Here is a 143,833-nt window from a genome sequence, read left to right as displayed (position 1 = left end):
AGGTTGAGGTCTTCCTGACTCCAGGCCCAGCATTCTATCCACTGTACCACCAGCTGCCTTGGTCAGTTAACACAGTGATAAATTGTTATAGACTATACTCAACATGGTGTATATCTACATCTATATCTCAACCCACTGGTTCTTTAGGTTCTGTTTTGGTTATACACATACACACACACACACACACACACACACACATATACATGCATATACTTATGTAGGGGTGTGTGGGTGTGTGGGTGTGGGTGCACAGTGGATAGAGGCCAAGCCTGGAGTCAGTAAGACCTGAGTTCAAATCCAGCCTCAGACATTTATTACTATATGACCCTGGGCAAGTCACTTAACCTTGGTTTGCCTCCATTTCCTCAACTGTAAAATAGAGAGAATACTAGCACCTACCTCCCAGATGTTGTGAGGATCAAATGAAGTACGATGTGTAAAGTGCTTAGCACAGTGCCTGGCACATAGTAGGCAGTATATAAATGTTAGTTGTTATTATTATTCATAATATATAATATACCCACCAACATATGAGAACAGGGACTCTAGATCTGTGATTTGTGGTTTCTTTAGTGTAAGGAACTCCCAGGTGAGGAAACTCCCTCTACCAATGTAAGTTGGCCCCTTATAGTCTTATAGAGTTGCCTAAAGAGCCAAAAGGTTAAGTGACTTGCCCAGGGTCACACAGTTAGCATGTGGCAGATGGAGGATTCAGCTCAGTTCTTCTCAGCTCCAAGGCGAGCTCTGAGCTGTTGCATCACCTCTCTCTCTCTCTCTCTCTCTCTCTCTCTCTCTCTCTCTCTCTCTCTCTCTCTCTCTCTCTCTCTCTTTCTCACACACACACACACACACACACACACACACACACACACACAAGCAGATCAGGGATCTGTGATTTCAACAGATACAAACAGCATATGATTTGGTACTGAGATGGTCTTTGAGAATGGCTGTGGCCAACAGTACCCCACCCTATGACCAATCATGGCCACGAGTCCTCCTCAAGAGCAGTGCTTGGACAACAGACACATCACCTCTTCTGAGGCCTGAGCTTGAAGCTGGTCCAGCCTGGCAGGCCCTGCCAGGGCTCATGGTCTGCTAGCCCAGTTTCCCAAAAGCTGGACTCCCCTCACACCATGAGGAGCATCAGAGGGAGATTCCAATAATCAATAACAGAATAAAACAAAAAACAGAGAACAAGGTAAAAAAAGAGCCAAAGTACTTTTCTTGAATTAGTTTCTCTCAACTCTAATGGGGCAGCTAGATGGTGCAGTGCAAAGAGCACTGGACTTGGAACTGGGAAGATTCGTCCTTCTGAGTTCAAATCTGGCCTCAGACATTTATTGCTGTGTGACCCGGGCAAGTCACTTAAACCTGCTTGCCTCAGTTTCCTCATCTGTAAAATGAGCTGGGGAAGGCAATGGCAAACCACTCCAGTATCTCTGCCAAGAAAACCCCAAATGGAATCACAAAGAGTCAGACATGACTGAACAATAACAGCTCAACTCTAAACCCTTTTAATTCTCCATCCCAGGTACATTAATAAATCACTCTAGGGCCAAACCTTCTGTTTGGCTTGTAGGCAAAGATGCCTATCTTCAATGTGCAGCAGCTGTGAAGATGTAGCTGTTCGCTTTTATTGAGTACATGAGAACCTCATTGGGGAACCTTGTGCAGGCAGGACAGGATTCAGCTTAACACAGGTGTCTCATGAACCAAGGGTTGGGGCAGTTACTGATGTACAAGGAGATCCCATGACTGGACCCTAGGACAGCAGGATAGTCAAGCTCCAGTGGCCTTCCATCATGCTCCTCTTACAGTGTCCTTGGGTCTGATCTTCGTAGACACAGTCCACAAGGCAATGAGACTATGTTTGAATGTTCATCGGAGACCCAGTGACTTTCAACAGTCTCAGACAAAGCTTTGTGCTTCAGGAAGCCCTCCAAGACCAACTCCAGCTCTTAGTCTGCATGAGGGCAACTATAATCCAAGAATTAAACATTCTTGGCGAACCATCTTGATTATCAAGACAAATTATCTTGAATATATGTGTTAATTTTGTATACATTTTGTACATACTTACATATGTACATGTCTCCTCTGTTAGAACATAAGCTCCTTGAAAGCAAGGGCTATTCATTTTTTGTCTTTGTATCCCCAGTATCTAGCACAGTGCCTAACACATAATAGGCATTGATAAATGTCTGCTCATTGACCAATTGACTCACATCTTTTGGGGTGACGTCATGAAGCATAACATGAAACAGTTTCAATCCATACCCCTGAAGCAAGACACAGAGAATGGAATCCTGGGCAGGACGCTAGAGATTTGTTTCTCTCAATTCATTTTATAAACAGAGAATATGAACATAATAATAAAGAAATGTATTTGGTCAAAGTCTACTCCACTTTTTGATAAAATCCATTCTATATTAATATCCATTCCACATTAATACAAATGTAAATTCGTGGTTTAATCCTCAACAGCTAAAATTCCAGTCTACCTTGAAATGGAGTGAGCAGTGCCAGGTCACCATGTTCTGAGTAGGTGAGCTTCAGAAGCTTTGTGGAAGGAGCTCATTCTCATGGCCTATTGTGTGTAAATGAATCATGGCAGGACAGGAAACCATATCTACATAATTTACAGCTCTGAATGGCTTTTTCACCACACCCATGCTCCCCAGCTCATCTCTGGACAAAGTAGTAAAGGGCAGCATATATCATAACTCCACTGGATGTTATTGGAATATATTAAGTTGTTTATTTCTTTAAATAAGTTACTAGGAAGAAAAATTGGTTTTTCTTAGGACTATAATCTATTTTTTTAATAGAGAGAAAATAAAAACTTGGAGACCAAAGTAGGGATGAAATCCACAAAAACTGTATTTGATTTGAGAAAACAAACTACCTGTGACTCTGGTAAAGTGTTATATGATGCATAGTCAACGATCTCCTACCATTAATCCACTTTCCTACACTCTCACCCCCCAAAATTGAAGCTATCAGGTTTATGCCTACGTCCTTAAAAGATAATGCAAAACCCAATAAGCACTGAAGCTTATACATACACACATACGTATGTAGATATATATGTGCATACATCTCTCTCTCTATATATATATATATTTTAAATTCAAGATTTTGGCCACATAGCAAACATACTTTGGAAGCTTTCAGAATACAAAACTTGTGGCCGTACTGACCCACCAATCCATGCATGCTCAAGCATTCTCCTGACTCTGAAACTGACCGCTAAGCCCCATCTTGGGCTATGGAAGCACTCCCCATCCTGAGTCATCCAAAGTGCCAATCGAGGGAAGGGGATGAGAACGCACACCCTGAATAGATCCTGCTGGCCAAAGGCTCTCTCCAAATGTTTGTGGGATGAATGATAACGAGGCAGTGGGTGCTTCTGGGAGTTATCTATGTGGTTCTGGTTCCTCAGTCACCAACTTTTAGTGAGCCTAATCTTGTATGAAAGGACTAAGATTTCACATCACATCAAAAATTGGCTCAAATCAGACACTTAGAAGTATCTGATTCTTTAAAAGTCTAGTAAATTATGGAATGGGATCCTTTCCTCCTTATTTTCTCTAAAGACTAAAAGGTAGATAGGGAAAGTGATGAAGGATTCCATCATGCTTTTTTTTTTTTTAAATTCTGACCATGGGATAGAGTTGACTTCCCTAACAAATGTACATATGGCTTCAAGGTTGACCTGACATTTGCATTCTGAATGACATCAGGATATTAACAAGTTGTCAACTCACCAGAAAAGAGGGAAGTTGAAAGTTTCATCTCTTACATGATATTTTATAAACACTTTTACAAAATCACCCAATGTTGCTCATTGATTTTTTTTGTCTATTGCAAAGTGGCTTTGGACTTGAGAGGCAGCGTGGAAGGGAGGTCACCAAGTCCTAGACCTGGAGGCAGCCTGGTGCAGAAGAAAGAACAAGGGGTTTGGAGGCAGGGGCTCCGGTTCAAATTCCAGTTCTCCTACTTACCACCTGTACTTACCACCTTGAGCAAGTCACTACCCTGCCCTAGGTCTCAGTTTCCTCATTTGTAAAATGAGGGAATTGGACTAAGGCTCCTTTTAGATCTATGATCTTTGAATCAAGGAGACTCACATTCAAATCTGGCCCCTAATAGTTACTCTCTGTATGACCCTGGTTTGGTCATTGCAAACAGCTCTCTGAGGCTCATCTTCTGAGTTCCAAATGGTGGCATGATCCTTCACATACTGTCATTTAGATTTGGGGAGTTTTCAAAGTTATAGAATATACTTGTAATGATTTGCGTGGCTATTCAGGTAAGAATGTCTAACATACCCCAGCCAACCTCCCAATAGAAAGTGAGTTCCCTGAGGGCAGGGATGGTGTCATTTAAAAATATTTGGATAACAGATTCACATACAGTAGGCGCTTAATAAATGTTTAAGTGATATTTTTAAAAAAACCTTTATCAGAGGTTTGTATTTCTCTCCTACTCCTGAATCAATCTGAGGAATTCTTGTCCCTTTTGCATTTAACAAATTATGTAGAGATATCAAAACACCTGCTTTAGAAGCAAGATCGTTCTCTAACTAGTAGTTAAAAGGTCATAAAATCAATGAAAAAATGTAGCTGACTTCTACCTCCCACATGGCTCTCTCTTGGCCAGATCTAGACCTAACACATTCCTCAAACTGGACATTCAAGTCAGCGGATGTGAATCCTTTCCCATGAACAAAAGAGAAAATGAAGCTGGCTACCAAAACAGATTCTAGATTCAAAATGGCACAAGGCAACTAAGACGACCCCCGACACCTGCTGGGGGCAGAAGGGGCAGGGGTTGGGGGGAGTCAGGCCACCCCACAGCAAAGCTTATCACAGATATTTCATGGTGGTTAAAATTCTATTTCATTTTAATTCGGATGCTGGGAGTCAGACCTCCTGTGGTGATGAGTGAATGCAAAATGCAAACACAGGAGCCCATGACCCCACCTGGCACCAAGAAGTTAACATCTGTCCTGCTCACAACCCTCCAAAGTTTACTGCTGACTGACACCCATCTGTTGATGGTCGGCTTCTGGCTCCTCCTCTTCCACGTCGGCGCTGTATTCCTCGAATGCGTCATCGTCTACATCTGGGAGCCCCAGCAACTGTTCGTAAAGGGCAGAAGAAGCTTCAGTGAGTGAGATGCCAATGAACTTCAGGAAGGAAGCTTGTGAAAAGGCAACTGGTCCTAATCAAACACCAGGGTACAGAATTCATTTAAATGGCCCTGGATAAGGAGCAGCTAGGTGGCACAGTGGATAGAGCACTGGACCTGGAGTCAGAAGGACCTGAGTTCAAACCCAGCTTTAGACACTTAACACTTACTAGCTATGTGACCCTGGACAAGTCACTTAACCCTGATCACCTCACCAAAAAAAAAAAAAAGGCCTTTGAAAAAGCCTTTTGGTATTTTCTATTGGAGGTCACAAGCCTCTGGGCTTCAGCTCTAGCTGTTGACATGTTAACTGTATGATCATGGGCAATTGATGGAACTCCTCTGACCCTCAGTGTCTTCCTCTACAAAATAGGGGTGGGATGGCCTTTCCATCTTTGTATCTATGACCTGATGTTCCTATTTTCTAATATATTTGGCATGTCAGTCTTTCTAGGGGATGGATGGCCAGAAGACAGAAGCCTTCACTCTGAAGCATAGAGATTATCTAGCTTTAAAATTTTAAAATATGACATAGCATCACAGACAGAGACTGTGCTCAAGGCATTTAACTGATTCCACAGAAAGTCTAAAAAATTATGGATGGTATTCATTGGCTGTTCAGAGCAAGAAGGGAGCACGCTGCCTAAAATCCACCATCTCCACTGGGCATATGTTATTCTACTTCTCTGGATCTGTACTCAATTCACCATAGCATCTTGACCATAGGGACTGCTTCTTTGCATTCAGGGTAAGCAGTCTAAAACCCTCAGATAACCAGCATGGGATGCAGGGGGAGGTGGGGGAAGAAATAGGACATTGCCATGCATAGGGGACCCTGGAGCACCAGTACAAAGTCACTGTTAGAGAAGCTGAAGAAGAGGCTGGGGAGAGAGAGGAATAAAGGAGGAGTTCACCCCCACTTGCCATCTGGTAGCTTCCTATTTTTTTTTAAAGAATATTTTATTTTTTCCAGTTACATGTAAAAAACAATTTTCAATATATATATTTTTTATTTTGAGTTGCAGATTCTCTCCTTCCCCTCCCTTCTCCCTGAGACAGTAAGCAATTTGATATAGGTTATACATGTGCAATCATGCAAAACATATTTCCATATTAGTCATGTTGTGAAGTAGTTTCCTATTTTAATTTATTCTGCTTGCTAACTAAATGCTATGCTCTGTTGTTTCTAGTTGCTAAAGGACTGCTAGTACAGTCAACACCCTCTAAATTTGGCATCCTGGGACAAAACCCTATTTACCCCACCCTAGTTACAGCTAGCTCTGACTTGTGCCTAGCACAGTGCCCAGCATGAAGCCAAGGCTTAATAAATACTTGCTGAATTGTAGCAGTCAACACAGCTGTCTTCAAGGCCAGATTTTTCATTTGTTTGATTGTTTCCTTTCAAGTGGAAGTGAAAGGAAGGCTATTGGAATGGGAATGGAACAAATCTGGGCTAGGAGGATTGTTAGCCTGAGGGTGTGATAAGTGAAAGGTAGCTGTCCCAGGTTTCAGATTTACAAATAACCAGCAGCAAGCAGGACCTCCAAGGCTGCAGCCAGTCAACAGCCAATCAGCTCTTTGTAGATAGAGTTCCACGTGGGAACAACACTTTCTCTAGCAATTCAGGGGGAAATGGCATCTTTGGCATTATCTCCTCTCTCTCCTCCTAAAGAGAAGCCAGTATGACCCCATGCTCAAGAAAATGAGAGATGCACTCGAAAAGAGTTCATTTACTCTGCAGCTCTGATCTGGCTTGCCTTGGTAGCTAGTGGGATCAAGCCAGGACAGAATCTTCCACTAGGCATCATTGGTGGTCCTGGATACTGAGATTACCAAGACCGCAAGGGGGCCGCTACTCTGTGTTTCCCTTTCAGGCTTAGTATGATGCATCTATTGTCACCAAAGAGAAAAAATGTCAGCCCCAATAAAGGCAGGGAGAGAGAGGAACCCAAAAGGTGTTAACCCATTAATGCTAGAGTATATCTCTCAGAGAAAACCCCAGCACAAGGGTTTTGTCTATTTATGAGCATCCTTGTTTTCCATGGTAGGTTTGGAAATTCCATCCATGGGCATCTAGGAATTAGGCATGTTGCAGTATGGGATGGAGTTTCCCTTTAAGTACAAGAAGAGGGAATGAATAATATAAACACCTCATCTTTGGGTTACTTTCTGAGTCTCTGTGAACTGCTGCCTGGTTACCCAGCATGACAGACAAAAGTCTACTGATCAGAATTAAGCAGCTTGTGAAATAAAAGGCCAGACCCTCCCACCAAAATAAAGCCTCCAAACACCCTAAGATGAGATGCATTAACTCATGCAATTGACATAAGCTGTCATTGATATAACTCAGCACATTTGCTGTGCTGTCAAACACCCTCCTAAAATGAAGAGAGGATTCTGCTTTCTCTTCTTGATAATCTAATTCTTGTTGAGTAGGAATGATGGAGGATGGGTGGGCTGGCATGAATGGGCTGCAATCTGCCTCACTGCTCACATCAATGAGATCACAGATCCCTTAGTGATTTAGAGGAAGGAAAGATCATAGGCTCCGAGAAGATTGAAAAGCATCAGGTCCTGTCGGTATGACTTTAAGTGTCTTAGCCAACTCCTGCCAAAAACACCTCCCCTGATTCTTCTTTCCCTTATCCCCCATATCTAATCAGTAGCCAAAGTCTTGTCAATTCAGTCTCTACCACTTCTTCCATATCCATTCCTTTTTCTCCACTTACAAAGATACCTCCCTAGCTCAGGCTTTCAGCAGACTCACCTAGACCATTACAACAGCCTCCCAGTGGCCTCCTTACATCTAGCCTCTCCCCTCTCATATCCCTCTTGGGTTCCAACCCATCTTTGCATGCATATTCTACATTCCAGTCAACTGGCCACCTTGCTATTTCCCACAGGTGACATTCTGTCTCCCACCCCCATCCCCTGTTCTATCTCCCATCATCATCCCCCATTCTGTCTCCTACCTCCCATCCCCCATTCTATCTCCCACCTCCCATCCTCCATTCTACCTTCTACCTCCCACCCTCCCTTCTATCTCCTACCTCTCACCCCCCATTCTTTCTCCCACCTCCCATCCCCCATTCTATCTCCCACCTCCCCCCCCCCCATTCTGTTTCCCACATGCTTTTGCAGAGATTGTTACTCATTTGACACTCAAGTAAGTAAAATGGCATACAGGAAGGATCACAGATCAAGAGCTGGAAGGAACCTTGGAGGCCATCCCCCAAGGAGGCCGACCCCCACAGAGGCCATCCTGAGTTCCTTTGACAGGCGAAAAAATTAAGGATGATTTGCCCAAGGTCCCCCAGGTAATGATTCACACAAAGGTCCTGCATTCTTTCCATTTGACCAGATGGAGGAAAGTGCTTCAAAAACATTAAAGACACTGAAGTGACATCTCCAGTACCAGGACCCCTCCCTCCAGGTCAGAGGCCCTTTGGAAGTGGAAGAGCTCCCAGGCTGGCTCCATAACTGACCATGTGAGCTTTCAGCGAGCCACCTTCCCTCTTCAGGCCTCAGCTTCCCCATCCATCGATTGGGATAGTTAGTAATAACTAAATGAACCTAAGTTGTAGAGCTTCTGTGAGGCAAGTTTCCTCACCTGTAAAACAAGGAGGTTTGTCCACATTGAGAAAGGAGGAGCCTATAGGAGTGTGGAGGTGCCACAGAATCATACTGGTACCAGAAGACTATGAAGAACATAGAGAAATACCAAAAGAGTCACATGGAATAACTCAGAGCAAAGAAAACAGCAAAGCAAGCTATAGCCTGACTAGGATAATAATAATAACAAGCAACACTTGCATAGTGCTTGCTATGTGCCAGGCACTGTGCTCAGCACTTCACAATTATCTCTTTTAATCCTCAGCAACCTTGGGAGGGAGCTGCTATTATTTTCCCCATTTTACAGATGAGAAAACCAAGGCAGATGGAAGTTAAGTGACTTGCCCAGGGTCACACAGCTAATAAGCATCTGGGACTGGATTGAACTCAGGCCTTCCTGACTCTAGGCTCAATGCTCTATTCACTATGCCATCTAACAGGATATAAACGATGTTATGAGTAATAGTGAGAAAAATGTCCAGAGGCCCAGGCACCCACATACAGGGCACAGGCCAAGGCACACCCTAAAACCCAAAATAAATAACAACAATAGCTAGTATTTATAGGGCACTTTAAATAACATTTTAAAATGGGGTTTGTTCTGTGTCACGTTTCTAAACTGGTATTTGGTTAATTTTTAAGTTTCCAGTTTCCTTGATAAATAAAAATAATCATTCAATCAATACAATATATGGCTTTTAAAAAAATTGATAAAATTCCCCAGTTGGGCATACATGAACAAAACATACTGCACTAACCTCTGTGCAGCAGAAAAAAAAAGTCAAGAAGTGACATGGAAACAAAATGGTTACTTTGTATCTACTCTGTAGACACATTGTGGACAGTAGAACATAAGCTCCTCCAGTGCAGGAATTGTTCCATTTTGAGGGTTGTTGTAATAATAAGAATAACAACAGCCTGGCAGTTGCCGCTTAACAAATGTTTCCCAAATTGAGCTGTGTGTCCTTGCACAAGTCATTTGATTTCTCTAGGCCTTGGTTTCTGTCTTGAACAAGAATCTTCTTTCTCTAAAACATATCCAACAAATAGCGATGGAGACCAGCAATGAGGAGGCCCCGCCTCCTCCCCACTCCCCGGGCAGCCTGCCCACCTCTGGGACACATCTAAGTGTTAGTAGTGTGCTATCCCTTGCTGCCTCTTCCACAGGATGGCCCTTAGGATACTTCAAGTTATCATGCTCCTCTCCCCCTGCCTAACGTCGCTTTCTCCCTTCTCCAGGCTAAACACCTCCAGTTCCTTCAAGGCCTTTCACGGTAATCTCTAGTCCCTTCCTCTGGATGTATGCCAATCTAACCACATTGTTCCAAAAATTCGGTGCCTGAACTGAATGCAACATTGTAGCTCTAGAGGAAGAGCATCATGAGAGGATGGCCTCCCTTGCTCTGGATACCATGCCTAAATGGTAGCATTTCTTAGCTGACTCATATTGAGCTTGTGGTCCACTAAAACCTCTAGGTCTTTTTCTACACAAACTCTTTTCTAGCCACACCTGTACTTAAGCCACTCATTTACCCCTCTTTGTTTTTATCTTATTCAATTCAATCCTTTGTTCTAGCCAGCTAAGATCTTCTTGGGTCCTGGCTCTCTTAAGGGTAGATATCTATGGCACTCCACTTGAGATCCTCTCTCTGTTCTTAAATGATAGGATCACAGAATCAGAGATCTGGAGTTGGAACACAAACCACCCCATGTGGTCAGCCTTACAAAGTTCCTCTGTAATACTGATGCCCAAGAGAAAACCTCACCAGGGGCTACCTGGGAGGGTCTGAGTCCACTGACCTTGCTCCGATGAGCACCTAAGGTGGTGTGCCCCACCCACGGACACGAGGACTTTAAAGGCATCTTTTCTGCTGACAGTCCACAGAAGGAGATGACAAAGAAAAGGGATGCGTAGGGAGCATCTTTGGGCTGATAAATAGGACAAAAGCTCCTGGAGATCAAGGATTATTTTACTTTTCGTTTCTCCCCAGCCCCTGAACCTGGTGCTTGATGGGAGAGAGGCACTAGGACATGCTTGTACCTGTTTTAGGTGTGTTTCCTTTCCGCTGTCACCTACTTCAGGCTCCCTACTTCGCTCAAGTGGCCTGGGTCATATGGATGACACTTTACAAACTGTTTTCCCACCTCCTTCTAAAATCTATGGGGGGGAGGGAGACAAAGGTATTGCCCAAGTCCTGCCCCCTTGTTCATCTTTCTTCCCAGCTCCTTCTCTTTCCCCACTTTCCACTCACAGAGTGTGAAGGGAACCCAAACAACCCCACGTTGTCAGCTCTATAAAGGTCTCCCATAAAACAGATGCCCATCACACACACACACACAACCTCACAAAGGGGTCTATCTAGGAGGGTCTGTACCCACTGACTGTGCTTTGTATAGCACTTAAGGTAGTGAACCATGGGCAGGAGGTCTTTAAAGGCATCCCCAAATGGCGGTCCACAGAGAAAGAAGATAAAGAGTCATCCTCACTGGAGAAGGAAGTCTCTGACTACCAGAGGCATGCTTTCCCCCCCTGCCTGGCCCCACTCCTATGGCAGCAGAGGCTGTGGTCTTATCCCAGGGCTGACTTCCTTCCCCTTCAGCAGCTCACTCATGGTATCCTGGTGTGCCTTGCATTCCCACTAGCCCGTGAGCAGTCACACCCCAGGTAAGCCCATCACCCCTTCCCGTCTCATCTCCACTCTCCCAGGCCAGTTATGTTCCAGGTACAAAAACAACTAGTTGAAGGTCTAGAAAAAATAAAGATTGGATCCAGAAAATCAGGAAGTTAAGTTTATCCCCTTTCCATCAGAGCCCCAAACAGCTTTCTTTTCAGTCCTGGGCACTCAGTAATTTTCTCCAGCATCAATCTTTCCTACTTGGCTGGAGCACAGAAAGGCAGGAGAGAAAGGAAGAGAAAGAAAAACTTTGGGTTGGAAAGTTTCTCTGTTCAAAGGGATACACACACATACACACTGTACATGCCTTATTGATGAACCCCAAGTCCAGCTCAAGCATTCCTCTGAATGCAAGATTTTTGACAATAAGTTTCTTTTCAGGATGAAAACATGCAAATCCAACATAACTCTCAGGAGGGAACGCACAGGGGAGGAATGAGCACAGGGAGGTGGGGCAGGGAACAGACACTTCCAAGTCAATGCTGAACACATCACTTTTCCTTGCAGGCTCCCCAGCTCCTCCTAGACAGCTGCACGAATTGATCAAATTTCCCAAAACTTGAATGCAAACGATACCATGTTTTACTTTCCTGGCAACTTTGAGGGGGTTGTCTATGTGTCTCTTAAACAATATGTGTTACTGCTCGATGAGCATCTTTGTATCGACTAGTGGGCCGAAAGCTCCTGGGGATCAGGGATTGGTTCATGCTTTGTTTCTGTCTCCCCAGTCCTTGAACAGTGCCCAGTGCCCAGCACAGAGTGGGTGAGGCTTAATACATGCTAGGACCGGAATGACCTCGAATGAAGTAAGCAGAATCAAGACAATAAAAGATATATGGCCACAACAAGAGATAGTCAAAGAAAGGCAAACTGGGAAGAATTGAAATAATTATATTTGTTGCCGGAGAAGAGATAATGCAACATTCTTTCCTTCTGGTAGCAGAGGGCTGGGGGTCTACAGGGACAGAATGTTGAATACATTGTCAGACACAGTTGCTCAACTAGTTGTTTTTGATTCACTTGTTTCAATTCTGGTGTGTGTAGGGGCAGGGGAGAGGATGGTATACACAGACATTACCACGACATAAAACCAAAAGGTATTGATAGGAATTTTTAAAAGATGAGAATATATCTAGCTATTTATAACTTTGTTACATCAAAAACTATACCAGAGAAAAGGAAGGAAGGAAAAGGAGGAGAGGGAGGAATGAAAAAAGGACAGAGGAGGGAAGGAATGAGAAGAGAAGGAGGCAGAGAAGCAGGAAAGGAATGAAAGCTAGGAAAAGCATAATTTGGAAGAGGGACAATGTTTCAGATGGACAGGCTGAAAGCTTCACCCACAGAATTCAGACAATCCTTCTTTATTCACGTTTATAACACTTCTAGTCATCCAATCTAGGGCATGTCCTTACTCTCAGAGGCTTACAGCCCTTTAAACACATCATGTGCACTAACCCTTTAGACATTCCTGCCACCAAAGTCAGACTGAGAGAGGGGGAAGGGAGAGCTCATCTGAGGACCTGCAGACTGCAGAAGTCCTACAGTGAGAGCCATAGTGCCAGATACAGGACAATTCCATGAAGCAAGGAATGACAGGCATTGATATTTCCACATCACAGATAGACCCGTGAAACCTGAAGAAGCAACATTGAATCTGTGTCTGTGACATAAAACATCTAAACAAAAATAGTGGTGATACCGGGAGGGAGAGGAGGATGAACTTTCAGAATCTTGGTAGTTGTTGGGAAACATCTGGATCAAGAAAAAAAGGGTGTAGGGAATCGATTCTAAATGGAAGGAAATCTCTCTCCTCCTATAAACATAAAAGGCTACTTCTATTTAGACTCCAGGAAAAAGTCGGTCCCCAAATCCAGGGTGCAACAGAAAGAACCAGAGCTCAGCAAATCATAAGGGCTCACATAGACTGGATCCAAAAAGTATTTGGACAGTGTGTAATTAACCATCCACCAAAGGATCCATTTCCCTTCCCCCATAACTGGGATTCCTGACTCAACGAACACAGTACTTGGAATAATCACCCTCATTTCAACAACCAGCTGTTTCAGAAGAATTCTTTCCCACCCCCAATAAACTCCCAGTCTCCGATAACACCCAGTGCTATCTTTAAGCCAGAGAGTTAACAAAACAGTAACAATTAGTCAGCCTGGCTTTTGCCTGCTCTCCCCACCCCCTCCCTGGATTCCCAACGTGCTTATCAAAGAACCCTTCTTTTAAAAGCCAAGTGAGCACCTACAGGTCTGAAAGACTTGAAGACTTTTTCCAACACTTCATGGAGGGTCTTCTTGCCACAAGAGGAGATATAATCCTGTGCCAGCTGCAGGAAAGGCAAGCAGTCTTCACTCTCGCTCCAGACGTGCTGAGCCCCCACCGGAGGAGGAAAGGAAAAAAAAAACAAACACACTCATCATTAGACCTACTGGAACACAGAGAAAGTCATTTGCTTTTCTTTCTTCATTAAAAATTCTCATAGCTCAAAGCAGGTTTCTATATCACAGCAGAGTATAGTATGCAAGGGAACAGTTAATGAATGAGGAAAACGTTTTACAGAGATCCTGAGATTACCCTGAGATAATCCTCAAACCCGATTTTAGCCAATAAACCCACTCTTTTCTTCCACATCAGCTGGATCAAAGGCTCTGAATTTTAAGCACCTGTCTTCAGTTCTGTTACATTGTTCAATGTTATGGTCCTGGTGTCAGGAAGGGTGGGCAGAGATGAATCAGCTCCTGGATACTAGAGAGACTCTAGCCCCTAACCTGGCCTGTCCTCGTTGACTCTTCCCATAATAGTTCCATGGAGCTAAGGGCGCCCCCTTAAGAGAAAGATCGACTTATATAAAAATGATCATATCCTGTTATTAAAGGTACAGACGAGTGGCAGCTCCCCTGATCAGGTGAGCTCTTAGGGAGCAGGAACCATCTCGATTTTCAGTTTGAATCTTGAGCACTTTGGCACAGAGTAAACACTGAATCAAAGCTTTTCCGTTCCTAAGCAAAGGCATTCAGACTGGTTGATCTTTACTTTTTAAAAAAAAATGCTTTAAAAAATGCTTGGGAGGGAAGGGAGAGGGGCAGAAAGATACATCATTTTCCCCTGTTCATGCCACAGTGCCATGGAAAGAATGCTCCACTGGGGGTCAAAGGGCCTGAGTTCGAATCCCTATTAAGCCACCCACTACCTTTGTAGCCATTTCAGCTCCCTGGGCCTCAGTTTCCTCATCTGTGAAACAAGGGGCAGCATTAGATGGCCCCCAGGGTCCCTTCCAGCTCCAGATCATGTTCGATCCCAAATGTCCTCATTTTGCAGAAAGGGAAACTGAGGCCCATGGAGCTACAGGGACTTGCCTAAATTAACACAGATAGGTCAGAGGTGGGATATTGATCTGAAATCAACAATAGTAACATCATTATCATCATCATCAACAACACCCACATTTTGGAGCTTTGGAAGTTTTATAAAGAGCTCTTCTTAAAACCATCCTGGGATGATGATAATGAAATTATTACCCCCATTCTCACACAGGTGAAGATAGGGGCTCACTGGGGTTAAGTTGGCTTGCCATGGCCATATGTGTCTGAGTCAGGATTTGAAACTTGGAATTGTTCTCCCCCTACACCCTATTCTTCCCCATCCATGGCCCCCTGGCCGTCCGGTTCGATATCTTTCCCACTAGCAACAAGTAACATGTGCTAAGGCTATCAGTATTAGCATATTTTTTAAGGCCAGCAAAGTCTTTTCCATATGAGGCTATCCATTTCAGCACATTTTTTAAGTACAAGGCAAGCCTTCCCCTATGTGTTCAAGCATCTAGAGTATGCTCCTAGAAGGGGCTGGGCCTTTCTAAATTCAGAAACCCTGCTCTTCATATCTGTACCAGGGAGAGGCATCAGCCTGTGCCCAAGAACATGGGCAGGACATTGGGTCAGGGCCAAGAACAGCTTTTGGGAAAGGTCTGAGGAAAGCGATCAGCCTGGGGTGGGGGTGGGAGGAAGGGTGTGTGTGTGTGTGTGTGTGTGTGTGTGTATGTAAGAGTCTGAGGCACTGTGAACACAAGCAGAGAATGGAAGGAAGGAAAGGGGAATGGGGCCTGGGGAATATCTGCTTCCCAAGCACCAAGTACTCTTTCCTTCTTCTATTAATAAGAAGGGTTGGGATGCAGCATTACGAAGCCACACTGGCATCACAGAACCTCAGAGGTGGAAGGGACGTCAGTAGCTGTGTCATCCAAGCCATCCCCCCAAAAAACCCTTGTCACCCTCCAGGAGGCCAACTAAAAGCCAATCAGTCTTTGCTTGAATATCTCCAATGACAGGAAAGCAACTCCACTATTTCACTCTGGGATGACTCTTATGGCCAGAAAGGCCTTCGGGCTGTCAAGTCTCAGTTTGCTTCCTTGCAGCTTCTTCCCTTCCTGCTGGTTCAGCCTCTCTGAGCCCTCTGGGCCCCAAAAGAACAAGTTTTGTCCCTCCTATACATGACAATCCTGAGTTTTCTCTTTTCCAGACCAGAAAAGACTTAGGTTCAGATGCCAGTGTGTCCTTGGTGGGAAAAGGACCCACATGTACAAAAATATTGATAGCAGCTCTTTTTGTGGAAGCAAAGAATTGGACATTAGAGGATGCCCATCAACTGGGGAATGGCTGCGCAGGTTGTGGTATATGAATGTAATGGAATACTATTGTGCTGCAAGAAATGATGAGCAGGTGGACTTGAGAAAAACCTGGAAAGACCTGTATGGTCTGATGCTGAGTGAAGTGAGCAGAACCAGGAGAATGTTATACACAGTAACAGCCACATTGTGTGATGACTGACTTTGATTGACTTAGCTCTTCTCAGCAATGCAAGGATCTAAGGCATCTCCAAAGGCCTCATGATAGAAAACGCTATCCACATCCAAAGAAAGAACTATGTAGTTTGAATGCAGATCGAAGCATACTATTTGCTCTTTTTATTTATTTATTTTTTTGGGGGGGTGAGGCAATTGGGGGTAAGTGACTTGCCCAGAGTCACACAGCTAGTGAGTGTTATGTGTCTGAGGCCGGATTTGAACTCAGGTCCTCCTGACTTCAGGGCCGTGCTCTGTCCACTGTGCCAACTAGCTGTCCCTCTTTTATTTTTTTCTTTTGTTTTGTTTTCTTTTTTCTGATGGTTCCTCCTATTTGTTCTTATTCTTCCTTACAACATGACTAATGTGAAAATATGTTTAATAGGAATGTATATGAATAGCCTATATCAGATTACGCAGCTGTCTTGGGGAGGGAGGGAGAGGTAGAAAAATTTAAAACTCAAAAGCCTATGGAAGGGATTGTTGATAAGTCAAAATAAATTAACAATAAAAAAGGGAGAGTTCAAGACTGGCTTTTCCTCTTGGTTACCATAAAGGATGTCTAGGAATTTTGCACTATATTGGAAAGAAGACTGGACTGGGACTCCAGGGTGCTGGATTTGGACTCATAAAGACTTGAGTTCAAGTCCTACCCCTGCATAATAATTATCTTCGTGCCTTTGGGCAAGTTACTTCATCTCAGAGCCTTACTTTCCTCATCTGCAAAATGGGGATGAGAATATTCTCACTTACTACCCCAAGCAAAGGCATTACAAGGAAAGAGATTTCTAAACTCTAAAGCCTTTAGAAATGCATCTGTTATCACGACACAGGCTAGCGCCCTTAGGATCTCCATGTCATTTCTCTCCTTGATATTCACTGAAGGACCTCTCAGGGCTGGAGCTGCTCCCTGATACAGCTCAATGCTGGGCACCAACAAGCACTTGGATACATATTTAGAAAACAACAATTAAATGCCTACTGTCTGTGTGGCTTGAGGGGACACAACAGCTACGACTGTTGGCCCAGATCCAGGCTCCAGCATCTAAGAGACTCCAGAAGACCCCAGCAAAGGCGGCTATCATAGAGAACATTAGGGGAAGAATGCTTTTGAGAGGCCAAAAAGCAAAGGACTTTGGGAGATCCAAAGGAGACGGCCTGACTGACCAGAGGTATCAAGGAGCTTTCCTCTTACACTGAATTTTTTTAAAAGTTCCCTTTTGTGTGAAGTTGACAAACAAACAACAATGAAGCCCTTCTGCCCCTGTTGAGTCTCTTCCAGGAGAGCCTCCATTTAGGGGGGTTAGCCCAGGCCAGCCATGCTCCATCTCCCCTCTGGCTGTGCTCCTGCCTCTCCAGCCCTCACCCCCTTCACCCCTTCCCTTTCAGCCCCCTTTGAGGTGTTGTCTCCCCCCACCAGAGCAGAAGCTGTAGGAGGACAGCGAATGACTGTCTTTTTACTTCTCTTTGCATCCCTAGCACTTTTAGCACAGCACCTGGCAACCAGGAAGAGATTCGTAAATCTAGTTGTTCTTGCCTGCTCTCCATTTCCCAATACAAAAAGGAGACTATGTATGAAGCCGTAGATCTCCATTACATATTGCTTTTAAAAGTAGATTGAAATGTTGACATGCCACTTCCAAAATAGCCCTGCCTCCATTCTCTTCTGTGTAGTTTATTTTAAATGACTGATTGAAGATCTTTTCTTTCTTTCCTTCATTTTTTTCTTTTGGCATTACTATAACCATCTCAGAAGCCTGCCTCCCTCCCCCCCAAAAAAGCCTTTCTTTGTGATAAATAAGTAAAGCCATGAAAAAAAAAACTCCGCATTGGTTGAAAATATATGTCCCTTTCCAATTTTCTACTCCAACTATTTATAAAAAGCAACATACAATAAAGGGCAGCCAGGTGGTACAGTGGATAGAGGGCCAGGCCTGGAGTCTGGAAGACTCATCTTCCCAAGTTCAAATCTGGCCTCAGACACTTCCTAGCCATGTGACCCTGGGAATGTCTCTTAACCCTGTTTGCCTCAGTTTCCTCATCTGTCAAATGAGCTGGAGAAGGCAATGGCAAACCACTCCAGTATCTTTGCCAAGAAAAACCCCAAATGGGGCCATGGAGAGTTGGACTTGGCTGAAAACAACTAAACAACAAACACACGGTAAAGGCTGGCGTGCTGGACCTGGAGACAGGAGGGTGTGGCTTTCCATCTGGCATTAGATGCCCTCTGTGGGACCTTGGGAAAGTCCCTTAACTTCACTGAGTCTCAGTTTCCCCTCTTGAAGATGGGGATAAAAGCACTTTCCTCACAGGGTTATTGAGAAGATCAAATGAGATAAAATGTGGGAAGTGCTCTGCAAACCTTTTAAATGTGCTATTGTTGTTGTTATCTTGATCAGCATTATTACTGCTAATGTGCTTCATCAAGGTGAGAGAACTGTAATAGGTCATCAGCCAGAAAGCATTTACTAAGTACTCACTGTGTGCCAGGCACTGTGTTAGGTGTTGGGAATGCAAAAAACCTCCTGCCCTCAAGGAGCTTACATTCTACCAGGAGAGACAACATGAATAAAAGTGAGTATATGCAAACTGAACACAAGGTAATGGAGAGGGGCAGGAAAGGGCATTGGCAGTTAGAAAGGGTTCTTGTAGAATGTAGCTCTGAGCTGAATGATCAAGGAAACAAAGTATTCTAAGAGGCAGACGTGAGGAGGGAGGGCATTCCAGGCGTAGGGCGCAGTCCACGCAAAGGCACAGAAACTGGCTGTGTCCACACAGCAAAAGGATCTAGATGAATCACAGAATGTAGGAAGAGAAGTAACACATGATGAGGCTGCAGAGGTAAGCTGAGGCCAGGTTGTGAAGGGCTGGAAAGACTTCTCGTTGCTGCTTCATTGGTTTTCAGACCTGCTGGCTCCGTGATCCTGGGCGAGTTGCATAACTTTCACTAAGCCTTTAACACTCTAAGTTGCAGCGGCTGATAATTTGTATCCATGAAAGGCACTTCTTCACTGGGAGTTTCCTACATGGATGAAACCATGGATCCAATTTTGAAAGTATCTCTCTCTTTCCTTCAGGTCACTGTTTTGCTAGACGAAAACAGCAGTTCACGTGTGGTTAAAAGTTCTAATTAAAGCTAACTTGTAACATTTTTAAAAATTGGGAGTGGGGAAAGTATTCATTGCTTCTCGAGGCGAAAGGGATCTTCCTCATTTTAAGGAACATGAACCTCCTCATTTTAGAGATAAGGATGCCACGAGCCAGAGGTGAAATGATTTGGCCAACGTCACCCGGGGAGGAGGCTGGACCTGGGATCCGAGATGACTTACAACCTGAGAGGAGCTAACAACAACTCCCTTATTTGACAGATAAGGAAACTGAGGCCAGGAAAGGAAGGGACTTGCCTGAGGTCACACAGGGAGTAAGTAGCAAAGAAAGGGCTCTAAACTAAGTCCTATGTGAATCCTCTTTTCACGAATGTGGAAACCAGGAAGTAAGTGACTGGCCCAAGGTCACACAGGTAGCAAGCACTAGCCAGGGTTCTTCACACTCAAACACAATTATCACACTGCAGCACTGTTTCGTGAGGAGTAGGGTGTCATTCGGCACCGTGGAGCACTAGCCTTGGAATCATCTTTCTGAGTTCCAGTCTGGCCTCAGACACTTCCTAGCTGTGTGACCCTGGACAAGTCACTTAACCCTGCTTGTCTCAGTTTCCTCATCTGTAAAATGAGCTGGAGAAGGAAATGGCAAACCACTCCAGTATCTCTGCCAAGCAAACCCCAAATGGGGTCACAGGGCCAGATACAACTGAAATGATTGAACAACAATAAATGGTCTCGGCATTAGCCCATTTTAAAATCTATCCCAGGGAGGGAATTCATTCTTGCACATTTCAAAGAGTAAGCCTATTTTGCCCAGGTGTGCAGCAGCTTGATGACTCCTGACGTCTACATTCTTGTCCAGTGAGGCTCTAGCAAGGATGAAATTCTGCTGTAACCAATGCCCACCTAGCACTAACTCCCTCCATTGTCCACTTTCAAAAGCTCAAGTATCTACTTTTCAGATCTGTCTGAAATGCATTTTTCTTTGCTGATGAGCATTTAACAACCTGAAAGCCCCGAATCTTGCATTATTTAGCACTGGCTCAGGTCTGGCACACGAGACAAAAAAGTTTGCAAATTGTTTGTTGGTAACACTATAAAAATAAGTAGCGGATGGCGCTAAATGGGTATCATGATCAGTATGCAGCAAGGTCTATGTCAAAGTTGGCTAGTAATGAATGGATAGACAGGTTGAGGTTCCTAGGACCACAGAACCAAGGCAGGAAGGCACCTGAAGGGTGTCTAGTCCAACTCCCTTATTTTACATACAAAGAAACTGAGGCACAGAAAATTCAATGACTTGCCCACATAGGAGCACCATCTTCTGCATGAAGCAGGTGTCCTCTCTTTGAAACTACCTTGGTTTTAACTGCTCTACAAATATTTTTATATAGTCACTTTTTGTATTTATTTTGTATATAATCATATGTGTGCCTGTTGTTGTCTTCCATTAGAATGTAAGCGTCTCATGTTGTACTCCAGTTGCCTGGCACAGAGTAGGCCAGGTCCCCCTGTGGTTAGTGGTAGAGATAGGACTCAACCCCTTACTCCAAAACTCGCCCCACCTGAAGTCTGATAGGGGCTTATACCTGCCTTTGCTGGGAAGGAAGAAAGCAAAATTATACTTACATACACACCTGCCACCCGATGCCAAGAATGCTGACTGAGAATTACATGCTGCTCCACAAACAGCATCCTCCCCCAGAGGAGACTGCACTTTGGACATGAAATAAATGAATGACCCTGCTCACAGACTTCCAGAAGAATGTTGGGGGAATGTGCTTGCTCCAAACAGCAGGAAAGCCTTCCGTAGACAGCTCTGTGCTCAGGAAGGAGGTCCACAATACCACAGCTTCGTACCTAGCCCATGCGATGAAAAGCTGATGCAACAGAACCCACTCCCACTCAGGGAGCTCATTCCCAGCTGGGAATTTCCCATGGGCAGAAAGCTCGGGAAAACCACTTGCTCCACTAGACCACCTCCAGCAATACTTGTAGTTAGTTGCAGGTGTTTATGGAGGCTTTGGTGATTTCTTTTTTTCCCCTAGGGATCCTAGGATCATCAGTCAATCAGCAAACATTGATTAATAATGCGCCTACTGTGTGCCAGGCACTGTGCCAGGTGGTAGAGATCCAAGGACGACAATGAGACAGCTAACTCTGGAGCCATCTGGTCCAATCTCCCCATTGCACAGAAGGAGGAGGGGATGCAAAATACCAAGCTCAGATTCAAGGCCCAAGCCCTCAGACTCCCAGTCCAGGGCTCCTTCCGCCATACCATGCTCTTTCCTTGACTTAGAGCTGAAGGTAACCTTAAAGATAGATCCCTAAGCCAAGTCAAGGCAAGAAGCATTTATTAAGCACCTTCCGTTGCAAAGAACAGAAAATCACTAGGTGGCAGAATGGATAGGCCACCGGGCTTGGAGTCAGGAAGACTCATCTTCCTGTGTTCAAACCTGCCCTCAGACACTTCCTAGTTGTATGACCCTGGCCAAGTCACTTCACCCTGTTGGCCTCAGTTTCCTCATCTGTAAAATGAGCTGGAGAAGGAAATGGAAAACTGCTCCTGTATCTTTGCCAAGAAAACCCCCAAATGGGGTCACAGAGAGTCAGACACAGCTGAAAAAGAACAAAAAGTTGCAAGGAACACAGCCGGGAGGTCCTGGCGATTAAACACAAAGCCAGGCTATGTCTTAGAGGAATTAATAAGCCCCAAGGCCAACCACCTCATTTTAACCCATGAGCATTTAATACATACCTACTAGAGGCCACTTACATTCTATAAGATAAGGAAACTGAGGCCCAGAAGTACGATGACTTGTCCAGGGTCACAGAAGAAGTAACTGAACCTAGAACCAATGACCTTAACCTCAATGTGCTCTCACGGGCCCTGCAGCCACATGCTATTTGCCTGCACCTTCTGAAACATCAGAGCCAGGATCACATCTTTACTGATGTTTTTTATTCAAGTTGATTGTTTTTCCAGTTTCAAATTCTTGCCCTCCCCCTGCTCCCCTATTATCTCTTTGGAACTGGAAGGGCTCTCATCAGCCTCCTGTCCAAGCCCCTTGCTTTACAGCTAAGGCTGGGAGAGGCTGAGACACACAGGTAATAAGGGAGGGAGTCAGGATTTGAACCCAGCTCCTTGGACAACAGCCATTTCCTCCTGCTACTGCCAGGGGTTCTTAACCTTTTTCTTTCATTGGATGCCTTTGCCAGGCTAATGACATCTACGGGGTCCTTCTCACAATCAAGTTTTTAAGTGCATCAAATAAAATCCACAAGATTACAAAGGAAACCAATTACACCAAAATGTAGTCATCAAAATATTTTTTAAAACAAGTTTTCGGGGGGGAGTTGTAACAGGATTGTAACAGAATTTAGTAGAACAGGATTTATAGGTCTGGCTAACATTCTCTATTCACAACAAATAAATATTATCTCCAAATCAATAAATCTCTCTTTCTTTCTCTCTCCCCCTCCCTTCTCCCCTCTGTCCCTTTTCTTTCCCTCCTTTCTCTGCCTCTGTATGTATGTGTGTGTGTGTGTGTCTTTCTCTCTCTCACACACATACACACGTAGACACAAATTCAGTCATTTTAGTCATTCTCTTTCTCCCTTGACCCCAGCTCCCCTCAGTCATCATCTCACGATGGCTGCAAAGTCAAGGTTAGTGGCACTTGGTGTGGGTATGGAAATTCAATGTTAGTGGGACTCTGGCCAGACCATTCCATCCCTTGCCTGCCACAGTGAGTCATGCTGTCTATTTACAGAGACCTCCCACCTTTCCCATGGAGCAGAGGGAAGGGTTACTGGGTCTTTTCCACTCTTGGGGTAGAATCTTTGGTGTAGGCTAATGACTAGAGAGCCAAGGGGCAGAGCCTCTGTGTCCTGGGACCAGATCCAACCTACGGTGAGTGAGAAAGAGAAACCCTTCACCACTTCCACCCTGTGAGGGACTGACCATGAAGACCCTGTCACTGGGTGACAGAACCCCAGGTTAAGAACCTTTGTATTTGCTCTTCTCCCACTAAAAACCTTGACCTAGTTAGCCACAAAGCATAAGGGCCTCTATCACAGAACAGTGAGTGGTACGTAGTAAGTGCTTAATAAATAGAAATAACCACTGGAATTAGAAGGGTCTTTAGAGAGCCAGCCTGCTCATTCTACCTATGAAGAAACTAAGGCCTAGTGTGCCAGCTAATCCAAACGATCAGGTATGCCCAGCTGAAGAGTAAATAACTTAATTCCACCTTGGTTCTTAGGAATAGCAACCTTTTAGTTCTCCCCTTCTGGGGCTGAATTCAAAGCACATCTCTACAGCTAGCCCTCAACCCACATCACTGAAAGCATTCCATTATTATGGCAAATACATAGGATCTCAGTTGGAGATTGGAAGGGACCCCTGAAGTCCAACTCGGGCCTGAACACTTAAGAATCCCCTCTACCTCATGCACACCAGGAGGCCTTGGCTTGGAGACATCCAGTGAAAGGAATCTCACGACTTCCAAAGGCTGCTCTGCTCTCAGAGACCTTGGCCTCTTAGAAACACTTCCTGATGTCATCGGCCTAGTTGCATTTTTGCTCTTTCCCTACATTCTTCCTAGTTTGCCCTCTGGGGCCAAATACAACTTACATTTCTTCCTTCACCTAATTTCCTTATTAGCAAGAGGACATCTAGCAGTATTCTCAAGGTTAAATGTCATTTGAATAGATTTCCTTTACCCTCTACCACTGACCTAAAGAGCAGGCAAATGCCTGGGATCATATTCAAATGCGGGTCAACTCAACAATTCAAGAATGTTCCCTCCATTGATGAAAATCACAGTCCGTCCACGCCTACCCATCCTGCATAACTCTCACCCGGATCCTCCTCAAAATTCTTGCTTTTGCTCTACCCAATGAACTGGAGGCATTCATTATGTTCTCCTGATATCTCCAGAGTGCTGGTGGATCCATTCGGATGGCCACCCATCACCCCTCACTCCTGCCATGTGGCCAGCCCATCCTCTCTCTCTCTCTGTCTCAGATAATATCTTTTCCTCCTAGACCACAAATGATAAGATGGTAAAAGCCATGTGGCCCTCTGTTCTCAACATTTTTCCTAAGCATCCCTACATCTTTCCTTAAATAGAATGCAAATGGTTTGTAGCAATCCCTTCTGTATTTCAGTGTTCCTTAAGGCTGAAATGAAACAAACATCTCAGTTCTTACACATTCTGAATATGAGCAATACATGTCCTAGCTCCCTTTTCTCTCCTATACTGTTGAAGTCCCATGACAGAGCTCAAGGATGAAGTCAATTAGTGCTCTGGGGTTAAGACTCGCTTCTACTGGTCTCCAGCAGTACACACACACACACACACACACACACACACACACACACACACACACACACACACACACACACACACACCTGCCTGCCCATCTGGTATGTTGGCTGTTGCCAATAACACACACATGGAGCCTAATAGAACCCTCAGTAGCTCTGGGTTGGCAGGGAAGGGAAGCTAGCTGGCACATCAGTGCCTATTGGCCACCCTCCTGCTGGTTCCCGTAGTAAACTCAGCTCTCCTTGCACCAGAATGATGTCTCTAGAGGGGAAGGTGGGCCAGTCACTGTCACTGGAACTCTGCACTGACCGGGTGCCAAAAGATGAATCCTGGAAGGGCTCAAGCTGAAGGGAGGTAACACAGGGAAGGAACAGAAGCCAAGAGCTGACCTACATCATTTACTCATTCAGAATCAAGGACTCTGAGAGCTGGAAGGGCCAATCTCATGCATGAATGAGAATCCCTCCCACAACACACTTTGCAAGGGAGTCATCATCATCCAGGCCATGCCCCCAGCTAGGAGCACCCACTCCCTCCCAGGCAGTCCAGTCCACTTTGGAACTGGTAGAAAGCTCTTCCTGATATCAGGCCTACATTTCGCTTTTCTGCATCTTCCACTCATAGCTTCTAGTTCCACCTTCCAAAGCCAAACAGAGTCAGTCTAGTCTGCATTCTGGGGGACTGCTTCAAAAAGACAGCTATCAAGTCTCTCCTAAGTCTTCTGTTCTCCAGGCTAAATGCCCCCAGTTCCTTCAACTGATTCCTCATATGGATATAAGAGCTAGGCTGTTTACCTCCTTGGGAGGCCCTCCAGCATAGCAGTGTGCTTTCTTAAAATGTGCCCAGAACGGAACACAGCATTCCAGGTTTGCTTGGACCAGCGTAAGATAGAACAGACCTATCACCTGCCCCATCCTAGATATTACATTCTTCTTCTTGCAGTCTAAAGGCAGATTAACTTTCTTGGCAGCCATATTCGGAAGATGTTTTTGTGGGAACTGCTGCCTGGCTATTTATACTTATGAAGTTGACTTTTTGAGCCCAGATGTAAGACTTTGCATTTATTCTCATTCAATTTCATATAGTAAATACATATTTATTAACATGGAGGAGAAGATGAGCTTAAATACATAAAAGGGATGGATGAGTGGATAGATGGATAGATATATAAATAACAGACTGATGGACAGATGGATGGATATGGGCAGCTAGGTGGTGTGGAGTGCTGGGCCTGGAGTCAGGAAGACTTATCTTTCCAAGTTCAAATGTGGCCTCAGATACTTCCTAGCTGTGTGATCCTGGGTGTCACTTTACCCTGTTTGCCTCAGTTTCCTCATCTATAAAATGAACTAGGGAAGGAAATGGCAAACCACTCTAGCATCTTTGCCAAGAAAACCCCAAATGGGGTCCCAAAGAGTTGGACATGACTGAAAAAAGCCTCAACAACAAATGGCTGGGCAGACAGAGCATTTATTGAGTGCCCACTATGTGCCGAGCACTGTGCCAGGCACTGGGTGTACACGTACAAGCAGAAAGAGAGGCAGTTTCTGTCTTTAACAAGCTTATATTCTAAGAGGAAGCTAATCCATAAATGAGAGCTGGAAAGTTGCAGGGAGGAGACAAGGATTGGAAGGAAAAGGGAACGGCCAGATTAGTCCAACAGAAGAGCTTACATAGTTCAACCAGAAAGAAACTGAGGAAACCTCCATATATTTGGGTCTTGGTTAGTCTTGGGGCAGTTTCGACTGAATCTCAGGGACACTTCTGTCAACAAGCATTTATTAAGTGCTTGCTGTATGCCAGGCCAGGCCACAGCAAAGAGCTGAGAATTCAAAGAAACACAAAATAGTCCAGTCCCTGCCTTCAAAGAAGTTCCATTTCCCTATGCCATCATTTCTAGCTGTTCCAAGAGAGGGTTACATTTATTTCATTTTTCTGCTGCTATTTAACAGATTTCACTGAAGCAAGTTTTCTCAAGATTTATCTTCATCTTCTCGATTTAAGCCCTTGCACTAGAGAGAGAAGAGTATAAGAACAAACTGACATAGTGAGTTACAAGGAAATCTCACGGAGAAAACAGAGTAATTTTTTTGTTGAATGCAACCTGCAGAATCAACTTTGAGAACACTCTAGCCTACTAAATGATAACCTTTTCCACCTTCTTTCATTATTTGAATCATTAAATTGTCAGGGCATAAGCAGAAACATTTTCCAGTTTAGTACATAGGAAGTGACATTCAAAACTAGTCCTACAAAATGTTATTTTTGTTTATTATTACAAATCATGATAATTTAGTCAGCTAATTAAAAGGTGCCTATTATGAAGTAAAGTTGCTAAGTGCATATCTTCAGCATATAGCAATATATAATACTCCTAGTAGCAACAATTACATAGAACTTTAAGGTTGGCAAAATGCTTTATAAATATTATCTAATTCTATTCTCAAGCCTTAATAAATGCTTTTTTAAATTTATTCACTTCATTTGAGTGAGTTAACTTCCTCTTCTCAAAAGAGAAGTTTATAGTGTAGTCTGAGGCAAGAGTGGTGAGGCACCTCATTGGGACACGAATTAACTTAAATAAGGTTAAGCCCAGGGTCATGTAGCCAGTGTGCGTCCAAGATGCCTTCATTTTATAGATGAGGCAAGGGAGGCCCAAAGAGGCAAAACTTGCCCATGAACACACAGATAGTATCAGGGCAGAACTTGAACTCAGGTCTTTCTGACTCCCCAGCACTTTGTGAACTTCCAGCCCAGTCTTCTTTCTAAAATACTATAAAATTCTAAACATTCTTTACAACAACCAAAGTTGTGGTTTGTCCTTCCTTCTCAAAGAGGACCATGACGTCAGGGAAATGATGACGTGATTTGCAATAGAATTGGATTTGAGTAAGGGAGAGTCGTGCAAAGTCATTAGTCTTACTTTCTCCTCCAAAGCCATCTGGGTCCAGTGGGTGCAAATGGTTTCCTATGCCTAAGTGGCATAGTGGATTGGTGTGGGGGAGACTTAGAGGCAGAAGACCTGACACTGAATCTTGCCTCAGACCCTTATGTCCACATGACTCTGAGGAAATCATTTCATCTCCTCTGGGCCTCAGTTTCCCCATCTGTAAAATGAAGGGTTTGGACTGGCATCTGAGGTTCCTTCTGTAAGGAGAGAGATGAGGTGACTATCCAGGACCGTTCCCTTTGTGTGTGTCAAAGACTAGAGTTGAACCATTCTGCTCAGTCCCATTTACCATGCTGCTTCTTAGAGAAGGCCTCACTTGCTTCAGAAGAGAAGACAATTCTCCTTTCTTATCACCTGTATACATTCAATTCAACAGCACAAATGGGTGTAAGCTTGTTGCTGTGCAGTCTGTGGGACTGTTGGTGACCCCATTTGGAGTTTTCTTGGCAAAAATATTGGACCAGTTTGCCATTTCCTTCACCAGCTCATTTTACAGATGAGGAAACTGAGGCAAACAGAGTTAAAAGACTTGCCCAGGGTCACACAGCTAGTGAGTGTCTGAAGCCAGATTTGAACTCAGGAAGATGAGTCTTCCTGACTCCAGGACCAGCACTCCATCCACTGTACCACATACCTGACTCTAGGTTTAGGCTACTGTGTTTAAAGGCAGAGAGCAATCCCTGCTCATTAAGGCTTACTCTAATGGGAGTGGGAAGTAGAAATCCTGACACACAATGGTGATACAAGGAAGGCATTAGTAAGTGCATGGTAATGTCCAGGAAAAGTGTTAGCAGAAACCTGGAGTCAGGAAGACTTCCTGGAGGCAGTGTTGTCTAAACTGGGCCTGGAAGTATGGGAGGGCCTTGAACAGACCTGACTAGAGAGTGTGGAGGAAGACCGTCAAAGGGGGGAGGGAATCAGTCTGGCTGAACTTGTGAGGTGTCTGAGATCAGAGCTGGGTACAGGGAGAAGAGAGTATAGGGTCTGAATCGCAGGTCCGGGAGAGTTTTGTTCCAGACTCACTAGAGAGCCTAAGGCTGTGCTGAACCTGGACTTGGGCTCCTCCAACTCCTCGCCCCTGCCCTGGCCCCTTTGGAGCCCCTTCCCTCGGAAGGTAGCACTGCCCTGCACTCTGCAGCTCGAAGCTTCCAGGACCACAGAGCAGCTCGAGCAGCTGCCGCTTGACATGGGGGGGGCGCGGGGGGGGCGGCGGTATTTAGTTCTCTCGTTTTCAGGAGTCATTGCCTGAAGGGGATCCTCTCTTTGCCCCCACTGGGCGAACCTGGGCATCGTGGGGTATCTCTCCCTCCAGGCTGATCCCCTCCAATCTGATCCTCCCACTCCCTTCCCCATTCCGAGTGGGAGGAAAGGAAGAAGGGATTTCTGGGGGGGCTCCTGAAGTTCCAGACCCTAGTCCATCTGAACGCAGGTGGTGCCAAGATCTCCCTGGACTCCTCCCCAGTAGGGGAGGGGCAAGGGAGTGGGTTCCGGGCCCTAGTAACTGGAGACTTCCCAAGGATTCTGTGGCTAGGGAGCACGTTTCCAATTTTCCCCTCCAACCCCTAAAGACGGTGGCCAAAAAGGCTGCAGACCCCACCCTTCCAGGTAGTTACCCGTCAATGCACACACTCACACAAACATGCACACAATCCTCTAGCCGCTAATAACAACACAGCAAGGCAAATGCTTTAGTATAGGCGCGCCCAAGCTCTTTTGAGCGCTTGTGTGTGTGTGTGTGTGTGTGTGTGTGTGTGTCTGTGTGTGTCTGTGTCTGGGTCTGTGTGTGTGGTGTGGGTCTGTGTGAGCGCGTTTTTAGGATCAGGGAGGAGATTCTGCAGAAGGTTCAGGAGCCCAGGCACAGCCCTGGGAACCGAGGCTTTGTGCCCGTTTCCAGGAGCAGGGGGTTCGGGGGGGGGGGTGTTTCACCCGGGTTTGGGAAAGCCGAGGAGTTGTGCAGTGTGCGAGAGGGGAGGGGCAGAGCAGGAGCCTGCTGCCTGCAGGAGCAGTGGGCTGTAGAGGGGGAATCCAGACAAGGCGCGGGGAGGGACAGAGGGCTGCAAGCCTAGGACCCGGCACCCGCCTGGGCGGGGCCTCGAGACGGAGATGGCCCCACGGGATGCTCTCACCCCAGCCCCCTGGCTGGCTCTCTCGGGCTCCTGCGCAACTCTCCCGAATCCGGGCTGGGCCAGTCCGTAGGGTCTGAGCCGAAGCGCCGCGCCACCTAGGATCCTCCCCGAGTGCGCTCAGGCGGCCGGGTCCGCCCCCCTGGAAGTCCGCAGCCCACCCTGAGGGCGGCATCCCATAGCCTCCAAGCCCGAATGGCCAGTCCAGTCCCGACCCCTCCCCACTAAGCCCCTCCAGGCGAGCTGAGGCGCAGGGTACAGGGGGAAGTCCACCTTCACCCTCACTCACCCACTTACACACTCACTCACACACTCACACACACACACACACACACACACACACACACACCCCTTCCGCCCGTCCATCCTACCCCTCCCAGCCAACAGTCCGGGCCAAAGGCACCTCCCTCCCACCGCACTTACAAAATTGTCCCCGCAGCCGTTGTCCGGACACAGCACATAAAAGGAGACCCCCGGGTCAGCGTAGAAATCCATCCTCCTCTCCGTCTCTTCCGTGGCGATGAGGTCGAAGGGGGTGTTGGAACACCATTTGTCCGCAACGTCAGCCAGCTGCTGGAAATCCATCCCGTCGGTCGCCCCCGCCTCGCTCCCCTCTCCACTGCCCTCCTCGCTCGCTCCTCCTCTCTCTGTGGCTCCCTCGCTCTAGCTGTCCGGCCCTCTGGGCGCAGCTCTCGGCCTCTCCCCTCCACGAGCGCTGCGCTCAACTCGGCTCGGCTCAGCCCCGGCTTCCTCTGGTCTCCTGCCTCCCAGTACGTCGGCGATCCCGCCCGGGGAATCCACGGGGCCAGGGGGCTCCTCGCGGACCTGCTTTAATGCCCAGCTCTCCCGCTCTGGCTCCCTGGAGAACTCTTAGCGGGGACTGTTTACATGTTGTGGGTAAAAAGCAGGCGGCGGGCGGGCTGGGGACGGGCTGGCTGGGGGCGGGCTGCGGCGACGGACTCTGCCCCTCCTCCTCCTCCTCCTTCTTCCCCTCCTCTTCCTTCTCCCTCCCGCTCCACGGACAGTTGGGCTCGGCGGGCAGCGTGGCCAGCGGCTGGCTGGAGTGGGAGGGGGGAAGTGGGGGCGGACGCTGCACTAGCTCTAGGGAGAGGACGGGACGCAATTGCCTTCCTCGGCTCCTCCTAGTCACCGAACAAAACCTTCCTGCCGCGCCTCCAGAGAGCGGAGCCTGCTCGGCCCGTGACGTCATAATGCTGGGGAGCCAATCGGCTAGGCTTGGAACGTTAGGAAAAGGCTACTTGGGTCCGAATACTCGAACCCGGTGATGTCACAATGGGAGCCCTTTTGGAGGGAGCTACGCTACTCTCGCCTGTGGAAAGTGAACCTGCCCGACTGCCTTGGTTTGTAAGCAGGGGTAATGTTTCCGTGGACGTAGCCAGAAAGATCACAGGGTTTCAGATACAAACACTTTTTTTTTTTAACCTTAGAGAAAGGTACTGGGAAATGCACCTTGGGCAAGTAATTTTTGCTGTTGTTTAGTAGTTTTTCAGCAGTGCCCGACTCTTTGAGACCCCTTTTGGGGTTTTCTTGGCAAAGATACTGGGTAGGTAATAGGACCAAGGTAGATAAGCTCGCTTTCTCTCCCTCTCACTCTCCCTCCCTTCTTCAATTCAGTTAAACAATTCAATAAACATGTATTAAGCACTCACTTTGTGCAAACCTCTGTGGTAGCTTCTTTTCATATTAAGCTCAGAACTGGAAGGAACCCTATTAGAGGCCAGAGGCCAGCTCCCGAATTTTACAGATGAAGAAAGTGAGGTCCAGAGAAGTTGTGACTTACCCAAGGCCCTACAGGTAGTAAGTAGCAGAGGAACCTGGAACCCAGGTCCTCTGATTTCAAATCCAGTGATTTGCCACTATACTGCATTACCTCTTTCCTCTTTTCCTCTCTCCCTCCCTCCTTCCCTCCCTTCCTTTTTTCCTTTCTTCAACTCTTGATCCTTCCTTCCATTTTCTTTCTCTGTAGTAAAGCTCTGTCCATAAGGAAGTGAATATCAGACTAATTTAAAACAATTCTCACATACCAGTACCCTTTCCCAGCACTGCGGTATAGTGGGGAAAACACTGGAAGAAGACTGAGTCACATATAGCCTTAGCTTTATCTCTACCTGTGTAAAATTGAACAAAGCTCTTTCCCTCTCTAGGCTTCAGTTTCCTCATCAGGTCAGTGGGTTGGACTATAGTTGCTAAGGTCCCTTTCAGTTAGAAAGTTCCAGGATCCTTTAAGGAAATGAAGTTCTACAGAATAAATATTTCACTTGAGAAAATAAAAGTGAACCCTTCTTTGAGAGCATGGAAATAGCAGATTCTTCCTATTGCCCAGGTACAGCTTAGTAACGGCTGGCCTAAGCCAGAGAATGCAATGTAAAAAAGAATGAAGTTCCAAAGGGCTTATCTGTTGAAAGTCCATTGGAACATGCATTGCCCTAGGTACTAGTACCTTGCCGAGGACAATGAAAATTCTCGCCTTCAAGAAATCCACCCGCTGTGATTGACAGGTCTACTTGGATATTCTCTAAAAATCTCAAAGAGAACTCATCTCTTCCTCCAGTTCTTCCTCCCTTTTCCTGCTTCGGTTGAGGGATCACGGTCCTTCTGGTCAACCAGGTTTGTAACCTTGGCATTCTACCTGACCTCTCACCTTCCCTCACACATCCAATAAGTTGCCAAGTTATGTTAATTTGATCTTCACCAAATTTCCCATCAATCAACTGCTCAGCACAGCTTCAAGCTCTCATTGCCTCTCCTCTGGGACTATTTCAACTGCCTCCTCATTGATGGCTCTGCTTCAAGTCTCTCTCCCCATCTCTTCTCCATAGAGCCACCAAAGTGACTTTCCTCAAACAGGCTTTTGCCTAAGCTTCTGGGGCTCTCTCCACTCCAGGATAAGGTGGAAACTCCTCACTTTGGCATTAGAGCCGTCACAACTTGGCTCCAGCCCATTTTCCCCCATTTATTGCAAATTATACCCCCTCATTGTAACCTTCTGTATCCCAGCCAAATTGGCCCACTTTGCTGCTTCTTCAATAAAGAACTCCATCTCTGAGACTGCACAAGCTGCCCTCCTGTAGGTGGAAAGCTCCCGCTTCCTAGGTGGTACAGTGGATAATGTACTGAGCTTGGAATTAGAAAGACCTGAGTTCAAATCTTGCCTTATTGACTGTGTCACTCTGTGCTAGTCACACTCAACCTCAGTGTCTTTACTGGTACCATGGGGTAGGACTTCATGGCCCCTAAGTTCCTTTTCAGCTCAGAATCTATCATCTTAGGATTTCCACCTTTGGAATCCCCAACATTCTCTTCTTTCCACACCCCACACCTCAACCCCATTGCTCTCCATTACTCCTACTGCCTGTAGAAGTATATTTTGTATTGATCTGGGAACCTGTCATAGCTGCCTAGTAGAATGGTAAACTCCCTAAGGAGAGAGACTGTTTTTTCTTTGCCATCCCGAAGCACAACAGTTAGTGTTTAATAAATGCTCCTTGAATTAAACTGAATCACCAGATCAGTAATCTACAGGAAACCTTTTAAGTATCTCTTGCTTTCTAAAAATAGATGGGGTTCAGCCAAGCTGGCTACAAAGCAAATTTTAGTAAATTAAGAATTTCTGTTGACTTTCAAGCTGAATTCGAAGTGGGAGAAACCCTGAGTTGAGAGTTTGGGGTAAGGAAGGGGTTGGGCTTGCAGCCAGTCCTGGCACCTGCTGACCTGCTTTAGAGCACATCTGAATTTTCTTCCTGCCTGGAGTGGTAGGGCCACTTTTTCTGTACCACACTCTCCTGTTTCCAAGACTTCTTTCCCATTAACACTGGTCAGTCCCTTCTGTCATTGCTCCTCCAGTCCCCTGTACCCACCTGGGTTTGGGTTTTCCCTCTGATATGCATACTGATCATGTGACACTGGAGGCAGTAGTCTTGCAGAAGAGTTGCAGGACATAGATTCATATTGGTAGAAGATACTTTCCCTACGCTAATGAAATCATAGCTCTGGACCAAAAAAAAAAAAACAACTGATTTCATAAACCAAAATTGTATGCCTGTTCTGGAGCCTCCTAGAGGTATTGAGGGCATGCTGGGATCACCAAGGCAATAACAGTAAAAACTGACATTCAAATAGTGCTTTAAAGTTCACAAAGCTCTTTAATACATTATCTCATTTCAGTTAATCAGAAATGCTACTGTGTGCTGGACTCTGGACTAGGTACTGGGATATAAAGATAAAAAAGTGGAACAGTCCCTGCCCTCAGGGTGTTTACATTCTATTGAGGCTGAGATATGTGTGTAGGTACATAGAAAATAGGGGTATAGGGTGCTAGCAGTGGGCATCAGGAAAACCTCCATGAAGAAGATCGAGCTTGAGTAAACCAGGGATTCCTAGAGGCAGATGAGGAGAAAGTATATTCCTGGTACAGAGAACAGCCAGTGCAAAGGAACAAAGTTACAAGATTAATCTCAAGATAACCAATGCACCTCAAACCCGTCAGTGAGTGAGGGCGATGTCTGCCCCAAGCCTGTGAAGACTTTCCCAGTGGAATGGGCAGATGAGAACAATTTGTTCCAACGGCTATGAGGGTGGCTGAAGCAGGTGCTGTGGAGAGCTTGGGCATTGAAGATGCCAAGGTCATCTGCTGCATTCTGGGTTATCTCCAGTCAGCTTGACTTTTTAACCTGCCACTGGACTTCAGTCGCTCAGAAGAGAGTGTAAAGCTGGTAACTTTGTGAAACTCGGCCTCACTTAAATTCAATTCCCTCGCAAGTCATCACCATGTGACATCATTAATCCTCTTTGAAAGTGAAGGACAAACAATAGCAACACCCCCATTTTACAGATGAGCAAACTGAGGTTTAGGGAGGACAAGTGATATGTCCAGAGTCACAAAGATATTAAGTGTCAGAGGTGGGATTCATATCAAGATCTTCTGCATTCCAGTATTCAACCTGCTATGCCTACGCCTGCAGAAATCCTGTCACCATGGAAGGACCTTCTACTGCCTCTGTTTTGGGGAGTCCTAGCTACATGCCCCTCTCCAGACTCGTGCTCAGAGATGGGAACATGTTTTTGGCACAGCAATTCATGAAGACCAGCCATTAAGGTCCTAGGGGGTTTGCAATCTGTGTCCATAGAGGGAGTACCTCCTTTGAGGAAGTTGAATCCTAGGTACATTACGATATGGATGTAAGTGTTTGACAGAAGAGAGTGGTCTCTAACTAAAAAGAATTTTAAGCACCAAAACTAGGAATCTGGCCACAAAAACATTGTTCCCTGTCCTAGAAGAATCATTCTTTGGGCCCCCTAGATTTTGCTCTGCTTGCTAGGACAAGGAGTCAGCAGATATAGAACAGAGGGCAAAGGGGTCAAGTGCGAGTGTGACATGAGACAATGGGTGGATGCCTCACTGGGCACTGATTTCAGCTGATGGTCAAGAACACTTTCCCCACCATAGCACGGTGTCCTGGAAAGAGCGAGGGGCATTGGAACCAGAACACCTGAGTTTGAATCCCATCTTTCAACTCGTGACCTGTGGGACCTTCAACAAATGATGAGCTTCAGTTTCCTCCTTACCTTCCTTAAAGGTAAAATGGAGTGGTTGCATTGGATGACATCTGCGATTTCTGCTAGCCAGAAGAGATCTGAGATTTTTAGGAAACCAGTCTGGACCAGTGGAATTTTAGAGGGCCGGTGTAATAGTGTTTCATGGTGGTGCCTCTCCCCCACTCCAAAAAACAAAAAGCTGTTCAGACTGCATTTACCCATCATCCTTCCAGTGTCTCAGGTTGATAATCTCAGCATTAGCCTTGACTTCTCAGTCTCCCTCACTCCCAAGTAGCCATTCAGTGGCCAAATATTGCCATTTCTACTTTCCCAACATCTAGAGCATCTGAGCCCTCCTCTCTATGTATTCAGCTACTGCCTGAGTTCAGGCCCTCATCACCTCTTGCCCAGGTTATTGCAAATGCCTCCAATTTTGTCTCTCTGCCCTCTTTCCATTCCAGTCCATTTTACAGATTGCTGCCAAAGTAATTTTCCTTAGCCATAGATCTGACTGTGAAACTCCCCTACCCAAGCAACCGTGGTGACTTCTTATTTCCTTGAGAATAAAATACAAGCTCCTTTGCCTTGCTTTTAAAGTCTGACAAGTCCTGAACCCAACCTGTCTTTCCAGATTCTCTGGACATTACTTTCTGCACCCTGCAATGCAGACAACCTGGCCTACCCTCTGTTCCTCGCTCAAAACACTTTATCTTCTGTCTCTACGCCTTTGCACTGGCCAGCTACTATTCGTAGAAGTCACTCTCTCTTTACCTTGACCTCATGCCCTTTCTTCCTTTAAGATGCCACTCAAACTCCCTCTTCTGTGGGGAACTTCTCTGGATCTTCTCCCTCCCACAGAACCATACTCTCTCTCTCTCTCTCTCTCTCTCTCTCTCTCTCTCTCTCTCACACACACACACACATACCTTTCTTCCTTCTCTTCCTCCTTCCTTCCTTCCCCCTCTCCCTCCCTCTTTTCCTTCTTTCTTTCCTTCCTCTCTCCCTTTCTCTATCCCTTTTTTCCTTTTTCTTTCTTTCCTTACCCCCTCCCTTCCCTCCTTTGTTCATTTCTTCCTCCCTTCCTTCCTTTCCTTCCTTCCTCCCTTTCTCCATCTCCTCCTTCCTTCCTTTCCTTACCCTCTCTTCCCTTCTTCCTTCATTTCTTCCTCCTTCCCTTTCCTTCCTTCCTTCCTTTCCTCATCCTCCCTTCTCTTGTTTTTCATTCATTTTTCCTCTCTTCCTTCTCTTTTTCTTCCCTCCCTTTCTCTATCCCTTTCTTCCTTTTTCTTTCTTTCCTTACCCCTCCCTTCCCTCTGTTCTTTGTTCATTTTTTCCTCCCTCCCCTCCCTTCTTCCTTCTTTCCTTCCTTCCTTTCCTCTCTCCCTTTCTCCATCCCTTCCTTGCTTTCCTCAATCTCCCTTCCCTTCTTCTTTCTTCATTCATTTCTTCCTTCCTTTCTTCCCTCTCCTTTCTCTTGTTCCTTCATTTTCCCCTCTCTTCCTTCTTTTCTTTCTTCCTTCCCTTTCTTCTATTATCCTTTGTACCTATATATAATAGGAACTCATCCCTTCATTAGACCATAAGCTCACTGTGAATAAGGACTGCTTTATTCTCTGTGCCTGTATCCCCAGTGTTTAGCATAGTACCTGGCACAGAGTAGGCCCTGATTGGTTTAATGAGTCAAGCAACAAGCATTCCTTACTCCCACCACTATGTGCCAGGTGCTGGGGAATAAATAAATCAAGGTGAAACAGTTTCTCCTCGCAAAGAGCTTACATTTGTTGGGGGGAGGGGGACGATGGCAACATGTTGAGATTTAGAGAGTGATCACATCCAGAATGAGAGAGGAGACAGTCCTGAGGTCCTCTGTTCCAGGTGGATTACATAGAGAGCCCTATTCACAGTTTTGCAGGAGGTTAATGGGAGGGAGCTTGCTCGCTATGGGCTTACTAGGAGGGTGAGAAGGTAAGTCTCCCAGGGTGAAATTCAGGAGGACATAGACCAGAGTCTGGCTGGATGCTGGGGACCTCCAGAATTGATGATATCACAGCCCATTGAGTATAAGGGGGAAATTCTGAGTAGTTAGAACTTTCCTCAGGTACAACAGTCTGCCTCAAGAGGAAGCAGGTTCTGCAGCACCAGCTGGTCTCAGGCAGGGGGTGGATGCCCAGTTTGGGGGGCATTATAGAGAAGACTCTTTGTACGAGCTACCTTAGGGAATTGCTGAGGTCCTGCCAATTCAGTGAGTCTGTGAAATCCTAGGATCCGGGAAAACTTTTTCACCAGCTCTGTTTCAGCCCTTCTCCTTGACTAATAAGAATGGCATGCGTGTAAAACGACCTTGGACTTGGCCTCAAGAGCCTCTAACAGAAATGCTTTGAAAGCCTACATGTTGGAGCCCAGTTTCCTTAACGGAAAAGTGTTCATTTCATCACAGTGAAAGTTTGAATGGGGAAAGAAAATTGGGAGTTCATCAAAAAGAGAGGAGGAAGAAGAAAGAGACTGAGGACTGACCCAGATTCTCTGACCACAGGAAGGGGCCTGGCGGCCACATCCCATGGACTGCTTCCCTCAGGAAGGCCTGAAATCCTCTCCCTTTCCTGAGTCTCCATCCTTGGAAAATTCTTCCTTTCCTATCTCCCTCTCACGGCTGCTCCTGGATTAATGCTCTCTCCCCTCCTCCCCCAGCCAGTTCAAAACAGCTCTGCCTCTTCCTTCAAAGAGCATTTTCCTCTGGGTTTTCTTTGCATTTTATAATTATAAGAAATTAATCAATTAACCATCCATCACCGAGGAAGCATATGCTAAGTGCAACCCGGCTTAAGCCTGACATTTGCATTAGACTCTCCTAGGAGAGCCGGCCCTGTGATGGGCTCTGGGCATACACAAATGAAGCGGATAAAAACAAGGATCGATCAGAGAAGCACTGGTCCTGGGTGGGAAACTTCTGTGTGAGGCAACTTCCTCCACCAGTGCAGGTTAGTGCCACCTCTGTAACTTAGTCTTAGAACATCACCAAAAGCATTGAGAGGTTAAAGAACTTATCCAGATCTCACAGCCAGCAGGCATCTGAGGCAGAGCTTGAACCCAGGTATTTCTGGCTCTAAGCCCAGCTTTCCATCTATTACCCCACACTCCCAGTCTACAAAATAGAGACAAGGTAATTGAGTGAGGAAGAGGAAAGCATTAGCAGCTGGGAGGATCAGGAAAGGTTTCATGTAGATGGCTGCACTTTAGCTGAAGGCATCAGGCTTCTGAGAGACAGGGGAAAGAAGGGAACGCAACCCAGGCATTGGGAACAGCCTGTGCAGAGACTCAGAGATGGGAGGATCAATGTCCTGTGTGATGAAGAGCAAACAGGCCAGTTTGGCTTGGCCACTGAGTGTATGAAGGGGAGTCACATACAATAGGACTAGAAATATAGCTGTAAAGGGCTCTAAATATCCAACAGCAAAATTCCAGTTGGATCTCATACAGTCATAAGGGAACCAATGGAGTTTATTGAGCAGAGGCATAACATGGTCAGAACCAGGCTTACAGGAAAATGACTTTGGCAGCTATGTGGTAGATGGACTTGGGTGGAGAGAGACTAGAGGAGAAATAAAAAAGGGACGTCTACTTGGAGTTGGGGACAGGAGGTTGCTGCTGTTTTCACTTAAACATTTTAATCTGGAACATTGCTCAGTCGGGCCCCTTCTTGTCCTTGTTTCCAAGATAAAGGAGTTTTCTACATTACCTACAGCAAAGTGTATAGTCACTTTATTAGAGAATTCCAGGCAGCAGTGAGGAGGGAGCACCGTACACAGAATTCACGGTGAATTGTCATTTTAACCTTTTTCTTCTTCTTTTTAAAAAATTGCTCCTATTTTGTTTCTTTTGGTGTGTGTGTGGTGGGGAAGTATAGGGGAAGGTGTTGCAGCAACCAGTGATGTTAGGTCCTTCTCTAGAGAGGTTTCCCAAGATAATTATTCCATTATCCTTGGAGGATTTGGGATTTCCTCTAGGGAAAATATCCATCTAGAAAGACAAACAATATTATGAACCTTCCTTAAGATCACTGATTTAGAGATTGAATGCACTTCTAGGCCATCTATTCTGACCCCCTCATTTTACAGATGAGGAAACTGAGGTCCAGAGGAATTAGCTAACTTACCTATTTTATGTTTATTTCATCAATTCCTTCCAGAGAGTTTGGACATATAACAGGCAGTGACCCCAGGGGGATGAGCCTGAGAAGGTGGAACAGAACTCTTCAGTAGGGGTACCAGTACTGGTGGGGAGGGGGAGACAGAAGACTTCTCTGTCCATCTCCATAGACCAAGGCATGAGGGCTGAGAAGCTGGCTAACTGCATCTCAGCTCTGTCACTCACTGGCTGTGTGACTTTGGTCATTTCTCTTTTTGGCCTCAGTTTCCTCATCTGTAAAACATGGCAGGGGTGAGGGGGAGCTGGACTAGATGATTTTTGTGGTCCCTTCCAGCTTTAGACCTGGGTTCCAGTGATCGACATGATCGACAGCCAAGCCTCTTCTCACACCCACTCCTCCTCACGAGCTAGCTATTTGTGTTTGTTTGTTTCCTTAACCTGAAGAATTCAGGTCATTTCCTCAAAGTTCCTCTTCTTTTTGTCTGAGTGGACGGATCCTGTGAGTGAGTGAGTGACCAGGCCAAAATGAGAATCCAGATCTGGCTGGGTCCCCGGGGGAGTCAGCGAGAAGCTCCAGTCCTTAGACATCAGGCTTCTGACTCGGCCCCCCAGCACTCCTGTGTAAACGCATCTCTCATGTGTCACCGTCAATTATCAAAGAAATACCATAGGAAGTGTAGAGTCCTCATGGAGTCACCCTCACCGGATCCCTGCCGCTGGGAATGACCTGCCCCGCCAGACATCACCCCAATCCTTGGTCTGTCTCTTCTGGCGCACTTGTCATGTGCCACGATCACCAGTCAATTCCCGATGAATCAAGCAGGACCTATTAAGTGGCCATGATGCGTCAGGCACTGGACCAGGCCAGGGTTTATGAACACAGAAAATGAAGTGATTCCTGCTCTCAAAGCTCTTCTTATATTTGAGGGGAGGGGGATGATGTGTATACATAATAAGTACAAGATGAATACAGTCAGTAAATTAACACGAATTTATTAAATTCCTACTGTGTACCAGGCACTATCCTAGGTGCTGAAAATTCAAACACCAAAAAGTTTCTGCTCCTCCAAGGGATTTAAATTCTGTATGTGGAGGGATACAACTCATTTATTTCTTCATTGATTCAACATTCAGTAAGTATTTATCATGCTCTCCAAAGAATACTATTGTGATTAAGCACCTACTATATACAAAGTACTGTATCTGAGTCCTGTGGATACCAAGTCAAAAATGAAACAACCCCTGCCTTCAAGAAGCTTATATTCTATCATCACTGATAATTCTTCTCTCCAGGAGGCTGAACATCCCTTGTAGATATTATAGCCACTCTGTATTGGAGCCTCGTCTGATCTAATTTTTGTATCATCCTCAAGGCCTAGCCCAGTGGTCTGTATACAGTAGGCACTTAATAAGTGGTTGTTGGATTGCATTGTATTATGTTACTCTTGAGGATGGACTTTCTGACTGTGGGCTGAAGGACTCAGCCTGGGCTCAGGATTCTGGAGGGTTGTGCTGTCAGACCCCTTTGGCCATCTGGGAAGATGGCCATACTTAAATGTTTTCATGTATGATCTGATGTGGGCTCTCCTTCTACCTGTAAAAGAACGGACCATTCTCATCCTGCGTGACTCTTGTCTATGTCTTCCTGTAAATCTTCCTTATGGGGTCCACTAAGTATGACAGGGTTCTCCCTCTAGAACTTGTTTTCAAGGTACTAGTGGTGCTTGGGGGCTGTCTTTGGATAGCCCCCATTGAGATAGCTTTTCCTCTCTCTCCCTCACCTCATGACTGACCCACTATCTTTTCTGGTCACCTGTCTCTCTGATGCATCTTTTGTGATACCTTGTTGTTGTTCAGTTATTTTCAGTCATATCTGACTTTGTGACCCCATTTGGTTTTTTGTGTTTTGCTTTTTGGTGAGGCAATTAGAGTTAAGTGACTTGCCCAGGGTCACACAGCTAGTAAGTGTCAAGTGTCTGAGGTCGGATTTGAACTCAAGTCCTCCTGACTCCAAGGCTGGACCTCTATCCACTGTGCCACCTAGCTGTGCCCCCCATCTTTTTATAATATTTCTTTTTTTCCATTTGGGGTTTTCTTGGCAGAGATACTAAAATGGTTTGCCATTTCCTTCTCTAGCTCATTTTACAGATGAGGAAACTGAGACAAACAGGGTTAGGTAACTATCTCAGGGTCACACAGCTAATAAGTGTCTAAGGCCAAATTTGAACACTATCCGCTGTACCCCCTAGCTGCCCCCTTGTGATATTTAGAGGCAACAAAATATGGTAGTGAATAGAGAGTGTGCAAGAGTTGGAGTCAGGAAGACCTGAATTCAGATCCTGCTTCAGATACTTACTAGCTGTGTAAGCTTGGCAAATCTCTTTCAGCTTCACTTTCTTCATCTGTAAAATGGGGATAATAACTGCACCCACCTCCCAGAGTTGTCATAAAAAAAAATATATGTAACATGCTTTGAAAACCTTAACACACTAAATAAATGGTAATTCTTCCTTTATGCAATTCTTCATTGGTGTTGTGCTGCTGCAGCCTCTGCATGCCCACCCATTGAGAAGGCAAGCATTATGATACCCATTATACATGTGAAGACATGCAAAACATGTTTCTCTACTAGCCATGTTACAGAAAAACAAGAAAATTAAAGTGAAAAAATATGCTTCAATCAGCACTGAGAGTTCATCAGTCCTCTCTCTGGAGGTGGATGCACTTTTCATCATGGGCCCTTTGGAACTGTTGTTGTGTGGATCAGAGTAGCCAAGTCATTCAGGGTGATCATTGTTATAATGTTGCTATTATGGTGTACAATGTTCTCCTGCTTCTGCTCACTTCACTTTGCATCAGTTCATATAAGTCTTCTCAGGTTTTCCTGAAACCATCCCCTTTGTCATTTCTTATATTGTTAACATTTCTCACATACTTTACATACATATTTCATATGATCCTTGCAACTACCCTGGGAGGTAGGTGTTATTATCCTCATTTTACAGTTGAGGAAACTGAGGCAAGCAGATTGAATGACTAGCTAGGAAATGTCTAAGGCAGGATTTGAATCCAGGTCTTTCTGACTCCAGTCTAGAGCTGTAGGCACTGTGGTGCTTAACCACATGAGGATCAGGAAAGGCTTTCTGTAGAAGGAGGTGTAACATTTAGTTATTTAATTTTTTTTTATCTTTACCTATAGTGATTTCAATGTTAGTTGGTGAATGTCTGAACATGCATCATATCTTTACCCTCCCCTTGTTCTACAGTCTGATTTCTCTGCTGCAAAACCAAAGCAGAAATGGACTTGATGTATGAAGGCATAATTAGAATGAGGCCTTTCTTTTTAACGCTGGGTTTCGGAGAGGCTGACTGTCTGGGTGGGCTTGGACATCAACCTCTCCAGAAGGGTTGTTGGACAGGGCCAGGGTGCTGGGTGGAGCCGGAAACTTGGTCTGGAGCCGGAAACTTGGTCTGGCTCCTGAGCCCTCCTCCCACTAAGTCACTGGCGACCACTCAGAGTAGGAGGGTGCTGGAACTGAAGCACATTTCCCCCCCCTTTCAGTCTTTTAACTCCTTTTCTCCCTGATCTAAGCATCTTCCTTTGTTTTATCTTCCTAATTGTTTCCCCTCTTTTTCCTTCAACATAGTCTTTCATACATTCTCTTGGGCATCCTTTATCATCTCATTATCACAGGCCCCTTGGGGGTGCCTAGGGCTCTGGGCTTGGAGTCATGAAGATGTGGGTTCAAATCCAACCTCAGACACTTCTTAGTTAAGTGACCCTGGACAAGTCACTTAACCTCTGCCTGGGTTTCCTCATCTGTAAAATGGAGATAAAAATAGCATCTACCTCCCTGGGTAGTTGTGAGAATCAAATGAGATAACATTTGTAAAGTACTTAGCCCAGCTTAGCCCGGCACATAGTAGGCACTATATAAACATTAGCTGCTATTACCATTGTTATCATCATTATCATCATCATCATCATCATCATCATCATTATTATTTTCCCTGGAATAGACAAACTCTAGGCACCCTTCCAGCTTGAATGCCTATGATTTTGTGAGCCCCTCTCCTTCACAGGCTCTCTAATCCAATTCCCTCTTTTTACAGATGAGGAAACTGAAGGCAGCCTAGAGATTTTACATTACAAGCAGGACCAGGATTGAAATTTAAGTTCTGTGCCTCCAATTTCATTGCTATTTTTCTCCTAATTCATTTCCTTTCAACCTCTTTTATTATTATCAACAAGAAAATGTTGGTGTTTAACTTCTGCTTTTCTGAATTTTCCCCATCATTAATGTTATTAAGAGTTTTAAGCCTGTCTTCTCGGTTGGCCAACCTTGTCTCCACAAGATCCCAGATGTCCAAGGTCCCTCCTATGGAGCCCTGCAGGTTTGCCCTGCTTGGCAACACTCCAGGCTTGGTTAATTGCATTCCTCTCCCCTCCTTCTATCAGGCATCAGCAACTATTCACTGTCTTTTATTTTTTTACTTTATTTTACACATCCCTTTGGAGTCCCTCTAGACCTAGGCCCTCCTCTGCCCTCAATGAAGCCTTCAGACCAACATGTAATAGGGTGAGCATGTCTTCCTCCCAGATGGGGCCCTTCATGTTTATGATGATGGATCTGCTCATGTCTTCCATGAACCCTACGTGCAACTGGGGACACTGGCTTCAGGAGCTGGTCCTGCCTAGCACCTTGGTGACCTGGGCCAGCTCGACAGGATCCATGTGGCTGGTGTCCATAATGGCTGAAGCTACTGGTTGAGGAAGAGATGAAAAGAACACACCTATATGTTTTCAATGCATGTAATAAATACTTAAATGAAGAGGCAACATAACATGTTGGAATAAGATAGTATCAAGAGTCAGGAGATATGAATTGCAGTCCTGGCTTTATGATTAAATAACTGTATGATCTTGGGCTGGTCATTTTTTAACTTTTCTGGGTTAAGTGAATAAAATGAATGAGTTGCATCATCTTTAATACCTCCCTCCTAAAATTCCATGAATAAACACCATTAATTCAGAACAAAGGGCAATTCCTCTGTAGGCAGCTACAACTCAAAGAAGTAATCAGGGGTAAGTAGTTCTCTATCCTGGTAAGTATAGGTCAGGACCTTGAAGAAAGGACTACAGCCCAAAGCATTATGGTGCTCAAAAGAAAGTGAAGAAAGGAAGGAAGGAAGGAAAGAAGGAAGGAAGGGAGGAAAGAATGGAAGGAAATCTTTATAACAAGTAAACAGAGTCAAACTAAGCAAATTTGCATCTTGGCCATGTCCAAAAATGTGTCTCATTCCACATGTTAGCCCCGCGTATCTCTCTGGCAAGGGGTAGGCAGCCGTCTTCATTATTGGTCCTCTGGAATCATAGTTGATCACTGATCATTGCCCACTCTGTACCAGGTGCCGGACTAAATGCTTTTTCTATAAAGGCTCTTTGATGAAGTCATTGGAAGCCAGATTCACTACAGCAGGACCCAAAGTATCTCCACAAGTACAGGCAGGAGAAGCTTAGAGACTCTGGAACTTAGCAGCAGCCAGATCATAATATCTTCTGTCTTTCAGAGTTGTTCAGTTTCACAGTGTTGTTAAAGTATCAATTGTTCTGGTCCTGTGTATTTCATTCTTCATCAGTTTATATAAATATTTAAAAGTTTTCATTTTTGTGATATTGATTTTCTAGTACAAATAATTCTCATGGTTCTGCTCGCTTCACTCCATATCAGTTCATTCAAGTCTTCCCAGGTTTCTCTGAAGCCACTCCCTTTGTTTTTTCTTACAGCATGATGGTATTCTATTATATTTTTACACCATAATTTGTTCAGCCATTCCCCAGTTGACAGATACCCCTTTCATTTCCAGTTCTTTGCTACCACAAAAAGGGCCACTATAAAGATTTTCTACCTATAGGACTTTTTCCTCTTTCTTGGATGTCCTTGGGGTATAGGCCTAGGAAGACAGTAGACATGACAAGCACAGCAAAGAGATTTCTCTTGTGTCACACACATTATCATAATGTTGGTTGGTTGCTTTCTTTTTTAAAGTAATGTGTGTTTGTGTGTAGGGAGGTAATAGGAGGAGTATCATAGACACAACAGCATTTGTGTCTCACTGTGGGGCTCAAAGACATCAGGAGGCCTGCGGTGCCTGAGCAAACCAGCCTGTTCTCCTTTTCTGAACCCAATTCAAGGAAAGCCAGATGGACTCTTTCATGTAGCAGCTTCTTTGACATTTCTGGGCTCTGACCTTGGAATTCCACATCTGTCCAAAGGAGGACCTCTGGAGCAGAGCTGATAGGGTTCAGAATTCTCCTTTGCATTTCTAGAGCTCTTTCCTCGCCCCCATCTTGAGGCTGTGAGTATTAAAACATCATTTGGCCCAGAACTTTCCTTCAAGGGTCACCAAGGCCCTTCTCTGGTTTCCCTTTAATTCTTCTTGAGGTATTTGGATAACAATATATATAAATGGTATACATATATGTACAGATATGGGCATATGCATCTATAGATATCGATGATAGAGATAGTGATAACTAAAGCATACATATATATATATATATATATATGTATATGCAGATATAGACTATATAGATACGCTACTATGGCTATGGAGAGAGGTGGATATATTACAAAGCTATCCAAAGACCACTTTTCTCATTTATACAGTAAAATAGCTGGATTGCTAAGAACTCTTCCAGCTCTAACATTCTATTATTCTAGAAAATTAAATAATTAATAATAAAAGCCAGTATAAAATAAATGCCCAGTGTATGGGGTGTCCCAAAAGTTTTAGTGCAGTTTTAGTCCCTTGATAAACATTTATTAAGTGCCCACTCTATGCCAGGCGCCGGACTAAATGCTTTTTCTATAAAGGCTCTTTGGTGAAGTCATTGGAAGCCAGATTCACTACAGTAGGACCCAAAGTATCTCCACAGTTTAGGCAGGAGAAGCTTAGGGACTCTGGGACTTGGCAGTGGCCAGATCATAATGTCAAGGCTAACACCTTTTCCAGGAAATGGAAACTGGCTTGTTTGCAAAACTGACCTTGCTTTTCTATCGATTGGGGTTTTTAACAGTGCCCACTTTGAAATGGGTCTCTGGGCAAAGGTACAGCAACTAAAATGTTGCAGGCTAATGAAGCCTGCATTGTTGTTTTAAAAAAAAATGTAATGGGAGGGGCATGATCTATGGTCCTCTTCCTCTCTTCACCCCTCAATGGCCTGCAAATGCACCCCAAATTCCCTACCCCTCCCTCCCCTCATTCCCATCTACTGTGGCTCCTGACACGCCATTTTCTTCATTAGTTTCGACCCCTGTTACCAACTCTAGTAGAATGAGCCACAAGGCATTAACCAGGAAAAAAACAGGTGGGCAGAAGAGAGAAAAAAAGACGCTCATAGGTGTGGCTATATCCCTTACTCAGCTAGGTGGCAAAGTGGATAAAATGCTGAGCCTAGATTCAGGGTAACCTGAGTTCAAATCTGGCCTCAGACACTTAATGTGTGAGCCCGGGCAAGACTGTTAACCTCTGCTGGCCTTGATTTCCTCCACTTCAAAAGGAGGATAATAACAGCACCCCTACTTCCCATGGTTGTTGTGAGGATCAAATGAGGTGTTTGTAAAGTGTCTGGCACATAGTAGGTGTTTCATTAATACCTGTTCCCTTCTCCCCCTTCCATGTCTTCGTGTCTCTGATTTGTCTTTTACCAATTGCCACTGATGATCTCCAAATTGTCCAATTGGCTTTGGGTAAAGAACAAGCCAGGAAATCAGAAACCCCACTTCCCCAGAGGCCAAGCAGAATGGAGATGTTTTCCCATAGGCCCTAAAAATCAACAAACTCTCAGGAATGGGTAAGAAGTGCTGGGGAGAAGGACTATTTCTTGAGAGAGGTCTTTCCACGGAGCATCTTGTAGGGACACATGCAGACTTCAGCTCACCCCATATGCTCTTAGGAACACAGAGTCTGAGCCCCATCTGTCCAGGTGTCTTGTTACCAAGTCAGCAAGCTCTCCAGGGAGTTTCTCCGAATTCCTCGGACTGTCTACAGTACCAGTGCTCATATCTGAGGTAGACCAGAAGCTGTCATCCAGGCCATCGGAAATCACTTGTCTGGCCATTATAAACTTAGCCAAACTGAGCCTTTCATTAGTTGAACCAATATGGATCACTGAACACAAATGATCACAAATGAAATTTTCCCAAGAGCCAAGAGAGTCAACAAGGGCCAACAGAATGAGCATTAAGCTTAGAATCCAGAGATCTGAGTTTGAATCTTGCCTCAGATGCATGTAGCTATATGGAAAGTCACTTAAATGCTCTGAGCCTCAGTTTCTTCATCTGAAAAATGGGCATAATAATAATTGTAGTACTTACCTCATAAGGTTGTTATGAGGAAAGTTTTTGAAAACTATAGCATTAGCTCTAAGGCCACTTCGCCATTCACTCTGGCAGACAGAGGACAGATGCTAATTCTCATGGTCCTAGGGGTAGCCCTGAGGGTTTTTAATACTGTCATTCATGAGCCTCTACTGGTATTCTCACCATCAACAGTCAAGTAGCTCACTCTTTTAGAAAGGTATTTACTAAAAACAATTGAGACAAAGCATTCCTTCCAAATATACATGGAGTCCTTGGGGAGAGTGGGCACCACCTCACTCCTGCCCTGGAAGTACTTTCTTCCCTTTGTGGAATCCTTGCCCAGTTAGCCCTGGGTGGTGGTGGATGGCTTACTCCACTACTCAGCTGACTCCTCACAAAGTAAGGCTGTCTCCCCAAGATGGGCAATTCAGCTGGGCTGGCTTTTTGCAAGACAAGGATCAATTCACTGTTGGACTGGGTCAAGAGGTCACCTGGCTGCTACGCTGGCTCCTGACTGGGCTCATTTGCAGTCAGGCTAGACCACTCATGGCCACCTCTCAAAGTCACTGCCTGTGCACGTTGTCAAGCTCAGCGATTCTGCTCAGTTCCCTCCTGCTTTGTGTCGATGTTGCTATTGATTACCCTGAACTCTGCTACTGACTCCTACAGTCGTCGGGACATCTCTGGATCTGACAAACTCACAAAGTCACTGCGTAGATACATCTGTTTAGGAATACTCATTTGCCTAAGATCAGGAAAGAATAAACACCGGAGAAAGAGGTGGCCATGTGTTCACAGTCCACATGGTCAGGTAGGACTTAGGAGAGATGCCCTTCCTTCCATCGTAGCAGCTCAAAGCTGTCCTACTTCCTCATGGCTACAAAGGAAGAGACTGACAGATGTGTGGATCACCCTTCTGTATGTACACTTACCTCTGGCTCAGTAATTCCTGATCCACTAACCCTTCTTACCCCACAATAGATGAAAAGACTTTTGGCCACCACATAGCCCCTCGGTCATATGTAGTGAGAAACCAGCTTCCTTCAAGGTTCCATATAGTGGCTGGAACTGAAATGAGGGGGGTGGGGATACTTGCTCCCCCACAGGCCAGACCCCTTTACAAAACCCTTAAGCGCCACAGAAATGGGAGTTATTACCTGACCAGTGACTAAGAGTTGTTGCCTACGGTTTTGATGGTGCCCAAAAGACTATTGTTTCCTTAAAGGTAGGGACTGTTCCACATTTCATCATCAGGTATTGCTCTTACATAAATAATGCACATAATTAATAAAAATAATCAAAACTTGCCTTTCTGTGGTGCCTTCAGGCATCTTACATACATTATCTCATCAGATCCTCACGACAACCCAGTGAGTTAGGTGATGTTATTATCCCCATTTTATAGCTGAGGAAATTGAGCCTCACAGAAGTTAAGTGACTTGCCCAGCTAGTATTACCGTCCCATACTCCCACTCACCCTACACACAAACTCTTCTAGGCTCCAAAATCTAGCATAGTCTAGGCACATGACAAGCTCACAAAATGCCTGTTGACTTTCATTGAACTTGTACCTAACATGGGGATGGATAAACAGACTGTCAAGCTTTCAGACATCTGGAACTTTAAGAAGAAGCCTGAGTCTAAAGAAATCAGGATCATGGGTTGCCATGGACCTGCCTCTGCACAAACCAGGGAAGGAAAAGTGAGAAAGCACATGTTCTGCTTTCAGCAAACATGGTGGAATTAGAGGCTAGTCATAACAATCGAGGAGAGTTGGGAGGGGGAGCTATTTCCCTCCCTCTCTACCACTCTTGCTTCATTTTTAATAAAAATGTTGCCTAGTAAATTCTTTGGAAAGCAATGGATAGGTACTTAGTAATAATGCTTAATAGTAATCCCTGCTTCCTAAAGGAGTTCTAGGGATTAACTTTTAATATTTTAATGGATGTATGGCCTCGTTGACATGAGGACTCCCCCCCAACAATGCAGATTGCAATCCCTCTATAACTACTCATCAATCAGTCAATTGACAAACATTTATTAAGTGTTTACTCTGATCTGGGTACTGAGGATTCAAAGACAAAGAATGGACCAGTCCTTGCTTTCAGGGAGCTTGCATTCTCCTGGGAAAGCCAACGTGCCCCATATAAATAGACACAGAATAAAATGGAAAATAAATGCAAGGCTAGTTAGGGAGGGAGGGCATTTGCAGTTGGTGAGGCAGAAAAGGTTTCTTGTAGAAGGTCATGCTTAGGCTGCAACATGATGAAAGAGAGGGATTCTGTGTGACTTTTTTCCATGTCCTCCCATAAATCCTTGATGGGGCTCCACCCAGTGTGCTGGAGACTTTTCTTACGTGTGGATGCCAATTAAGCATTCAGGCTTCCTACTCATCAGTTCTTCCTCACTCTTCATACCTTACCTAAACATCTTCCATGACATCCTTTATACTTGCAACTGACCCATGTCAACTACATGCCTCTCTGTTGCTCTGGGTAAAATATTCTGGAACGATAAGATATTGGGCATCATTGAAAGGCAAAGTACTATTTATTAATTCCATCAAAAAATACTTTCCTAATAATCAAGTATGTAATCTACAGCTTGCAGACAATGACCCTGTCTTTATAACATCCCTTCGAGGGAGGCAGATGACAAATATTATTTTCCCCATTTAATAAAGAGACAAACTGAAGGGACGATCACACAGTGAGTCAAGGGATGGGGCCCATATCTATTGACTCAGAAACATGATATATATAGTCATCAACACTGCCTTTCTCTGTCCACTTCCAGGTTAATTTCCTTTTGTCCAATTCTCAATTTGCCATTGCAGTTTCTTATGCCAACTAGGGCATGGATGCTGGAGGGCAGGTGGACAGCCTGTCCCAATTTAGTCTTTCCTTTACAAGATCAAATGAAAGGCAGCTCCTCATTCTGATATCCCAGCCTATGCCTCTGGAGAAGAGAAAGGACAATAGGATTCTGATGATCAAGCTTGTCATTCCCCAAGCTGTTTTAGATCATCTCAGAGCTCTGTCCCCCAGGAAAGGCTCTAATTAAATTCTGCTCTTCTCTTCATAGCCCTACTATAGCAACTCTGCTGGGGTGCTGCCTTTGACATGTCTGACTACGTGGAGAGGCCAATTTTCAACAAGATATCTCGAATGTGGAATTGCTAGGAGGAAGCATGGTAATAAAATCCAGTTACTCAGCAAAGTCTATGGATGTCAGCTTCCTAGCACAGATACTGTTGTGTTCTGCTGATCACTTAATGAATTAGGTCCATGGGGCTTTGAAAACAGACAAGTCTTTTGTGCTGCTATTCCCCAGGTCCTGGGGCTCAGTGCAATGACCCATCATTTCACTGGCTTGGATGCAAATGATAGACACTCCATGACTCAGCAGAGGTTGGGGATGGCCACAAAAATTCTTTGGAAGTAACATGACCAAGAAGAAAGTCATCCTCACTCACCTCCTCACCCTCATATTCAAGTTGGTGATGAGCCTTTGTGAGCTTGGTTAGGTTGGTACTCAGTGGACACATGGTCATTCACTGGGCTCCTACCTGAAGGTCCTCCAACTTGCTAGGAGCTATCAATTCTTGGCTCCACTAGAATGTTCTTGGAGATACTAGAATCCCATCTACATACTGAGGAGGCATCAAAGGAGGATGTTAGCAGAAGTCCAAAGAGGGCTTCAGAGGCTGTGAGGGCTCAGTCAGACCTAAGTGTGACAGACCCTCCTCTCTGCCTCAGTGAAAGCCCGACAAAGCAAAACTCGAATTTAGGATTGATGTGGGACAAGTAGAACCAGCCCTGGTTCATTCTTTTGGGGATACCCTCAAGGGAAAAAAAAGCTTCTCCCAGACCTAATTCCTTCCGCTCCACTGGGGTTCCTTTGGCTGAAATGGACTCCAATCTTTGCTGACAAATTCCCAGGGTTCTCACATGCTTAGAAGTCATAGGATCACAGGTCTAAAGTTGGAAGGGACCTTGTAGAGGTCATCCAGTTCAACTCTCTTTTTACAGAGGTGGAAACTGAGGTCCAGCATGGCGAAGAGATGTGCTCAACTTCACACCTGGGATCACAGATCTAAAGCTGAAAGGGATTTGTAGAGGGCGTCCAGTCCATCTTCTTTTTGCAGACAGAGAAACTGAGGTGCTAGGAGGTAAAGAGCCATCCGAGGCCACACAGGCAGTAAATTGCTGGGTTAGGATTCAAACTCAGACCCTGGGATTCCAAGTTCAGTATTTCTTCCTTTGTGACTGTCTGTGTCTTTCCTAGCAGGAAGAGACATTAGAAAGAGACAGTGAGGGAGCAAGCGACACACTTAGAAGTGGCGCCAGATGTAGACAAAGAGATGCATAGGGCAGGGGGTCAGAGGATAGGGGAGGGCCTGACTGCAAAGTCACTGCCTATCTGACCATTCCTCATCTTCCCCATCATTTCCCTTCTACCCTCCCCCAACCCAGTCTACAGTCGTCTTCTTTCATTTTTTTCTGGCCTTGGCCCTCTGACATGCAGTGAATCTATATCCGCTGGTTCTCTCTTCCATTTCTTCCTGGACCCATCTCTCCCTAAACCACATACTACAGCTTTTCCAAGGGACAGTTCCATTCTTACTCTCTCCTTTTCTGAAGGGGTGGTGCAATGGGGGCCCATGGGAGCTTCTCATCTTCTCCACCAGGGAGAACTCGTCTCATCCAGAGACCACTTTCCCCCTTTTTCTTTTTCCCTCTATTTCTTTGTGTTAGCAGTTGGGGCAGTTCACGTGATTGTGAAGGCAGGCCCTTCTTCTGTAGGAGACGCACTCCACTGCCATCTTTTTTCCAGGGATAATTATATGCCTTACATTTTAAGGATTATTATGAAGGACCCTATTTTCATTATGTGTGATAGATTTGCATGTTTGTGCTAAGCTAGGAATTTCGCTGGGCAGTGCATGTACTTGACCTCTAACCTTATATTAGATTTGTCTGTTCCTTATTGAGCTAATCATTTCCCTTGGTGATCCATGTACGTCATAGTTCCCATTAAATATTTCTCTCCCTTGAGCAAAATTACGACTTTGCTTTGTGTGGTTTAGCTGCCGGATGTTTTCATATCCAATGTTTGAAACATCCTCAAAGTACCACTGCCCAACAGATATGAGTAGCAACAGTCTTGATAAGATCAGTGAGAGATGAGGGGCAACCAGGTGGCTCAGTGAATAGAGCTCTAACCTTGGAATCAGGAGGACCTGAGTTCAAATTCAGCCTCAGACTCTTTTTTTTTAAGGCAATTGGGGTTAAGTGACTTGTCCAGGGTCACACAGCTAGTAAGTGTCAAGTGTTTGGTCTGAGGCTGGATTTGAACTCAGGTCCTCCTGACTTCTATCCACTGCACCACCTAGCTGCCCCCAAGCCTTAGACTCTTAACACTTACTAGGTGTGTGACCCTGGGCAAGTCACTTAACCCCAATCACCTCACTAAAAAGAAAAAAAAAATCAGTGGAAGATGGAGGAAATGTCTCCTCTGAAATCTCCTCTTCCAGCAGGCTCAATAACAAAGCCCCCAAGTCGTCATCAACCTATGGATAATGACTTTGGGGACAGGGATCAAGAACTTTGGTAACTAAAATATCATCCAGATTCCCTCCATCTTGTCCACGAGGTTTCCCTTTATAGATGTTCACCAATCACCCCTTTAACAATATAGTCTAGAATTTTACCAGGAAAAGAAGTCGAGTGCTGCCTGAGCTCTTCTCGCTCTGAATCCTGACAGCCTTTGACAAGCAATCAATACGCATGTCTACTAACTGGTCTTGGATTCATTTCCCAAGAAAGTAGCGGCATTTAAGAGGGAGAGTTCCATTTTTTTGGTGGGTGACTTTTTCTAATTTTCTGAAATGCAACATTTAAAAAATATCTTGTTGGGGTTTTCTTGTTTTAGAAGCCCTGCTCTGATGGACACATTTGTGGATATCCAAGAGGGATGTCAGGATGGTGAGAGAGATCTGGCTGGGGGAATTGGGGCGGGTCAGTCTGCACTAGGAATCCATTTGGTGGGGGAGGCACACAAGAGGAACTTCCTCCAATGCAGCACTGCCTGGGCCGCCCTCTGGCCGATGTCATCATACTGCTTTCTGCTGGCTAGCAATAGCTCTCCATTGGTTTGACGCTGCCAAGCTGCTCTCTGATACACTGGGCTTCAGCTGTCCAGCCTCCCTCGGTCAGCTGCTGCTCTCTACTGCCATCTGCTGGGGTTGTGGTGACTAGAAAGGGAAAGCTACAGCTCCTTTAATGAGCCGTACTTAAAATCCTGCCTCGGACACTGACTGACCTTAAGCACATCACTGAACCTGTTGTCTGTTTTCCCATCTGCAAAATGGGGATAATAATAGCAGCTGCATCCAGGAATTGTTGTAAGGATAAAATGAGCTAATAATTGTAAAGCAGTCTGCAAAACTTAAAGCACTAAATAAGTTACTATTATTTAGGGCATCACCACCACCACCACCACCACGGGTTCTAAACCACCACACCCAGTCAGACAGCAGCCAACAGGTTAGCAGAATGTCATAGGTTAAGATTATACATTTTCAATGAATTATTTGTCTGTGTCTGGGACTGACTCAAAGTCAGATAACATCTGACTTTATCAACATCAGATAACTAACTCAGCATTAGGAATGTCTAGTACCCACATCTGACTTTATCAACGTCAGATAACTAACTCAGCATCAGGAATGTCTAGTACCCTCTTTGGAGGCAAAAACAATACTATGTTTCCCTTCCCTGATGTGAATGACTCCATCTTTAAACCAGCTCCCATTCTACTGGAAAGCAAGCATCACACTGTTGGTCACAGACTGGAGATGATCACTACTGAGGTTCAAAGCCAGCTGACTAAAGGGGGTCAGTTGTAGCTTTCCCATTTTGGAGAGATCCAAAGAAAGCTAAGTCTAGACCAGACTTGTGAGCTGTCTTTGGTCCTGTGCACTGGTGCAGCACCTCTGGGATGGATCCTTCCCCTCCCCCATCCACCCATCCTCAGCCCCAGAAATGGCAGCTATGGAGTGGCACTAAGAGAGTCAGCCCAAGAAGCGGCAGCAGGCACAGGAAGCCATAGGGCAGCAAGATTTCCTGGACCCCGGCATGAAAAGAGTAGCAGAGGCATGCTGCAGTTACAAATGCTCTAACCCAGTGGTGTCAAAATCAAACAGAAACCTGGACCCCTACAGTGGCATATTGACTTAGCAAAACCACAAATCAATATTATCTATGTTGCATTGTTTTAATTTTTTTTGTTAAATATTTCCCAACTATATTTTCTGCTGTTACACTGGGAAACTTTGCAGCCACAGCGGTGAGTCTGACACTTCTGCAAAACCAGGCTGCTGCTGGGAAGGATGGAGCCACATACTTAGCCTCTTGGACAGAGAAGGGTCAATTTCTTGGACAATGTCCAGTTCTTCAAGAGTTCTGGGACCTAGTCTCCTAGACGGAGAAGAGGCAGTTTCTTGGACAAATTTTGATTTACTCAATAGTTCAGGGACCCAGTTGTTTTAAGAGAAAAGGTAAGAGTTCCTAGTTAGTGCCGCAGTCTTGGAGAGAAAGCCCTAGTCCTGGAGGAACAGAAAGGGACTAAGTCATGATATGGAAGGGAAAAAAATGGACTTCAGTCTCTGAAGTCGTCAGGGGTTATCCAGATGGTGTAGGTCCATTGGGAAATATGGTGAAGTGCTTCGATTCTGAAGTGAGTACTTTTCCCAAGGCTCTGACTCACCTGTAAAATGGAGCTGTACTAAATGTGCTCTAATGACCGTTCTAGCTCTAGATCAATGCTCCCTGTGGGCCCACATAACTTTCTCTCCCCCTAGACAGGTACCTGTTTAGCACCTTGTGCACTGTCTGCAGTTATGGTGTGGTTTAAAGCACTGGGCTAGCTTCTCCATGCCCACCACCCACTGCCTCATCATGTCCTTGCCATCAACACCAGTTCAACTGACACGGGCTTTGGAGTTCATCCAGCTTTACTCTCCCATTTTAAAGATGGGGAAGCTGAGTCCCATGTGGGGGGGGCAGTGACCTGAATTAGCTAGTGAATTTTCAATGAACTCAGAGGGAAACACAATAGATTGCAAAACTGAAAAGAAACATTTAAAGGCAAATACTTTAAAAATAAGTTTATTGTAACTAAACAATATAAAATCTGACAGATGTTTCAAAACATTCTTGCAAAAGAAGTAAAGCCCTGTCCCCCACCCCATCCCATCTTGTCTCAACTGATATACAGGATTAACTTGTTCAGAGTCATGACAACAACAAAAAACAATCAGCTTCTATTTGGTCGAACTCAGAGCACACCAAAATTTGATGTTCTAGGCAAAGTTTGGTAAGAGGGCCTAATGGAGAGAAATCAACAAACTACCTCACATAGTCCTCTAAGTTTATCCTCTTTTCTGTCTATTCTGCCTCCAAATGGGAGACCACCTGGGATGCTAACAAGTTCAACTATGAAACTGCAGAAGCTGAAGAGAGAAATACAAGACACGAAGCTGAACATTTATTTAAAAAACGAATGCAGGGAGATACCACTATGTACATTCTAGCCTTTGGCATATATTCTACCAAGTCCCTCCCCCTCCCCTTTATATACACCACTCCACCCATTCACTTGTTTACATTTACTTTAGCAATATATTTTTCTCCCGACAGACACTGATTGTCTGTGGCCAATTTCAAAATGAGGTAGATGGGCTGTCTGATGACATCCTACCAAAATTCCCACGTGGGCTACAGGAAACACGCATCAAACTGGCCTGGAAATCGGCACATCAGCTCTCTAGGAGCCACGGAAGTCTATATGACACCATCTTGTGCCTCATCACCCCTGGGAGACATGAGTCAAAACACGTGTATACACAGAGGTCTGTGTGGATTTGTGTGCGTGGTAGAATTTGTCATAGTTAAGAAAAGTGGAACAAATACTGAACAAAGTTTGTAAGAGCATGAAATGTGCTTAGAACAGGGAGGAAAGAGTCTCCAACTTGATCCCCAGGCATTTTCCGACAGCTCTAGCTCAGACTTCTTCCCTGTCACAGAAGGGATGGCATCACAGGGAAAAGGCAATTGCCCCGCTTTGGAAGAAACTTGACTTTCCCATTTAAGGGGAGAACCTGGCTTCTTTTTTATACCAAGGGGCTGGATGAGAAGAGCATGGAAGAAGGAATCAATGCATGCTTCAAAACTTAGCAGACTGGTCTATAAAATGCTCATTCAAACATGCGCCAGAGTGTCTTACGAGGTTGATGGGGAACTGTTACCATGAAAAACATGCAAATGGACAGAATATGCAGGCACAGTGGGCTGAATATCTGAGAGGATGGAAATCAGCACCTTGGAAGAAGAGAATGCTTATGGACTAGCAAAGGGCCCCAGTAGATTGGAACGAACCTACAAACGCCATTAAATGGCTGGGCTAGGGGAAATACGCATTTAAATCTCGAATAAACAATCAGCAGATAAGGGGGACAGTCCAGAGGCTGAGCTGGTTTCTCAACGGTGCCCAGCATAGACATAACACATGGATGGGCTGGTTGCAAGCTGAGGACACATTGCTGTCTAAGGGTTCTTAACCTGGGGGCGTGAACTTGCTTTTTTAACACCTAGATATACTGGTGTATTTCTATATAACTGGCTTTCTAGGAAATCCTATGTATTTTTATTTGATGCATTTAGAAAAAGTACTCTGAGAAGCAGTCTACAGGCTTTAGCCAGACTGCCAAAGGAGTCTATGACATACACAAAAATTGAGAGCCCAAGGTCTCCAGTGTCATACATAGTTAATGTCAATGAACTACAACCAATTCTATATCTCTTTAAAAAAAATCTAAATTTTAAATAGTAATCCAATCAATAATGGATCTTAGTCTCCTTACTTGTAAAAGGAGGGAGTTGGGCAAGATAACCTCTAAAGTTTCCTTCCAGCTCACACTCGGTTTAATTAATCTTTAAAATAAGGACTAATATTGAGGAGAACCCCCCCCCAACCACTCCAAGTAGCTTTAGAAACTTATGAGTAATATTTTAAGGGACTGCTTTTGATATTTTTCACAAAGATACTGAAATCCACTTAACTGACTTGTATGAGGATGCTGTAATTCAGCTTAGGAGAGCCCATGTTCATCCAAGATGCTGTCTTCTCTCTATGAGCCCCCAGTGGTGGGAGTCACAATAAAGTATAAGCACATTCCCAGGAGCTGAAGATTCCCAAAATGCTTCAGGCAATTCTCTTCACTGCTTGTGATCCTGTGAAAACCTGATGTCTCCCAGCCATTTGGAACTGGTCTAATCTTCCCCTTACCAGGAAGCTCGGACCAAAGCTGCTTTTCACTTCCATTAACATGGGTAAACCTCAACTCAGCCTTTACCCTTTGTTCTAAGTGATTGTTTTCACCCTTTACTGCAATGAATTGGGTTAACGCATGCCACTAATAGGATAATAATCTTTCCAGAAGCTCCTTCTTAATAGGAATGTGACCATGACCATGTTTACAGGATTATGTTATAGGCACACCCCTCAGCGTTACATCTATGGACTAGGGAGGCCTCAAGTGATTCCTTTGATTTTTGGAAATCCCTTGGGAGAGAGCTGGCAAGCGATGTGAGAAAATGAGTTTTAATTTTCTCATCACCCCTTGAATCTTACTACCAATGATATTACCAAGGGAATCTAACTTATTTATCAGATGTAGCTCTGAATGACTTCTGACTATTTCCAGTAATAAAGTCCATCCTTCAGGGACTACTGAGGATGTAAGAACTGGATGCAGGTGCTAAATATGTGAATAGTTCTTGAAACATTTTGAGGAACAGTAGTTCTGATGAAACAAAGGAATCACTGCCCCAAAATGGCGGCTCTGGAGAGCTGGTCCCATGATTGTCATGACGGTGGAATGACGGTTGTCGGCCATCACTCTCTTAAAGCAGCACTCTCAAAATAAGAAAACACAAGCTAAGTCCAAGAAGATGACTACACTAATCTGAACGTATACGCTCTAGTATGTTTGTGAAAAAATGAATCACAGGACTTAATGAGATCAATGAGTCATGTAAACTGGTGAAAGGCAGTCTGGGAAGCTGAGGCTTGGTCAGAGGACAAGAAGTCTGGTGGGGCCAGGAGAGGGAGAAGTAGTATAGTTGGTTCCTCTCTTCTGGTTAGCGACTGCCCTCTCACTCTCTCAGGGAGTGACGATAAACATTACAGAAGGTCAACTGTGCCCCAACTAAAATTAAGAATTTAATAATGAAGCCTTATAGATTCACACACACACATATATATATGTGTGTGTGTGTGTGTGTGTATATATATATATATATATATATATATGTATATATATACACATACATACATACATATATATGCGCACACACACACACATATATGTATATATACACATACATACATATATATATATACATATATGCACACACACACACACACACACACACACACACATATATATGGATGCTTATTAAAAGACAGAAGAGTCAGGCCTTCCTCCAGCTGAAGTTAGAACTCTGGGTGCTTCTAAAGATGATTTTCATCCAGGGAGTCCTGAGACCCTCCTTCATGCTGGTGAGGAAAACAGATCACAGGTTTGGAGCTAGGAAGGCCTTTAGACATTACTTAGCTCAACCCTCTCCCTTTACATATGGAGAAACTGAGATACTCAGAGGTGGAGTGACTGGCTCAGGGTCACACAGCTAGTGAGCGACAGACCCAGGGCTCGAATCCAGCTCTTTGGAGCCCTGAATGCTCTGCATACCCACCACACCAGGCTGCCTCAGTGAGTGGGTGGGTCTATTTCCCTTATTTTATAGAGAACAGAAATGAGGCTCAGCAAGTGGAGATGACCAGTGAAGCCCTCAGCAGCCTCAACTCATGGTCTTCAGTGCTGACATCAAGCCCCTCCACTTGGACAGAGAACAGCCAGGTGCTCGAAGGCAGCACGCACAAAGTCTCCAAATAGCCCCGATCCAGAAGAGCCTGAGTCGCGACCAAGCCCACCCTCAGGTGCGGCCCCTGTGCACCAGCACAGCGGGAACGGACAGTTTTGTTCGGGAATGAGAACAGGCTGCCGTACTTTCTCTATCAACAAAGCAAGCTTTCAGCTTCAGAGGAGGAGAAGCCCAGATCTGAGACTCCCCACAGTGGGTAAGGCATGGACAGGAAGCCCAAATTCTTCCTCTGTCCTCATGAGTGCGGCCGGCCTTGGGGCCTCTCTGCAGGCAGGGTGCTCCCAGGATCTGCGGCTGTTGAACCAGATAGCTCCTCCAATACAAAACAGCTTAGTGCATGTGGCTTCTCTCCAGCATCTCAGTGCTTTACCAGGAACAGGAACCAAGTTCCTTTAAACTAAACTCACTTGTTTGCTTAGAAATCCCCACCCGCCCACCCCGATGGGAATGATGTCCTTCTGCAGGAAGCTTTGGGAGAAAAGGAGGGCTCTGTGTGTGTGTCTCAGGGAGGCTTGTGTTCCTCTGGGAGGTCTGCCGCGAGGTCACTGTCCCCAAGCTGCCTTTGTGATGCTCATCTGCACGCAAACCAGATGGGAAACACAGAAATTGGGGAGCACACCTGCTAGGTGATCATCCCGTGAAGGAGAAGGCCTCGGCCCACTCACCCCAATGAGAGAGCAGGCCTCCATATAGGAGATGCATTCTAAGCATCACCTCCATCTGACTCAGTTTCTTCCACTGTAAATGGACACGGCACCTACATTACTCCAAGAGAATGCTGGGGAAGCCCTCTGTCGGGGAGAGCGTTACAAGAAGGTGAGCCGTGATGACCACCGCGGTTATTCCTGTTTCTTCCTGACTTCCCCTGGGGCAGGACCAGGTGGGTGTGGTGATCCAGAGAGGACAGGGCCATCCTCCGGGGTCTGAGCCCCCAGATACGTGGAGGATGCTCTGGGCCACAGCCAAGGAAGCATCCGCAGAGAAGGTGAAATAGGAGGAGAGAACAAAGGGGGATGGCGCCTCTGTTAGCATCTGTTTTCAATCATCTCAAAAACATTATTGGCTGAAGTCTGGGAGAGGTGCAAACAATCCCCTGCAAACGTTAATCTTTGTCAAAGAACTCATGCCCAGTTTAGCCTCTGAGATGAGGATGGTGAGGGCCGACCTCCTGGCCTCGTGTGGGTCGGTCAGAGCACACGCCAGGGCCCCCTGGACAATCTGGTGCCTGACGGGCCCTCAGAACCAGGACATAGCACCTGGGTCCTTACACACACAGATGTGCGGGCATTGGGAGTTTTGACACAGAAGGGTGGGGGGCTCCGCCTGGCCCCGTCACTTGCCAGGGGGAAGCAGGGGGAGGAAGGAGGAGGCTGATGGAAGTGAGCCTTGGAAAGCCAAGATCGGATCCCGTGTCATTCCCTGAAGTTGTGAGGAGGCACTGGTCCACGGTGGTCAGACCACTTCATTAGACTCCAGACCGTGGGCTTCATACAGGCTGTCCAGGACGTCCAGCTGCTTCTCCATGGCTGGCAGGTAAAGGTTCAGGTCTCTCTGCATCCCGAGGCTAAAGGCCTCTTTGCGATGGTCCCCTTCCCGGATGGTCAGCGCCGCCACGAAATCTTCGTAGGATGGAGCTGCCCTTAGTGCTAGCTGGAAGATAAAGGACTGTGAACACATGTTCTCCCAAGACACACACAGACAGACAGACAGACAGACACACACACACAAACATACCCACACAGAGATACATACAGACCTAGACAGCCACACCCACAAAGACACATGCACAGATGTGCATACGGAGACATACACGTGTGCACACACACATTTACACACAGACACATACACAAATACATACACACATTCACATACAGACATGCACACACCCTCACATTCATACACACACACACACAAAGACACACACACACACCCAGATACACTCATGCAGAGAGAACACATATACTCACCCAGACACCCAGATACACCCTCACAGACATGCACATGCACAGATCCTCACACAGAGACACACATACTCTGCTGGACAATTTTTCCTCTCTCTTGTCTTTCCCCTGATGTATAAAACCACATTCTGTGTGTAGGAAGGGAAGCTCAGGGATCTGAGAACCCACGTGGGGAAGAAAGCAAGGATGGGACAGCCAGCTCCCTCCCTCAGGCCCTGCATTCTCTTTGCTCGTACTTCGCCTCCTGGAGATGAGGGAGATCCAAGAACTCCAATAAAGCCAAGGTTCTTGGTCTTTTGTGGGCCCTGTCTCCTCCCATCCGTCCCGTGACAAGTCTGGTGAAGCCCAGGGGCCCCTTCTCAGAATAAGGTTTTAAATACATAAAATAAAATCCATCAGATTATGAAGGAATTCATTGTATTGAAATACAGTTATCAAAAGAAGGAGGAAAACCCTCACGTTAACAGATCCCGGGTTAAGACCCCTGGATTTTGCCCATTCCTGACATCTATAAAGACCAGACTGGCGCCCGCTGAGGGTCCCTTCTGGCTTTCAGTTTCTGTGATTCCGACATCTCTAAAATCCTGCACAGTCACCGTGATGTGGCTGGGAATACCAGGGTTGGGAGGCCACTTCCCCACAGTGACGGTCATCGGTGATATCATTAGCCACAATTGATGGACTGATCATAGACTAGAACCGTAAGGAACTTTAGCCACCATATAGCCCAGTCTTCTCTTTTTACACATGGGGAAACTGAGGCCCAGAGCAGTGGAGAGGCTGGTCCAGGGTCATACAATGAGTAAGCTGGAGGGTTGTGTTTGGACCCAATTCTTCTGCTGCCAATACCACTATCCTTCTACTGTGCCAGGGGCCACCCCACCTGTATGACAATTCTTCATGTATTTCTTTCATTTAACAGCTCTGGGCCTGTTTCCTTATCTGTAAAATGGGAGTGATAAAAACACCTGCAGTACCTACACCTCAGGTATTTGAGCCAGAAGGTCCTTGGGCCTCCAAAGGGCAGGTGTATCGATTTTAGGGGGAGTCTGTGAAATGGGGCAGGAAGATTTATATTTTGATTTCCATGGGCTTGGTTTCCTATGCAATCCTGTGTATTGCATTCATTCATTTATTGCTTTTAGAAACATGATTCTGAGAAGGGGTCCAGAGGTTTCACCAGATGACTACCCAAGGGGTCCAGGGCACACAAGACCCCGGGTCTGGTCCATTCAAAGAGAAGGAACCTGACGCCAGAAGGGAGAGTGTTCACCCTACTTTGTCCAGGTAATCCAAGACAGGATTTGGACACTTTCCATCCAGCCCTGGTGCCTTCCAGCTTATGTGCGGGGTTCAAATGACATAACACTCCGAGGGTCAGAGATTTCAAGCTGAAAGGGACCTTGATGGTCACTGGGCCCAGCTCACTGAGAGGTCTAAGCAGGATTGAATCCAGGTCTCCTGGTCTCCAAGTGTGGAGCTCAATCACCTAGCTGTCTCACATCTTATGAAGTCCTGAGTTGGAACTGAACCACTGACCTAAGAGTACAAGGCAAAGCTGATGTGCTCTTTTGTATTAGTGATCATGACCGGAGATAACTACAAAATTGGTTTCCTTAACATTCATAGGCTGGAAGCCCCATCAAGGTCATGGAGCCAAGGCCTTCATTTTAAAGATTAGGGACCAGAGGCAGATGGAGGACACACAGCTGTTCAGTGTCTGAGGCAGGATCTGAACCTGGGTCTTTCTGGCATGGCATCTTCTCTTACGGCCCCCCTTCCACTAAGGCTGCTCACAGTGCTTGAGTCAATCCACCTCTGTTAGTAACAAGAGCGTCCATGCCAAAAGACGCCTGCCCACTAGGCACAAGATGGAGTCGCCAGGGAGTGGCTGCCATCTCTGTCACCGCGTGGCTCGTGTGAATGGTTCTAGGTTAGCGGGGCAGCCCCTGGGGAAAGATGCCCAGGCGCCTCTGGGGCTCCTCCCTCCTCTGCCCCCTTCTTTTCAGCCAGGATGGGCCGGCCAACCGGAGAGAAGACAGATGGCAAGGCCAGAGCCCAGAGGAAAGAGCCTCTGGCCAGAAGGCGTCATGATCTGGGCGTTCTTAACGAGGCTCTGGGACAATGGGGAACATGGGACCGGCCCTCGTCTTACAGAGGAGGAGACTGAGGCCTCACCAGAGGACGTCAGAGGCCGTTGTACAGATGAGGAGACTGAGGCCCAGAGTAACGCTGAGTGTGGCAGGAACCACCTCTAGCAAAAAGATTTCCAACGCTCTCTGAAACCAAGGTAACTTTTTCTGGGGGCACCGATACAGTGATGGGGGTGGGTGGGTGAGGGGAGGCTCCATGTGACCGGCCATGGGATCCAGCCCATGCCTGGGACCAGTACCCCCCAGCAACAACAAGAGGTTGCCTCAAGGTTAACTGACTTGTCCAGAGTCACAGAGATTTGCCCCTGGGTCTGCTGACCCTCCCTTTCCACTGCACTGTGGGGAAGTGAGCAGATCACAGGATTCTGGAGCTAGGTGAGCCTTCAAGATCTGATCGGGGCGCTCTGCCTCCCTGCCCGTGCCTCAGTTTCCCCAGCTTTAAAACGAGGGGCTTGGGCCCAAAGGCCTCCAAGGTCTCTGCTGGGTCTCGATGTAGGATCCCCCTCCTGAGACACAGAGGGGCCGCAGCCTGGGGCAGCCCCCCAGCATCCTGACCCTGGCTCTCCCAGCCCTACGGATCCTGCTCGGCGAGCCTGGCACGGTGGGGGGGCGCCCACAGCAGACGCTGAAACGACCACTCACCGCAAAGACGCCTCGAACCACCCATCCGTGGTGCTGCCGCAACGTCTTGCCGTAGGCATTGTCTTTAAAAAAGAAACACAAACAACTCTGTGAGAAACTCTCCCCTGAGGACTGACGGTTCTACATGCATGTGTGTGGAAACAAACGTGACGAATCAAAAGCCCATGGGGAAAAAAGATCAGCTGACGTGGCTGGAGACGTCCACACTGTCAGTCATGGGGAGAAGCGAGGCCTCTGAATGAAGGAGGTGGCCAGGAGGGCTCAGAGTGGGAACAAAGATCTGGCTGAGTAAAACTGCCGCGAATCAGAGCCAAAACACAAGGAAAGAAGACAAGGTGGGGGCAGGGAGGAGGTCTCAAGAAAACCCCAAATTCTATGAAATAAGGTACAAAAATGGCACTCTGCAAATCACATCGGGAAACAGCTAACAAATGTCACCAACATTTGGACCCATTATTTATTTCTTGAGGAAAAAGCGACGAAAGACAGCAGAACTCTGACGAACGGCCAACTTCCCCCATGAAGCAGGCCTTCCTCTGTCTGCCAAGAGGCGGTGGACTACTGGTGCAGAGCGAGGCGTATGCCTTCAGCCACAGCCGAGGTGACACTTTTGCTGAACGATTGAACTTTTCTTTTTTAAACGAGGATGAGTCCTACTGGAGGGCAGGGACCGCCTTCTCCCTTTGTCTGCATCCCCAGTACGAGACAGTAAGGGGACAGGCAAAGGAAGAGGCATTTATTTATTTATTTTAACTTAAAAACATATTTTTTTATTTAACTTTTTTTATTTTTTCCATATGCTTTTGAGTTGAAAATTTTTCTCCCTTTTCCTCCCCCCCCCACCTTCCCCAAGACGGCGCACAATTTGATATAGGCTTTACATTTACATACCCATTAAACATATTTTCACATTAGTGAAGTTGTAAGTAAAAATTAAAACCAATACAAGGAACCATCAGAAAGATGAAACAAAACTCAACAGAAGGTAAAAATAAGTGATAGCGATTTGACTTCCATAGTTCTTTCTTTGAATGTGAACAGCATTATCCATCCTGAGGCCTCTCATAATGCTGAGAAAGGTTCAGTTTAACAATCTTAGTCATTGCATGACATGGCTGTTGTTGTGTACAAAGTCCTCTTGGTTCTGCTCACTTCACTCAGCATCAGACCATATGGGTCTTTCCAGGTTTTTCTGAAGTCAGCCTATTCATCATTTCTTACAGCACAATAGCATTCTATTACATTCATATACCACAACTTGCTCAGCCATTCCCCAATGGATGGGCATCCTCTCAATTTCCAATTCTTTGCCACCACAAAAAGAGCTGCTATGTATATTTTTGTACATATGGGTCCTTTTCCCATTTGTTTGATCTCTTTGGGATATAGCCCTAGAAGTGCTATTGCTGGATCAAAGGGTATGCACATTTTTGTAGCCCTTTGGGCATAGTTCCAAATTGTTCTCCAAAATGGTTGGATCATTTCACAACTCCACCAACAATGTATTAGCGTTCCAATTTTCCCACATCCTCTCCAACATTTATCATTTTCCTGTTTTGTCATGTTGGCCAATCTGATAGGTGTGATGTGGTACCTCAGAGTTGTTTTGATTTGCATTTCTCTAATCAATAACGATTTAGAGCATTTTTTCATATGACTATAGATGGCTTTAATTTCTTCATCTGAGAACTGTCTGTTCATATCCTTTGACCATTTATCAATTGGGGAATGGCTTGTGTTCTTATAAATTTGTCTTAATTCTCTATATATTTTAGAAATGAGGCCTTTATCAGAAAGACTGGTTGTAAAAATTCTTTCCCAATTTTCTACCTTCCTTCTAATCTTAGTTGCATTGGCTTTGTTTGTGCAAAAACTTTTCAATTTAATGTAATCAAAATGATCCATTTTGCTTTTCACAATGTTCTCTGTCTCCTGTTTGGTCAGGAAGAGGCGTTTATTAAGTCCCTGCTAAGTAAGCACTTTGCAAAGCATACAGCCAGTGTTTGCTGACTGACAAGAGGGTGGGAGGTGGAAATGTTTGTGAAGAGGCAGGTGCAGGATGTGGAAACGGACGGAGGTGGGGAGTGAAGGTGCCAATCGAGCAATCGGCATTTCTTTAGCTGCTTACTACGTGCACCCCCAAACCATCCCAGCCCTCAAGGGGCTCACAGTTGGACGGGGCAGACGATGTGCAAATGATAAGTCCCCCCGTATCCGTGACCGGCTGCACGTTCTTGGGCCTCTGCGACACACTAATAAAGCGGTGGGGGGTTCTAACCGGGGCCGTGAGCTTGCCTTTGAAAATGTCCTGAGGACTGCGTTTCCTTAGTCACCCTCTGCATGTGGAAGCATCCTCCCGAGGAGGGCCCAGGCTTCACTGGATGTGCCAGATTCTAGACTCCCCAAAGGGGTCAAACTCCTGCAAGGGGGGAAGCTCCCTTTGATTCTAGGAGGGCTGCCACCGTCTGATAAACTCAGCGTGAAGGCGACCCTGCTTTCCCCTCGCTTTCCCTGTGAGGCCGACGAGCCTCCGAGAGGGGCTTACTGAGGGTCAGACAGCTGGATCCCGGCAAAGTCCTGGCTAACGGCCAGGTCGACCCTGAGCCTGGTGCAGGGAAAGACCTCACTGCCAAGAATTCCCATTCATTTGTAGGGAAAATAGAGGCCTGCTTCCTAAAGGGGAGGCAGTTAAGGTCTAAAAGAAACAGAGTTTGTGCCTTCTCTCACTGGCTGTGGTGGCCCAGGAAGACCCGATGCCCATCAGACAGCAGCTCAGGCACACCATGGATGAAGGGCCGGACTTGGGGTCAGGAAGCCCCGCGTTCAGATCCTACCTCAAATACTGCGTGTCCATCTATGTGACCCTGGGAAAGCCACTCAATCACCCCTTGCCTCAGTTTACCCATCTATGAAATGGGGATGATAGTGGCTCACCATTAAGGCACTGAGACTCAGCTGGGCCACCAGGGGAGGCTCTGCTTTTTCTAAAACTCAGCTGGACGTGGGTCACGGCCCTCAGGCCCACCACTTGGCTGTGAATCAGAGAAATCCAAGCTGAGCTGACAAAGTTAACCTCAGTGCCCAGATGTAAAAGGCAAAATGAAAAAAAAAATGAGACCTTGCCCTCAGGGAGCTTCCGCTCCACGGCAAGGCTGCATTGTCTGAGCAGATGCATACACAGGTGCTGGTTTTTACAGGAAGAATGCCAACAGCAAGGTAGGGTCAGCAAAGGCTTCCTGTAAGAGGTAGCAAATGATCTGAGCCTCTAATGGAGCCAGGGATTCTAAGAGGTGGAGGGGAGGGGACAGCCTGGGCAAAGGTAGGGAGGTGGGAGAGGAGACACTGACTTCAGGTAAGAGCCAGTAAGCTGGTCTGGGTGGACGACAGACCCATGTAGCATGGGATGCATCTGGAAGGGCAGGTTGGATGGAGGGCTCAGTCCTCTGCCACGTTAAGGTCTTATAGAGAGAAACCTTGATGGGGACATGACTTCACGAAGGCACAGGACCTAAGTTCCATTGTACTGACAGAGTGTGCATTTTGTATGTGCTTAGATGGCCCAGCGTCTTTCACTTCTATGGGTACCTGTCTCCCTCAACAGAATGGAAACTCCCTGAAGGCAGGGAGGATTTCATTTCTGCATCCCCAGTATTGCCAACACCGTGCCCAAAGGCTGCTGTCCTATCGGACTTGGATTCCACTGTTTTCAGTTAAGAAAGGCCCAGAAGACGGGGCAGCGAGGTGGCGCAGTGAATAGAGCACTGGCCCTGAAGTCAGGAGGACCTGAGTTCAAATCCAGCCTCAGACCAAACACTCGACACTTACTAGCTGTGTGACCCTGGGCAAGTCACTTAACCCCAATTGCCTAAAAAGAAAAGGACTTAGAAAGGCCTAGAAGAGGCCCCTCTATTCTGACCCCCTAAATGCTGGCTCCTCTCCTGTCTGTGCGGGTTCTTCCTATCGAATCTGTCTTCAGAGGAACAGCCCCCCACCCCTGCCCTGCCCTCGCTGAGATGCTGCTGACCTCGGCTCAGACGACATCTCCCTGCCATGGTCGGGTCCCACTGATGGAGGGGTGGAGGCCTGGGTCTTCCCGATGATCGAGCAAGCTTCAAAAGTAGGTGACATTTAGGAGATTTGGGCAGCAAAATGCCAAGGAATCCCTTCCTCTCTCCACTCACTTAGCACGATTTTTTTAAAAATTTGAAATGTGAGCTGAACACCAAATAAAACAATCATTTCCACATATACTGTAGAATTAGGAGGAAGTTTTGTACATGGAACTGTGAATCCTCTTCTGAAGAGCTTGCCTTTCACACAGATAACAGATTCAATGTGGGGCTTTCAAAGCTGTCCGGACAGTCTGGGTCTCCTTGTGGCCTGCCTTCTGTTTTCTTCTGTACATTCTAATTCTTTTCCTTCCATTGAAGAAACAATTCTAAACTTCAGCATCAACTAAAACAAGCACTTTCAGATACTTTGCAGAACAGGGGAGAATGTGGTATGGGAAACTCTGACTCTTTTACCCCGAGCGAGATTTTCTTCTTACCTATTAGGTACATTCAACACGGAACTTTCAAAGCTGTCCAGATACTCTGTGTCTCCTTCTGGCCTGCTTCCATGCCCTCCACTACAGCACGCTGCTGCTCCCTAATTTCTATCTGGGACAAAAAAGGGGTCTCCTTAGTGGTGAGTGGGGGCATCAGTGAGGGAGGGGGACATGCCTTGAGCCCCAGAATTGTGAGAGGTTACTCTGCGGACACAAATACTTTCGATTCTGATCTCTGCAGATTGAATGGGAGGAGGCAGTGCTAACAGGACTAAGGAGGTGGCAGCCCCTGGTCAGAGCACATCTGGAGGGTTGTGGTCCCTGCCAGGTTCACATTTCAGCAAGAATGTCAATAAGGGGGAGAATATTCAGAAGAGGGCAATCAGCATAGCGAAGGGGTTCAAGCATTAGTCATGGCTGAGAGAGGGGAGATGGTCCCTGGGCCGGCAGGGACCAATCCCACCAATTGGGTCAGAAAAGCAGGAAATGAACCCATTTGCTCCTTGAAACAAGATGAAAACTTAACCCTGTCCCCAAATCAAGGGAAGTCCTGAGGCAGCATCTCCGCCTAGGCTCTTTGAAGGCCAGGGTTGCCTTGATTCTCTCGGAGCTGGGAGGGTCCTCAGAGGCCAGCAAGTGCAGATTTACAGGGCAGGGAAATGAGGCTGAGTGGCCCAGAGGCCCTCTGAAAGGAGCTAGTAAACTTTCCCCTGGCCATCCATGGCCACAAAGAGTCTGCCATCTATGCAAACAATCCCTTCATCAACTCTTTTAATCTGCCTTCAAAAGAAAAAACAAACAAACAAGCAGATGCCTGCTTTGGAGGGTCCTCTGAGTTAATTCAAGACCAAAACAAATGCTGCCTTCCTAACTGTGCTGCATCACACAGATGTGGGGAGTCATTAAACAAATGTACCTAACAAGAATGAAAAGCAGGCAGTGCAAGACAGCAGATATAAAAGTGAATTGATGGTGGGCCATTTCAGCACTGGCTCGGTGGGGAGGCCTTTTATATCATGGCAAAGAGGTAGAGCCTCAGAATTAAATTAAGCACATGAATGTTATGTCTGCTGAGAAGTCACACGGACAAACTGAGGAAGGGGGAAAGAAAGCTTCCAGACTATTCCTACCCCAGGTCATGTGGCTGATGGTCCTTGTCTTGAGAAAGCAAGTAAGTGATAAACCCAGTCTGGAAACACAGACTCACATTCTACCAACGACCAACTCGTGATTAATAATAATGATGAAAAAATAAAATGGCGTGGCGCCGACTTACTGAGGGCCGTCTGGATATCCTTTTCTCCATTCTTCACTTCCGTCAAGAAACCCTTCAAAAACTTCAGTCCTCTGTGGTGGGGAAATAAAACAGGAGGATGGAGCAGTCCGTGTTTGGTGGTCAAAGGCTACTGGTGCTAGGAGGGGCCTTCAGAAAAGGAGTCAAATTGAGGATTGTTGGGAGGAAAGGTTTCCCAGTGAGTGATCCCAAAGAGGAACAGGCGGCCTTGGGAGTGCCGGCCGAGGCTGGATGACCACTGGCTGGGGACGTTGTCAGGGGAGCTCATCCTCAGGCATGGGGTAGACTAGATGGCCTCGGAAACCCCTTCTGGGGTTTAGGGATTAGCCCAACCCCCTAATTTTAAAGATAAAGGATATGACACCCAAAGGTCCCATGGTCAGCAAGGGCCTAAGCTGGGCCGTAACAAATGAGGAAAGTGAGGCCCAGGAGAGTGACTCTCCCAAGGGCAAACAAGAATGAAGTACTAGTGCTATAATACAAACCCAAGTCCTCAGAATATAAGCCCCTTCAGGGCAGGGATGGTTTCACTTTGGGGCCTAGCACCTAAGAGGTATTTAATCAATGCCTGCTGGCTAATGGATTGACTCCCTATCAGATCATTATCAGGATGATGACAAGAAGTCCTGTCTCAAGTTACCCACCAGAGCTGACTGTCCTTTTGTGAATCAGGTCCTATGCGAAGCATTGCCCCTGGTTAGTAAAAACCTTCCCAGACCAGCTCAAGGGCAGCGCCAGGGTAGGGCTGTCCCGAGGCCTCTCCTTACCTCTTTAGCCACAAGAGGGCCTCCGTGGCCGAGTTCCTGACCTGAGCTACGTCCGCCCTCACTTCATGCAGCACGATCTTTTGGAGGGTGGTAAACTCTTCCTTGTTGGTGATGTACTTCTGATTAACTTTCTGCGGGAGAAGAGAGGGAGGCACGTCAGTGATGGAACCCAAGTCAAATGGGAAGCAGTTTGGGGCCTGAGAGGAAGCAGGCTGCCAAGAAATGAAAGTTAGGGGAAGCAGCGTGGAGAGCCCCTAGGGACCTGGGTTCAAATCTTGGCTCTCCCACTTTCTGTCTATATGGCCTCAAAAAATCCCAACCTCGATGGGTCTCAGCTTCCTCACTCGTAAAATGAGGCTGGGTTGGGCACTGTGGTACAGCAGGAAGTCAGAATATTTGGGTCCAAATCCTACCTTTGATGGTTAATGTCTATATGATCTTGGGAAGCCTCCCCTTCCCTGAATTCACTTTCCTTATCCTTAAAATAAGAGGTTTGGATTCGAGGATTTCCCTTCCTGCTCTAAGACCTGAGGATGATCAGGCTGAAGTTTAAACCAGGTTAAAAATTATGTAAAATGTGTGACCTTGGACTAGTCATTTAACTGGCCAAATCAAGAAAGGCGCTTGGCCTCCATGTTCCCTTCCAACCCAAGGTCTAGGACCCTTTGACTTTCTTCTGCTGAGCTGGGCTTTCAATGCTTTCTTCAAAGAGATCTCTCAGGGGCAGCCAGGTGACACAGTGGATGGAGCATGGGCCCTGAAGTCAGGAGGATGTGAGTTCAAATCCAGCCTCACACCTTGACACGTACTAGCTGTGTGACCCTAGGCAGTCACTTAACCCCAACTGCCTTAAAAAAAGCCCCCCAAAACAAACAACCCCCCCCAACAACAAAGAGATCTCTCACAGCTGCCTGGGAGACAGGAGGAGCTGGGAAACTCGGCACCGTTCTGAGAAGTGGCGCCCACACGACTGTTTCCTGTTCCTCCTGGGGCTCCGAGCCGAGCCAGGGCTGAACAGTGGTTCCAATTTGCACTTCTTAAGTCTCTTTTCCCAGCACCAGGGGAGGGAGGGTGGGGATGGCAAAAGAATCCCCATCCTCCCCTGCCGGTCCAAGCCTTGACATCCAGATGGGGAAGGCTCCTTCTGAGCATCAGAAGAGGACTCATCCACTCATTTCGGAGGTGAGGAGGTAGAAGCCCAGAGAGGTCCAGTAACTTACTCAAGGTCACACAGCTGGTTAATGGAAGAAGCAGCTGGAAGGCCTGGGTCTCTGTGCGCTCCCTGAGGGACAGTGCCCTAATTCACTGTGCAGACACTAACTGGGCAGCATCAGTGGGGCCTGGAGTAGAATCTCATGGATTCACTTCTGGATGTGAAAAGGGAAAAACTCCAGGTGATATCTAGGCCATACACATATATTAAGTGCCTTCTGTATGCCAAGCACTGTGGACACAAAAACAAAGATGAAAGACAGCCCAAGCCCTCGTGGTGACTTTGGACTCAATACACTCACTGGCAAGTGTAATCTTGGGCAAGACGCTTCTCTGCTCTGGGACTCAGTTTCCTCCTCTGTCAAATGGGGGAGGGGTCATTTTGGATGACAAGATTACAGATCTGGGTCAATTAAACACCTGTCAGGAGACAGACACTGTACTGGGGACAGAAAGACCAAAAATTTTAAAAAGGCTCTTACCCTCAAGGGGCTTCCAATCTACTGGATGATATGACATGAATACATGTAAGTTAGTCAATACAAAGTCATTGTGAAAGGGAGAGATCATTCTTAAGTAGGAGATGAAGAAATGCTTCCAAGAAGAGTCTTAAAGGAAACTAAGATTATAAAAGGCAGAAGAAGGGCAGCTAGGTGGTGCAGTGGATAGAGCACCAGCTCTGAAGTCAGGAGGACCTGGGTTCAAATCCGGCCTCAGACCAAACACTTGACACTTACTAGCTGTGTGACCCTGGGCAAGTCACTTAACCCCAATTGCCTTAAAAAAAAAAAAAGTCGGAAATAAGGAAGGAGTGCACTCCAGGTACCAGGCACGGCTTGTACAAAGGTACAGAGGCTTGAGATGACATGCTGGGGTGGATAAAAAGCAACACACAGGCAAGAAAGCCACATGAGGAAGCAGCCATTCCCCTGCACATCGGGCACACATGAAGGCTTAGCTGCTGAACACCTACCTGGTGTGGGATGTGTGGGACTTGCAGACATGAAATACAGACACTCTTCCACCCCTTCACTATAGGAGATGTCATTTTCTTAGGTACCACTGCATACTTCTGAGCTGATTGATCTATTTATTTTGGCTAGGCAATGGAGTTAAGTGTCCAGCGTCTGAGGCCACATTTGAACTCAGGTCCTCCCAACTCCAGGGCCGCTGCTCTATCCACTGCGCCACCTAGCTGCCCCCCGACTTTGCTTTTTTAATCACAATCACAAAATGTTAAAACAGGAAGGAAACCTGTGAGCCCCTTTGGTCCCACTTCTTAAAGACAAGGGATCTAGGCCCAGAGAGGGCAAGTGATCTGCCTGGAGTCACACAGCCGGTTAGTGACTCAGCCACAGTCAGAGCCCCTGGCCCTGGGCTCTTTGTCCTTTATTTAAAACGACGGGTATGGAGGGACAATCACACTTACCTTAATATTTCCAACAAGGTCCATTTTAACAGGAGCAAAGACTGTCGGGCCAAGTTTATCTAGAAGGAGAGAGGGGAAATGTGTTATTTTTTTCCTTCTGAATTAGTCAGGGGCATTTTCAAGCCACCCCGCTCCACAAGCTGCTGGGGTGTCCAGAGGGCTGAGGATGCAAAGACATGTAGGGTCCTGCCCTCAAGGGGCTGACATTCCACTCTAAGAAAGAACATGCACCTGCTGACTGGTCAGTGATTCTGAAGGAGGCAGGGGGGTCAAGGGGAAAGAGTACTGGAATCACAGGTCCTGGATTCAAATCCTGACTCTGATGCTGCCAGGTGACCTCAGACAGTCCACCTCATCTCCCTGGGCCTCAGTTTCCAACTGGCCTTCCGGCCCTAGAGCTGGGATCCTAGGACTTTGCCCCAACTAATTACGTGATCCTGAAGTCAGTTTCCTGGTAGAACCAAAAGCACTAAACCTGAAGAGGCACAGAGGGTCTCTAGGCCCCCCTACCCAGATTTTCCCATCAAGGTAACCTTCCTTTAAACATCCTGGAAGTCACTTGGAAGACGGCTCTCAAATCTGGAGCGAGGAAGACGAGCAAAAACATAGCCCACAGTATTTGCCAACGAGAAGGGGATGTCCTGTGTCATTAATGCACCTCCTACCCTACGTGCTTTGTTTGTCTTTGTCCTAACTTAATTATCCATCTCCAAGCTGTCTCCTTCTCCGTGTGAGAGAATGTAAGGTCCTTGAGGCCAGAGACCTTTTTTCCTCTTTTGTCTTTGTATCATCATTAGGGCCTAAAACATTGATTGGCATGCAGTAGGTACTTAATAAATGCTGGTTAAATCAATGAATGATTTCCCCCCAAGAACTGCATATCCTTTAATTCTCATTTCCTTTGGGTAGGTCACATAGTGACAACACCAGCATCCATGAGATACCCAGTCCAAGCTCATCACAGTCTAATGAAGACTTATTGAGCACCTACTGCAAACAAGCCATAAACGTCTGCCAGATTCGTACTCTGTATAAGGTCCTGTATGAGGCTCTGGAGATAAAGATGAAAAGCGTCGTCTTACCTCAGAGGAGGGACAGGAAGTGGAAAGGATGAGGACAGCAAGATGTAAACAGGCGGATGTGATACAAGGCATGGAAGATTCAGGGTTTTTTGTTCCGACCAGATTTCACAGGATCCCAGATTTAGAGATGGACAGGACCTCAGGGGTCATCTGGTTCAACACCCTCATTTTACAGATGAGGAAACTGAGGAGCAGAGAGAGGCGGTGCCTTGCCCAGGGTTGCACAGGTAAGGGTGAGATGATGCCTTTAAACTCTGACTTCACAGCCAATAAGGGGCCTTCCTGGAGTTCTTCACCTCTGTGCTCTGGCATCACCCCCCTCAGCTCCCACCAGGACCACTGCAATGGCTGCCGGGCTCTGCCGGCCCCAGTCTCTCACCACTCTGGCTCCTCTTCCATCCAGCCACCAAGGTAATTTCCCCAAGGCCTGGGCTGCACCAGGCGCCCCCTCCCCCTTTCCTGTCTTCTTACCCTTCCTTCCCCAACGCGCTCCCTCTGACCCAGTCACAGTGGCCTCCCACTCCATGAACAAGGCCCTCCATCTCTTGGCTCCGGGTGTTTCCTCTGGCCACCCATCCCCCAGGCCTGGAGGGCTCCCCCTCCTCTGCTCTGACCACTGACCTCCCACCCCAGCCCCTCCTAAAGCTCGTGCTTGATTACTTGCTATTTACCCTGCGGACAGCTTACTCGGTCTATGTCTGTCTGGCCCCCCTTCAGACTGCAAGCTCCTCGACGGCAGAACAGTCACCTGCCTCTTCTTCTACCCCCACTGCTTAGCACAGTGCCCGGCACACAGCAGGTGCTTAACAAATGCTTGTGTCTCTTCCCCCTTCCCTTTGGCAGCCTCATGAAGCTTATAGAGACCTTCTCAGAGACCGTCTGGGAGGCATGCAGTGAAACACAGAGGATTCCAAAGGAAAGCGCATGCATCCTAATGCACACTTATCCATCCACCCGCGGGGCCGTGGACCCCAGCTCTGCGGGCCCTGGTGGGAAAAGGGAGATGAGACGCCACTGAGGGCTGTGACCCCAGAGGGGGACGACGTGCTCTTGCCGATGAAATCTGAGATTCACCAGTGCTCCACCCAACTGACAAAGGCTGACCTTCGCTGCAATTTTGTTTCTCTTTTCAGGATCAAAAATTAAACCAAACCAAACCACCTCCAAGCTCTGTGTGCCCCTGCACGTTAGCCCTGGGGCACTCTCTGAGGGCTCGATCTCTCTTCCCAGCCCCCCACCAGACCGCAGGCCTCAGGACTCAGCTTGGAGACCATTACTTTGTTTCTTCATGAAGAAGCCGCTTTTTCAGCAGAGCCACTGATGACAAAGGAAGGGCCCCGTGACTTAGGTCTGCAGGGCTATGGGTGAAGCGGTGGCCAGGGGAGCACAGCAGACCATCTCCCCTGGGCACAGACCTCAGCCAGACACTCGGCTGAGAAATAAAAGGCCGACCTGCCCGTCTTACCGAGAACCGGAACTATGGCGTAGCACGACTCCAGGAATGCTTCGGTGGGGATGCCGCTGTCTTCCAGGAGTTCAATGTCGCTAAAGCTGAGCATGCACGTAACAGAGGGAGGAGGGAGAAATGAAAACCCAGATAACAATAACGATACTAGTCTACCTGGTGCTGTAAGGTTCACCTATTATCCAATCCACAAGCATTTACCGAGGGCCTGCTCTGTGCCAGGCACCCGTGTGAGGTGCTGCAGAGACAGAAACGATGAAGCAGTCCCTCCATGCAAGGAGGCTGCATTCTGTTCTGCCGTGCCCTCCGGAGTGCTTGCCCCATTATTAACAAGCCACCCTTTGTAGACCTGGGCCGTACCTTCCAGAAATCACTGTGCACATCTATTCTGTACTTAATCTTCCATGCATATCTTGTTTCCTCGCAACAAAATACAGGTGCTTCTGTAGCATAGTAAGTGCTTGATAAATGATAAATTCATATTTCCATCTGTTAACTAAAGATCTTAGTATCCTTTTTTTTTTTTTACTTTTTGCTAGGCAATCGGGGTTAAGTGGCTTGCCCAGGGTCACACAGCTAGTAAGTGTGGTGTGTTTGAGACCAGATTTGAACTCAGCTCATCACCTTTCTGATGGAGACACAGATTAAAAAAATCCTGATTTCTCCATTGTCCCTCCCTTTCTTAAGATTAAGGATTGGCCTATAACCAGAGAAAAAGTGGCTTCCAAAAGACTAGTATGAAAGAAGGGTTAAGCTTTCTTCTGAGGATATAAACAGCTTCCATTCTCAAAATCCAAGTGTCGTTATCTTTATTCTTCCAGCAAGATTCTCTTGTGGTTATAAACTGCAAAATCCATCCACCCACACCCCTGCTTATGGGAAAAGCAGCCTGGCACGGGGCTCCCGCTAACATGACAGACGTGGCATGGGATAATACCTTGTATTCATGGCACTGAAGAAAGTCTGGACCAACTCCTTTTCCTCTTCCAGTGGTGCCCCAGGAGATTCACTTACAGGATTCATGCCCCTGGGATGCTCCCATGGGGGCTCCACGTCACTCTCAGGAGGCGCTTCCACGTCTCTTTCTCCATCATCCTTGATTCCATCACTCTGGACTTCAAAGGAGAAGAACATAACCATCAACCATGACTGCTCCTTCCCCAAGGCCAGAAAAAGGCTATGCCTTTTTAAGGAGGCCGTGGGGAGGTGTGGGGAGTGCACAGATGTGCATCAAGGGTCCAACAGTTTTGAAGAATGTGTTTTTTCTTTTCCTTTTTAAAAATTCTCTAGAAGAAAGGGTTGGGGATGGATATGGAGGAAACCAAAGTGATATAAAAACACAATTTATCAAGTAAACACACCAGTGCCCCTCTTGTTTCTTGCTTCTGTAATCAGTGACAGAGCTTGTGAAGATGGGACATTCAGGCCAGGTTTGCTTTTTTTTTTTTAATGACAACTAAGATCTCAAAGCGTTGCATTTCAGATCTATTTGTAAAAGGGAGGTTTTTAATAAAACAAAGCTACTTTGGGGAAGGTAAAGAGGGAAACCATTTTTTAAAAAAACCACAATAACAGTTCAGCATGAATGGACGAAAGCACCCACTGTGTACAACAGCGAGCCCTCCAAAGCATGGACTTTGGTATGTGGTGACCTTTCTTTCACCTGCCCAATGAAGCTGTGGTAACCAGAAATCTACGGCCACACCAATGTTGGGGCCTGGTATTAGAGAACACGGAATCATAGGATCACGAAACTGCAGCTCGAAGGACCCCAGAAGTCATCCGGTCTACCCCCAAACCCTACTGTAGGCATGAGGAAACTAAGGCCTTCTGTCATGACAAAGAAAGAGAAATGGATGCTTGGGTCTTGTGCACCAAATTCTGCACCCATAGTCTCCCACCACTCCAAAGAAAGGAGGGAGGCGCACCACTTCATGTCCTCTTTATTTTTACCTATTAAATACCCATCTTTACTTTATTTTTAATTTTTACCTATTACTTTTCCTATTTTTACCTATTAAATGATCTTCTGCATGCTCTTCAGTTGACGAGCGGTTCCCCTTCTCGGTAGGCTTCGTACATAAAGGGATCTTGCTTTTAATTAGGGTTTCTTCGGAATTGCTCGTTTCCGTATTTAAGGACCCATTTTCACAGCTGTTCAATTCTATCTGCCTAAAAAAACCCCCAAACCAAACAACAACGCCGTTACTTGGTCACAAAGAGAATAACAACAGAGCCACAGAGCTGTCATAGTTTACAAAAGGCCTTCCCACCCCAGCCCAGGGGTAGATCCTCACAAGCAGATGAGGAAGGAATTGTCACTCCCCATTGGAAGTGAGGGCCCGGGGGCTCCAGAGGACAGTGGGACCACTGAAGGCCCGAGCTTCTCTGTTCTCCCCCTTCTCCTCACTCAGGGGGATGAGAGAATCGAGGCTCAGGGAACATCACAAAAACAACACCGTAGAATCAGGCCTGGGACTCAGAACATGGCTGTGTCTCTCATTAGAAAGTAAACTTTTTTTTTTTTGAGAGAAGGAAAGCCTTTATTACACTTCTTGAGAGAAGCAGGCACACCACACCCTAGTGGCATGTGCACACGGGTACAACGATAGAAAAGACTTTTCTTTTTCTTTTTTCTTTTTTAATATAAATGTATTTATTTTTAGTTTTCAACATTCACTTCCACAAGTTTTTGAGTTCCAAATTTTTGCTCCATCTCCCCTTGTTGAGGGCCGATCTTAAGAGTCTGATAAGGGTTTAAGATACAAGGCAGAGTTTGATCTCTGCCCAGGCTTTTACCCAAAAGGGCTCGCTGATTAAGTGGTATGGCTCCCCAATTCCTTCCTGATTAAGAGGTCTCTGAGACATTCCTTCTCTCTCTTTGAACCTTAGATTTACATATTCACTCCTCTATGCAGGTGGTGCCAAGGCGCCTGGGAAAACCTTGGAATCTACAGCCCAATCTGGGAATCCTGATAAGGAGTAAATTCATGATTGTCACATCCTCAGCAGATGTTCTGGGGAGTATCTCACGGGGAGGACTCTCTGAAGTTAGTCTAGATCTTCCCTATAAACTGGGTCAGTAATTCTACTCCGCCTGGCCCATGTCATAAGTTATTTCACGCCTCTCCATTCGGTGTACAATCTGGTTGTGGGTGACATCCCCCCTCCCCCCACCCCAAGATGGCATGCATTCTGAATATCCCTTCCCCTAGTCTGTCCTCTCTTCTCTCTCTCCCCTTCTCTTATCCCCTTCCCCTTCTATTTTCCTGTAGGGCAGGATAGACTTCTGTACCCCATTTCCTGTATTTCTTATTTCCCAGTAGCATGTGAGTAGACATGTTGTGAAAAACTAACTCTATTTCCCTTAATCCTATCCTGCCCTCCCATTTATTCTATTCTTTCTTTTGACCCTGTCCCTCCTCAGAAGTACTTACTTCTGATTACCCCCCTTCCCAATCTGCCCTCCTCTCTATCATCCCCCTGCTCTCTTGTCCCCTTCTCCTCCTATTTTCCTGTAGGGTAAGACAGATTTCCATACCCAATTGAATGTGTATGTTATTCCTTAAGAAATCCTATGAGAATAAGATTCACTCATTCCCTCTCACCTTCCCCTCTTTCCCCTCCACTCTAAGAGACTTTTCTTTTCTGTTTTTTTATTTGTGAGATAATTTACCCCATTCTACTTCTCCCTTTCTTCTTCTCCGAGTATAATCCTCTCTCATCCCTTAATTTTATTCTCCAGATATGACCCCTTAATCTTCTATCTATCTACATACATATACATATAATTTTTTTCCTCCAACTACCCTAATACTGACAAAGGTCTCATGAGTTATAAATATCATCTTTCCATGCAGGAATGTAAACAGTTCAATCTTAATAAGTCTCTTATGATTTCTCTTTCCTGTTTACCTCTTCATGTTCCACTTGAGTCCTGTATTTGAAAGTCAAATTTTCTATTCAGCTCTGGTCTTTTCATCAAGAATGCTTGAAAGTCCTCTATTTCACTGAATGACCATTTTTCCCCCTGAAGGATTATACTCAGTTTTGCTGGGTAGGTGATTCTTGGTTGTAATCCTATCTCCTTTGCCCTCTGGAATATTATATTCGATGCCCTGCGGTCCTTTAATGTAGAAGCTGCTAAATCTTGTGTTATCCTGATTGTGTTTCCACAGTACTTGAATTGTTTCCTTCTGGCAGCTTGTAATATTTTCTCCTTGACCTGGGAACTCTGGAATTTGGCTACAATATTCCTAGGAGTTTTCCTTTGGGGATCTCTTTCAGGAGGAGATCTGTGGATTCTTTCAATTTCTATTTTGCCCTCTGGTTCTAAATATCAGGGCAGTTTTCCTTGATAATTTCTTGAAAGATGATGTCTAGGCTCTTTTTTTGATCATGGCTTTCAGATAGTCCAATAATTTTTAAATTCTCTCTCCTGGATCTATTTTCCAGGTCAGTTGTTTTTCCAATGAGATATTTCACATTGTTTCCTAATTTTTCATTCTTTTGGATTTGTTCCACTGTGTCGTGATTTCTTATAAAGTCACTATCTTCCAATTGCTCTATTCTAATTTTTAAGGAAGTATTTTCTTCAGTAATCTTTTGGACTTCCTTTTCCATTTGGCCAATTTTGCTTTTTAGGGCATTCTTCTCCTCATTGGCTTTTTGGACCTCTTTTGCCATTTGGGTTAGGCTATTTTTTAAGGTGTTATTTTCTTCAGTATTTTTTTGGGTCTCCTTTAGCAAGCTGACTTGTTTTCATGATTTTCTTGCATCACTCTCATTTCTCTTCCCAGTTTTTCCTCTACTTCCTTACTTGCTTCTCAAAATCCTTTTGAGCTCTTCCAAGGCCTGGGACTGATTCATATTTTTCTTGGAGGCTTTGGATGTAGGAGCTTTGACTTTGTTGTCTTCTGGTTGTATTGATCTTCTTTTTTCACCAAAGTAAGATTAATATGTCTGACTCTTTTTGCACTGCTTGCTCATGATCCCAGCCAATTACTTGAGTTTTAAACTCTTTGTTAAGGTAAGAGTCTGCTTCCAATGTGGAGAATGTACTGTCCCAAGCTTCAGGGGTTTGTATAGCTGTTTTCAGAGATACTTGTAAGAACCTGTAAATTTTTAGTTCTTCCAAAGTGGTATGATAAGGGGCGAGGTGTTTACTCCTTTCCTGGCCTGTGACTACAAGTACTCCTTTCTGTCCTGTAACTGTGAGGAGGGGTTCCTCTCCACAGCCACTACAAGCTCCACCATGCCAGCGCTCCTCCTCATCCCAGCACCGCTGCCCAGAACTGTGGCCCAGATCCAAACACAGGCAAAGCAAGAGATTCCTGCCTCAGTACTGGCAAAGAGATCCCTGTGATCCCTCTCTGATCAGCCACTGGATTCCCCCTCAGTCTGTGGGCCTGAAGCTCAGGACACAGCCACCGCCCCCGGCACCCGCGCTCTGCATTCTGGAACTGGCTGTGACCTAGCTCTTCTCTCATGGAAAAAAACAGATTTTTCCCACTGACCTTCTAAGTTGTCTTTGGCATTGGTGGATTGAGAAGTCTGGACACCTCCACAGCTGCCCATGATTCAGTCCTCTGAGGCCTGCTCCAGGTTCCCTGCGGCCTGCGCGCCCACGCTGCACTGCACTCCCAGCCCGGTGCAATACACCTTTCTGATCAATCATCCAGGTTGTCTTGGGCTGGAAATTTGTTTCACTCTGTCTTTTTGTGGGTTCTGCTGCTTCAGAATTTGTTAAGAGTCATTTTTTATGAGTATTTGGAGGGGTTTGGAGGAGAGCTCAAGCAAGTCACTGCTTTCACTCTGCCCAGAAAGTAAACTTCTTAAGGGCAGGGCCCGCTGTGGGCCTGTGTGCCCGGCACTGAATGCAGTGCCTGGCACATAAGAAGTGATGAATACATGCTAGATGCCCACCATCACCCAATCCCACAAGTCAAGTCAACAAGCATTTATTAAACATCCACTGTGTGCCAGGCACTATGCTAAGCAATGAGGATACAAGGAACGGGTCCGTGCTCTCATGGAGCTTGTGGGGTAATAATGCCGAGGGTAACCAAGGGCCCCCTCAGAGGAAGGCCCTGGCATTTAAGGTCAGGGTTCAGGAAAGGCTTCTTGAGGCATTTCAGTGCCGGCTAAGGACTAGACCCACCCCCCCCCAGACAGAATAAAACCAGGCCTAGCCCTCAGGGAGTTTATATTTCCCTGGACTTGCTCAGAAAGTCCCCAAGTGCTCCGACCAAGCTCTCTGGGATTCCATCATGAAGATGGACAAGACTAAGACGCCTGGGAAGAGCCCTCTTTAGTGCCCCCCACGTCCCCCTCCCGGGGCAGGCAATGTCTGCATCTCCCATGCCACATAAAACAGGGGAGGGGGCTGTGTCCCAGCTGCACGGGGCCTGGAGCTGTTCACAGCTTTTCCAGACCAGCCCCCAAGGAAAAGAGACATTAATTAGCAACGGTTTGCCTTCCAACTCTCACCTCTCCCACTGGGCCTCACTTCCCCCTAAGCCAGTCCCATTCCATTCTTGGGAAGGAAGTCTAATGGAAGAGCCCCTAGCCCCACAATCCCGTCTGGAGCCTTGCTACCGGTGCGACCCCAGAAAAGGCGATTCACTGCCCCGGGCCTCGGCTTCCTTTCTTATAAAAGGAAGAGTTGCCTCTCAGGTCCCAGATAGGAATGTGCTATTAAATATGCAGATGACATGAACACACGGAAATGTTTGTGTGGATGACAGGTTGAGGGCAGGACTTAAGACTGCACTGAGAGACGGAACCCCCAGCAGAGAAAGTCTCTGTCAGCGTAGGTCAGCACCTTCCTTCCAACCGACGGTCTGAGAGATCTATGGACAGTACTGTATTTTATTTTTAGTTTTCTGAAGTTATGTTTCATTTTTAATTATTTATTTAGTATTTAATATCCCCCCAATTACATGTAAAAACAATTTTTAACATCCATTTTTAAAAATTTTGAGTTCTAAATTCTCTCCCTCTGTCCTCATTGAAAAGGCAAGCCATCTGATATGAATTCTACACTGTACCGCACATCAGAGGTTAAGTGACTTTACCAGGGTCACACAGTATCTGTCAGAAGCAGGATTAAACCCAAATCCTCAGAATCCAAACCCAGAATTCTTTCTACTACACTGTACCCGTCACCTCAACTATGTATAAGAGTACCCCAAATCAGGAGAGAATCTAGGGTTCTGTAAAAGTCTAGATTCTTTTCTTCTGTCCTATCAAATTAAATTCATAAACATACTCATAGCATCTTCTTATGACCAATGTAGGCAGGAATTAATTGTTAACTCTTCAAGGAAAAAAGCTTTTTTTTTAAAATTTCTTTTCAAGGGAGAAGTTCTAATCTATATACAGCCCTATGGGACCAGAGGGAAATAAAGTTGCTGGAATAAAGTCACAGTGGGCGAGAGGCTGCCCACAAAGGAGATGCAGAGAGAAATCTAACGACCAGCGCAGAGGGTGCAGGAGGGAGCGACCCTGTTCTAAGCTCACTGAAAAGTGAACTTTTGTCTGGCAGAGTCATGCGTATCCTAGACAGATTAAAACAGTAACCAGCTCATGTTATTATCAACAAAGAAAGAAAGAAAGAGAACTGTACCTTTCCAGAGCACTGTGAATCGGCATGATGGGAAGTTTCGTCTTTAAAAGAAGAAACAAAAAATGTTCACACAAACAACTTGCAACACAGTAGCCCCATAACTCTGGCCAGCATGGAAGGCCAGAATGACGCCCACTCGGCAATCTCAGGGGGTCACAGAAGCCACCAGCCCCAGCTGTCATTTTTCCAAATAGGACATCTCAGGACAGGTTCCTCAACATGGGATCTGTCCATAGACTTGGGGTTTTTTTTTAATATTCTGAAAATTGTATCTCCATGTAATTGGCCACCTTGGTAATTCTACATATTCTATTTTGGGCATTAAAAACCATGATTCTGAGGAGTCCGCAGGCTTCCTTGGAGGGCTGCTGAGGGGTCTGGGGCACCAAAAGAGGAAGAGGACAGGAGGGCGGTCCTTTGGGCAACTGAACCATCCCATCCCAACAGTGTCGGACCCAGTTTCAAATATCTTCCCAATCAGAAGGGCTCCCAAGTGGGGCCTTGGGAGGCAGCCCCTCATCCTAAGGCTTTGGGCAGGGGTTGCAGGCTGCCTGTCAGGCATCTTGGTCACTGGACCAGAGGCCTCTGATGTCTCTTCCAATTCAGAGACTGAGTCCTAAAATGTGCCCAATTTAAATGAGGGGCTCCTAAAGAGGAAAACTCAAAGTTAGCCGGTCAATAAGCATTTACCAAGCCCTTACTATGCGGCCAGAGCTGTGCTACAGGCGGGGGATATAAAGAAAGACAAAAACACAGTGTCTGTCCTCAAAGAGCTCCCATCCTGAGGGGGAGACAACATTCAAATCATTATGTACATCCAACACACACACACTGTAAATGGGAAATAATCTCAGAGGAACAGGACTAGCACTGGGGGGACTGGGGAAGACCCCTCACAGATGGTGTGACTACAGCGGCCTTGAAGAAAGCTGAGGCTGCGATGGAAGGCATTCCTGGCATAGGGCACAGCCAAGACAAAGACATGGAGGCAGGAGATGGACTGCCATGTGGGAGAAATAGCAAATCGGCTAGTGAGCCTTATCCTAGTGTGAGGGAGCGGAGGCAAACGTAAAAAGACTGGAAAGGAAAGCCTGCTCAGCCTCTCCCTACAAAGGGTGCTGGGGACCCACCCTCAAAACACCACTTCAAACTAAGTCCGGTGTACTCTCCTCACCCACTGCAGCCAGTAGAGGTGAGCCCCCTCCCGCCAACGGTGTCGCCTCACCTTACTGGGCTTGAGCACCGCCAGCTGGGGGGAGCCCGGGGGGGTCCGGTACAGCAGCTCTGATGTGAAGGCCGCATTCGCAACCTGCATACATTCTTCCAGTGTCTTCAGAAAAGTGTTGCAGGTTGACTTCAGCAGAGTGCCCACGTCGATCCCCTCCTAGGGAAGAACCAGAGAGGGAGACACCTTTACTCTGCCAAGCTGGACAGTCTGGTGCTGACCGTGAGACGGAGGGCAGACAGGCAGAGGCCGCCACTTTGTTGGGTGACGCCACACTGTCTGACCATGGAAACGTAAGAATGGCTCAGTCAGAGCTGTCAGTCAATCACATACAAGTCTGTTAAGTCGTGACCTCTAATACACCCACAAACCAGGACGGAGCCTGCAGCAACTGCAGGGGGTTCGAGGGCTGGCAGACTTAAGGAGGGAACTTGGCTCATGATGGAAACTGAGAGGCATTACGCGTCACTGATTTAGAGCTGGGACGGACCTTGGAGGTCTTCCAGGCCAAATCCCTCATTTTACAGGTGAGGAAACTGAGATCAGTCAGTCAACAAGCATTTATTAAGCACCTACTATATGCCAGGCACCTACTATAAGCTAAGAGAGGCAGCTAGGTGGCGCAGTGGACAGGGCAGTGGTGCTGGAGTCAGGAAGAAGTGAGTTCAAATCCAGCCTCAGACACTCAGTAGCTGTGTGACCCCCAGGCAAGTCACTTAACCTCGGTCTGCCTCAGTTTACTCAAATGTAAAATGCAGATGAAAATAACATCTACCTCCCAGGGTTGCTGTGAAATGAGCTATCTGTACAGTGCTTAGCACAATGGGTGCTTAATAAATCCTCCCTCCCTCTTCCTTTGTCTCGTTCCCTCCTTTCTTTCCTCCCTCCCTCTCTTCTTCCTCCTTTCCTTCTTCTTTCCCTCTTTCCTCCCTCCCTCCCTTCCTTCTCTTTTCCTTCCTCCCTCCCTCCCTCCTTTCTTCCTTCCTCCCTGCTGCAGATACAAAGAAAGGCTAAAGACAGGCTCTGCTCTCAGGAGCTCACAGTCACAACAGTACAAACAAGGTGGAGATGGGGGACACTGGCGCTAATTCATAGAGAGCAGGCAGGAAGATTGAGTGGGAGGAGGAAGGAAAGTCTCCTTCCCAGGGTCGCCGGCTGGCTCGTGGGATGGGAAGGACCCCCATCCTCTGGACTTCTCCTTTCCAGATTTTCCTAACGCCTTTAAAAACCACTTGCATCACATTATCTTTTTCCAAATGGGGTTTTTGCCCTTCGCGCCGATGTGGTCACGAACCCGGCACAATGCACCCTATCCATTTACCCCGACGAATGCTGTGTCTTAACGTTTACATTAAGCGACTTGTCCGGCCACTTCTGGCCCATGATGGACGAGAGGCTTGTGCTAATGAGGCCAAGGCCATGCTCTGAGTTCTCCGGGCTCCCCCTCGCCCCTGCCGAGCCAGAGGATTCAGCACCTGCCACTGAGCCCAAACGGAACTGAGTGAGGCTGAGTACACAGTCCCTCGTCACATGCTGCCCTCTACGAAGGATGGCACACTGACGTCACGTTGGAGGCTTTCACAGGTGTTGTTCTGTCTCCACTACTGTCTGTCATCCATCCTAGGTTACATGCCTCGAGTGCTCATGGGACCACGGAAAGAAGTGGGCTCCTGAGTCTGAGGACCTGGGTTCAAATCCTGCTCTAGTCCCTTTAGACCTGGGTGACCTTGGGCCTCCTTTGGTCTCTTTCCTCATCCTTAGAGTCAGGGGCCCCAGATGCCTCTGAAGTCCCTTCTAGCCCTAAATCTGTGAGTCTGTGAACTGAAATTCCAACCCAACAAACATTTATGAAACACCTACTAAGCGAAGGCCCCACTGGAGGCACCGAAGCTACAAGACACAGAAAACAGCTCCTGCCCTCTCGCTCCCATCCACTGGGAGGAGGGGCCGAAGCAGAAGGGAAGAGAAGCAAGTACTAACAATACAAACCTCGTGCAGGGAGCCGAAGGAGCTGATTCTAAGGGGAGGTGGGGGAGGGCATTCCCAGAAGGGGCCACAGCCTAGGCAAAGGCTTGGTGGTAAGAGACTGGACGCCCCATCCAGGCAAGTCAATTTGGCTTGCCTAGAGGGTGCACGAAGGCAAGGTGTGTGAAATTAGCGTGGGCAGAAAGGCAGGCCAAAAAAAGCCAGAACAAGAGATGCCTGAATGTTATTCCCCGTCCAGCACCTGCATCACGTATAAAAACAAAGGGACACTAGTAAACGCTCTTAGAATGAATGGCAATGTGATCAGTGAAACAGAACAGTGTGATCCCCTCAGACGTAAAAAAGTGACGACGAGGGCTGTATCACCTACATGGCAGGGCTGATCTCTTCCCAGAAAGAGCCTGTGACAACGGCTGGTCTGGTTGTGTTAATCAGGATTCAGTGTGAGCAGGGAATTTTAAAGGCAAAACACAGCGACAAAGAGTGTGAGCAAAGTCTTTGGCAAAGCCGGTGAGGCTCCTCAAGGAGAAAAAGTGAGGGGAAAGTGGCAGACCCTTTAATGGATCAATTCTTGAGTCAAAACCCCAATTTTCCTTGACGGGTCAGTCCTCTCCGATCTTTGCTTCTGCTCTCACAATCCTTACCCTCTCCCCACTCTTCTTAAACTTCTCCCTCACACTGAAAGACTGTTTTTAACACGTTCGGTGCCTGTTCTCGATGGGATCACAGGACCAGGGCTGGAAGGGACCTCAGATGCCTTTCAGCCCAATTCTCATTTTACAAATGAAACGGAAGCCCAAGACTTTCCCAGGATCACACACTGAGTAAGTGTCCAAGGCAACATTTGAACTCAGGTCTTCCTGACTCTTAAGTCCAGTTTTCTTTCCCTTGGCCATCATATTTCCTCTCCCTCTTTAAAGGGTTAGCCCCTTGATGGCAGGGAATTAAATAAGGCCCTGGTTCATATTTCACGTGGACCACAAGTGACCTGGCACATACAAAATGGCTAATCAATGTTTTATCTGTACATTTATTAATTATCTTGTCAAGATATTAGGAGACACCCTGTTTTCCAGAGCTAAGGCCCAGCAGGCAAGCTGTGCCCTGAGCTTGGCGTCACAACAATCCTTTGCGCTCACCCTCTTCGTGATCTCATCCTCCAGAAAAATCATGGAATTATTGTATTGCTTTGACCAGCATCGAGTGTTCTCTGAGCTCAGACAAGTTCTAGTCATGAAGCCCTGCTACGAATCAGGCTTGCCTCACTGTTGCTGTTACCTCTCATTGTCAGGGCTATAGCTCACTGCGCAACCCTAGGTATAAGTATAGAGATCTCCCCACACTGCCTCGGGTCCCCCCACTAGACGCAGGGCTCCGGCACAGGTGTCTTTGCTTGTAAGCCATTCCCCTCGCTTTGAAATTAAACTTCGGTTTGCTTCCTGACTCTCCTGTCTCTGGCCTGCTCTGTGTGGCTCCAGCCACCCGTAGGTCAGAGGTCGGTTTGCTCTTGTTAACAATCTATGCTCTGTATAGACAGTGTCCAGCACATGGTAGACACTAAGTAAACACTAGTTATTATAATAATTGTGTTCTACTACTATATTAACAACACAATTATGTTAATAATTATATAATAATTACCATGGGTTAATAAATGTTATACACTAATAAACACATATAACTATATATTAATAACAATACCGAGAATACGTAATATACCATTGTTACTACTGGTTACATCATTCAAACCTCGCCTCCGCCTTCTTCCCTGGAAGACAGGGCCACCCCCTGCCCCAGCTCACTCAGAGGGAGGCTGAGATCTGCCATACACAGGGAAGGGGTGGCTACACCTTCCGTCCTGGCTGGTTAGCGGCATCATTCTGAGGGGACGCGCCTCCCTCCCAGCGGCCAGTGAGGTCATCCTACCTTCACGTCCCCCACGCTGGCCGCTGTGGCTTCTTTTGTTCTGTTCACCTGCTGCACGAGGAGGTCACAGTACAGCCTGAGCTCCGACATCTTGGTTTTCAAGGTCTCCGTGTTTTCAGTGAACTCTAATGGGAAGAAGAAGCAGCCATGAGTCTGAGGAAGGAGTAACGGGTCGAGCCAAGGTCAGACAAGGAGGCAATTCATGGCCAAGGCCAAGCCCCTACAACAAGGCTCTTAACCCAAGGCCAGTGAACTTGCTTCTTTAGTATCTGGACACAGAATTTCAGTAAGAGGGGTTCCTTTTGTGCTCCTGCATATTTCATTTTATGCATTTAAAAACACTATTCTGAGCAGGGGCTTCACCAGCCTGACCATGGAGGCTGGGACACAGAACAGATAAGAATACCTGATCTAAAATGCTTCTAAATCAATGAATGAATAAGCACATAAAGCCAAGTTCTCAAGGCTCTGACCACAGAGTGGCTTCTCTCAGCTACAGGTGGAAGAGAAAGACTGTGGAAAAGCCTCATGGTGGCTGGATCTTATGCTTCTGACACTTGGTGCCTCCGTGACCTCCATGGGCCTCAGTTTCCTCATCAGCAAAATGTGGGTGCTAGACTGGGTGGCCTCTGAGGCCCTTTCCAGGTCCTAAGTCATTGGGCCTCAGTTTCCTCATCTGTAAAATGTGGGAGCTGGATGGCCTCCAAGGACCCTTCCAGTCAAGATCTCCAGCTCCTCCAAGGGAGGTCAGGAGAACAGAGAAAGATTGCTCCAAGCCTTTGTCCACCTAGACCTTATTGACTGATTTATTTGGAAATCTGATCCCAGGTCTAAGCTAGAGTAATGTAGGGCCTGCCTGACAATGGTCATCATGTAGAAGAAGGCAGTGGGGATGGCCTTGTGCTTATTGTAAGGAAGAGTCAAAGTGCTGGTCTTAACTCAGCCACCCCAAGCCTCAGCTTCCCTACCTGTAAAATGGGAACACTGTCATTCACATGCCCAAAAAATGCTTTGAGAACCGCAGGGAAAGACGTTCAGTGACCTCCCACCATCACGAGCCACCTAGACTCCACTCTGGAATGAGAGCTAGCCCAACGTGTCCTGGGGAAGGTTAATGATGGGCTCTTTCTGGGCTGACTCCGCCCTCTCGCTGTGCTCGGGCCGAGGCCCATTATTGACAAATGCCATTCTTTCCCCAAGAGCAAGCATTTATGAAGTGCCTGCTATATGCTAGGCGCCAGACTAGGAACACAAAGAAAAAGACCTAAACAGTTCTCACCCTCAAGACGCCTACAGTCTGTTGTAGGTGGGGAATACAACACATACACAAGTTAGTCGATACAAAACAGTCATTAGTGGGGCAGGGTGGGGGTGAGAGGTGGGGAGAAGTAGTCTCTGAGCCAAGTGCTGAAGGAAGCTAGCAGCTCCGGAAGGTGGAGAGAGAGAAGGAAGCGCGTGCCAGGCACTGCAGACAGCCTACGCAAAGGCACGGGGACAGGAGATGAGATGTCTGCTTTGGCCGTAACCCGGCGTGTGTGAGGGGAAGAAAACTGAAATCCATCTGGAGAGATGGGCTGGAGCCAGGCGGTGAGGGGCACCCAGTGCCACACAGGGGATTTCACAGTATGCCTCGGGGGCGACAGGGAGCCAGAGAGGCCTCGTGAGCAGGGGGATGACATCGTCAGAGTGCTGAAGGATCATCGGTCAGCCGGCTATGGGGATATCAGTCGTGAGGGCCTGCACTGATAATGAAGGGTGTCCCCAACATGCTGAAGGTGTCTTTTAATACTTCGCTGCTGCCAGTGAAGCACCTGGGAACCCACAAAGTCAGAACTAGGACGGGAAAGCCCTCTGTTTGAAATGAAACCGAAGGCTGCCCCCCCCACCCACTCCATAAACTTGGGGCTACATGGTTAATTTAAGAGACATGACGAGTGAACAGGGGACACAGAGATGAGAAGAAAGCAGGTCCAAGACCCCAGCAACACCCACGTCTGGTACTCGCCTTTCTCCTTCTGGGCCCTGCTGTCCGTGAGGCAAGCCTTGGCTGAGCCCAGGGCCACCAGCCACCGCTGTCTCTCTGCCACGTTTCTGGCCTTCAGGTAGAAGTACTGCTCCCCAGGTATGATCAGATCCATCCGGGTGTTATCTGCGGAGTGAACTGGGAACCACGAGGTTGAGGTCAGAAGATGAAAAGGACACTTTACTCAACCTGCTCCTGTCTCAGCCTTACAGCGAGCCTTCTAGAGGGGAGTCCTCGTTGAGGTGGGTGGGGGCACTGGACACGTTCACCAGATGGAACTTGACATTTTCCAATTTCTACCACCTACATAATCTTGTTTCTCTTCTGTGGGCGCCTGCTCTGACTTAAAAGGAGGAGGTGAGAGTAGAACATAAGCTCCCTGAGGGCAAGGACCATTTCATTCTTTTCTCTTTACATCCCCACACCTTGCACATAGTATGCACTTAATAAATGATTGTTGGATTGAATGAGCTGGCTTCCAAAGACAGGGAAATCATTAACTGGTCTGAAGGAGACTCCAAGAAAAAAAAATGGATTTTCCTCATAGGCACTTCATCCAAAGGTTAGATTTCAGTCTCCTCTATGCACATGCAAATATCTTAAAGCCAAAAGCAAGGATACCAGTCAGCTGAGACACTGGGGAACACTTTAAGCCCATTTTGGGGATTTCTTTGATGATCTGTTGGGGGACTGGCATTAGTACCTGAGGGTGGGGTGGGGTGGGTAATAAAGCTATGAGCAAATTATGTTTCCTTTTCTACTTCCCAGGAGAAGCAAACCCCAACAGGGGTGTTCTTGAGGGCTCATTCACGAGGCAAACAACTCCCCAGACTCCTCAGTATTTCTCAGGTACTCAGGAACCTTAAACATTTGGGCATGTTCCAGGTTGCTGAAGCCAAGCTATATGATGGGAGGGAGGGGGGGTGGGTATGAGGGTTTTCCTGTTTTTTTTGGTTCATTCCTTCAACAATATTTATTGATATTATTATTAGAATATCTAATATTAATAATTAGAACAGGATATTTAATAGAATAATATAATTAGTAAATTTAATTAATATGTGAAAATCAAATCAACAAGTAGATGCTAAGTGTCTACTATATGCTTGGCGCTGTGCTGGGCGTTGGGGAGAAGAGACAAGAGTGAGATATTCTTTGTCATAATAATGATTACTAGTGGTAGCCAGGTGGCGCAGCAGATAGAGCACTGGCCTCAGATACTTGACACTTACTAGCTGTGTGACCCTGGGCAAGTCAGATAACCCTGATTGCTTCACCAAAACAAAAACAAAAATAAAAACAAACAAAAATACACACATTATAATGATTACTAGAGTTTATATAACACTTTAAGATTTGCAAAGGACCTATATATATATACATATATATATATAAACTCATTTGATCCTCAAAATAGCCAAGTGATGCAGATCCTATTATTATCCCCCTTTACAGATGAGGAAACTGAGGCTTATAAGAAGCTTCCCTAGGGTCACACAACTAGGAGGTGTCTGAGGCAGGCTTTGAGCCCAAGGTCCAGTGCTCAATCTTCTATGATACCCAAATGCCTTTAATATTCATAGATAAATGAGCAAACTATGTAGAGTGCTTAGCAAATATTAAAGCCTAAATAATGTGGGAAACACACATAAGATATGTATATATTTACATATATATATATATATATACACACACACACACACACACACACACACACACACATATAAACAATAGTGTATTTACACAACATATCCATATATATATATATATATATATACACACACACACACACCATGTATATATAGTGTGTATGCACATAAAAGCACAAATACATCCCTGTATTATGTGTGTAATACACAGACACATATGTGCTGTTAGAAGTTTGCTTTGTCCTGCTAAGTGCCTAGAATTCATTCTGTGAGTGTATATAAACACACACCTCAGCCTACACCAGAAAGGCACCAGCAGAGAATAACAGAGCCCAGCATTTCAACGGACTCCTCGGGTACCACGGCCAGCTCCCGTGGGTTACTGGGATACCGCCTCACCTTGAATTTCACAGACCGCCATTTGGATGCTTCCTTTGCAGCCCTTCCACGCGTCTTCGGGGGAGTCATAATAAGATAATATCCCCCCACAGAGAAGAAACCACCGAGGCTGCCAACCTGCAATGAGAACCAGGAGGTTTCTGCCATGCTGTGCCCATCCTGTGCAAGCGAGAGCTTTCCTTGGACATCTGTTATTCCAGAGGCCAGATGTGAACCCCGGCCTTCCATGTCAGAGCCTTCTCCTCTACCCCCACACCATGAGGCACAGAAGTAGCCAGTCTTTGCTGAAGCCCACTCAACCTGAAGCTTTGTCAACTTCCTACTAAGCATGGAAGCCCAGGGCTCGGCTCCAGGGTTCCAAAGATATAGATCATCTTTACACACAAAACAACATTATGGTGGCTCTTTCTGTGGTGGCAAAGAAGTGAAACCTGGGGAGCTGCTCATCAACTGGGGAATGGCTGAACAAGTCACAGTACATATTACTGTGCTATATGAAATGATGGAGGGGTTGGCTTCAGAGAAACTTGGGAAGACTTGTATGAACTGATGCAAAGTGAAGTGAGCAGAACGAGAACAATTTGTACAATGCTGTAAATCTAGTACGCTCTAATATAGCAATATCGTAAAGGCAAAGACCACTGAAAGACTTAGGAACTCTGATCAGTGCAATGATTGATCACAGAGCCAATGAGAACAGAGGCTAAGGGAGGACAGACTCGGGGTGCAGAATGAGACTCAGATTTTTGCATATGCATTCATATTTGTATATGTAATACTATAAATGACTACATACATATATTAGAAGGGATTTTCTTGCTTTTTGATTGGGTAAAGAAGTAGGAAGGTCAGCAAATAAATAGTCCTTGCCTTCAACTAGCTTACACTGTACTGTTCTTCCCCCAGTGTTTTTACATTCAAAAGCAATGACAGAGAAGTCTGTATTTTGGCAAGCATCTGGGGAAAATGCTTTTGTTTACATTTCTAATATATGTCTTTGTGAATAGGAGAGAAAAAGTATCTGAGCAGAGGCTTCAGACACACCCCCAGCTGGCCCCAACTGTGCCCCAGAACAGATTAAAATGAAGTCCCTCTCTGATTTTAACGTGCTGATGCATTAATAAAAACAAATAAATCTATAGTCATGTATGGTTTTCTAAGTCAACACAAAGGCTTCAGTTTAGTGACACCTCCCCTGCCCCATTTCCATCTGAGTTTGACTATACTGTGCTGGAGAACCCTGCCTCCCCTCACTCCACTTAACCTGGTGATGAGTCTTTCCAAACATATCTCCATTTTATAGATGAGGAAACTTGAGGCAAATAGGTTAAGTGACGTACCCAGGATCACACATCTAGTAAGTATCTGAGGTTGGATTTGAACTCAAATCTCCCTAGCTCCAGGCTAACAGCTCTGTGCACTAAATGTTTCCTGACTGACGTACTGAAATATTTATTCTGGGTATGAGATTGGGTATTTTAGAAGACAGCTGGAGGCACCTAATTGTCGATTAGGAAGGATAATGGTCTTCCCTCTATTCTAAATCCTCATACAAATTATCTGTTAAAGGTTCCCACCAGTGCCAAGGACAAAGGAGGGAAGGATAGATTAATTTTAACTTTTTAACTTCAGTTTAGCTTTAGTTTTATTTTAGTTTATTATTATTTATTATAGCTTAGTTAGTTTAACTTTAGTTATCAATACATTTTAACACAACAGCCTTTGCGAGCAGCTTACTGCAGGGATCTGTTACACGCACACACTCTATACAAAGGGATTTCAAGGCCAGGAGATGCCAACATCTGAGGGAGCAGGAAAAACCTCATTTGAGAGGCACCAGAAAGGAAATGGAGGATCCTAAGAGGCAGAAGGGAGGTAAGGAGCATTCCAGGCCTGGGGGCAGCCCCACCAAAGACCTGGAGAGAAGAGACAGAATGGAAAGTGGGCCGATTGTCTGTCAAGAGTGGGTGAGGGGGAGGAATGTTAAGTAAGTCCGGGAAGGTGGGCTGCAACCAGATGGCAAAGAGCTTTAAATGCACGCCATAGAGTTTGGTCATGGGATCTTTCACTCAGCACAAAGGAAGGGGCCTCTGAGGGCATTACTAGGCCTGTTAGGGCTTTTGGGACATGCTAGACTCCAGCTCCTTCATTTAACAGGCTGAGGCCCAGAGAGGAGAGGGGTGACAGGATAAAATCTGCATGTTAGATGGGTCACCTGGGCAGCTACGGCAGGGGAGAGCTGGAGAGGACATCGCCTGGAACCAGGACCATAATCCAAGTGAGAGGTGCTGAGAGAGGGGGAAAGAGGGGCAAGGGGCAAGGATAATGGTAATGTGGCCAGCCTGGGAGACCTGAGGCTAACAGTCTTCTTAAGAAACACAGGAAAGTCTGGAGGGAGGATGGGTATGGGGGGAAACAGAGTGAATTCTGGTTCTGACCTGTTGAGTTTGGGACCCTGTGGGAACATCAAGGCACAGAAGGGAGGTGGACAGTTGACAGTTTGGGGCTGAAGGTGAGGAAAGAGATCAGAGCTGTGTCTATAGATGTGGGCAGCCCTGCAGTGATCATTTATCCATGGGGGCTGATGGAAGCAGCTAGAGAGGACGTGGAAAGAGGAGAGGGAGCAGGAGAGAGGGCAAGGCTACACTAATACTCACACCTGGTGTGAGTATTGGAAAGGCCCACTTCTAACAACCTTCAATTCATAAGCATTTATTAAGCACCTACTAGGAATCTCACATTTCAATGAAAAGACAACATAATTAGCAAAGTGCATACAAAATCACTGGAAGGTTAATCTTTGAGGAGTGGGGAAGAAGGGCAGGGAAGGGAAAGGTCTCCCACAGCAGGTAGCATTTGGGCTGCTTTTAAGGGAAGCCAAGGAAACGGAGAAGGGCCAGAATTACAGAGAGCCTGGGAGACTGGACTGAGCCTCAGTAATCTCAGAAATGTAGCAAGCAGTGAAAGGAGCCCTCCTTGGAGTTAAAAGCACAGGTCTCCATCCCTTCCAAGACACCTGGTACTCAGGGAAGCTGACAAAGTTCACAGAGGCCAATGGCCCCTGGGGCTCCATCTCACACAAAGTCCCACTGAACAAACTGGCCCTGGGCCATTTCCTGAAAGGCTTCTGGTTGAAAAAAGGTGGGATTTAGGAGGCAGGGCCCTGGACAAGGGCCAACAGCCTGGCTCAGCACCAGGACCAAAAAGGCCTCCACTACAATTCCATACAAATTCTAAATTTCACTCTCAGTGACAAAAAGAAACCAGACAGGCCAGGAGCGTGGATCTTTCAGCACTTTCTTGAGGTTGCCTGGAGCCTTTCACAGAGTGGGTGGGTACCTCATAAGAGCTTGAATGGCATCTCAGATTTCTATCCACTCTATCAACTCACAATTGAGTCCCCATCTTACTCAGAGAGTGGCCTGAGGCCTGGCTAGTGAGTGTCAGAGGTGGAATTCAAAGCCAGATCTTCCTGCCTCCACGTTAAGCATTCTCTCCACAACCTCCCCCTCTATCTCCAACAAAGTTTTAACGGCCAGGTGGGGCAGAGAGAAATCAAGCCCGGGCTAGGGATGAGAAGACTTGAGTTCTAGTCTTGGCTCCGACAAAAACTTAGCTGGGGGCAGCTAGGTGGCATAGTGGATAGAACTGGAGTCAGGAGGACCTGAGTTCAAACCCGGCCTCAGACACATAATGCTTCCTAGCTGTGTGACTCTGGGCAAGTCACTTAACACCAACTGCCTCACTGAAAAACAAAAAACAAACAAACAAAAACACTTAGCTGGGTGATAATGCCACAGTTACCAAGCCTTTCTGGGCCTACATCTCATCATCTATGAGACGAAGACACCACGATCCCCCCACCCCCTCACCTCTCTTCCCAGCTTGAGCACCCACAGAACTGGTATGGGGGTAAAAGATGTGCATAAAAGCACCTTTAAGAGTATAACGTTTCATAGAAGAAAAAGATATTAGTAAAATTTAACTCCAGACCCCAAAGAATTTCCCAAATGCTTCACAGTCTCAGCCCTGTCTCCTAGAACCAAATGGACTTGAAGAGCTCCTGGGAGAAAAGTCTGTCACCTCCCCTGCTGCCTCCCACCCACCCACAAGAACCCTAAATTCTCTGAGTTTAATACAGTGAAAGGAGCAAGTCCCAGGTTCAAATCCTGTCACTGATAACGTTTTCCCTAGGTGACCTTGGGCAAGTCACTTAATCTCTACGGGCCTCAGTTTCCTCATCTATAATATGAGAGCTCAAGGTACCTTCTAGCTTTAGGCCTACAAACCTATGATCTCTGATAAAGACTACAATTTCTTCAAACTAACAGGGCCACAGGACACTTCGTGGCTTGAAATATGTTGACAAAACCCATAAATGGTGGTCTAGGGGCTACCCCTGGTTGATAAAGGGATGGTCAAGGGGGTTTTTAAAGAAAATGGGAGTGGGCAACAGTATAAGCATGAACACAGAGGGGAGTGGAGGACACACGGTGTGGGAGGGGAGGGGTGTGTGTGTGTGTGTGTGTGTGTGTGTGTGTGTGTGTGTGTGTGTTTGTGTGAATCAGAGGGCTGAAATCCCAGGTGTGTGTTGGAGAGGGGAGAGGCTTTCAAAGGTAGGGAGCAGACACAGGCCACAAAGAGGACAGTCAGGTTCAGGTGTGTAAGGGAAACAGCAGGCATTGAGCGTGAGGAGAGGATCGGGCAGTGTGCAGTGTGTGGAAATGGCAGTACCCATGGCAGGAGGAGTGAGGTGGGTAGGAAAGCAGAGAGGGTCCCTGGAAGGACACAGGAGATTGGAAGCTCCCTGAAGACAGGACCAGAGTGTTTTAAAAGTTTTTAAATCCCCGCTCGGTGCTTTAGCTGGACGAGATGCTGCATGTTTAGGGGTCTGTACTGCCCCATCTTGGGCAGACAGGGCTCAGGGCTCCCCTTCTGTCCTTGCCCACCTGCTACCTGGGATTGATGGAATCACAGGAATCCAGGGATCTGCAGAGGCCAGCCACAGCTGACACCTTCATTTCACAGATGAGGAAACTGAGGCTGCCCAGGGAGGATCCAAGATGAGCCAGCACTCTTCTCATTTTCCCTCTTGGTAAGCCCCCTACTCAAAGAAACCAGGATCTCAGAAATGTTTCCAGAAGGCGTCTAACCAGGTCAGGAAGAGGGCATGATGTGACAGAGAGTATTGGAGTCAGGAAGTCCTGAGTTCCAATCTGGCCTCAACACAGTTAGGTGACCCTGGACAAGTCACTTAACCTCTCTCTGCCTGCCTCGGTTTCCTTCTGTAATAGAGGGATAATAAAGCACTTAGCTCACAGGGCTATCATGAGAATCAAATGAGAAATGCAACCTAAGCCTTAAAACTTGCCCTGATCGTTCTAAGAGGTCAGACCGCAAGAGAGTGATAGGGAAGCTGGGTCTGCAACCAGACTGTCTACAATGCTTTGGTTTGTTTGTTTTTAGATATCATCTCAGGTCTGTACAAGAACACTCATTAGAGGGTGAGAGGAGTTTAAACAGGACTCGAGCCCCGCTCTTCCTGACTGGGACTAGGAAACAGCCCCATTAGGGCTGCTCATCAGAAATCTAGAGTCCATTAGTAACAAACCACAATAATAACGATAATAGTAGCTAGCGTTTATACAAGTCTTTACGGTTTGTAAAACACTTCACAAACGTTATCTCACTGGATTCTCACAACAACCCTGAGAGGGAGGTGCTGTTATTATCCTCATTTTACAGTTGAGGAAACTGAGGCAGATGGGGGTTCAGTGACTTGCCCAGGGTCACACAACTAGGTTGGCTTTGGACTCAGGACTTCCTAACTTCAGGCGCAGCGCTCTCTCCCCTGGGCCTCCATCGCCAGTCTCCAACACTAAGTCTTGAATGCTTAAGATGGGTGATGCTGAGGGATTGTGATGTCTGGTTTTAGACATCATGTCTGAGGAAGGACACAGAGAAACATGACCAGGATGGACGGAGGACCAGAGATCAGGTCATCCAAGGAACGGGATGTTTGGTCTCCAAAAGGCAAGGGAGAGAAGCCCCACAGCCATTGGAGGATTTAGACAGCTGTTCTCTAGAGGAGGATGCTCGTCTCCAGACCCCAGGCATTTCCACTGGCTATGCCCCATGCCTGGTCCCTGGCTAAAATCCCACCTTTTACAGGAAGCCTTTCCTCATCCCCTTTAACGCTCGTGAGTCCTCTCTGAGATTCTCTCCAGTTGATCCCTCTATTTCTTCAATTGTTTGCATGTTGCCTCTCCCATTGGATGGTAAGGCTTCAGGGCAAGGACTGCCTTTTCCATTTCACGGCATCCCAGTGCTTAGCACAATGCCTGGCACCTCTTAGGTGCTTAATAAATGCTTAATGACTGACTGAAATTACAAAAAGAGGCAAATCCTCCTATGCATGTAAGAAAAACTGTGTTCACAAAGAGAGCTTCCCAGAAGTAGGTTGGGCTGCTCAGGACGCAGGGAGCACCCCGCTGGAGGGGGCCCTTCAAATAAGGCGGGGGGCCACTTGTCAGGGATCTTCCCATTACAGTTGAGGGCTAAGCTGGACTCTTGGGCCTCTGCGGCTCCTTCCCAACTCGTGGCTCTAGAGAGGAAAAGCATTTGCAAAAACCTCCAGGGACAGGATTAGCATCTTTCCTGATCGGGGCTGGCAGAAGCCAGCCTACTAGTTAATTCCACAGCATTCTGGAAATATGGAGTAGAAACATCTCTCATTAAACATTTCAGGGAACAGATCAAGGGGCAGTGAGAACCTGCTGAACTCTTCCTGGATTTAAGCGCAGAACGGATGGGTATCAGGACACCACATACGGATGGCAAGGGCTGGCGCTGCCTGAATCGGGAATGACTCATACAAGGAAGCTGGCACAGAGGGCAGAGGGGCAACTTCCTGGCTTAAGACTCATCTTCAGGTTCTGTGGATATGACACAAGAGATAAAAAGTAGAGGGTCTGCACTTGGGACACCTTCCTCCTTCTACAGGGAAGCCAAACGGCTGACGTCCCGGCCTCGATGGTCTTGGCCACGAAGAAAAGGCCAAGATTAGGAGGAAGGCTCTTTAGCCCGGACCAAACCACCAAGGATGAAAGCTACCAATTACTTTCATAACAGGGCCAGGGAAGGAGTTTCTAAAAGTCATCCTTAAAAATCCACAAGCAGAATCCCTCTCCAGCAGGCAGCCTGGCCTGCTGCCCAGAGTCATGACTCCTGCCTTTCCCTCCTTCTCTAAGGCAGGAGGAGATGATGCCCACCTTGTAAAGATGGGCCAGAACTGAACAGGTAGAGAGGAGGAGGTGGAAGACTCCGAGGAGGCGGGGCTTGATGTGAGGCTGTGAGGACAGGGAGAATTCAGACGGACGGAGAGGAGAGAGGAGCATTACTGGCAGGAAGACAAGTCTGAACAAAGACTAAGTCATCCCAATCCTTACCATCACGTGTATTGTTTGCTGGAAGTTTCACGTTGTTGCTTAAATATTTACCGAGCTGAGAGTGAACGTTAAAGTGACCATGAAAGCTTGTGCCTCTTTGTGCCATCACAGCTCAGTTTCCAGTTTGATCAGCAGCAGCCCCTGAGTGGTTTTTAGCAGCCCCAACTCTGCTCAATCTCTCCCCACCATCTACACACACCCCTAGAGGGCTGTTCTCGCTGTGACTTAGCTTGTACAAAGCCTATGCCCCTTCTAATCTTCCACTTCAGCCTTCAACTGTTCATAGAACCCACTTACTTTCTCTAAATGGTCTCAGTCACTAATACAACTGAGGTCCTACAACATTTCTTCTTTTAAAAAAAAAACGCATTTAAAATAATCAACAAAAATCTACCTTCTCTTTCTCCTACCTCCTCCTGCTCCGCGGCAAAAGAGAGAAAAACAAAATTCCTGTTACAAACATGTATAGTCAAGCAAAAAAAAAAATCCTGTATTGCCAGCTCCAAAAAAAATAGGTCTCAACCTGTATTCTGACTCCTTTACCTCTCTATCCAAAGGTAGGTAGCAAGTTCCAACAGAAATCCTGCGAATTGTGCTTAGTTTTTGCACTAATAACAGTTCCTAAGTGTTTCAAAGTTGTTTGTCTTTACAATATTGTTGTTATAATGCAATTTAATTTCCTGCTTCTGCTTACTTCATTTTGCATCAGTTTATACAAATCTTCCCAGAGTTTTCTGAAACACACCCTTCATCATTTCTTATAGCACAACAGTATCCCATCACATTCATATGCTATAACTTGCTCAGCCATTCCCCAACCTACAGGCAAGCCTTTCAGTTTTAAGTTCTTTGCCAACACACACACACACACACACACACACACACACACACACACACACAGAGCTGCTATAAATATTTTTGGGTATTCTTAGTTGAGAGTTTGTTTTCCTTAAGACTAATTTCTCCCTCAATCTAACCTTCTAATTCTCTCCTGTCCCTTCTCCTCTTTCCATCCTGTTTCCTTATTGAGTGAAATGTATTTCTGCATCCAAATGTGTACACGTTCTTTCCTTTGACCAGTTCAGAGAAGAGGTAGATTCAAGTGCCGCCCACTTCCCAACACCTCTTCCATCTAGTTTATACAGACTTCTACTAACACAACCAGATTATCTTTCCTAGCCTTCCTTTCCTTCCCCCACCCCCAGGGCACTCCTTTTTCCCTCCCTTTCCAGCCTTCCTTTCAGATCACCAAAACATAACAGAACCACTCCCAGGTCTTCTGTCCAACCAGACGCCTTCTGCGATCCCTGATGGGATGGTTCCAAACAGATATGTGAGTCATCTACCTCTACATGAATGTAAGCAGTTTTGTTATCCTTGCTTACTTCCTTATGCTTGCTTATTGTTTTATGTGTCCCTTGATTTCAGGGTTTGCACTCCAAAGTTTCTGTGCAGCTCAGGTATTTTCATCAGGAATACCTGGAAGTCTATTTAAAGGACCATTTTCCTCACTCTAGTATTATATTCTGTGTTTTTACAAGTAAGTTATTCTTCATTGTAATATATCTTTTACCTTCTAAGCTCTCCATTCCTTAAAAGTTAAAGTTGCCAAATCTTGTATGATCCTGACTCTGGCTTGGATTCTCTCTGGCTGCTTGAAGTATTTTTTTTTTAAATATGGAAACTCTAGATTTTGGCTATAATGTTCCTGGGAATTTTCATTTTGGGCTTTCTTTCTGAAAGTGACTGGTAGGTTTGTTCTATTTCCACTTTACCCTCTGGTTCTGAGAGATCTAGGCAGTTTTCTTTTATGATTCCTTGAAATATATCCATTGTAGACCAATATGTTTCACTTTATCTCTTTCTGTGTAAGTCACCACCACATTCTAACTACAATTTCTAATTCGAGGTGTTGGTTTTTCTCCCTTAGAAAAAGTTCTTCTCTGAGTCATCCCCAGTGCTGACTCAAGAATGCTATTCTTTCCCTTCCTCTTTTCCAACCACCGTGTGAAATGTGAGCAGCCCCAACACATCGTTATCAGATGCTTCGTTCTGTTTAAAAAGGATGCCATTAAACAGTGTGACTGGTCCACCAAAGCAGGGCCTTACCAGCCCCAATCCAGCCCTTTTCCTTCTGAGCTACAGCTGCAGATGAAACTGTAAGCACTGGCCCCTACCCTCAAGGAACTGCCAATGGGGAAGACAAAAAAATGGAACCCCTGTAGTGCAGTGGAAAGCACTGGTTTTGGAGTCCTGGGTTTGAATTCTGCTTTTGCCAGACAACCTTGGGCAAATCACCACTCTGATTTAGACCCTCATCACTTCTTGCATGAACTATGAAAAGGCTTCTCATTGATCTCATCTCCAGTTTCTCTAATCCATCCCCTACTCATCTGCCAAACTGATATCCCTAAGCACAGGGCTGACCACATTACTCTCCTTCTCAAGAAGGCTCTCTATTGCCTATACCATACTATGCAAACTTCTCTCTCTCTCTGGCATTTAAGACCTTTCACAATCTGAATCCCACCTGCCTTTGAAGACTGACTCCTATTACTCCCTGTCAGATATTCTACATTTTACCCAAACTGACCAATTTGCTGTGACCTATATGTGACATTCCAACTCCCATTTCTGCAGGAAATACCAGGAATTCTCTCATTCCTTGCTTGCATCTCACAAACCACTAGATTTAAAGCAGGGCTTGGATCCCACCTCCCATAGGAGACCACCCTAGCTATCGGACTCCCCTTTCTACCCCTGCTTTGACATTGTTTTAAAGGGTTTCTGGCCTTGAGCCCAGGTCTCCTGATTCTAAATCTTAGGCTCTTTCTACCATGCTGTTGTAGGTCTACCATCTCTAAAATCTCTGCTGGAGGATGAACACCCTGAATTTCTTCATTTCTATAGAGCTTAACCTTTGGTCCTGGAGGATTAGATTTCTAACCTCAGTTTTATCTCTGCTCCCTGGGTCTCTGCGTTACTCACGTGACCCTTCTCTGCCTCAACTTCACAAAGAGAAGTGTAGAGGCCACACCAGAGGAATTAGAGTCGCACGAATGTCCCCCCAGGGTACTCAGAAGTTGTGTGCCTAAAACAGGAAGCCCCCTGATAATATCCACTCTGGCAGCTGACCTCAAGAGATGAAGGCTCACTATTCTTGGAGGCAGGGACAGACGTCTCACTGTGGGCCAGTTCTAACTTCGAGGAAGTTTTTCTGAGCATAGATCTGCCTCACTGTAACTTTCACCTGTACCTTGTTCTGCCCTCTGGGGCCAAGCTGACCAAGTCTGTTCCCTCTCTTCCAAGACAACCCTTCAAATACTTCAGGACAGTCATCAGCATCTCCCTCCCTGGCCTTTCCCCTTTATGTCCTTTCTTCTCCAGGATAGATAGACCTCCTCTGGACACCCTCAACCCAATACCACAAGATATGGTTTTGAGCCCCTTTCGCCTCCTGGTCCCCCTCCTCCAAATGAGCTCCAGCTCGGTCTCTAGAACTGAAGACGATCCATGAATAAACATTGATTGAGCACCATCTATGTGCCAGGCACAGTGCTAAGCACCAGACAATATTCCAGAGGTGGCCTGATCAGTTTAACTTCCCCCATTCTAGACAAGCTTCTAGCGACGTAGAATATACTTGTATTGCCACAGGTTTTTTGGCTCTTCTGTCCCAATGTCAGAGTGTGAGTCTCAGCTCTGTCCCCTGAGCAGCCGTGTGCCTCTGAGAAAGCCCCACTGACTATCGATCCGGGTTATCGGTAGGAAATGATACAGCAAAAGCCAGAAAATTGTCGGCAACCTTTGCTCCAGTGATTCCACTGCTAAGGTCACACCCAAAGGACGTTCCTGGCAGAAAAGAAAAGGCAGACGTGTGCTGAAATATTCTGAGAAGCATTATCTACATCAGCAAACCTAACTGGAAATAACCCACATGGTCTGTGATTCAGAAACAGCTGAACGTGTCACAGGGAAGGAGGACAATGAAACATTTCCTGAGTCAAGAGGAATGAAGAATGTAAAAACAGAGACAAGGATGGGGAGATCTGTATGAAGCAGCTCAGAGTAAAGATGGTCAAATTATTATATCATATGATAAATTATTACATTATTTTAGTATTATATTATAAATTATTATATAACTATCACATGTAAATAATAAGTAGGTAAATAACAGCAACAGCAGCAATGGCAGAATCAGGAAATATATGCAGAAAAAGGAAAAAAAAAGAAAATTCAAAAAGAGACATGGAAATAGACAAGAGGTTTGTCCCTACTTTTCAGAAGCTAAATTCAAAAGATTTTTTAAAATTCTCCAACCACCCCCCTCCCTCAAAAATGTATTTACCACAAAAAAAAGGGGGAGGGGTGACTTCTGCATTTGGAATTGCTGGATATTTGTTTTTCAAAGGATTGCTGAAATTGGGGTTGAAATGGCTAGATATTTATTTTTTAGGAGACAAGATGCCCAGAGAATGCACCAGTATTCCCGAATGCCTACAGTCTGTGTCCCATGTGAAGTGACTGGATGAAATGGGGATATTTAGGCTGGAGAAGAGAAGGCTGGGGGAATGGGTAGGGACTTTAGGTATGGGAAGGGCTAGGATGCCAAAGAATGGACCCTTCCTCCCACTGGTCCCTGGGGTACAGGAGCCCTCCAGGATCAACGTCCTGAAGAAGCCACTGGAGCTTGGGGGTCAGGCTCCGAACAGAGGCCTAGGCTACCCCGGCTCTCCCTCCCTGTCTTTGGGTCTTTAAGCAAAGCCAGGTAACCCCACCAGGTGGTGGCAACTCCTCCCTCTTGAGGTAATGGTTGGAGTAGAAGGTTTCTGAGATACCTCCTGAGTAGAGGATTTCTTATACAGTCATTCTGGGGACTTCTTGTTTGAATATTTGTTTAGGACTGGGAGGGGTCTAAGGTCAGCAGGTCCAACTCCTCATTTTACAGAAGAGGAAACTGAGGCATAGAAAGGTTCGAGATGGGATTTGAATCAGCTTTGCCTGACTCCAATTCCAGTGCCCAGCTCAGGGTGTCACCTGTGGTCAAGCTAATCACGTTTGTAAAGAGAGGGCGGGGCAGATAAAGATGAGGCAGTTTGTGGGATGTGTCCTGAGGGCATTTCTACATGACCTACATGGGCAGAAGGGATTTCCTCATCCAGGCAATCTGTGGACCAAGGAAATCCTAAGCCCCCTCGCCTACCCCTTCTGTAAATGCTCTGATCCTCAATGTTCTCCACAGCACAGAAGCAGGTATTTTGTAACAAGCTATGCGTGTTACCAGTTCTTTTTTACAAAGACAGCATGATGTACTGGAAAAGACTTTGGATTTAACGTTTAAATCTGATCTCTAACACCTCGAAGCTATGTGACCACAGACAAGTCTATTTTCTCAACAGCAAAATGGAAACAGTCATAGCTACATTCTTATTTCATAAATTTGCAAGGACCAAATGCCATCATCTATGCCAAGTACCTGGCTAGACCTTCAGTCTGATGGAAAAGTCAGTTGTGGTTGCTGTTATTTGCACAAAACCTCCGGTGAGCAGTAAACCCAAGGCTGTGATTTTCAGACTCTGCCCAGGGCACCCAAAGCACTTCATTCACGGCCCAGATCTGAGGGAGAGGTCAGTGTGGACAAGCCCCTGGGTCCTGACAACCCAGAGCCTTCTTTTGTCCATATATATGATATTTTATTTTTCCCCATGAAGACAGCAGAGGCTGGGAAACAGGGCTGCTCCTGGCCACAACTGGAGGCCAGACAGTCAAGCACATCCTGGACGCTGAGCAGCCTGGTTTCAGACCGGGCTTGAGCCTGCTCCTCTGGACCGACCACTGGAGTTTGGGGTGACCCTCTGGTGGCAATGTTTGTGGGACTAGAATGAACTCACAGGAGATCTGCTGCTGGTCTCTCTCAGGCCCCCTGGAATTACTTTGCTTTTACTGTGGATCTAGTTGGAGAAGAGCAGGCCAGCTGACGTCCACCTGCGGCAGGGACTGGGACCCTCTCCGCAGCTTGCCTCCCCGGCCTCTCATCTTGCTAAGGACAATACCGCCCAAGTATCCCCTGCAAGTGCTCCCAGGGCTGAGACATGCACAACTCAAACACAGGCAAGTGGTGTGATTCAGTGCAAGGGGAGGAAGGTTGGACTCTCCAAGATCCCAAGGAGGAAAGTCACAAACGCTGGCAGGGCTGAGGCAAGCTGGACACAAGGCTGCCCCACTGGCGGAGCTGGGAACTAGCACAGCCATTCTGGGAAGCATGGACCTGTAACCCCATCCTCACCGGGCCCTCCAAACTCTGCACAAGTCTGTGTTCTATGATCTAACCTGGGCCCTTAATGAGTGGCTATGCCATCCCCACCCCCACCACGCAATAAACTCCCTCTCGCCTCCAGGACCACACACAAAATCCTATCTGATGTCAAAGTCCTTCCCAACCTATCCAGTCTGCTTAGGTTTTACTCCTCTTGCGCTCTAGACTCCTTACCGTTCTTTGTGCATCTCCGACCTCCAGGCGTTTGCACTGGCTGTTCCGCCTGCCTAGAACTCTCTGCCTCCTGGCTTCCTTCCTTCCTTCCCTTCCCCTCCTCTACAAGAAGCCTTGCCCAGCCCCCCTTTATTCTAGTGCCTTCCCTCTGCTGATTGTCTCCGCTTTATTTAGCTAGATCTTGTTAGTACATAAGTGCACGCCATCTCCCCTGTTAGACTGGGAGCTCCTTGGAGGCAGGCGCTGGCTTTTTGTCCCTAGTAGTCAGTACCCTGCTTGGCACATAGCCGCTACTTAACAGAGGATCGCTGACCCGCCTGCCTATGCTCAAAGTGTGGCTAAGCTATGCACACCCTTGGGCCCAGCAACTATCAGGCCTGCAGCCCCAACGAGATCAATGAGGGAAAGACAAAAACATTCACAGCAGCTCTTTTGGTCGCAGCAAAGCCACAAAACCGAGGGACGCCCACCCCTGGGATGGGCCAAGCAAATGATGGCACACGATGGACAGAGGGGACCTGGACGACCCCGAGACACGACGCAGCGCCAAGTCAGCAGAACCAGATGAACAATTTACACAGTGAGAACAGCACAGAAACCCATCGATGCCGTGGCAAACTGATTCCCGAGGCCTGACGCCAGAGCAGCTACTCACCTCCTGCAGAGAGGGGATGGATGTACAATGCGCAAGGGGAGGTGAATGTTTGCACGAGGCCAGTGAGAGAAGGTGCTCTGCACACTTGTTATGTGGGTATTGTTTTGGGTAGCTGCTACTTTGTGTGTGTGTGTGTGTGTGTGTGTGTGTGTGTGTGTGTGTGTGAAGGAGGGAAAAGAAATGCTTGTTAATTAAAAAAAAAAACCCCAGGGACAGCACTCTGAACTAGAGTTAGGAAGACCTGAGTTCCAATCTTGTCTCTAACAATTACTATCTATATGGCCCTAGGCAAGTCAGTGAGCATCCCTGCCTTAGTTTCCCCATCTGCAAAATGAGAGGGTTGGACTTGATGGTCACTAAGCTTTACATCTCTGATGCTGATGCCCCAGTGAGACAGAAAGGAGCTGGACTCTAGTTCTAAATACTGAGGAGGGAAAAAGAAATGCTTCCCTAGCTAGCTGGGCGAGGATGAATTCTGATGAAAATTCAGACAGCCCAGGAATAGGAGACAGGCCGGCCCGCCCTCAGCAGCCTTTCCTCCCTCATCTTTCCTAAGCATTCTTTCGCTTACTCTTTCTGTAAACAGTAAACCTGTGCCATGTGACGTCAGCCGCAGAGAGCCTTCTGGAGACAGGCCGCCAGGACACAGACAACATCATTAGGGGATGGACAGGAAACACAGCAAGGGGAGAACCTGGTTGTTGGAGGGACAAATGCTTTGGCACTCCGTGATTCCCATAGACAGACATGAGGAGGAGGAGGAGGGGAAGAGGAGGAGAAAGGGGAGGAGGGGGAGGGAGAGGGGGAGGGGAGGAGGAAGAGGAAGGGGAAGGGAAAGAAAGCTCATTTACCAAGCGCGTGACAGTTTCTACAGCAGCTATTCTAATTCTCCTTTCAGGGATGAAATGTCTAAATACCATATATATTATACCATATAATACAGATGATACCACGGCTGGAGAGTCAATCCCAGGTCTCTTAAGTTGCTGAGCCTAAGACAAACAGAGACATCAGCCTCGGAGTCAGAAAGACCTGGGTGAGGGAAGCCATGTGGAGGAGTGGAAATGCACACTGCCTTTGGAGTCTGAGGCCCTGGAATCAAATCCTGCTTGGGCCTCAACTTCCTCATCTGTAAAACGAGAGGGGTGAAGGCGGTTCTTGTCCAGCTCGAAATCTATGACCTGCATCTACCTGTAGATGGTAGAAATGAAAAAGCTTTGGGATTTTAGCATCAGGACAGTCTCCCTTTACCCAAAGACAGAAAACCTTTTAGTAAGAAATCTGAATAAGGATCTTATCATTGGCAAGCTTCGCCGTTCAATGGGTTACTTATATAAAATCCCAATGAAGCAATCCAATCTGCTCCCGGCCAAGCGGCGGCTGCCTCTTCTGTCCAGAGCCCTCTAGGTGAGGCCCGTGGGTGACGCCGGCCTGCAAAACGCCCTGGCAAAGGAGGGACGGGGATAATGAAATTCAGTCCATCCAAAGTTTTTAAGCATCTCACTATGCTCCAGGTATCATGCTAGGTAGGCACGTGGGAGTCAAGAGCACAAAACCCAAAGGTCCCTGCCCTCTGGGAGTTTCCACTCTACAGGGCTAATATTTTGTGATTACAATGATGATGTTGATAACGGTAACAACACTTACACATATGCACTGCTTTCACTGTCACATACACATCATCTCATTTGATTCTCATGATGATTTTGGGAGGCAGGTACCAAACCACATACATCATCACCTTCCCTGCTTTATAGCTGATGAAACAGATTCAGAGGGCTTGAGTAACCTGCCCAGGGTCACATACCTAATAAGTGAGGGGTGTGGGACTCAAACACAGAGCTGCCTGACTCCAAAGCCAGTACTCAATCCACTCAGGAAAATAGAATGAAGAAGGAAGGGAGTTGGAGAGAGGGAGAGAGAGACTAGGAAAGGGGGAAGGGGGAAGGAAGGGAGGAGGAAAGAGAAAGGAGGGGAGAAGAGAGGAAAAGAGAAGGGAGAGGAGAGGGAAAGAGAAGGGAAGAGAGAGGAAAGGAAGGGAGGAGAGAGGAAAGGAAGGAGGAAAGAGAAAGGAGGGGAGAAGAGAGGAAAAGAGAAGGGAGGAGAGAGGGAAAGAGAAGGGAGGAGAGAGGAAAGGAGGAGGAAAGAGAAAGGAGGGGAGAAGAGAGGGAAAGAGAAGGGAGAGGAGAGGGAAAGAGAAGGGAGGAGAGAGGAAGGGAGGAGGAAAGAGAAAGGAGGGGAGAAGAGAGGAAAAGAGAAGGGAGGAGAGAGGAAAGGAAGGGAGGAGAGAGGAAGGGAGGAGGAAAGAGAAAGGAGGGGAGAAGAGTGGAAAAGAGAAGGGAGGAGAGAGGAAAGGAAGGGAGGAGAGAGGAAGGGAGGAGGAAAGAGAAAGGAGGGGAGAAGAGAGGAAAAGAGAAGGGGGGAGAGGAAAGGAAGGGAGGAGAGAAGAGGGAAGGGGAGGGGAGAGGAAAGGAGACAAGATGAAAAGAGGGAAGAAGAGAGGGAAAAGAAGGAGAAGGCTGGGGGGAGAAGAAAGGAGGAGAGAAGGGAGAAGACAGAAAGCGAGAGAAGGGGAGGGATACATAGGAAAGCTAACTCGTCACCAATAGCTGGCTCAGCCATCCCCCTCACCAACACAAGAATCAGATTCTGGAGCTACAAGGACTTCACTTTGTCCAAGCCCCTGCCTCCAGGCCCAGAAGGCATCATTCTGCCCCGGAAGAGGCTGTGGCTCTCCCGGGGCTCATTCGTGCCTGGGGCCCCTCAAGGGAAGCAGCAGGTCTCCCAGATAATCCTTCAACCTTTATAGTCAGCTGGGAACCCATCACTCATTTGAGCCGTCTTGGCCACCACCAACAAGACACAGATCCCCGGGTGGACCCAAGCGTTTCCAACTTTCTCAGTGTGCCTGGGGGACATCACAGTCTTCCCCCAGCTACCTAAATATTACCGGACAGGCCCTGGGAGAAGAGATGCTCGGCTATCTTAACAACCCACTACCAAAATCATGTCTCACTGAACTTTACAGCTTGGCGAACTGTCCTGGAAAAAGAAGAGTCAATGTCTCCTGCATGAAGAATAGTGGGGACTTAACAACTTTCTAATAAAAACCAACATCCCTAAAATACCATGGGAGGGGAAAGGACCCTGGGTCTGGAGTCAAAGGCCCTGAGTTGAAATCCCAGCGCTATGTGACCTTGGCTGATTCACTTGTCCTCCTTTGTTCCGGGTTTATCCATAAAAGGGGGGAGGGGATGGCTCTCCAAGTGTGGCATGGTGAAAAGAACCCTAGATTGGCATATAGAGGATCTGGCTCTGTCCCTTACTTCTTCTATGACAATGGGTAAGTCATTTCCCCCATCTAAGCCTCAGTTTCCTCACTTGTAAAATAAGGGGCTTGGACTAGATGTCCTCTAAGGTCCCTCCCAGCTCTAGAGCTAGGATCTTCACAGCACTGTTTTGAAATATCAAAAGAAAGTACAAGTTTTGACCCAAATTTTGGAAAGTGTGTGTGTGCTGAGAACAGACCCAGTCCCCCATTTCACAATAAAGGTGAACAGGGGAAAAAGGGTAAGCTTGCTGATAGGAGACACTGGGCCGGCTCAGTGAATCACACCCAGGCCAACAATTAAATCAAAATTGATAGCTGGCCCTCCCAGGGTGACCTGGAAACAAACAAGGAGAACCAGATCCCTTCATTAGGAAGGAATGTGGAGATCCCATCCCTGGGAAGCTAGCACACGGCCAGGACCCCTGGGCAGCCTCTCACCCTCTGACACTGGAGAGACTCCAAGTCCTCACATTCATGCAGCCAAATCATTCGAGTTTCTTCCTAGCAATCGAGACCAGAGAAAGTCCAGTTTATCTGGAGGGCTACTGAGTCTAACCTCCTGGCGAGGTCACCACAACACGGTGTATGGGTAATGGAGCAAATTGGGAAAGTGTGCCTTCCGAGAATTGTTCCAGGAGTTTACTTAGGGCCTCCCTTGGGATACTAGCAGGTATGGAGATGTCAGGATGGAATCACAAGAAATGTGACCTCCACCCCCAATGACCACAATCATTCAGGAGGCAGGGATTGGGATTGGCAGTTGGGGGCCTGGATTCCAATCCCGACTCTGCCACTTACTATGGGTTTGACCATGAGAAAGTCACCTCTGAAGGCCTTTCCAGCTCTAAATCCAGGGCCCTGAGATGAAAACACTACCCAGTAAAGGGAGTGTGGAAGGGAAGAAAGAGACAGGGTCCCATCGGGTCACTAGCGATGTGACCTTGAGCAAGACAAGGTCTGGGCCTTGGTTTCCTCATCTGTACAAAGCAAGGAGGCCAAGACTACAGCAGCACCGGCTGCAGTCCGAGGCCTTGGGGCACTCCCATGCCACCTGCGTGACCTTGGGCAGCTCACTTCCTCATCTAGGCAAACACCCTACCTGAGTCATCTTGGGCTAACCCCAACCTCCCTGGGGTGGGTGCCTCTCCTATAGAATGAGGGAACACAGTCACTTGACCGTCCAGGGCTCAGGTCCTCATTCATAAAAGGAAGGAGCTGGACACAGATGACCCCTCAGATCCCACCAAGGCTCGAGGGCCAGGGGACCCCCCCCCCAAAGCCCCTTCCGGCCCTGAATCGATGACCCTAAGGCTGTGTAAGCCCTGGGTCCCTTCCAGATCTAAGTCCAAGGCTCGACGGCCAGGAGACCCCGCCCCCAAGGTCCCTGCCCTGGGGCACACCTCTTCTCGAACCCGGGCCTCAGTTTCCCTGCCCGTAAAAGGGGGGCTCGGCTCGCCCCACCAGCCCCGGCTCGGCCAATGTCACGAGAAGCCCCGCCCCACCCCCTGCCTCGGGGGGGGCCCCCCGGCTCACCACTCAGGTAGTTGGTCCACTTGTAGAGCACCCCCTCCATGGTGCGGGACTCCCGGGGCCCATCCACACGCCGCCGCCGCTCTCAGGCTCCCCGCAGCAGCCGCCGCCGCCGCCGCCGCTGCCCCAGGCCACAAAGACTCCCGAGAGGCCGCAGGGCCATCGCCCGCCCGCAGCGGCCCGCACGCTGAGGCCGGGGCCGGGGCCGCCCTCGGAAGCGGAGCTGAGGAGCTGCCCGGGCTCCCTCCGGAACGCTCCGAGCCCGGCGGGCCGCGGGGCAAATCGGAGCAGCGCGTGGCCGGGCCCGGCGGCCAATGAGAGCGCGCGGCGCGCGGCACAATGTATCAACGTTCCAAAAGTGCAGCGAGTTCCAGAGAGAGCCCCGCCGCCCGCCGCGCCCGCACTGGCGGCAGCCGCGGCAGCAGCAGCTCAGGCTCCGGCTCCGACTCCGGCTCCAGCCGCCGCCGCCGCCGGCCGGCTCCCTGCAACCTCGGGAGGCCGGCCCGGGACTGAGCACGCTCGCACATGCCCAGTGCGGCCACCCGCCCCGGCGCCGCAGCCCGGAGCCGAGGAATCCACTTCGGGTTTTCGTCCCCACGCAGCCCGCGGCAGGAGGGGCCTCGCGGAGGGACGGCCTTGCCCAACCCCAGCCAGGCGCCTGGCACTGCCCAAGAAAAGGCAGGCGCTTCCAGCCCCTCACCTGAGAAGCGGGCACGAGCGTGGTCTTCTCAGGGGCGGGCCGTCTGCGGGGAGTCCTGGGGGGATGCCGACCTTGCAGACAACAAGCGGCAGTTAGAGACGCTTTAAAGTTCGCAAAACTAACTCCACCAAACTGCGAGGCGGACCGGGCACCGCGCACGTGGCTGCACCCCCATTATCGGGAGCTCGGAGGCGGAAGCGTCTTCAGAATTCAGCCCCGGGGCTCCTAGAGGTGGAGCTGGGACGGGCCGCGTAGGCTAATCCCCATTTTTCAGATGAGGACATTGAGGCCCCGGGCCGTGGCCCCTTAACAGTCAAAAGCAGAGCTGGAAATTGCCACCTGGCCCCTAGAGCTCCCAGTACAACCAGGTCCCCACTAACACGGGCCGGGAAGCCCGTGAAACCCCCGCACCGATTCTCAGCTACAGTTATGTAAACAATGGCAATGAGTTCCAGCCCAACAGAGATATTCAGTGAGAATTCGGAAATGCAAAAGTTTATAGGGTTATGTTCTGGGAGCGAGCTGAGAGACGGTCAGGTCCAGCTGCCTCATTTGCAAAAAAGAAAACCGAGTCCCAGGGAAAATTCAGTGTCTGGTCAGGGAGTTGAAAAGAGCTCTTGATGTCTTTCCTTTCCTATTTGTCCACCTTGGACAAGTCCCTCAACCTCAGTGACTTCCTCCGCAAAATGACAGGGTTGGGCCGGCTAATCTTGAGGGCATTTTCCAGCTCTGAAATCTTGATTTGCCCAAGAATGGCATGGCTCCCGAGAGTTCGGACCGCGAGGGCAATACTTATTTTAAGATACTCTCTTAGAAGCAGGTTCAGGTTGCCCCGTTTGGCAGCAACTATCATATTAATTTATCCAGAACACTTTGTACATTTAAATGCCGGGTCATCGCTTTGATAAGGAGAGTTGGCTGGGGGTGGGTGGGGTGGGGTGGGGTTAGATAGAACACTAGAAAGGAAAGAAAAGCCATTGAGTAATAAGCCCATATTATACGTTATCTGTACAGTGCGCTCACATCTAATGCTTTGGTTTAGCGTTTTAAAGCTCACAAAGTTACATACTGAAATTAAGCAAGCCACAACCTCTTTGGACCTCAGGGGTTTTTTTTATTTTAATCTATAAAAATGATCTGATAGTTCCTATGGTTCCCCACCCCGCAGCTCTAAACATATGACTCTATGAAGTACATTTACTGATGTACATCAGAATTTGGACAAATTCCTCTCTTTAGGAACTTGTCTCCATTTCCTCAAACTTACCACAGAAAGAGCATCCGGCAGCTCTCTACCTCTCAGAGTTGGTGTGAGCTTCAAATGAGCCCATGTCGGGATGTAAAATGCTTTGTGAACTTAAAATGGCCAAATAAAGTCTGTGATGATGACAAGGATGCTTGTGGAAGGCAGGGTTTGCCTCACTTTTGTCTTGGAATCTATAGCACCGTGTCTAGGCTATAGTGGTGGTGGTGGTGTTCATTGGGGGTTTTCCTGACCCAGTGCACCATAGCACACCAGTCTGATACCATGTCTTTTAGCATTTTAATACTGTCCCTGGGGTTTTCTTGGCAAAGATACTGGAGTGGTTGGCCATTTCCTCCTCCAGCAGATCGCCTTTTGTCAGAACTCTCCTCTCTGACCTCTCCATTATGGGTAAATGTACAGCATCATAGCTCATAGTTTCTTTGAGCCAAGAATGCCCCTCCACCATGACAAGGCAGTGATCTAGAAGGGGCATATACTAGACACTTTATAAATGCTTCATTATGCTTCTCCATCAGCATTATTACACACCTTAAAATAGTAGCTTGCCTGAAATTTAGAGTATTTTTTGGAAATTTTTAGTATGTTTTAGATAAACATAAAATCAACTTTTAACATTCTTTTTTTTTTTTAATTTTGGGTTCCAAATTCTCTCTCCCCTCCCTCCCTCTTGAGAAGGCAAGCAGTTTGATGTAGTTTATACTTGGGCTCCTAGGTGTTGAAGTGAATAGAGTGATAAGCCTCCAGCGGGAAGACTCATCTTCCTGAGTTTAAATCTGGCCTCAAACATTTACTAGCTGTGTGATCCTGGGCAAGTCACTTCACCTTGTTTGCCTCAGCTTCCTCATCTGTCAAATGAACTGGAGAAGGAAATTTTGAACCACTCCTGTATCTTTACCAAGAAAACTTCAAAAAGGGGGTCAAGAAGAGTTGGACATGACTGAACAACAACATATGTTTGCGCTCATGCAAAATATATTTGCATGCTGAGAAGGAAAACAGACCCCAAAAAATGAAGAAAGTAAAAAAAAAAAAGAAAGAAAAAGAAAAAGTATGCTTTGATCTGCATTCAGATTCCATTGGTTCTTTCTCTGAATAGCATTTTTCATAATAAATCCTTCAGAATTGTCTTGGATTGTTATATCGCTAAGAAGAGCTAAGCCACAGTTGATCATGGCACAGTATTGCTGTCACTGTGTACAATGTTCTGGTTCTACTCACTTCACTTTGCACCATTTTGTGTAAGTCTTCCCAGGTTTTTCTGAAACCATCCTTCTGGTCATTTCTTATGGCACAATAGTACTCCTTCACAATCACACGACAACTTGTTCAGCCATTCCCTAACTGATGGGCATTCCCTCAATTTCCAATTCTTTGCCACCACAAAAAACCAAACAAAAAACAACTTACAAATATTTTTGTATATATAGGTCCTTTACTTTGACCTCTTTGAGGTACAGACCTAGAAGCGGTATTGCTGGACCAAAGGGTATGCATAATTTTATAGCCCTTTGGACACAGTTCTAAATTTCTCTTTGGAATGGGAGGATCAGTTCACAATTCCACTAACAGTGCATTAGTGTCTCAATTTTCCCACCAACGTTTTAGACCGAGTATTTTGACCCTGCTCCTCGGCCCTCCCCTCCTCAACACCAATTCCAGGATTTTGGTCACTTAGACAGAAATCTGCCTAATCCCTCAGACTTTTGGATAGGTCCCTCCCTCCCGCTTCCCTTCTCCCAGCCTAGTCCATTTCTCGAAAATCCGGAGCCCTGGAATCCCCGGGTTTGCAGGCTTTGCTCACATCCTTTCCTAGGGCTGAACGAATGAGCATGCTCCAAAAAGCCAGCGCCAGTTTGGGTTGCCCAGCAACACATCCCATGAATACGCTGCGTTCTGTAGGAGGCAGGTTTTATTTAAATGAGCTGTACTCATTGGTCCGTGCAGTAGAAGGCTCGGGAGAGGGACGGGAACAGGAGCCTGTGAGCCGCCGCTATCCTGAGGCCGCCCTAAGCAAGAGGAGCCAGCCTAAGCGCTCCTTGAATTTAACTCTAAGGTAGCCGCTGTGCGTCTGCAGAGTTATTCGCGAGGAGTAGAGTGTGCCACGTCTACTGAGACCGGGAGCCATGAACTTGGCCGGGAGCAGAACCTCCCCCAGGCCTTAAACTGCAAAGTAGGCATTGATTTCATGTAGTCAGGTCGCTTTGCCCTGAGCGGCTCGCTGTGGAACGACTCCTGTGCTGCTGGCCAGGGCACCATGAGACTGGTCCTGTGGCCAGCCCTCCTGGTCACCCTGCTGGCCCTGGGGAGGGGGGCACTGATCCCGGAGCCCGAGGTGAAGATCGAGGTCCTCCAGAAGCCTTTCATCTGCCAGCGGAAAACAAAAGGCGGCGATATGATGCTGTTACATTACGAAGGCTACTTGGAGAAGGACGGGTCCCTGTTTCACTCCACGTAAGTGATGGGGCAGGGAAGGTGGCTAGGTAACGGGAGTGCGCCCGCCTGGACCAGAGGGAGGGTGGACCTGACCTCGAGACTGGTGAAGAAGCACGCGTGGAAAACTCCCCAAGCACTTAGGAAGCTCCCACGCTGCATCTTTTCATAAACCGGGAATTCCTGGGTGAGGAATCTGCCTTTCTCTAAGGTCCGCACCTTCTCTGCCAGTTAGAGTCTTGATAAGTCTCTTAGAGCATGCCGCGAGCCTGAGGGACTTGCCTTGGAGTGACGCAGAGCCTCTAGGACCCAAGGATCTGTCTCAGAGGCCTGCACAGCACACCAGAGACAGGGAAAAAGATAAGACACAGGCCCTTTGCCCTCAAGGACCTTACGTTGTACAATAGCGCACATTTATACTCGCTTATGAAGGCTTTGTCAAACACTTAAAAAAATCCCATTCGATCCTCACAACCCCAACTCAGAGGAAGGTGCCGTTATTGTCTCCATATTGCAGATGGGGAAACTGAGGCTGGAGGGGTTCAGACTTCTAGTTGATACGGTAGGATGCCCAGTATCTTCCAGCCCTCTTTCACATTGCCTTTAAATACACGTATGGAATGTACGTAATTGCTTATCTTACTGTTTCTGATCATTCATCTACCCTTGACTTTGAATCCAGGATACTTCTTTCTTCTCTCCCTCTTTCCCCCGCAGAGAGATCTGCTAACCCAGGCTACTTCTGCTAATTGGCTATGAATACTCTGCTGCTTTCTGCAGCAGATAAATAAAAAAGAATGGTCCAAAGGCATTATCTCAGAGCTAGAATTGTAGGATATGATCCAAACCCCTCACATGGAAAAGGAGAAATGGGCGCACTGAAGTTAACTTTCCCAATCTGTTCCAGCCCTTAGGTAGCAAAGCCAGGAATAGAATCCAAGCCTTTTGGCCCCCTATTTCTTTTTATCAGACCTCCTACTGCTCTTCAGTTTTGGATGCCTCCCTGATGGATCTGATTTCTAGTTAAAATTCCTCCCCATGCCTGGGAAGGAGTCCTGCCTCTGGAGTCAGGAGGTGAGCTTAGATCTCTCTTTTACTTAGTACCAATGTGACTTTAGGCAAGTCACTTAAACTCTGGGCCTGGGCTTTCTCCTCTGTAAAGGAAAGGGGGCTGTATCTATGACCCTATCACCTTCCTATGTCTTCAGGAGCAAAATATACAGGAATTTCCTTGCTTTTAAAAGATAAGTGAGAATGCTCCACTCATGTGTTCTGTTCTGATTAATTCAACAAAGATTTATCTAGGACCCCACTGTAAGCAGAGCCTGGTGATGGGGAGATATAGAAATGAGGGTCAGCCAGTGAGCCAACAGGCATTTATTAACTGTTGGCACCTGAGGAGCAGAAATCAATCAGCCAATCAACCAGCATTTCTTAAGTGCCCACTATGTGCCAGGCATTCTTCTAAGCATCAGGAACACAAAGAAAGACAAAAACAATTGGTGATCTCAAAGAGCTTGTATTCTGATGGGGGTGAAAGCATGGAGATAACTGGGTATGTCCAAGACAAATGCAGAGTAGATTGAAGGTAACCTTTGAGGGGATGGTTCTAGCAAAAAAAAAAAAAAAAGGATGCTAGACCCATGTGGGGATTTGTTTTGCTTGACTTTGTATATTTGTTGCAAAGGTTTCATTTCTTTTTTGTCCCTATTAGAGGCAGTTAGGAGGTAGAGAAAGTAAGTGATTGTTCATTGAAAAATTTAAAAAATTTTAAAGAGTTCTGAGACCTCAGGGCTTAAGGGGAATTCTGGGGGCGGTAACTGGTATTTTTGGGGATTCTTCCTTTCTCTTTCTCCATGAGAGGCAGCTCTGCTATAGCAGAAGACTTAGGGTTGGAACACCTAGAACCTTTCTCCTTCCTCCCCTCTCTGCACGAGCTTTTTGGTTTCCAGATAGCAGAGTCTTGGAGGCAGGCACACACCCCTGCCTGCCTGTGTATGCAGTCAGTCCCTCATGTCTGACCACCCTTTTTCTCTCACTTTTCTTCCACAGGCCCTCCCATCTCTCTTTCCTCTCAGAACGGCTCCCAAGTGCCTCTTTCTATAGTTCTTCCTGTAGATGACTTCATTCTGTACCTCTTGCCTCATGAGGAGAAAGCAGCCATCCCCTGAGGGGCTGAAGTTGTCTTAAGGGGGTAAAAAAGATAGCAGCTTTCACTCAAGGTAAAAGGAAGGTGCTGCACTCATGGACCCCGAGGAGGAGACGGGGTGGCTGGGAAGCAATTCAGTGAAGCCAGGAGGCACCCTGGAATGGTAACTCGCTCCAACCTTCTTCTCCTTAGGCACAAACATAACAACGGTCAGCCCATCTGGTTTACGCTTGGCATCCTGGAGGTTCTCAAAGGTTGGGACCAAGGTCTGAAGGGCATGTGTGTAGGGGAGAAGAGGAAGCTCACCATCCCCCCTGCCCTTGGGTATGGAAAAGAGGGGAAAGGTAATCTTGCCACTTGGTTCTTCTGCCTCCTCCTTCCTTCTCTGTCGCACTCAAGTCTTTCTGCTTTGGGTTGAAGAGGAAGACTAGAATCTTCCCACCATCATCATCATCATCATCATCATCCCCATCATCATAATTATCTTGTTATTCATATGAATGTTATTGTCATTAACATTAATATAATTGTTGTATTTGATAACAGTTAATAACAATAATATTTATATCAATACCAACATTATTGTCATTGTTAATAGTAATAATACTAATACTAATACTAATAATAATAATAGAGGCTAGGCTTGTGCTTTCATTGGTATAGTGAGCTCCCAGATGAGAAAACTCCTCCTACCACTAAGTGTTGGCGTCTTCTCTACCTATTACACTCTTTTTTTTTTTTTTTGGCTAGGCAGTGGGGTTAAGTGACTTGCCCAGGGTCACACAGCTAGGAAGGGTTATGTGTCTAAAGTCAAATTTGAACTCAGGTCCTCCTGAATCCAGGGCCGGTGCTCTATCCACTGCACCACCTAGCTGCCCCTACCTATTATACTCTTGTCCAAGGTAATGGAGAAGTTAAGTGACTTGCCCTGGGTCACACATATGTCAGAAGTGGTACTCGAACCCCAGGCTTCCTGGGTCCAAGGCCAGCTTGCTAACCACTGCACTGAAGCTTCAGATCATAAAAATAGCTGATATTTATTTCATGCCTTGGGGTTTACAAGACATTTTACATAGAACATTAGAACTGGATGGACCCTCAGGCTATCTACTCCAACCCCCTGATGAAGACCATTCATAGCAGGCATTTAGCATAGTATTTGATGTATAGTAGGTGGTTAATAAAGAAGGGACCTTAGTGGTCATTTTGTCTAACCCCCTTTTGTTAGACAGTAAAGAATGTGGGCCCAACCCAACAGGCTGTGAGTGCCTTCCCTCTCCGTCACGCAGTGCCCTCGGCTTCTGTGGCATGTAGAGTCTGGAGGAGACCAGGTCAAACTCTCCAGGTAACCATTCCTCACAGTGACTGGGTAAGGAATGTGATCGAAATATTACCTTCCTTACACTGATCTGAGGGTTAGGTCTCCAGGTAAGTGACTTGTTAAGTCACAAAGTCTCTGTTCTACCCCCTTCTCCATCCCTCTTCCGTGAAGACTGGGTCAGGATGATACAGAACTTTCTGACTCAGTTCTGCTGGGTGCGGCTTCATTGTTTGCTTTTTAATTAATTCTCAGGACTTTAGACTTAGGACTTTAATTCTCTGTACTAATGTTCAAGCATGAGTCTGGAAACTGATTCCAAATGCAGTCCTGCTTCTGACACCTTCTTCTTTGGATCCTGGGCATCCTGCATTAGGAGGAAAGATCTCCACACCAGAGGTTCCTCTCCATACCAATAATATCATAGGGCTAGATAAAAAAAGAAAAATTATCATTATTATTATTACCACAGTTTTTATCATTCCTTTGTGTTCCTCTTCTCTGTCTCATTCATATACCTCACCCCTAATTTCTTTGTCTTTAAGTTCACTTCATTTCTGTTGTTGTTTTTCTTTTAAAAATTTTAAAAACATTTTTATTTAAAGTTTTGAGTTCCAAATTCTATCCCTCTTCCCCCCTCCCTGAGAAGGTAAGCAATCAGATAAAAGTTATACATGTGCAATGATGTAAAACATTTCTTCAGTTCATTTCTAATCAGTCTTACTATGAGTTGGCTTATTTGCTCTCATTTTTTTTCTTACTGTTTTCTCACACTCAGATACACGCCCCGAAATTTTTCACTTTTCCGCAAAACATTTACCCTGCTATGCCCACCTTCCTTCTCTTGGCTAGACACTGCTGAGACCTTCCCATTTCAGTACATTCTGCTTCTTTCCCAGGTGTGGATACATTCATCCCTTATAAGGATTCCACATTTGTATTCCTGAAAAGGGAGTTGCCAAGCTAAGCCTCTTCTGACATTCTTGTTCTATAGTTAGATTCAAATCTGGAAAAGAAAATCAGGCACGTAGAAAATGTATGCATTGGAGCTCAGACTGGTTTTAGGGATGATGGGTGTTTTTAACACTTCTGTGACTCCCCGCCTAAGCCGTCTTTCCCTCTCTCCTCTGCCTTTAACAGGGTGTTCACCATTTAACAAACCTAACTCTGCTTCCCTTCCCTGAAACTGACCACAGTGAAACTAACACACCTAACACTGGACTAACACCAGCTTTTTTAGCCTGGGGTCCACGCCTTCTGTGGAAATCAACGTGGTTGTGGAGAAGCGGCTCCTGCCTTCTGACCCCGATGGGGAACAGCTTTGAGTGGACAGTGTAAGTCTTGTTCTTCTGGAACTAAGAACCCTCTAACTCTCCTTTGTGGTCATCTGCCAGGGAAAAAATGCTTGGAAACATTTACCCCAAACTTTAGGATTTAACATATTTGGAAATAATTGAAAGAGGGGGTTTGTTTTTCCCAGGAAGCTTTGGGGGGCTCCAGAAAAGGTGTTGGAAATGTTTACCCCCAAATTTCATATTAAACATAGAGAAATATTTGGGAAAGGGGGTTCATCCTTCCCAGGAAGCTTTGGAGGGGGGCTCTAGGCAACTAGCAGAGACCTTCAATTTCTTGTAGCTCACATCTTCCTTTCCCTGTAAGTGCTTTTTTTTTAAACTACTGATTCATCCCCCATTTCCCAGGAAGTTGCTCAAGTTATATGGCTTTTATGATGGCTTCTAGCTGGAGGAATAATTCTGTTACAATTAGAAAAGGAAACTGAGGCTGAGAGAAGTTAAATGACTTGTCTGAGGTCTCATGGACAGCAAGCAGCAGAGCTGAGATTTGAACCAGGTCCTTGGGTTCCACTGCACAGGAGTGTCAGACTCACAAGCAGTCTGCACAACTCTCCACGGAGGCCAGAACCAAATTAAGACGTAATTGAGAAATGTTTAACGAGATAGTTAAAGACACGATGAGACACAGATTACATAGTTTGTGGATCTCCTCCCAGTCAGTGTGCCACTTGCTTCTATTTGAGAGACTCCACCAGACCCTCCTTATGTTGAGGTTGCTGGAACCCATCTGCGTTGTTTTTTTTTTCTTTTTGTAAATCCCCATTTTCTTCCATTTTTCTCATAGTAGGGCATCCTTAGTCCCACATCTCCTTATGAAACAGAAATGGGGTGAGGTGTCTCACGATCCGTGGAACGTTCTGCCATGCCGGATCGTCATTACAGAAGTCCAGTAGTTTCAGCCTCTTTGACCTCACCTGACAGTTGACTGTGTCATGGGATTGCTAGTCAGTTAGTCAATGGATAATCATTTGTGAAGTACTCACTCTGTACCAGGTACTGGGCCTATTTCATGTGATGTTATTGACCCCTGATTATGACATAAAGGAGAAAGCACCAAGTCACGAGTCAGGGGACCTCAGTTCAAATCCTACATCTGATGCCGGCTGGCTGACCTTATCTCTCTTGGCCTCAGTTTCCTCGTGTGTGAAAAGTGGAGGTTGGCCTACAGACTCTGAGCTCCCATCCGGTTCTAGATCTGTGACCCAGAGCTTTCTAAATCAGGTCTGCATGATGAGACTTTATTCTTTGAAAAATAAAATTTATAAAAAATTTAATCAAACTTTTTCTAATAAAATTAAGGGCACCAGACACACCAGTATTCAAGCAGGGGTACAAAAAAGGGGAAAAAATTACAAAGCCAAACCGGGGATTTTTAAAGCTGCCATTTTGGATTGGACACTCATCTTTTCTTCTCCCTCAATTTAGATCAAAGAGCTGTCTGTATAGACAGGTAATTGGGTCATAGCTTTAAGGCTATAACCATTAGACTGTAAGCTCCTTGAGGGCAGGGACTGTCTTTCTCTTCTTATTTGTATCACCAGCACTTAACACAATGCCTAGTGCATAGCAGGTATCAATAAATGACTTGGATTCATCTGTTGGCCCTAAAACCAGGAATCATTCTCCAGTGGGGGTGCCCAGAGGAAGAATAGGAAGGAAAGAACAAGGGGCTGCTAGGTGGCACAGTGGATAGAGCACCAGCCCTGAAGTCAGGAGGACCTGAGTTCAAATCTGGCCTCAGACCAAACACTTGACATTTGCTAGCTCTGTGACCCTGGACAAGTCACTTAACCCCAATTGCCCCCCCCCCCAAAAAAAGGAAGGAAAGAACAGAGTCGGGAAAAGACATGGGGAAGAGGCAGGGAATATAGGAAGAGAAAATGGGGAAAAAATAACGCTCCTGGTGGTGGGGGTGGGTCCCTGCTACTCTTCATGAACACAAGTTGAAGCAGTTATATCTGCCTTTGTGTTTGTTCCATTGTGTCAGTCGTGTCCAACTCTTTCTTGGCAAAGATACCAGAGGGGTTTGCCATTTCTTTCTCCAGCTCATTTGACAGATGAAGAAACTGAGGCAACAGGGTGAAGTGACTTGCCCAGAGTCACACAGCCAGACTTGAGCTCAGGGCCTCCTGCCTGCAGGCTCTCTGCACACTGTGACAGTTTTATGGACTCCTAGGAGGACAGAGCTGGAGGGGGCCTCAGGTGTCTGTAGTACAGTCCCCTTAGCTTACAGATGAGGAAACCGAGGGCCGGTGCTTACCCAAGACAGCTGGCCTTTCCCTGCTTCTCAGCTGTGCCAGCTGTATCCTTAGCCTGATGATAATAACAATACTTTTTAAAAAAAAATTGGACTGGGCAATTCCATTGATCTAGGGGCCTCCCAGGTGAGGAAATCTTCTGTCAATGCAGATCAGCACGTGCTCCACAATCTAGAACCTGGGCCGCTGAAAGGTTGGACTTGCCCGGGGTCCCCCAACCCGTGTGTATCTGAAGTGGAAATTAAACTGGGTCAGCATCCCTCTGCTCCTCAATGGGTTGTTCTATAGCGCTTTTAAAACAAGAAAAGTGATTTCCCTGCGTCACCTATTGTGATCCTCACAACCATCCAGAGGGCTTGATGCTGTAGTAATGGCAGAAGAGAAACTGAGGCTGAGAGGGGCCAAGAGACTTGCCCAGAGGCACCAGCCAAGATGAGCGGAGTGGAATTCAAACCCAGACTCTGAGTTTAGGACTCCCTTTGCTGTGCTGTGCTGCTTAGGGGACCATAGCATTAAAGGGCCTTGGGTCCATGGTTCTGCTTAAGTTGAACCAACTTCCAGCAGTTTATTAAATAGTAGCAGGGAAGTCTCCCCTGAGAACTTAGCCCAGTTGTACAAATGAGATTTCCCTTTTCATTCATTTTGGTCATCTTGGCTCTGAGCTGGGCAAGAGTACTGGAGTTCTCTCCATGATGGGCTGTGTGTGTGTGTCTAGATTAGAAAGCCGAGATCTCTAGGGAGCAGACCACCTGCTGATGAAGGAAAGGGAGCTCCCAGCCTCGAATCTAGACATGACCTCAGACCCATAGGGCATTCACTATGCGCAGTACATTTATGCCCCAAGTTTAGCTAAGGGCCTATTTTGTCCAGATCCATAAAACTTCTACTTTTAAAAGTAAGACATTTCAGTGAAAGCTTTTTTTCCTCACCCCCCCCCCCCCCCCGCAGGTCAAATTCCCCCTGAGAGTACACTGATATTCAACATCGATCTCCTGGAAATTCGAAATGGACCAAGATCACACGAGTCATTCCAAGAGATGGATCTTAATGATGACTGGAAGCTGTCTAAACAAGAGGTGAGGGCAAAGTGATGGCTATTGCTTGGCCAGACACAGATCGGGCGTCCGCACTAACTCTAGCACCGATGTCACGGGCTCCTCGTGAGCGGGAGGCACACACGCTGCTGAAGGAGAGGTGAACCAGCCCGGGTCAGAAGTGGGGCTGGGCAGTGGTGGGATCAGATTGAGAATGGCCACTGGACTTCCAGCCTAGGCAGGGACAAGGAGACCCAATCTTCCATCTGCCATGCCCTCAACAACAATAGTGAAAATGAGGTGACCATCTCCTGTCAAAAAGATTTCATATTTCGTTAGTTCCAAAGATCTGCAACTTCCTTGAGGTGGGTACACCCTCCTCTGATGCAGATTGCATCAACCAAATCATATCTCCATTGAAATATATCTTGTTATAATCAGGCAGCTAAATTTATTAAGAAAAAAAGGGAGGGAGAGTCCCTTTAGTAAATAGGAAATGTTATAAAAATCATTAGTTTTGATTATTTGTTTTTTAACTCTCCATTTGTAAAATAGGCATGTAGGTGGAGTAGTAGATAGGATGCCAAGCTTGAAGTCAAACAGATCTGAGTTCAAATGCCACCTTTAATACTTAATAGCTGTGAGACCCTGGGCAAGTCACTTAACCTCCATCTGCCTCAGTTTCCTCAACCATAAAATGCGGATAAGGATAGCACCTCCCTCCCAGGGTTGTTATGAAGATTAAACATCAATAGCTCTTTGCAAACCTTCATGTGTTATAGAAATGCTAGCTATTGTTATGATCAATAATAAAATAAAATAACCTGAAATACAGGTTGGATGATATTATTAATAATTCCCAAGTCATAGGGCCGACCTTTTCAAGTAGCATGATTGTTTCCTTTGCAGGTTAAAATCTATTTGAAGAAGGAATTTGAAAAGCATGGGGCAATGATCAACGAGAGTCACCACGATGCCTTGGTGGAAGACATCTTTGACAAAGAAGACGAGGACAAAGATGGATTTATATCTGCAAGGGAATTTACGTACAGACATGATGAGCTGTAGAGAACCATCCCTCTGGCAGAGAATTTTTGAGCCTTATTTTCTAGCGATGTTCATTCTGTCTGTTGAGTTGGTATTTATTCATAGGAAAGAAGTAATCGTCTCCTGCTGTGTGTCTTTGAATATTAAAAGAAATTTGAGTGAGACTGCTAAGTGCTCCTCTCTCCCTAATGAGCTGAGACCAAGCGGAAGAAGAACACTTTGTTGTAGAATCATAGATTTAAAGCCGGATGGAATCTCGGAGGCCATCTGGTGCAACCCCCCTCCTATTTTGTTGATCAGGATACCAACACACTTAGAGGGGATGGATCTTATCCGAGGTCACCAGGGGGCCTCTGAATCCAACTCCTGGTTTTCCCAGCACACTCCAGTCCTTTGTCTTTGAGCACACCAGCCTATCTCTCATTCTCACACCTGCAGCCCGACTGACATTTAACTAGCTTGCTCATAATTTTAAAAGATGGCAGCCATAAACACACTTCAGCATCAGATTTAATTAAATCACAAACCACACACTCAGCTCTCTACCACCCACCTTTTTCTAGAAGTTAGATGCATTCTGTTGGGAAAAGCCAAGGCTGTCTATTTTCATGGTGCAACGAAACTGCCTGATTTTTTGAGTTTTGAATTGTCGGCACGTGAGGAACTGAAGAAAATATGGATTCAGGTTTATTTGTTCCACTTATTGCTTTATTTAAGAAGAATGTGAGTAGCTAAAATGATTAATGATACAGAATAAAAAAATGTGCATTGTGATATTCAACAGATATTTACTAAATACCTGCTATGTGCCAGACATTGGGGATAAGAGATTAAAAAGAAACAATCTGCCCTTGGGAGCTTACATTCTACTGGGGGAAATGACATGAACACATAGATAAATACAAAATAGAGACGAAATCATTGGGGGGAGGGAAGGCACAGGCAGCTGGGGGGGGGAATCAGGAAAGGCTTTCTCTAGGAGGTAGCAGCAGAGCTGAATTCTGAAGAAAGCTAGAGATTCTGCCCATGACTTAAGTGGCAGATTACCAAGTGGTTCCTGGTACTCACCACATTTGTGACTGGGGCAAACTGGCGGGAGGGGAGGCGTGCAGGAGGCATCTTTCCCCCGCCTGTGATATAGTTATTTGAGGATCACAGATACATTGCCCTTATCAAATAGGAAGTGAATATAGTATTGTGTCACAAGTAGAAAGTCTCAGGAGAGGGACTAACAAACCAGGAGTGGCTTGAATCCAGGGCCAAACACAAAGGAAGAGGAATTTGAGACCAAATCTTTGAGCAGAAACTGCCATTAAAAGAACACTATTGGTCTTCATTGGTAGAGAATATGACAAGAAGCTGCTATGAATTCAGCTACACATTTATGTGAATTTATATTTCATTAATTACAACAGCACCTACATATATTCTGAAAGACAGTAGTACAAATATATACGAGGCACTATTCACAAAAGCTCAGAAGCCATCTGAGGCAACCCATAACGGAACACGAATCCATCTCTACAACATGCCTGACAAGAAGTCTGTACTTGAAGACCTCCAGTGATGGGGAGCTCACCACCTGTGACCCTCCTGGGTGGCTCTAATTGATGGGAAGTTTTTTCCTTTTATCAAGCCTAAATTTATCTCCCTGCAGATTCTACCCATTGCTCTTGGTGAAATATTTAAGGATAGCCATCCTGGTCCATTTCTTCCCTCCCTTCCCTCCCCTTTCCTTCTCTGGGGCTAATCTGAAGCCCTTCTTCATTCTGATTGCTCTCTCTAGACACTTCCCCATCCTAGGCAACTAGAAGATTAGGAGAGATCTGAATTCACATACTGTCTCAGACACCAGCTAGGTAACCCTGGGCGAATCACTTAACCTCGGTCTGCTCAGTTTACTCACCTGTAAAATGGGAATCATAATAGCACCTACCTCCCAGGGAATCAGGAGGATCAAATGAGATAACCTAATAATAATATGTATAATAATTTAATATGTATTTAGCATTATTTAATTAATAAACAGTAATATTAAATAATAATAACATTATGCAATAATTTATACAGTGATTTGTAAAGCACTACATTATTATATTATTATACATTATAAATTATATAATGTTTTTATATATTAATGTATTAAACATCAATTTATTATTTAATATAATTTGTATATAATTTATATAATATATTGATATTCTAAATACCAATTTATCATTTAATATAATTTTTATATAACATGCCATTGTTCTATATAATGTAGAATATCATATATTGCATAATAAGCATATTATAATATATTACATAATATAATATTAAATATTAATTAGATATATTAAAATATATAAATGTATTATATACACTATAAATACTTCATTTGATATGTAAAGTAGTTTGCAAAAGTTGAGGTTGGATGCTATTCCTTGGGCGTATTTGCTTGTGGTACCTTGGATACAGTAATCACTTAAGAAATACTTGTTAATTTGAATTCCTTGGGTGAGTAGGTGGGTGGGCCCAAGATAAGAGCGTCCATCTCTGGATCTGGAAGCAGCCCTGCTTGGGGACAAGACTCCTAAGGATAGCCTGAGTCCTCAGTCCTCCTGTGGGTGTTTGTAGAAATTCCTTTTCAGCCACATGTCCGTCCATGTCTTCCTGCTCACTGCCAGCTTTTTTTTTTTAAAGTTAGAAGATTAAATGCAAAGTCTTAAATTCCTACCAACTCAGAGATGATCAGAGATGCTTGCACTGCTGCAGATTTGGTGAGCCAGCAGGGGATCAGTCCTTTCTGATGTGGGTGATTTTCCTTTTGCCTCCTCTTTTCTGTAGTCCAGAGGGAGGCTTTTTAAATCGAAACATTTAATTACCTCCCCCTTACCTAAGAGAAGTTGTGAACCAAGACAGAGGCAGCTTTGTGGGTGGGTGAGAAGGGAGCAGCTGGCCTTGGCTGGCCCCCCCACCCCGTGGTTGCTTAACTCCCAGAGAACAGGAGACCTCACATTCGACAGAAATACAAGATGCTGTCCACAGCCAAACAGAAATGCTTCTAAAAGTTAGATGGTCATTTGGGTTAGCTCTTGCTCTCTAGTGCCTATGTGGGCTCTCAAACAATAACTGCCCAATGGTAAGGCACATTTGGGGAACAGATAGGTGCTCCACAGTCAGGGTTGGAAAGGCATGTCAGGAAGAACATTACCTTTCTGCCACTGGCTGGCAACCCCACTAACCCTACTCTGAGATGGGTAAGCTGAGGCCACAGAAGGTGAGAGGTCCCAAATAGTCAAGAATGGGGAAATCACAAACCCTTATGTATTCCCTGCTTGTTTCCTGGCTAAGCTATGATCCTGAGCCCAGAGTTTTGGCATCTCCATCTGACGAGCAGATGGAGATTTCCAGGATGGGTGACTCTAGCATCCTATGGGAAATGGTGCCTGGTCTGCCTTCCTAAACGAAGGACTCAAACTGCACCATTCCTAGAACTCCTCGGTATGAGTCAGTCTCATGTGTGTGTGGGGGAGGTGGAATTCTGGGCTTTGAGAGAAGTCAGCTTGGCTTACAGCTGCTCGGTAGATTTTTTAAAAAAATTATTATTATGCATTGTTTTCTTATTATACATTCATGGTCTGCTGAGTAAACTGCAGACAGTATCTTATTGTGGAGGCTTGTCTTCATTATGTGAAGCTCATGTGACTAGGGCTCACTGAAATGTAAGCTCAGAAAATTCACCAATGGGTGGGAGCTCAAGAGTTATTTTCTGATTAGGTAAAAAATGAGGAAACTAAGTGTCAGTGAATAGAGTGCTGAACTAGAATTCGGAAGACCTGAATTCAGACATTTATTAGATGTGTGTCCCTGGGCAAGTCACTTATACTGCCTCAGTTTCCTCATTTGTAAAATGGGGAATATACAAAATGGGAAATAGCACCTGTCTCACAAAGCTGTTGTGAAGATTAAATAAAACAGCAGATTTAAAGTGTTTTTCAAACCGTAAAACATTACATAAATGTGCATTATCATTATTATTATTGTTTTAAAATGGGGATTATAGCAGCACCTCCCTCCCTGGGTTGTTGTAAGGATAAACTGAAGACAACCTTTGTAAATTACTTTGCACATCTTAAAGTGCTATATAAATGCAAATTGTCACTGTTGTTGTTATATCCATACTCCCGGGTGGAGAAGTAGGCACTGCCCCACAGAGAAAGGCAAAGCTGAGGGATAGAGGGGTGATGAATCATTGAAAATATAGAGTTTAGTACTCACTTGGAGGACGGCTAGTGGCTGCAGTGGATAGAGCACTAGGCTTGGAGTTAGGAAGACCTGAGTTCAAATCCAGCTTCGGACATTTATTAGCTATGTGACCTTGGGAAAGTCATGTACCTCTGTTTGCCTCAGTTTCCTCATCTGTCAAATTGGCTGGAGAAGGAAAAGGCCAACCACTCCAGTATTTTTGCTAAGAAAACTCCATGGACAGTATTGGTGTGCTGTGGTCTACATTGTCACAAAGAGTCAGATATAATTGAACCATGACAAGGGGGTAAGCTAACTCCCCTATGAGGCCTGTATTATGATTCCCAGTGCTGTTTTGAATAAGGAAAGTGTGGTGGTAAAAGAGACCCTTTCTGCAAAGATGAAGGATTTTTTAAAAAATATTTTTTTCTTGTCCCACCACAAGTGCTATAATGCAATAAATTCACTTTTCCTGTTTCTTTTGCTGGTTGTAGGGACTTCCATGTGAAATCCATTGGGGGAAAATGCATCTTTTCTGGTTATCTAGACAAGCATTTGAACATAAGGGAGTTTTTTGGTCTCTACTCCGAAGTTGGGGATAAAATCTGAATTGTCACATATGAATAAATTCTCATTATAGCTTTAAGACAACTAAAACTACGAAAAGTTGTCTTTAAAAATAGACACAGCTCACTGACATATGGCAGTGCGTCTGCTCTGTCTCTCATTAAAGGCAAACCAGTGACTTGAGGAGAGGCAGTCTGGTGGGACAGATAAAGGACTGGACTTGGAAGCAGGAAGATTCAAGCACTTACAAGCCATGTGACCCCTGTGGAAGCCACTCTGAGCCTCAGTTTCCTTGCTTGTAAAATGGGGAGACTAATACCTGTATCATCTACTTATGACATTATACTGGTGCGTAATGAAAGGAATCCTGTCTTCAGTCCACTTCACACCCACTGGTTTTGGGGTGGCAGCATTTCCAGCAGGTGGGGGTATTCATTCACACTGCTGGTTTTCTGATGTGTCTTAACTTGTAGTAGTTACCCAACTATGTAATGCCACTTGCTTCACCATCCTCCAAGTCAAGTTGATCAGAATGATTTCATGAAGGAATGACCTACAACTATTGCTAGCTCATTTATTTCTTAGATTCCTAATAAGAATTTTGTCATTTTGGCTAGGGACAGGGTATAGCCCAGATGGTGGCTTTGCCAGAAGAAGGCAAGGGTTGGAAGAGGAATGGAGTAAGCGCTGACTATGTGCCAGGCACTATGCTAAGTATCTTACAAATATTATTTGATCCTCACAACAACCCTGGGAGGTAGGAGCGATTATTATCCTATTTTAAAGTTGAGGAAACTGAGGCAGACAGAGATAAAGTGACTTGCCCAAGGTCAGACAGCTAACAAATGTCTGAACTAAATATGGATGCCATAAGTATCCATATGTGAACACACGTCTTCTTGACTTCAGACCCAACTCTCTATCCACAGAACCACCTAAGCGCTTAGGTCCAACAAACTGGTGTTTCACGGTTCTCGTCAAGCCTTCTCAACTCTGTTTCCTAACATGGGGTACGTCACCCTGGATAGCATTCCCTGACTTTGCCATCAACATCCCTTGCAAGGATATTGGGTTAGCCCCTGAGGGGGATTCTTTTTTTTGGGGGGGGGTGAGGCATTTGCCCATTAAGTGACTTACCCAGAGTCACACAGCTACTGAGTGTTACGTGTCTGAGGCCAAATTTGAACTCAGGTCCTCCTGACTGCAGGGCAGGTGTTCTATCTGCTGCTTCACATAGCTGCCCTGGGGGGATTCTTTTCAGTCACAGTCATAGTCAGTATAATCTAGTTTTAATTTTTGTTCAGTTGAGTTCAGACAGATCCAGTCCTGGGATGGGTCACATCCTCCTATGGATTTATGTTTCATCTTCTGCTGTTCAGGTGGACAAAATGCTGCATGCAATTGAATAAAAATATTGGGACACGAGCTTCTCTTCTGCAGGACCGCCAAAAGCATCTTTGGAATAAGTCCAGTAGCAGATAAAAGGATGAGGACGATAATGGATACTCAGTCCTGTTTCCAGTATGTTCCCTGTGGATTTCTTCTGCTGTATCTCTATTTTTTGAAGCCTTTTAGAAAGTTCAGTGGAGCCTGGAGACCATGAGTATTTTGCATTTAGAGATGTCCATCAAAAATGTTCTTAAACTTTTACCGGTCAATAAAAATAATTTATTTACATGTAGATTCTTATGTAGCCTTATCTATAGGTTTTGAGTCTTTATTTAAAATTAAATTGATTATTATTATTATTATTATTTACTCTTCTCATGTAGCACTCTTGAGCAATCAGATTCCTATCTTTGAAAGCCTGATGCTACCTTGAAATTAGTAGAGCTTCCCTCCCCCTCTTTTACTTTAAAAGCACATGTCCTGAATTTGGGGTCCATGAACTTGGTGGTGTTGTCAAAAATATTGTGATAATTGTATTTCAGTATAACATGGGCTTCACCTGACTGCTCGAGGGGTCCACGACACAGACAAAGGTTGTGGCCCCGGTGTAGAGTGTTTTACAGTCTAGTTTTCCATGGCTTTATGTTGCATTTAATGTAATGGAATGTAAGTGAAATTGTCACAGAAGTTCTAAAACATGGAGCTGGAAATGCTTACATTTTTATCACCTTAATTAAGGCCATCCTAAGAGATTGGAGCGGATTATTACAACACAAAAGGACACCAGTATTTGAAAGCTGCTCAAGGGTTAGCAAGGGAAAGTGGATTATCTGAAGACCATTTTTGTTCCTTCATCAATTCTCTGTGTCCTTGCTTTGTGAGTGAGGCATTCAGCCTAAAAAGAGTGCACTTAAGTGAGTCTGAGGCAGGCAATTATCTGCCCAGCGATCTAAGTGCCTAGGAGAGACCTTGACTGTAAATCCTTTTATGTGATGCTTGAGAAAGAAATGACACGAGATGCTTGCTAAGAACGTTTTGTTTTTTCAGCTTAGTAGTACTTTATTTTTTCCAATTACATGTAGTTTTCAACATTCACTTTTATAAGATTTTGAGTTCCAAATTTTTTTTTTCTCCCTCCCCTCCTCTCTCCCCAAGATGGCATACAATGTGATATAGGCTATACATGTGCAGTTGTATTAAACCTATTTCCATATTAGTCATGTTGTAAAAGAAGAATCAGAACAAAAGGGAAAAACCATGAGAAAGAGAAAACAAGAGAAAATAATATACTTCAATTTGCATTCAGACTCCATAGTTCTTTCTCTGGATGTGGATAGCATTATCTGTCATAGCATTTCCATCTTTTGGAATTGTCTTTGATCATTGCATGCTGAAAAAAGCTAAGTCTATCAAAGTTGATCATCACACAATGTTAATGTTACTGTGTACAATGTTCTCCTGGTTCTGCTCACTTCACTCAGTATCAGTTCATATAAGTCTTTCCAGGTTTTTCTGAAACCCACCTGCTCATCCTTTCTTACAGCACAAAATTATTCCACTACGTTCATATACCACAGCTTGTTCAGCCATTCCCCAATTGATGGGCATCCCCTGAATTTCCAATTCTTGGCTACCACAAAAAGAGCTGCTATAAATATTTTTGTACATGTGGGTCCATTTTTTTTATGATTTCTCTGGGATACAGACCTAATAGTAGTACTGCTAGATCAAAGGGTATGTACATTTTTATAGCCCTTTGGAGATAGTTCCAAATTGTTCTCCAGAATGGTTGGATCAGTTCAAAACTCCACCAACAGTGCATTAGTGTCTCAATTTTCCCACATCTTCTCCAACATTTATCATTTTCCTGCTTTGTCATGTTAGCCAATGTGATAGGTGTGATGTGGTACCTCAGATTCATTTTGATTTGCATTTCTCTAACCAATAGTGATTTACAGCACTTTTTCATATGATTATAGATATCTTTAATTTCTTCCTCTGAAAACTGACTGTTCATATCCTTTGACCATTTATCAACTGAGGAATGACTTGTATTCTTATAAATTTGACTCGGTTCTCTATATATTTCAGAAATGAAGCCTTTATCTGAAACACTGGCAGGAAAAATTGTTTCCCAGCTTTCTGCTTCTCTCCTAATCTTGGTTGCATTGGCTTTGTTTGTGTAAAACCTTTTTAATTTGATGTAATCAAAATCATCCATTTTACATTTCATAATGTTCTCTATCTCTTGTTTTGTGCTAAATTCTTCCCTTCTCCATAGATCTGACAGTTAAACTATTCCTTGTTCTCCTAATTTGCTGATGGTATCACCCTCTATGTCTAAATCATGTACCCATTTTGACTTTATTTTGGTATATAGTGTAAGATGTTGGTCTATGCCTAGTTTCTGCTATACTATTTTCCAGTTTTCCCAGCAGTTTTTGTCCAATAGTGTGTTTTTTATCCCAGAAGCTGAAGTCTTTGGGTTTATCAAATAGTAGATCACTTAGCCATTGACTACCGTGTCCTGTGTACCTAGCCTATTCCACTGATCAACCACTCTGTTTCTTAGCCAGTAGCAAGATCTCTGCTTTAGAGATCTGGCATGGGAAGGCCACCTTCCTTTGCATTTTTTTTTCATTAATTCCTTTGATATTCTTGGCATTTTGTTCTTTCAGATGAATTTTAAAATTATTTTTCCAGCTCTATAAATTTTTTTGGATAGTTTCATTGGTATGGCACTGAATAAGAAAATTAATTTAGGTAGAACTGTCATTTTTATTATATTTTATTTATTATATATAATTTTATACTATATCATATTTATTATTATTTTAAATTAATTAATAACTACTAGGTTTAATATATATTTATTATATTAGCTTGGCCTACCCATGATCTGACTTTATTTGTGTGAAAAGTGTTTTGTAATTGTGTTCTTGTAGTTCCTGGGTTTCTCTTGGCAAGTAGACTCCCCAATATTTTATATTGTCTACAGTTGTTTCGAATGGAATTTCTCTATCTCTTGCTGCTGAGCTTTGTTAGTAACATATAGAAATGCTGATGATTTATGTGGGTTTATTTTATATCCTTGCTAAAGATGTTAATTATTTCAAGTAGTTTTTTAGTTGATTCTCTGGGATTCTCTAAGTGTACCATCATATCATCTGCAAAGAGTGATTTTCCTCATTGCCTATTCTAATTCCTTCCATTTCTTTTTCTTCTCTGATTGCTAAAAGCTAACATTTCTAGTACGATATTGGATAATAGTGGTGACAATGGACATCTGCTAAGAATAATTTAGTCTACAAATCTAAAACGCAGTGGGCCAGCTCCCTTGGTCCCTGGACTTCCCTGCATATATATTCCTCATGGGAATTGTTCGGAAATTTACAAATACTCTCCACTTGAGAGCCTGGAATGCCTATTTTGGATAAAGAGAACTCTTCTAAGTAATTGAATGCTGAGAAGTAGTTCTGAGCTCCGGGACAAGTTCAAGCTCCAGGGAAGAGCTTTTTTTCCCCCTCCTAGCAGGAAGTACATCTGGAATTTGGGGTGGAGATGGGCCAGGCTTCACTCATTCCCAGCTTCCTTTAACACTCTTAATTACTGCACCGTGCCTGGCTTGGCAGCGTCCTGTTTAATGACGATATAGCCCTGAGCCCCTAACCTTCACCCCTATTATCAGGAGACCAGGAAAGCAATCAAACAACGCTTTCTCCAGAAGGATGGCATGTTTTGGAAGCTTTATCCTTCCATAGTTGTGTGTCTTATTACTATTTAGATTTATTTTCATTATTGAGAAATTGTTCTCAGCTTTAGCAGTCGTGTTAACTCCGTGGACCGCCCCCCACATTTGGGATCGGGGGCTCTAGTTTTTTTCTTCCTCCCTTGGATTATTTTATGAGTTGAAACTGAAGAGGAAGGCTGCATGGTGAACTGGAAAGGCAGGGCATGGTGAATGACCGTGAGTTAAAATCTGGCACCAGTGACCACGTGTGTGGCTTTTCTCAGTGCTATTAACGGCCAGGAGAGGTCAAGTCGCTAGGATGAGATTACGGATGGCTCACTAGAGAAGAACATTGTGCTTGAGATGTTAATCAGCAAGCCTTTACTAACCACATATGATGTGCCAGACGTTGTGGTAAGGTGCTGCAAATGTAAAAACGAAAGTGAAATGGTTCCTGCCCTCAAGGGGTTTATACTCTACATACCTATACACACATGCATAATATACATATGCATACACATGTGTGTGTACACATGTGTGCACATATATTTGCACACATATATATGTAGGCATACCCATAGCAAGGCAACAAATTGACACAGTGGCAGGAGTGCTGGGCCTAGAGTCAGGAACACCTAACTTCAAAGCTGACTTCAGATATTTACTAGCTGTGTGGTCCTGGGCAAGTCACTTAATCCTGTTTGTCTCAGTTTCCTCATCTGTAAAATGAGCTGGAGAAGGAAATGGCCAACCACTCCAGCATCTTTGCCAAGAAAACCCCAAACGGGGTCAAGAAGAGTCAGACATAACTGAAAAATGACTGAACAACAAAAATATACACGAATGTACATACATATGTAAATGTACACACACATATATGAAACAAGTAGATACAAACTGATTACAATGCACTTTTGGGGGATGCTAGCAGCTGTGGAGATCAGTAAAGGCTTCCTGTAGATACTGGAACTTGAGATGAATCTTAAAGAATTTGAGGGAGGGTCACCTACACAATGGAAGCATTGATATAAAAAAATGAGCAAGAATCCTACAAAAAGCGTCAAGGGGCTGCTACAAGCACGGGAAAAGAATAGGTTCATAATCACAAAAGCATGAATCCTTCAGAAAACCAGTTCTCAAACTTTTTGATTTCAAATTTTAAACTCTAAAAAAATTTTAAGGACCTCTCCATAAGAGCTCTGTGTATATAGTGTATCTGTTAATATTTACCAAATTATATATTACATTACATATTTCCCAAATGGATATTTGATTACATTTTGATATTTACCAAATTAACTATTAGAAATTAAAGTGTCTTAGTGGTATTATGAACATAGTTTTGACCTCACGGCTCCTGGACCCAGGGCTGGTGACTCTTGGGTCACATTTGGAGAACTCCTGCTTCATGGTATCAAAAATAATAACCCAAAGGAATGATGGTAGGAACTCAAAGAAAGAAATTAACCCAAGAAAAGGGAGGTGGCTTTTTATACTCATGTCTTTTCAGAAACTTAAGGAAAACTATAAAAATGATCAAGTTATGACATCTTAGGCCCATAGATTTGGGGCTGGAAAGGGCCTCAAAGACTATGCAATCCAACCCTCTCATTTTACATATGAGGAAACTGAGGCTAAGATAAGTTAAGTGACTTGAGCGAGGATTGGCAAGTAGAAAGTTGCAGGGCTGGGATTCGAACCCAGATTCTCTGATTTCAATTCCAACACTCTTTCTACTGTTTTTTTTTCTCCTGATCGCCTCAGGTATTTGTGACCTTCCCTCATTCCCTCAAATGACTTTGTATATATTTTATGTTTATTTATATACATATGCCGCCCCCCCCCCCCCCGCCCGAATGTTAGCTCCTTAGGGCTGGCATTATTTTTTTTTCCTTTGCATCCCCAGCACTTGGCCCAAAGCACAGTGCTGGCCCATAGAAGCTATTTGTGGATTGAACTAAATGAGACCACTCTGCCTCTTGAATTAGGGTCAGAGGTGCTGAATTCTGCTCCAAAATAGAGTCAGGGTCCTTTGTCGGGCTTCTGAGAGAGTGGGCGCTTTTTTCATAGCAGTCCCTTCCTCGTTTATTTGATTTTCCCTTGTAATTTGTTTTTTTAAAATTTTTGGTCTGAATCCCTTTGAGTACATAAACTTTCCCATAATACCTTGTGGGTCCTCTTTTATTGCCTGTATTATTCTGTTTTCTCTTTTGTATCATCATCTGTTTAAGAAGATTAAGTGGTGTACTAAAATTAATTGATTCTTTCTCTGGCATTAAGACTGAGCTCTAAATCAATTCCACTTCTCTGATTCCCTCTTAATACTTGACGACCTCGACAGTAACGAGTTTATGGCTGATTGTCTTCCCCACTGCCTATTCCGTCTAAGCTGTCATACCGATTTTGAATGTCTTATGTGCCTTAGCCCTTTATGAAGATAGACAGTGGGGTCATCTAAGAAGGCAACAATCACTTTGATAGAAAGAGAAATTCTATGACTCCTTATTACAAATGAGCATCGTCAGTAAAATCTCTAGAGATCTGGAAGGGACCCTAAGGATAGTCTAGGCCAACACTCCTATTTTACAGAGGAGGTCCAGACCTGGGAAGGCATTTGTCCACAGGCACACAGCTCCTATGAGTCAGAGGTAGGATTAAAACCCATTTCTCCAAGACTTATTCCCCATCCCAGGCTGCCTTTCTGATTTCAACCCAACCAACAGGGTGGCCCTGTGGGTGTCTCATGTTTGGTCCTGAAAACATGCTGCCACCAAATGGGCACCGTGGGAAGAACACTTGACTTAGACTCAGGAAGACTTGCTTTCCAATTCAGCCTCAGACACTTAAATCATTTAACACCTTTTTCTCTCAGTTTTCACACCTGTAACATGAGGAATAATAACGACTACTTCCCAGGATGGTTGTGAGAATAAAACAAGATATTTGTAAAGTACTTCACCAGCCTTAAGGAACTATGTAAATGCTAGCTATCATTATTGTGTTTCTTTGAAATTTCATGTGAACTCAAAAGTAACACTACTCTACCACCACTACCACCAGTTCGGTTACTCTTACTACTACCACCACCACTACTACCACCACTACCACCATCACCACCATAACCAGCACCACTACTTCTTCTACTACTACTACTACTACTACTACTACTACTACTACTACCACTACCATTATCATCACCACCATTATTACTGTCACCACCACTACTACCACCACTATTACTACTACTACCATTACTACAACAAATACTACTATAATTCCTTTAAGGTTTGCACAATATTTTATTTACATTATCTCATAGCAAACTTATGAGGCAATGCTACAGGTGGTTTTATGCCCATTTTATAGATGAGGAAAATGGGGCTCCGAGGTTAAGTAACTTGCCTAAGGTCACACAACCAGTAAGTGCTAGAGACAAGATTTGAACTCAGTGTCTCCTGTCTCCAAGTCTAGTACTCAAAGCTGGAAGGGACCTCCAAGACAGGTCATCAAGCCTTTTCAGGCACAAGAGTTCTGTCTACAATATACCACCCATGGTCATTATACAGCCTTTCCTTTAAAATTTAAATGAAGGGAAATCACTGTCATCCAAACCATTCATTCCTTTTGGGGATGGTTTTGATTGTGAGGAAGTTTTTCCTTATGTCAAGGCTAAATTTGCATTTCGAAACTTGAATTCAACAAACTTTTAAATGTCTCCCAAAATAATTTACAGCAATTTCAAGAGAGAGAAGATGACAACAAGCCAAGGCCGTAAGAGGCTTTTTGAGGGAAGCGTCACCTGTGTTAGCCTTGAGTGTCAGGATAGTAGTCCAGGTGACCAATGAATCCAGAAGACATTTCTCTTCCCCAAGTTCCTCTATCGCTCTTTCTTCTCTCCCAACATCAGTTTGCCTCTTGGTCGCCTTCATTGGCTCCTTTCTCATGGGATTCTAGCCAAGGGTCACTCAGGAGGATTAAACTCCTAGAAGTTATAAAACAGTGTGAGATTCTGCCTCTGCTCTTCCCTGGGAGTTTCTCATCACTTCTATTTCCACCTGTTAGGGACAAGTAGAGCAAAACGAATCCCTCTTCTCCATCATAGTCCTTCCAGTACTCTCCTATCTCCCCAAAGTCCTTTCTAGCCTAAACCTCCCTGGTTTCTTCCTGGAGTGTGAGCTTCAGGCCCTTCCCCATCCTGATTGCCCTCCACTTCATAAATGTCCTTCAGAAAATGTGACCTTTCTGCACCTTGCTCAGTACAAACCCCAGCAAATATGCTGATGGGTGAGCTTGCCAACAGCCCGTAGCTGTACTGTGACTAAGGATAATTTCCTCTTCCCATTTAGCAGATGCAATGAGGCAGCTCCAGGTACTACAATCAGGTACTGAGGGAGACGTGTAGCTAAGAGAAGGAAGTGAAAATCAGGAGGACCCTTTGTGGGCCTCTTCTTTCTTTTAGCACTAATTGTGGTCTTTCTTCATCGAAAACAAACCTCCATTCTGTTTCCTGTGGCCCCAGACCCAGCTCTCTTCCAAGTTGACTCATTGTAAAAAGTGATCTCGAAGTGAAAATCTCTGCATGACAGCTGCCACTCAACCGCGTGAATGGATCCCAGGGACAGCCAGCCTCCAGCTCTTTGTCTGACCACTGCTTACTATGCAGAAAAAATAACAGCCATTCCCAAAAGCTTAGTCTAGGTCATTCTTGGTGTTTTGTTTTTGAAATGTATGGAGAGCTTTTTTGTTTTCCTTTTTAAATCATTCGAAATTAAATAGGCACCACCCAGATGCAGAGGATTTTCTCAAGAATTGAGTTGATAAGCGTGTCTTTGCTTATTTGGCTTCTGAATGACCTGAAATACTAAGAAAATACCACACTAGTTTTTAACTCAAAATGTAATTTAAAATTATTATTGAAATGTACGTCCGAAGGATTCGACCTTCTCTTTCCACAATCAAGACTGATTTACCGAGTGCGAATTTTAAAAAGAACAAAAATGGACAATCGCCCCCTTGTTTCTTTGCTTAGTGAGCTAGCAAATTGAATAGCTGGGTGATCTGTAAACGGGATTTATGTAGGTGCTGAAGACCTGTTGCTGTGGCAACCAAGTTCAGAAAACTAACCTCTCGGTGAGTGTCAGGAGATTATTCCAGATGACTAATGAATCCAGCAGATGATTTCTCTGCGCCATCTTCTCTCTCTTTTCACTCCCTCTCACCCTCCATGAGCCCTTCGGCTGTTTTTACTGGGCTTTTTTTTTTTCTCCTGGGCTTCTATTTAAGGGTCACCCAGGTGGATTAAACTCCCCGAAGAGACAAAACAGGGCGAGATTCTGCCTCCCCACTTCCCTGGTATGTAAACACAGCATTCCCATCATGCTGTCTTCAGGTCCCTCCCTTGAGCCTTAGCCTGTGGCAGCTTGTTTTTCTCCTGATATTTTCAAGTATTCACAGAATCACTGAGCTAAAGCATCTCTGTTTATGAGGTTTTAAAATCCATTTCCAAAATCACATGTAGGCACTTTGAGATTATGGCTGGCACGTAGTAAGTGCTTAATAAATGTTTGTTGACTCTCTGCACCAAGAGCTGCAAATTGGCTTAACGTTTCTGGAAGACAATTTGAAATTGTGGGAGAAAAGTCACTAGAATGTTTATGTCCTTTGACCCAGTGGTCTTATTTCTAGGCATGTACCCTACGGAAGTCAAAGACAGAAAGATCCCAATGTATAGAAAATGTGAACAGCAGCATTTTGTGAAGGATAAAATCAAAATAAAACTGGAGAGATGGTGAGAGCTCATCAGTTAACAAACCATGATACAGTCAGTAAATACAGAGCTTACAATTGCACTAAGACTTTTGGGATGCCTTGTATAGCGGAATAATATTGAATCTTAACACTGGCTGGTGGATAGAGCTCTGAACTTGGAATCAGGATTCAAGATATTTCCTATCTACAAATCCCTGGAACAAGTCACTCCATCTGCCTGGGCCTCAGTTTCCTCACCTGTAAAACCAGGTTGGCCTTGAGGATCTCTGAGGTCCCTCTCAGCTCTAAACCTATGATTTTTTTATGGGGAATTCAGAGAAACTTGGGAAATAGGAATGAACTGAGGCTGAATAAAGAAAGCCAGAGAACCATATGAACACCCAGTGCCTACAATAATGTAAAATGGAAAACAACCCTGCCTGAAAGGCAGGAGAACGCAGCAAAGAGGGTGCCTGGTCCAGGAGGACAGATGATGAAACCCTTCTCGGTAAAGGGGTGTGGGACTCCCAGTGTGGAATGTTACATCCTTTGTTAGATGTGGTCGCACAGGGTGGGCTGGGGTGGGGGTGGAGCATTGAAACAGACAACCTAGCATCGTTAACACTTAATTTTAAAAATGCAGTGAGTTGTAAGGCCTTGGCAGAGTCTAGGTGTTGACTCTCCTATGCAAGAGATTTCCCAGACCTCTGAATAATAGCCCTTCCCCCACCCCCATAATTCCTCTGTGTTTACTTGGTATATTTATGTTGTGAACACCCCCACCCCACCCCACTCCTCCTCCCGTTGGAGGACATTTTGGTCCTGGTATCTCCAGAACTAGCATGGTGTCTCAAATATAATAGGAGCTTAATACATGCTCATTGAATTGAATTGGAGTTAGAGAAGAAATACAGGTTATGCTAGAAGTCTTTGTGCAGTTTTAAGCTATGAGACTTTGGGGGCATTCTGGATATTGATTATAAAGTTGTTTGTTTTTCAAATGAGGCTCACCCTGTGCTGGCATTTCTTCAAGTCCAAGGGCCAAGACTTGGCTTTGCACTGTCTGTTCCCCCAGGCTCTCGGGCCACTTTTTGCAGGAGCCTTTCCTCTGTCCGTCCCCTGCCCCCAGTCCAGCTGTTGGTGCCGTTCTCTCTAAGGCAGCTCATCTTGTCGGTGTCTTTTTGTGTTGATGTGGTTGGAGTGCTTAATGTATGCTTATTTGTCGATCAATAGGCCTCTGGTACCAGTGGGTTACAAAGGGCGGTTAGATGGGCTCAGTAGGCCTAGAGTCAGGAAGACCTAAGTTCAAATCCAACCTCAGACACTTCCTAGTTGTGTGACCTTGGGCAAGTCACTTAATCCTGTTTGCCTCTGTTTCTTCATCTGTCAAATGAGCTGGAGAAGGAAATGGCAAACCGCTCCAATATCTCTGCCAAGAAAATCCCATGGACATTATTGGCATCATGTAGTCCATGGGGTCAGGAAGAGCAGGACAGAACTCGGCAACAACCAGTAAGTACATATAGCAATGATCCCGGTATCCTCTGGACAATGGCGGTGGCTGGGCCCCATAGTAAAGCACTCTTTCACTGGCAGTGACTAATGAGGCTTCTGGGCCCATGTCCTCACACCATCCCTTTCCCCTTCGTTCCATCCACTGGCCAAAAGAATTTTCCACCTTTGGTCTACTTTAAACTCGATAAAAGTGTTGGACAGTAATGGAAATTGGGGAATATGTACAGGGGAACAGCTCTGGGGCCTCCTGTGACATTCAACCAGGAGGCATTTCAGTTCCCTCAGTAAAGAGCATTCTCACACCACTGGTTCTAAATTAGGCCAGAGATACTCCC

The 143,833-nt window shown here is 45.9% G+C and overlaps 3 protein-coding genes across 4 annotated transcripts; 1 reads left to right on the top strand and 2 right to left on the bottom strand.

Annotated features, from left to right (window-relative positions):
- Positions 1–2,865: 2,865 nt before the first annotated feature.
- Positions 2,866–31,008, bottom strand: MTURN (maturin, neural progenitor differentiation regulator homolog). Its single transcript, XM_020993309.2, has 3 exons — positions 30,263–31,008; positions 13,738–13,860; positions 2,866–5,146 (listed from the first exon to the last, which is right to left on the bottom strand). Exons 1-3 carry the CDS (start codon positions 30,422–30,424, stop codon positions 5,036–5,038), a joined length of 396 nt encoding a protein of 131 aa, XP_020848968.1. The 5' UTR covers positions 30,425–31,008; the 3' UTR covers positions 2,866–5,035.
- A 29,338-nt stretch (positions 31,009–60,346) lies between these two features.
- PLEKHA8 (pleckstrin homology domain containing A8) lies at positions 60,347–113,207 on the bottom strand. Of its 2 annotated transcripts, none has more exons than XM_020993353.2 (14): positions 112,765–113,195; positions 93,305–93,421; positions 91,239–91,394; positions 89,234–89,358; positions 85,322–85,480; positions 84,097–84,137; positions 78,484–78,641; positions 77,407–77,584; positions 76,470–76,555; positions 73,923–73,981; positions 71,282–71,412; positions 70,497–70,567; positions 64,672–64,733; positions 60,347–61,565 (listed from the first exon to the last, which is right to left on the bottom strand). In XM_020993353.2, exons 1-14 carry the CDS (start codon positions 112,802–112,804, stop codon positions 61,368–61,370), a joined length of 1,581 nt encoding a protein of 526 aa, XP_020849012.1. In that variant the 5' UTR covers positions 112,805–113,195; the 3' UTR covers positions 60,347–61,367. The 2 variants fall into 2 exon arrangements, 1 of the variants encoding a protein (XP_020849012.1); XR_002325875.2 differs by lacking the exon at positions 60,347–61,565 and adding an exon at positions 69,221–69,332 and having other exon boundaries at positions 112,765–113,207.
- A 3,457-nt stretch (positions 113,208–116,664) lies between these two features.
- Positions 116,665–127,100, top strand: FKBP14 (FKBP prolyl isomerase 14). Its single transcript, XM_020993365.2, has 4 exons — positions 116,665–117,179; positions 119,500–119,651; positions 125,187–125,314; positions 126,182–127,100. Exons 1-4 carry the CDS (start codon positions 116,983–116,985, stop codon positions 126,338–126,340), a joined length of 636 nt encoding a protein of 211 aa, XP_020849024.1. The 5' UTR covers positions 116,665–116,982; the 3' UTR covers positions 126,341–127,100.
- Positions 127,101–143,833: the final 16,733 nt, after the last annotated feature.

This window comes from Phascolarctos cinereus, unplaced genomic scaffold, assembly GCF_003287225.1.
Source record: "Phascolarctos cinereus isolate Bilbo 61053 unplaced genomic scaffold, phaCin_HiC Scaffold_1;HRSCAF=81, whole genome shotgun sequence".
NCBI classification, from domain to species: Eukaryota; Metazoa; Chordata; class Mammalia; order Diprotodontia; family Phascolarctidae; genus Phascolarctos; species Phascolarctos cinereus.
Note: the sequence above shows the minus strand (reverse complement) of the source record. Positions and strands in the feature narration are given on the sequence as shown.

Coding starts and splice junctions, on each gene's coding strand:
- MTURN (XM_020993309.2), bottom strand. CDS start 30,424: ATGGATTTCCAGCAGCTGGCTGACGTTGCGGACAAATGGTGTTCCAAC. Junction 13,861..30,262: donor ACGGCTGCGGGGACAATTTT/GTAAGTGCGGTG, acceptor GTGGGGGCTCAG/CACGTCTGGAGCGAGAGTGA. Junction 5,147..13,737: donor TCTTCAAGTCTTTCAGACCT/GTAGGTGCTCAC, acceptor CTTTACGAACAG/TTGCTGGGGCTCCCAGATGT.
- PLEKHA8 (XM_020993353.2), bottom strand. CDS start 112,804: ATGGAGGGGGTGCTCTACAAGTGGACCAACTACCTGAGTG. Junction 77,585..78,483: donor TGCAGAAGATCATTTAATAG/GTAAAAATAGGA, acceptor TCTCCTTTGAAG/TCCAGAGTGATGGAATCAAG. Junction 64,734..70,496: donor GGATATCCAGACGGCCCTCA/GTAAGTCGGCGC, acceptor TCTTTTTTAAAG/ACAATGCCTACGGCAAGACG.
- FKBP14 (XM_020993365.2), top strand. CDS start 116,983: ATGAGACTGGTCCTGTGGCCAGCCCTCCTGGTCACCCTGCTGGCCCTG. Junction 119,652..125,186: donor GTATGGAAAAGAGGGGAAAG/GTAATCTTGCCA, acceptor CCCCCCCCGCAG/GTCAAATTCCCCCTGAGAGT. Junction 125,315..126,181: donor GGAAGCTGTCTAAACAAGAG/GTGAGGGCAAAG, acceptor TTTCCTTTGCAG/GTTAAAATCTATTTGAAGAA.